General features: G+C 48.0%; 23 protein-coding genes; 11 read left to right on the top strand and 12 right to left on the bottom strand.

The window, feature by feature from the left end:
* Positions 1 to 24115: 24115 nt before the first annotated feature.
* Positions 24116 to 25186, top strand: GSTUM_00006877001 (uncharacterized protein; the record flags this gene model as incomplete). XM_002839019.2 has 1 exon in its annotated part: positions 24116 to 25186. The coding sequence occupies one exon, from the start codon at positions 24116 to 24118 to the stop codon at positions 24491 to 24493; it is 378 nt and encodes a 125-aa protein (XP_002839065.1). The 3' UTR covers positions 24494 to 25186.
* A 1757-nt stretch (positions 25187 to 26943) lies between these two features.
* Positions 26944 to 30040, bottom strand: GSTUM_00006876001 (uncharacterized protein; the record flags this gene model as incomplete). XM_002839018.2 has 4 exons in its annotated part: positions 29899 to 30040; positions 28696 to 29754; positions 27308 to 28616; positions 26944 to 27251 (listed from the first exon to the last, which is right to left on the bottom strand). The coding sequence occupies exons 2-4, from the start codon at positions 28801 to 28803 to the stop codon at positions 26944 to 26946; spliced, it is 1725 nt and encodes a 574-aa protein (XP_002839064.1). The 5' UTR covers positions 28804 to 29754; positions 29899 to 30040.
* A 928-nt stretch (positions 30041 to 30968) lies between these two features.
* On the top strand, positions 30969 to 32165 carry GSTUM_00006875001 (uncharacterized protein; the record flags this gene model as incomplete). XM_002839017.2 has 1 exon in its annotated part: positions 30969 to 32165. Exon 1 carries the CDS (start codon positions 31602 to 31604, stop codon positions 32163 to 32165), a length of 564 nt encoding a protein of 187 aa, XP_002839063.1. The 5' UTR covers positions 30969 to 31601.
* A 113-nt stretch (positions 32166 to 32278) lies between these two features.
* GSTUM_00006874001 (uncharacterized protein) lies at positions 32279 to 34983 on the bottom strand. XM_002839016.2 has 3 exons: positions 33901 to 34983; positions 32964 to 33834; positions 32279 to 32875 (listed from the first exon to the last, which is right to left on the bottom strand). Exons 1-3 carry the CDS (start codon positions 34069 to 34071, stop codon positions 32853 to 32855), a joined length of 1065 nt encoding a protein of 354 aa, XP_002839062.1. The 5' UTR covers positions 34072 to 34983; the 3' UTR covers positions 32279 to 32852.
* A 2678-nt stretch (positions 34984 to 37661) lies between these two features.
* GSTUM_00006873001 (uncharacterized protein) lies at positions 37662 to 39528 on the top strand. XM_002839015.2 has 2 exons: positions 37662 to 37930; positions 38010 to 39528. The coding sequence occupies exons 1-2, from the start codon at positions 37806 to 37808 to the stop codon at positions 39424 to 39426; spliced, it is 1542 nt and encodes a 513-aa protein (XP_002839061.1). The 5' UTR covers positions 37662 to 37805; the 3' UTR covers positions 39427 to 39528.
* A 189-nt stretch (positions 39529 to 39717) lies between these two features.
* Positions 39718 to 41161, bottom strand: GSTUM_00006872001 (uncharacterized protein). XM_002839014.2 has 5 exons: positions 40834 to 41161; positions 40526 to 40768; positions 40152 to 40460; positions 39951 to 40087; positions 39718 to 39830 (listed from the first exon to the last, which is right to left on the bottom strand). Exons 1-5 carry the CDS (start codon positions 40853 to 40855, stop codon positions 39756 to 39758), a joined length of 786 nt encoding a protein of 261 aa, XP_002839060.1. The 5' UTR covers positions 40856 to 41161; the 3' UTR covers positions 39718 to 39755.
* Positions 41162 to 42929, top strand: GSTUM_00006871001 (uncharacterized protein). XM_002839013.2 has 4 exons: positions 41162 to 41346; positions 41410 to 41486; positions 41603 to 41743; positions 41814 to 42929. The coding sequence occupies exons 1-4, from the start codon at positions 41271 to 41273 to the stop codon at positions 42465 to 42467; spliced, it is 948 nt and encodes a 315-aa protein (XP_002839059.1). The 5' UTR covers positions 41162 to 41270; the 3' UTR covers positions 42468 to 42929.
* Positions 42930 to 43051: 122 nt separating this feature from the next.
* Positions 43052 to 44382, bottom strand: GSTUM_00006870001 (uncharacterized protein; the record flags this gene model as incomplete). XM_002839012.2 has 3 exons in its annotated part: positions 43052 to 43582; positions 43693 to 43927; positions 43991 to 44382. The coding sequence occupies 3 exons, from the start codon at positions 44380 to 44382 to the stop codon at positions 43520 to 43522; spliced, it is 690 nt and encodes a 229-aa protein (XP_002839058.1). The 3' UTR covers positions 43052 to 43519.
* Positions 44383 to 44396: 14 nt separating this feature from the next.
* GSTUM_00006869001 (uncharacterized protein) lies at positions 44397 to 45339 on the bottom strand (the record flags this gene model as incomplete). XM_002839011.2 has 4 exons in its annotated part: positions 45103 to 45339; positions 44845 to 45045; positions 44550 to 44768; positions 44397 to 44500 (listed from the first exon to the last, which is right to left on the bottom strand). The coding sequence occupies exons 2-4, from the start codon at positions 44885 to 44887 to the stop codon at positions 44397 to 44399; spliced, it is 366 nt and encodes a 121-aa protein (XP_002839057.1). The 5' UTR covers positions 44888 to 45045; positions 45103 to 45339.
* A 305-nt stretch (positions 45340 to 45644) lies between these two features.
* On the top strand, positions 45645 to 47564 carry GSTUM_00006868001 (uncharacterized protein). XM_002839010.2 has 2 exons: positions 45645 to 46129; positions 46178 to 47564. Exons 1-2 carry the CDS (start codon positions 45766 to 45768, stop codon positions 47365 to 47367), a joined length of 1554 nt encoding a protein of 517 aa, XP_002839056.1. The 5' UTR covers positions 45645 to 45765; the 3' UTR covers positions 47368 to 47564.
* An 11468-nt stretch (positions 47565 to 59032) lies between these two features.
* On the top strand, positions 59033 to 60874 carry GSTUM_00006867001 (uncharacterized protein). XM_002839009.2 has 4 exons: positions 59033 to 59457; positions 59559 to 59695; positions 59763 to 59866; positions 59919 to 60874. Exons 1-4 carry the CDS (start codon positions 59265 to 59267, stop codon positions 60481 to 60483), a joined length of 999 nt encoding a protein of 332 aa, XP_002839055.1. The 5' UTR covers positions 59033 to 59264; the 3' UTR covers positions 60484 to 60874.
* Positions 60875 to 61951: 1077 nt separating this feature from the next.
* Positions 61952 to 63773, top strand: GSTUM_00006865001 (uncharacterized protein). XM_002839008.2 has 3 exons: positions 61952 to 62901; positions 62973 to 63188; positions 63311 to 63773. The coding sequence occupies exons 1-3, from the start codon at positions 62151 to 62153 to the stop codon at positions 63568 to 63570; spliced, it is 1227 nt and encodes a 408-aa protein (XP_002839054.1). The 5' UTR covers positions 61952 to 62150; the 3' UTR covers positions 63571 to 63773.
* Positions 63774 to 69576: 5803 nt separating this feature from the next.
* Positions 69577 to 70804, bottom strand: GSTUM_00006864001 (uncharacterized protein; the record flags this gene model as incomplete). XM_002839007.2 has 3 exons in its annotated part: positions 69793 to 70804; positions 69676 to 69740; positions 69577 to 69624 (listed from the first exon to the last, which is right to left on the bottom strand). Exons 1-3 carry the CDS (start codon positions 70115 to 70117, stop codon positions 69577 to 69579), a joined length of 438 nt encoding a protein of 145 aa, XP_002839053.1. The 5' UTR covers positions 70118 to 70804.
* Positions 70805 to 73858: 3054 nt separating this feature from the next.
* GSTUM_00006862001 (uncharacterized protein) lies at positions 73859 to 75817 on the bottom strand. XM_002839006.2 has 9 exons: positions 75504 to 75817; positions 75385 to 75404; positions 75277 to 75334; positions 75120 to 75224; positions 74907 to 75070; positions 74768 to 74854; positions 74500 to 74715; positions 74164 to 74430; positions 73859 to 74095 (listed from the first exon to the last, which is right to left on the bottom strand). The coding sequence occupies exons 1-9, from the start codon at positions 75628 to 75630 to the stop codon at positions 74090 to 74092; spliced, it is 1050 nt and encodes a 349-aa protein (XP_002839052.1). The 5' UTR covers positions 75631 to 75817; the 3' UTR covers positions 73859 to 74089.
* A 1378-nt stretch (positions 75818 to 77195) lies between these two features.
* Positions 77196 to 77839, top strand: GSTUM_00006861001 (uncharacterized protein). XM_002839005.2 has 1 exon: positions 77196 to 77839. Exon 1 carries the CDS (start codon positions 77459 to 77461, stop codon positions 77801 to 77803), a length of 345 nt encoding a protein of 114 aa, XP_002839051.1. The 5' UTR covers positions 77196 to 77458; the 3' UTR covers positions 77804 to 77839.
* Positions 77840 to 81109: 3270 nt separating this feature from the next.
* Positions 81110 to 84153, top strand: GSTUM_00006860001 (uncharacterized protein; the record flags this gene model as incomplete). The annotated part of the gene is made up of 4 exons (XM_002839004.1): positions 81110 to 81322; positions 81373 to 81477; positions 81530 to 82972; positions 83029 to 84153. 4 exons carry the CDS (start codon positions 81110 to 81112, stop codon positions 84151 to 84153), a joined length of 2886 nt encoding a protein of 961 aa, XP_002839050.1.
* A 629-nt stretch (positions 84154 to 84782) lies between these two features.
* GSTUM_00006859001 (uncharacterized protein) lies at positions 84783 to 87526 on the bottom strand. XM_002839003.2 has 12 exons: positions 87234 to 87526; positions 87037 to 87111; positions 86859 to 86981; positions 86808 to 86827; positions 86587 to 86756; positions 86511 to 86533; positions 86328 to 86404; positions 86080 to 86276; positions 85628 to 86030; positions 85528 to 85567; positions 85082 to 85457; positions 84783 to 84934 (listed from the first exon to the last, which is right to left on the bottom strand). The coding sequence occupies exons 1-12, from the start codon at positions 87327 to 87329 to the stop codon at positions 84879 to 84881; spliced, it is 1656 nt and encodes a 551-aa protein (XP_002839049.1). The 5' UTR covers positions 87330 to 87526; the 3' UTR covers positions 84783 to 84878.
* Positions 87527 to 88759: 1233 nt separating this feature from the next.
* On the top strand, positions 88760 to 90033 carry GSTUM_00006858001 (uncharacterized protein). XM_002839002.2 has 4 exons: positions 88760 to 89003; positions 89041 to 89097; positions 89165 to 89292; positions 89379 to 90033. Exons 1-4 carry the CDS (start codon positions 88918 to 88920, stop codon positions 89477 to 89479), a joined length of 372 nt encoding a protein of 123 aa, XP_002839048.1. The 5' UTR covers positions 88760 to 88917; the 3' UTR covers positions 89480 to 90033.
* Positions 90034 to 94527: 4494 nt separating this feature from the next.
* On the top strand, positions 94528 to 96786 carry GSTUM_00006856001 (uncharacterized protein). XM_002839001.2 has 7 exons: positions 94528 to 94567; positions 94669 to 94775; positions 94909 to 95031; positions 95112 to 95137; positions 95226 to 95642; positions 95698 to 96152; positions 96202 to 96786. Exons 2-7 carry the CDS (start codon positions 94736 to 94738, stop codon positions 96632 to 96634), a joined length of 1494 nt encoding a protein of 497 aa, XP_002839047.1. The 5' UTR covers positions 94528 to 94567; positions 94669 to 94735; the 3' UTR covers positions 96635 to 96786.
* Positions 96787 to 97583: 797 nt separating this feature from the next.
* Positions 97584 to 98963, bottom strand: GSTUM_00006855001 (uncharacterized protein). XM_002839000.2 has 1 exon: positions 97584 to 98963. The coding sequence occupies exon 1, from the start codon at positions 98932 to 98934 to the stop codon at positions 97789 to 97791; it is 1146 nt and encodes a 381-aa protein (XP_002839046.1). The 5' UTR covers positions 98935 to 98963; the 3' UTR covers positions 97584 to 97788.
* A 1078-nt stretch (positions 98964 to 100041) lies between these two features.
* On the bottom strand, positions 100042 to 100801 carry GSTUM_00006853001 (uncharacterized protein). XM_002838999.2 has 2 exons: positions 100351 to 100801; positions 100042 to 100284 (listed from the first exon to the last, which is right to left on the bottom strand). The coding sequence occupies exons 1-2, from the start codon at positions 100760 to 100762 to the stop codon at positions 100223 to 100225; spliced, it is 474 nt and encodes a 157-aa protein (XP_002839045.1). The 5' UTR covers positions 100763 to 100801; the 3' UTR covers positions 100042 to 100222.
* A 334-nt stretch (positions 100802 to 101135) lies between these two features.
* Positions 101136 to 102186, bottom strand: GSTUM_00006850001 (uncharacterized protein). XM_002838998.2 has 2 exons: positions 101654 to 102186; positions 101136 to 101602 (listed from the first exon to the last, which is right to left on the bottom strand). Exons 1-2 carry the CDS (start codon positions 101954 to 101956, stop codon positions 101282 to 101284), a joined length of 624 nt encoding a protein of 207 aa, XP_002839044.1. The 5' UTR covers positions 101957 to 102186; the 3' UTR covers positions 101136 to 101281.
* A 1550-nt stretch (positions 102187 to 103736) lies between these two features.
* GSTUM_00006849001 (uncharacterized protein) lies at positions 103737 to 104429 on the bottom strand. XM_002838997.2 has 2 exons: positions 104095 to 104429; positions 103737 to 104028 (listed from the first exon to the last, which is right to left on the bottom strand). The coding sequence occupies exons 1-2, from the start codon at positions 104292 to 104294 to the stop codon at positions 103980 to 103982; spliced, it is 249 nt and encodes an 82-aa protein (XP_002839043.1). The 5' UTR covers positions 104295 to 104429; the 3' UTR covers positions 103737 to 103979.
* Between the last annotated feature and the right edge of the window lie 31751 nt (positions 104430 to 136180).

The following is a 136180-nucleotide window of genomic DNA, read 5'->3' as shown; positions in this document are numbered from 1 at the left end:
AATCAGGTGTGGGGAATCAACCATCGATTTCCCAGATCAGAAGGTCAGAGTCTCATGCAAGCCAACAAGCGGAGAGTACCGAGCCGCAGTCTGTGAAGCAACTATCCAAAAACTATTGGATGAATACTCTGATGTATTCCCTGATCAAATACCCGAAGAATTACCGCCAATGAGAGAGGTGAACCACCACATCCTCCTCCGAGACCCCTCCAATCTCAAGAACCAACCCACCTATTCTATTCCTGATGCATACAAAAGCCTACTTTGTGATTGGATCAACCAACAACAAAGAAGAGGAGTCATCTACCAGGCAGAAGCCCCAGGTGCCGCTCCTATGTTTGTTCAACCCAAAGCAGATGGCAAAAGAATCCGCCACTTGGTTGATCTCAAGCTACGGAATGAATACACGGTTATGGACAGCTCCGCTATCCCAAACCAAACCCAGATCCTAAACGCAGTTGGACGGGCTAGATTCCGAAGTAAGATTGATCTAAGCGATGCCTACTTCCAAACAAGGTTAGATCCAGAAAGTGAACGCTACAACAGTTTTAAAACACCCTTGGGAAGTTTCATTAGCCGAGTTATGTTACAAGGTGATATGAATGCACCCGCCACCTTTATGCGAATTATGGAAAACCTCCTAAGCGAATACCTCCACCACTTTGTTTGGGTCTACATTGACGATATTCTCATCTTCTCGAACACTGAAATAGAGCATGCCTACCATATAGGATTGGTTTGTACCAAACTAAGGGAAGCTAAATTCTACACTAGCAGAAGCAAATCAATTCTGTTTGCCGACAAACTCGATATTCTAGGACATGTTATAGATGATGAAGGAATACATGCAGCCCCTGGAAAAATAGCCTGTTTAACGGAATGGTCGACACCCCGGAATCAAAAGGAACTCATGCGATTCCTAGAACTAGTCAACTATATTGCCCAGTTCCTACCACACCATGCCACTGTGACAGCGCCGCTCACAGATCTTACCGGCAATGCAGAATTTGTTTGGACCCACACTCATGACCAAGCCTTTACCAACATCAAGGAATTGATAATAAACGCCAACGTTATACAACCTATCGACTATAGTAAACCAGAACTGATATGGCTGATTACTGATGCATCGGATGTTGGAGTTGGAGCATGGGTTGAGCAAGGGGCCTCCCACGAAACGGCAAGACCACCGGCATTACACAGCAGAAAGTTCACTAACTCACAGATGAACTATGGAACAACAGACAAGGAAGCCCTTGCTGTAATTGATGCTCTCGCCGCATTCAATTACATCCTGATGGGCAATACCTTCACTATTGTTACCGACCACCAACCCCTCACCAATCTAAAAACAGAAAAGATACCCGGAAGGAGAAGAACAAGATGGATAGGTGAAATCAGCAAATACGATGCAAAAATCATCTATACCCCTGGAAGAATGAACTATTTAGCTGATGCTCTCTCCCGCCTATATGAGAATCAAGACATCGCAGACCCCCCTCTCGTTTACGACCACACAAGACAAAGCGAGGACAGCCCTGACGACACCTCCTATGAACAAGAACCATCGATGGCTACCGCCAGCTCTGCCACTCCCTCCAATCCTTTCTCTTACACCATGTACAGTGCTGCCGGAACAGAACGAGGAAAGGACCTTGATGAAGAATGGAAAGACAATTGCACGCTCCACAGCACACCTCCTTACGAACTTGAACAAAGCAGACTCCACTGGTCCCACTGTTACCACGACACCTGCCCTTTTCACCAGACTGAGATTAAGTTCGGAAACAGATACCAGCGACCGTACTATATGCCTGCTAATGATTCCAAAGAAACCAGCTTCGACACTGCAGAAGGAGAAGAAGAGATGATCAATGAAAATAAGTCAACCCAATCTCCTCATATCCTTAATCCTGCTCCTACACGATACCAAGGTCTTGAAGAACTCGAACAAGCAGCAGCCTACATGGATGCAATATCCTACCTACACCCCCCACAGTCAGCCCCGCCATCCTCTCCTCCCATAATCGATTCACGACCACTATATAGTGGACCCTTACAAGTATACAATAATGAAACCATTGTTTCGGTAATACCCCCTACTATTTCCGAGTATCGGCCTCAACTCTACGAAACCTTTGAGGAAGAGGAAGCCCCTATCGAACCAACAAGAGGATCTCTAATCGAGGATGAACGAGATGTCAGACTAACCACAGAAGAATTAACCTCCTCTTTCCGAAGCCAAATGATAGCAGGATATCGCCATGACCCGATTTACTTCAAAGCCATGGATAGCTCCAGGCATGGAGACCTCGCCCCCTACAATATATCCAACTGAATGGTCTTTACCAGCACCCGCTATGGAGAACATTGCCTATACATCCCGAAAGGCCATATGTTCAATGGAATGACAATTAGGGAATATGTCATATCAGAGATTCACAACAAAGGACACCACAGTGCGGACCGCAACCTTCAATATGCCTCAGAATATGTTTACTGGCCTGAAATGCGAAAGGACATCCGCGATTTTGTCAAACAATGTGAAATCTGCCAGGCAAATAAGGAGCAAACACAACTACCTGAAGGGAAAGCACAGACCCTCCAACTACCATGTGAAATATTCGAATCATATGCCATCGATTTCGCAGGACCATTCAACAAATCAACTGTATTTGACACCATCTTGGTAGCTGTGGACCGATTTTCTGGATATACCTGGCTCATTCCAATGAAAGTTACCGATTCCTCCAAAGACACCTGGAATACCATCCAACGATACCTGTTTACACCCCATGGGTACCCCTTATCTATTGTCAGTGATGCTGATCCCTGCTTTACCGCCAGATTCTGGAAGCAAACCTTGACCTCCCTTGGAATAAACTATATTATGGCTGCCCCAGGACACCATGAGACCAATGGCCAAGCAGAACGAAAAATCCGCGAAGTTAAGACCGGAATTAGGAACATGACCAATGAACGACAAACCAACTGGGAACTAGCCCTTGTTGAGCTCGCCGCATATATCAGTGCCGGATTTTCAGATACCCTGGGAATGTCACCATACAAGGCAGTCTTTGGCCGTCAATACCCCCTCCTACCTACAACACTATTTAAGAACTCCTCAGTCCCTGCCTCTGATGACCATCTAAACCGCCACCAAGCAATTCAGAACGATGCCTTCCAAGCTGTTAAGGCTGCCCGATTCCAAAGCACCACTACTGCCCAGAAACGACGACGCAAACATGTCCCCATCTCACCAAGAGACATGCTCATGGTACATGGTAACATGTTCATTACCAATGTTGGACGCAGCAAGAAGCTGCAACCCCGATGGCGCAGACTCTTCAAAGTCATATCCTTTAACGAGCATACAGAGAACTACACTGTCCAGATGGATGGACGCATGTACCGCCGCAATACTGCAGTCTTTCACGCCTCAGCTGTCAAGCGATTCCATCCAAATGACGACTCCAAGTTTCCTGGAAGAACCCATTCCCGGCCTACACCTATCATCATCGATAAGAAGGATGAATGGGAAGTTGAGGAAATCAGAGACCACCGCCTTTGGCATGGAAATGATTAGTTCCTAGTCAAATGGAAAGGATATCCGACAAGCGAAAACAGTTGGGTGCCACTGGAAGGACTTGAGCACGCTATGGATATGGTAAACGAATGGTGGAAAGACAACATGCCAAACGAATCCCTCCCCCCAACAATAAATTATATCACCATGTGCTGGACACCTGCAATGCCAGAAACTGAGCGATGGCACGCAGAACTCGAAGCTAGAGATGGATTTTAGGCACCATACTTTGAGTCGGAGTTCGAAAGCAGCGATGAGGAAAATCAAGCTATGGAGCAGGCCCTCGACAACCTTATCTAGTCACCAATCACCATCCGAATACCATAACGATGTCAAACTATGTGGAGCTCAATGTGAGGCAGCGACAACAGGTTGTTGGACTGTTGTTGAACCGTGATGTTATCCAACTTGAAGACTATTTCGAAATCCTCTGGATTGACTAATGTCCTGATTGCGATCATGCTTGGGTTGATGTACAGTACGAATCTGGTATTCGTGACTACTGTGATTTAGATTTCTTCGAGTCTAAGTGTTTCCTTAGGGTTTCTTCTTGCCCCTGGTGTGATACTTATGATGAAGAATTTCTTGCAGAAACAGAAGCCATGAGTTTCTCGGAATCCGCCTTTGATGATTATTAGATTTTGTTTGTTTAAACAGTTGTTTTGTTTTGGGGAATGTAACCGGTATGGGTACTTGGTTTGTTTTAAGTATCGTTTGATACTTGGTTTTGTTTTATGTTTTGTTTTAAGTATCACTTTGATACTTGGTTTGTTTTAAGTATCGTTTGATACTTGGTTTTGTTTTATGTTTTGTTTTAAGTATCGCTTCATACTTGGTTTGTTTTAAGTATCGTTTGATACTTGGTTTTGTTTTATGTTTTGTTTTAAGTATCGCTTTGATACTTGGTTTGTTTTAAGTATCGTTTGATACTTGGTTTTGTTTTATGTTTTGTTTCAAGTGTCGCTTTGATACTTAAAGAGTTTTACCAAAGTGTATCGATTGATACCTTTGATTAGTTTCGTTCATGTTGAGACATGAACAGATTTGTGTATTTAAAAACCGCCTGTTTCTACGATAGAAAGGGCAGACTTCGACAGACAGTATTTCAATATACTTGGTTGAACAGTTACTTCTTTGTTCCCCAGTACACCCTCAAAGCCTCCTTTAGTTCTCAGCTCTCGCCTCCTCTCTGGAAGAGCAGGCCACCTGCCAACTATCGTATCTATTACCGATAACGTGATTAGCACTTTGCGAACACGTTACAGGACAATGGATCATGCCCTTCCATGATGAAAGGAAGCAGAGAAAATAGGTCACGTACAAGGAATTCAAGGCGACACTCTTCGAACAATTTGGAGGTCCCAACGCTAAAGAGACAGCAAGACAAAAGCTGGAGAAACTACAGCAAGGAAAACAGACGTTTTCAGCATACTGGAATGAATGCCGACTATTGGAATACAAGGCTGTATTTGATGATGCTACTCTCTTCATCATCCTCTTAAGAAACTGTAGTGAGAGACTCCAAGAAGTATGGAGAATCTCCAACTCACGCTACACTATAGCAAAATGATTTGCAAGATGGGCGATTGATAAGGAAAGCAAACTAAACATGGTTCAAAACAACTCAGAAAACACTATAGCATACAGGATGGCCCAGTCATCCAGAAACGTAGATGGAACCTTCAAACCACAGGCAGCTCGAGGTAAAAGCAGAGCATTACCACCAGGAGAACCAATGGAGTTGGACAAATCAAGGGCAGGACCTGCTCTGAACCTGTCGCAGGAAGAATACACTAGAAGAATAAATGGGAAACTCTGCTTAAGGTGTGGAAAAGCAAGACATCGGATACAAGAATGCAGAAGCTGACCAGACAGTGGATACCAAGGAACCAGGGCTGCTGGAAATAACCGCTTCCAAGCTCAGAAGAGGAGCAACATTGGCAAAATGATCACAGAAGATTCACCAGCAGAAAATAATGAGGGTTCCCAGTAAACGGTGGTCTGGGAGACCCAAGATGTAGACCTGGAAAACCCATCAAATTAGCAAACTACTCCACAGCACTATACACGCAAAGAGGAGAAGAAGACGGAGATCATGTGATGATCAAGACAAAGATACACAACGAAAGACAGGAAGAAACAACCATATATGCAATGCGTGATTCCAGGGCTACCAATGATTTCATCGATAAAGAAATCTGCGACAAATACGGACTCCACATCAAGAAAGCGAAGAAAGCGAGACTAGTCTACTTAGCAGATGGAACGCTAACCACAATGGGCTCTATAACCCATATGGCAGAAGTACCTATGAACATTGACAGCCATACTCGCCAATTCATAAAGTATCCGGATATAGAGAAATAGCCTTGGCGCCAAGATGGGTTCACATACCGGATAGGGCCTCTTCTGCCCCTTTAACCTCACTATCCGATATTCAAACCGGTATAACCACACCAAATTCAAGCGTAAACAATTATAATGACCCGTGCGATAGTGAGAAGAGGTATGTTATAATTATCCCCCTCATCTGACATGAATAAATACTCAAGAAACCATAAAGAACTAATAATACATATAGGAAAACAAATCACACCATGTCGAAGAACAGCAATAGTTACACTGCGTACCTTAGATAATCCACTCTCGTTCAATGAAATAAAGAGGATCACGGGAGTTTCACAATCGACTGCAAGCGACATTATGAGGCATGCAATACAAAATGCCACGAGAGCCCGGAACGAACAATTCCAAATACCAGATACCTCCGATGTGCGGAGTGAAGCTTACGTCAGTCAAGCTGATCAGAGGCAAACGAGCCACCCCAGTCATGATAAGCCAGAGGAGGACGAGGGTATCAGGTTTCTAAGTGAAGAAATCCTAATAGGCGAGGATGAGGAGGGGGATATGGTAGATTGGGAAGAGTTAGATATTGGCAACCGAGAAAGTCAGTTAAGAGAGAGAAGTAGAGAGGAAGAGATAAGCCTGACTGATAGACAAGACTGGAGAAGGGAGAAAAGGAAAAGGAAAAGAAAAGATAACTTCGCCCTCTTGGAACTCATTGTCCCTAAGATCCTAGATGCAAACCCAAATTCTGGCCGGCCGGCAGCCTTGTCCGAATCGCAGAAGGACCATCTTATTGAAACTGTGAAAAAGGACTTCACCAATCGACGAATGTGCCTTGTTGATTTGCGCCGAGAGGCTGACCTTGCTCATGTTTGCAATACAACTGTTTTTAATGCATTAAAGCAAAGAGGGATTCATGCTTATAAGGAGGAATTCAAGTTTATCTTAACTGAAGAAAATAAACAAAAGCGCCTAGTAAGTTACTGATTGCCATAGCAGAACTTGTTTTTTTATATATACACGTTCCAGGAATATTGAACCCAAACCTGGGGGGTAAAGATTTGTATGGCGGAATATCTATACACACATGTGACCCGGTACTAAATTCAGACTCAAATGTTCAGGTTCAATATGCCTGGGACATGTACAGGTACTACCTTCATCTTTCATATTCTTCCTGTAATTCTGCTCCTAGCCCCGGTTTCATCGATCTCACCAGAATATGCAACTCAAACGCCCTAGTACGAGGTCTAATTAATATAAGAACTGAAATAATTGAACTTGACACTTGGACGTTGGAGTTTCCTTTGCTGGTAAAATCTGGCTCTTATTTCTTTTTCTTCTATCTTAAGTACAGTCAGAGGAAGTCAATCTTTGCTGTGCGCTGGACCCCCTATCCAAGAGAGGAAATTTCAGATGTCTTCATACGAGATTCAATTATTCCAGTTCTTACTGTATTGAAGTTCTTACTACGGTATCAATGAGAATTATAAATACTGATTACTGTGACATGGTATAGTTATATTGTCAACAACGAGCAACCTGGGATGTGCAAGTGGAATGGGCCAACTACGGGTTTAGAGATGAAATGTCAATCGAAATTGGGGGCATTCACGGGCCAAGCTTTGTCTGGCGAGAAAAGCATGAACGTTGGGCAGATAATTGTGTTGGAACTAAGAAAAAGCAAGGAGCATCAGTCATGTGTTGGGGGATGATTGGGTGGGGCTGGAAAGGCCCATTCTATGTGTGGTTACCTGAGAGTAAGGAGGAAAAGGAAGAAGCACAGAAGACAATTGGTAAAAGGAATAAAAATTGTCAGGAAGAAGAAGATAGACTGAATGGCCAATGGAGGAGAAGTGAGGAGTGGAAAGATTTGCGGGCTGAAGAGTTAAGAGTAGCCCGGGAGATGCGTGCGCGGGCAGGAAGAGAAAAGGTTAAAACAACACAGAGCTGGAGAGGAAAGAAGTTTAAAATTAAAAAGTTAATCAGAGGGGATGTTAAAGGTATTGATTCATGGCGTTATGTTTTTTGTCTTGCTCACCCTATTTTATGGCCTATTTACAAAGAAAGAGTACAGCAAAACCCAAGCTTCTTACTTATGGAGGATAATGCAGCATCGCATACTTCAGACTTTACAAACAGTGAGAGAGAGAAGGAAGGTATTAGGAAGGTGAATTGGCCCCCTAACTCCCCAGACTTTAACCCGATAGAGCAAATATTGGGGCTAATGAAATCTCGGATTCAAACCCGCCGTGGAGTGGCTCAAGTTGGATGTGAGAGGGATATGCGACTCATTTTGGTTGAGGAGTGGGGTAAGATCACGATTGATGAAATCAATAGGCAGATATCATCACTGCCAAGGGTGATGAGAAATTGTATTTCTCAGAATGGGGGAAATAAGTATTATGCTTAAGTCTGTTTCCTATTACTATCTTGACTAGAAATAGTCAGTCTCTTATGCTGCTCTCATTACTGCAGTTCATGATTATTATTTTTTCCCTTCCTCCCTAATATTCCTGTTTCCAGCCCCCATACGGCCATTCTCTTTCTACTACTAATACGTGTATTGAGTTTCCTGAATGTGAGTTCTTTATTAAATAGTACTTTTAGATATGTATATTAACTTGAATATCTTTGTGTATAGCTGCTCAGGGGCTAGGCAATATCTCTTTTTCTCTGGTTCATGCTCACCAAACAGACTTGACCTTATTTACCTATTCTCCTATGATATCCCTTGATTGGTTAGTGGGATAGTATACAATTTTATTCTTATATATTCTAGTGTTTGCCACGAGCGGAGAAGCTCAAAGGCTCATTCCGAGCTTTCGGCTCAACCCCCACGAGCCAAGTTGATCCCTGAGCTGAGCCAGCTCAAGCCTATCCAAACTTAAGCTCGAGTCAGACTCAAGCCGGTCTTGAATCCTGTAACCGGCAGGTCTGGAAGAAGGCGGGTATCTTAACGAAAATCTTGTTTAATGGGAGAGAGCGGGGAAAGGCAAGCAGGAATCTGGTTGCATGTACTGTGGCCGCGGGGGGTGCTCAGGCTCTCTTTTTTATTTTTTCCTTATTTAGATTTTGTACTTTGAATGTCATTTTCTCCCCTCAAGTCTATCGCTCTCAGCTTTAGCAGGTGATGCTAACCTTTGTCTACTAACAAATCCGGACTCGAGTCAGCACTAGCTTTGCACTCTCAAGCTGGTAATGGCAGGCTCGAGCTTGATGGTGAATCTCAAGTAGCTCGAGCCTATTTGCTTGCTTGCGAGCCGGCTTGAGTCCATGGTCTGGCTCAACTCAAGTGGGCTCGTGGCAAACACTGATATGTTCTCTCTTGTTACAAACTTTTATATTGTTTTCTTCAATCACTTTTCCACTCTCAGTATATGTTGCTACTTCACTGCATTAATAGTGGGTTTCTCTAGCCAGCTCAGATGGAATTAGGTTTTGCCGTATCCCTTACTCTCTGGAAGTATCCAATAGATAGAGTTGCTATTTCATCTTTTACAGTGTTGGGCTTATAATGGCCAGAATGCCCAAGTGATACATTATATCGCAATAACCTCTCACCATACCGGATACGGCCAGCACCTTGGCGCCAAGGCTATTTCTCTATATCCGAATACTTTATGAATTGGCGAGTAGAGAAACGGCAACCTTCCATGTAGTAAATCTCAAGAACCATGAGATAGTCCTAGGGATGCCATGATTACAAAGAAATAACCCGACGATAGACTGGAACGAGAACAAGATAACCTTCACAAGTGAATTATGTGCGACACAATGTCTCAACAGTTCACCTGTGGTCGATTCGACACCGGTACGAGAAGCAGAAGAAGAAACTTTGCATGCAAAGTTCGCCAAGATGCGGCAAGATAAGAGAGTCCAGATATAAAAACTGGACTAAGGGGCAAAAGTGCCTACCAAGGGTTCCAAAGGAGCAGCAGGACACGACCTGTATGCTAACGAAGGAATCATGATACCTACCAACGGGCAGGTAATGATAGCTACAGGAATAGCTATTGGACTACCAGAAGGCACCTATGGACGGATAGCACTCAGAAGTAGTCTAGCAGTCAAATATTGACTCATGACTATGGCGGGGGTAATCGATGCAGACTATACAGGTGAAATCAAAGTGGTCTTGGCCAACCTAGCTCAAGAAGACTACAAAGTCTAGAAAGGCGATCAAATCGCACAGTTGATCATCGAAAAAACCAACAAAGAGTATCCGTACAAAGTGGATCAATAGGAAGAAACTACAAGAAGAGACAAGGAATTTTTAAGTACAGACCAGAACCAGCCCATTACAACAAAAAGAATAGAGATCAAAGAGATCACAGCACAAGCCTTTGGACGGTACTATTGAAGAGGAGATACAATAGGAATTCTAAAATGGACATATGAAGACAAGAAAGCTGTTCTAGCAAAGATCAACATCAGCACGGAACTAGCAATCCAAGACAAGAAATATCAAAGCAAAAAAGAATGGAAAGAATTGATTCCAAAGGAATATCATCAATTCACAAATCTATTCCAAGAAGAAGAAGCTATGTGGCTACCAACCCAAAGACCAGAAATCGACCACGAGATTCAGCTAGACAAAGATGAGAAAATAGGAAAAACAAAAGAGATTCCCTACAAGAAGTTATATCGACTAGGAGAAGCGGAGCTCAAAGAACTTAGGAAGTACATCGAGCAAAACCTTGTAACGAGACTCTACGGAGTACAATTACAGTTAACAAAACCTAAACCCGTACCGGTATCAAGAGACTACCGTGATAGGAATGGTGGTAGACTAGAGTCTACCAGCTAAAGGTACTAATGGTTAGGTACCTCAGTTGGGCATACTATATCATACTAAGTATACAGGTACTAGTAAGGAGCAGTAGTTACCCTACTCAGTAGGGCAACCTAAGTAGTCAATTTGGGAGTTACCCTGAATTACTCAATGGTGAGTCCGAGTAGAGTTACCCTCCTCTGTAGGGTAACTCAACTGCTGTTACCCTACCTTTGGACTAAAGTTACCCTGCCTTGGGCTATGGGTTCCCCTGTTATGGAGCCAAGTTACCCTACCTTGAAAGTAACTTGTTACACAGGACTTCGGGGGAAGTTACTAGATTGTTTGTCACGCGAAACAACATAGGGTGTTCCAATCTCAGGTTGTGCAGATCACTCCCGCACAACCAGTTGAGCTCCGAACAAGCTGTAACTTGGAGGTCTGGTGGCTAACACCCCCCTCCTGCTCCGTTATAAGTCCCTGGCGTCATGGGCTACAGCCTGGAGAGTTGCGGTAAGCCTAGTAAATATCTTCAAATGGAGATGCTCTTGTAACACCATATACGTTCCCACCATCCATCTGACCGGAGGCCGTCCGCAGGAAATATGAGGGGGTAGAGGTGAACCTGGAAAATACTCTCCAAGTGGTTTCGTGTAAAATGGACCAGAACTGACGGAGTAATACTACTTTGAAGTCTAAGGTAGTATGTGAGGTTATCGAAGGCTAGTAGGTGAGGTAACTGAAGTCCATTGTCCTGAAAGTGTAATAGTATTGGAGAATCGTTAAGGACTCTGAGATACTAGTCTAAGGTCATAATAAGACCTGTTTCTAGGAGGGTTGACTGTGAGTAGTGCCTATTGGTAGTCAACATCCGAATGGGTCTATCAGGGGAGCTACGTGGTCATTATCGGGAATGATATAGAATAGAGTTGAACCGGATAGATGTTCAGGGGCTGCGGATGCTTGTAGAAGACTAAGTATATATGGATAGAGAGTTCTATAGTTGGTATCTCATCTACTCGGGCATGACAGCTCGCCACTGACATGTCCGCGATATGAAGAGTTTTTACTCCTGCGGTTGCATTGTAGAAGCAGCGGCTAAAATACTTCTATTGAGTAGATATTAGAAAACCACAAGAGTAGTCTAGTTCGCTACAGGAGATCTTTGATCTGACCCATAGAGGTTAACTAGGCAGTCCAAGGGAGTTGGGTGCTAGTGAATAGAGAGCAGTGATGGGGAGCAACTGGCAGTAAATGAAATCTCCTTAAGTATATGTGAGTTCTCCTCTAGTCTGGCAATCAACTACCTCTCAAGATCAGGACTTAATTGAGTAAAAGCTGTGGCTTAATGATATTAAGTTTTACCATTTTGTTTCTTCAAACTCTACTGTTGAGACTTTTGACATTTATTAAATTTGTTCACTTCGCGGAAGAATTCATTTCGGTGCGGTCGCAACCTTGAGATCCATCTTCCCAGAGGAAGCCCCTATTCTAAACCTAAAACGAGGATAGATCAGAGACTCCTTTGCATCAGGAGGATCTCCAATACAATTTGTCAAGAAAAAAGAAGGAAAAATGAGACTCTGTATAGACTACAGAGCCCTCAATTCGGTTACCAAGAAAGATTGATATCCACTACCCTTAATCGGAGAGGCACTGGGTAGACTACGATCAGCAAAATACTTCACCAAACTCAACATCAAGGATGCATACCACAATATACGTATCAAAGCAGGAGACGAATGGAAGACTACATTTGCCTCAAGATACGGGATGTTTGAATACTTAGTTATGCCTTTCCAGCTAACCAATATACCGGCTTCATTCCAAAGATGGATCAACAAGGTACTTAATAAGTACCTCGTCATATGTTGTATGGTAGACTTAGATGATGTACTTATCTACTCAGAAAATATGCAACAATATCAGAAGGATGTCAGCAACATTATGGCCAGAATACAAGGATCAGGAATGAAGATCAAACCAATGAAATGCAAATTCCATAAAGAAGAAGCTGAATACCTCGGATTTATCATCAATCAGAGCAGGGTCAAAGTCGACCCAGTCAAAATAGCAGCAATATGGGATTGGGCCAAACCAAACAACAAAATAGATGTTCAATGCTTTATGGGATTCTGCAACTTTTAACAAAGTTTTATAGCAGGGTTTTGCAGGCTTGCAAAACCACTCTATAACCTAACCAAAAAAGACAAGAAATAGGAATGGGGAGAAACAGAACAAAAAGCATATGATGCCATCTGGACATATCTGATATAAGCACTAATACTGGTACACTTCGACCCAAACCGAAGGATAATGATTGAAGTGGATGCCTCAAAATATATGTGTTCAGGCATACTATCACAACAATGCGAAGATGGAAAATGGAGGCCAGTGTCTTATCGATCCAAAACATTGACCTCCACAGAGTCCAACTACGACATTGCAAACAAAGAACTATTAGCAATAGTTCAAGCATTAAAAGAATGGAGGAGATACATTCTGAACAATAACCATCCAGTCCGAGTTCTAACCGACTACAAGAATCTGGTCCCATTCATGACTACGAAGGAATTGAACGACCACCAGATAAGGTGGATGGAACACCTTAGCAAATACAACTTCAAAATAGAATACCAACCAGGTAAAGAAAGTGGGAAGCCAGATGCTCTTACAAGAATTGTAAGCGACAAACTACAAACAAATGAAGACAAAAGGATCAAACAAAAAACATGAACACTATTACCAAAAACCTACTTGGAGGCAATAGAGATTATCCAATTCACATCAACGGAAGAAAGAGAAATTGAGAAGGTAAACGAAAGAGACAAAATAATTCAGGCAATAAGAGAAGCAGTGAAGGAAGGAAAAAAGGAAATGAAAGGAATTACTCTGGGTTTGTGCCAATGGGAGGATGGAAACATGTGGTACGACGGAAAACAATAGATTCCAAAAGAAGAAAAGATAAGAACAGACATCATACGACAATACCAGGATATCCAAATAGCAGGACATGGAGGAACGGCTAAAACTACGGAATTCATCACTTGGTCATTTTATTGGCCAGGACTGCGCGAAGATGTCAAAAGATATGTCAAGAATTGCGACCTATGCCAAAGGATGAAAACGGCTAAACTGTCACGAATGTGGCTTGGCGAGGAAAAGGTTTTTATGTGACACATTGTTATGAGTCACAGGTATGTTATTGTTTCACACATATGACTCATTCGAGTCATATGATTTGTTATGTGTGGGATTTGTGATGCTTTCACATATGGCTCAAATATGAGTCATAGGACGTGCACCTGGCAAGTTTGCCTTGTAAGTGTGCCTTGCAGGTATGCCTTGTACATATGATTTATGTTTCGCACATGACCTCGTTATGAGGTCATGGGTTTCACGCATATGACTCAGTCAAGTCATATGACTTGTTTATTATGTTATGATTAGGTTTATGAGTTTTTGCACATGACCTCGCTATGAGGTCATGGGTTTTGAGCATGTGACCATTTTAGTCACATGAGTAGTTTGTTATGATTTGGTTTCGCACATGTGACCACTTTGGATCACATGACTACGGGCGGGAAGAATACTATATAAGGAGGCCGATGCGGCCGAGGAGAATAGGTTCTTCACGCTTTGTTCTAAGTACTTTTCCTACTTCTTGCACTCCGTGTCAGAAGTGAGCATAACCAATACTTTACCTTATTTAGCTTGTGATAAATACTTCATCTGCTATTACTTGTTTGTGTTTTTCGTTTTGGGCGGTCGGTTAGAAGTAGTTGTTCTCACTTAGAAGATACTTCAGTGTGAGATATCCGTGGCCTGGTCCCGGTAATCACTGAGTATAGTTTGGGCGAGGATGGTGTCTTCGACAGCCTTCTCATCCACGGATTCTCCCCCCCCTCCGAGGATGTCGTCCCCCGTTCGGTTCGACTCCAACCCCTCCTCCTCGCTTGAGACAGCCCGTGTGGCCTTGTCTCTTGCGCCCGCTACTGAGGCCGACCATGGCCTCATCCCCACAACCACACGGTCGTACATAGTACCCAAAGGGAACTTTAGTTTCCTACAGTTTCACCACTGCCATGGGTGTCAGAACGCGGTGAACCCGCAGTTTGATGATTTCGTTCGGCAAACGGTTGCTGATGCGACTGTTGCCACGATGAAAGAAGTGGAGGTTTTGGTGAGAGGTTTCCTAATGGGGAGTGGCTGTTCAGCCACGTGTGGCTTGAACAAGAACACTACCACAGGACTCTTCATTCAGTTCAACTCGGACCATGGCTCGGAATATTCTCCAGCCCCCACACCTTCCCCTCCTAAAGATTCTCAGGCTATAGTTCCTGAATCCTCCATCCCCCCCGCCAAGGACAACTCGACTGCCACCACAGTTGAGGCCAGCTCTTGGTCCACTACTCCTCCCCTCACTAGGACTGTCCAACGCAAGATACCCAGCTTCTTCCACCAGGCCCACAATACCAGGACCGGCTCCTCGACCCCCTCCTTTCTGGCAGGTATGTCTTCAGGTGAAAGGGCTCTTTATGAAACCCCGAAGTTCAAACTGGATGATCTTGATGATGGGGATTATAACCCTCCTGTCTCTGGAACATGCCACCGGACACAGTCGGCATCTCCCATTAAGCGATCCGCTACTTCCCTGCTTGGTCCCCAATTTTTGAGGGCTATCAATGTCAATAAAGGACAGAAAAAACAGATTGTTCCCGCTCTTCCCGGCATACCCCTAAACGTTCACCAGGGGCCCTTGGCCATCCCTCCGTCTGTGATACTCCCATCGGCGATCGAGGCCACGCCCCCATCTCCATCCCCGCTAGTGACTGCGGATGTCCTATCCACCTCTGAGGTGCTGGCCAGGGACACCCCTATGGAGATGGATGATGGGCACAACTCAGAAATGACTGGTTTGGGCGACAGCATATACGCTCCTTCACCAGCTTTGGGTTCGTCACCTCCGCCTATTATTGAACGATGGGTGGTGCCTCTCGGAAGCCAACTAGAGGGTCCCTCAGAAGCCCCCAATGGCGATTCAACCCCATTGGAGGTTCAGCTTCTGGAAACCCAACCAGAGGACGCCGACGCTGTGGTAGCCCAGGCGGACTCAATTATGGCAGGTGTCTGTGAGATGCTGGATGCTGGTAGGACTCCCTCTCCTGGATCCCGCTCAGGTGGTGTAATCGGGTCTATGTTGGAGGGCCTAGAGGACATCCGGTCTGGCAATACTCAGCCTCTCCTCTCGTCGGAGTCCGGGTCGATTGAAGATGACACGGTGCAGGACGTACGAACTTGGATGAACAGTGGCCCCACCTTTGACAATGAAGGTCCAAGAAACGGGATAAACTACTGGAGTCGAGTTCATGTTTTGGAACGGGCAGTAAAGGCGCTGACTGACATTGTTGGCAAACAAGGAGAGGAAATTGAAGCCCTTCAGGTAAAGTTATCCCCCCGCCACCGGCCCCCCCCTGCTGTATCTCACAGTGCCTCCACTGTCTCTTCGGAGACAAATGCACCATCCCCTACATCTGAGAGAAAGGAGGCCTCTACGGAGGCTCCTACTGCTAAAGCCTCTTTCACGGAGGTAGTAAAACAAATGGCATACGTGCCCAAGCCCCCCGCTGGCCTGCAGGAACGAATACGTCCTACCTGGCCTACATCAGTGGCCTCATCACACCAGTCCAGCAGCAGCGGCAGCTCCTCCAGCGAAGGAGGGGTAGTATTGCGAGTAGCCCATGGAGGCAAAAGCAAGTCTGTTCACTGGGAAAAGGAGGAGGGGGAGGAAGAAGATAAAAAGAGAGGACGAAGGAAGCGCGGCAAACGCCTAAGTGGAGCCGCTAGGAGGAGAAGAAAGGTTGCCAGAGGATCTGGTAAAGAAAGGGAAACGGCGACCCCGGCCAAGACTCAGAGGAAGGCTGATAAACAGGAATCGGCTCCAAGGAATACGACACCGGTTGCTACGGCAGCTCAGTCCGAGCCGGCAGCACTGGCCAGTGTCAAAGTAGCCACGGCTCAGACACGACAGGAATACCGATGGGTACCAATGGGGCCTCCAGACCTACTGAACTCAGTACCACCACCACCAAGCTCATCGCCAACCCTAAATGCTAGAGAAAGGCACATCACCATGTGCTTCGCTAGGCGAAAAAAGGTTGCCCTGCCAGAAGGCGTCGATATTGAGACAATCCGGAATCGGATCAATGTGACCTTTTCTAATCAGGGTAAAATACGGGGAAATGCTCCTTATATTCGCACAGGACACGTCTGGCCGGAAATTGGATGCATTTTCCTGACTCTGACGGCACACTCCGTGACAGAGTTAGGCAGCCAGCTTGATAAAGCCAGGCTCGACCTGCTTAGGGAATTGTCACTCCCGGAGTTTGAATTCCAGAGGAACCTGGAAAAGGTAAATGTTTTTGTTTCTGGTGTCCCACTTGCTGACACAGGATGGGGATCGATTTGGAGAGTGGAAGGATGGACGGGAAGCGCGGCCTTTGACTCCCTTCGCACTGATCTCGAGCAACCCAATACTGGTGTAGTGACTGTCTCCTGGCCCGATATTATGGAATCCATATACGCCATGAGGCAGGCCAATGCTACGAGTTGTGGCATCCACTTTGTGGTGGAAAATAATGAGGCCATCAAGGAAAGACTGGTGGAGGGAAAAATTTGGTTGCGAGGAGGTGCCCGCAACATCCGAGTTTTCGAAAAACACCACCCCCTTAAAGTATGTGGTAAGTGCCTGGAAACCGGCCACTTCGAAGCAACATGTAGCCGCCCCCCTCGGTGCTGATTTTGTTTCGGAGAACATTTCTCTCGGGAGTACATGTGCAGCAAGCTGGCTTGTCCCGGAGGAGTGGGGTAGGCCTGTGGACATACCAGGAGACAGTGTTGGTTGTGCGATCGGATGGACCACTTTACAGGATATGAGCGATGCCCAGGCATCAAATCGTCATCCCCAACTCCACCTTCCTCGCCTGCTAGACAAGGAACAACCACACCGACAAGAGCCGCCGAGGAACCTGTTAGGAAAACGGAACAGCAGGGTAGGAAGGCAGAAAGAAATAGAATGAGAAGAAGCTGCAGCCTTGGGAGGTCCCCAAGGCCAAGGCTGGTCGAAATCAGTAGTGATGAGGAAGATGAGGCTCCCTGCCGTAAGTCGGAAAAGGCCAAGGGAAAGGAACCAGAATGGCCTTTCCCCTCCCCGTTCCCGGCACGTGGAATCCTAAAAAACAGGGCCGGCACCGCCACTAAACCTCATGATGTGGAAACAAGTTGGGTTGCCCGGGATCTGGATACCCGCTCTACCTATGTCTCTGGTCCTTGCAGCCCAAGTGGATCAGTCAAAGCCCCCTTTTAATACTTATTACGATATTGGCATTAAACGTGGGGAGGAGTAGTCGGAATTGGGCGCTGGCGTTTGATTTGTTTTCCTTTGTTGATTTGTTGTTTATTATTGAACCCCCTGTGGATCGAGAGGGATAACATGTACCAGTAGATGTTGATGGATAGGATTTGTTTTCTTTTGTTGAAGGGTCAGGTGTTGAGGTATTTGTTCAGTCCCACATTAGTGGGCTGTTTGAGGTGGTGGGGTATGGGGAAGGCAGTGCTCGGATTGGGTACTGGGAGAAAGGGACAAAGAAGGTACTCGCTGGAGTTTACTTTCGACCCGGATATACCAAAGACCAGTTTGTTCAATCGTTGGATGAGCTTGGGGAACCTGACATCGCGTTTCGAGATTTCAATGCCAGACATCAAGACTGGAACTCCAACGCGGACCATAATAATACAGGCGGACTATGGCTGAAACAGTAGTTCACAGTCCCGGCTCGCGATATGAATATGGTACCTCCGACAGTGCCAACTTTTCAAGATATTTCCAGAATCGACCTATGCCTACACCGGGCACCCTATGTCCGACATCGATACATGGACACTGCTGGCTGCGAGCACAGTGCTCAAGCCCTCAAGCTGATGGTGGATCTCCCTGACAATATTATGCGTCAGAGGCCAGCTTGGAAAAAAGCAGTTTGGGAGAAAGTTGGGAAGCAGTTAGACGCCCTTAAAGAGGTAGAAGATGAGAGGTTATGGGAAGGGGTGAGGCATGTGGTGGATGCACTTCCACGGGCCTCTGTTGGCAGAGGTCGGTGCGAGTGGTGGACACCGGAGTTGGAAACAATGAGGTTGGATATGGCTCGGCTACGATGATACTCCAAGCGCAAGGCGGAGCGAACGGAAGACTACAAGATGGTCAGGAGTGTTTACCGGGCTTGCCTGTTGAGGGCCAGGTTTGAACACATCAGGACCAAGATAGCTGAGAGTCAGGACCCGGACATTTTTCGGCTGGCACGAAAATTGGACGCCAAGCGGACGCTTCCCTCCATGGCCCAACCAGATGGGTCATATGCCACGACACATTCCAATATCAGTAACCTGACTGCACAACAACTGTCTCCTGGCGATCCTGCGCCTTGGAAGGACTCCGTGATTGATATGGACAGTGCTCAGGAAATGGAGATTGCCCTTGCTAGGTCCCATATGAATACAGGTCCAGGCGAGAATGATATCGGATATCCGTTCATACGGTTCTGGAAGCGGAGAGATGCAACGACTTTGCGATATTTGGTCAACTATGGACTGCGTCACGATATTTCGGACTGGCATCAGGAAGAGGTAGTACTTATACCGAAGATTGACAAACCCAGATACAATGTCGTCAAGTCATGGAGAATGATACACCTCCTCCCAACACCTGCAAAGGTTGCAGAATGCGTGGTCCTGCTAAGATTGGCCAAGTGCCTTGACCTGGGAGAAATACAGTTTGGCTCTCGCTGGAAGAGAGGGGTTCACGATGCCATGGTGGTAGTCTTCGAATACCTGTGGCATAATGAGGGCTACAAACGGCTGATTTTGTCCATGGACGTTGAAGGGGGATTCGATAACATCAATGTTGACCTCCTGTCAGACTTCCTGGTTGCCCGGGGGTGTCCATCAAACCTTTGTCAATAGGTACGAAGATGGACTTCCTGTCGGTCGATTCGTTTCCGTTTCAATGGATGCATTTCCAAGACTTACTATGTCAGCAAAGGGGTGCCTCAGGGCTCGCCTTTGTCTCCTTTTCTCTTTGAGGCCTACGTGGCGGATATATTCACACCGCGAACACGATAGTCTCCTGGGGTCCGACAGTTGGTGATCTCATACATTGATGACGAGGTCATCATGGTAGCTGCAGATTCTATAATGCTGCCCAATACCATGCAGGGGAATTTTTTGCGGACTGCAACCGTATAGCAAGGGCCAGGGGAATGGGGTTTAGTGCCCTCAAGATCCAGTGGATCAGGTTTGGGGACAGGGCGTGGGGAGGAATGGAGTTGTTGGGAGAAATAGTTTTACCTTCTGAGGATTTGCGGGTTCTTGGGTATAGGTTTAATGTATTTCTTAACTTTTCTTCTCATGTAAAATATTGGTTGGAAAGGGGGTTGGGTGTTAGGAGAAGGATTTCAGCGCTGAGGAGGAGGTTTGGGAGTGTTGGTGGGCTAGAGGCATGGGAGACTTACCGCTTAGTGCAGGCAGCCTACCTTCCGACTGTTTATTATGGACTTGAATTTGTAACTGACCATGGGTCGTATGTGAAACAGATTCAGGTCCACGTCAACGATTACCTCCGATCAGTTTTCCAGACCCTTATGAAGTTGGCAAACGATATACTGCTGGCTGAGTTTGGAACACCACCTGTGGCCATCCAGGGAAGGTATTTGCAACGGAGGTACTACGGCTGATTTATCGACTACCGGTACTGTGATCAGCACCTGTGGTTCGGTAAGATACGGCTCGGATGGAAGCAGGAAGGGATGGTGGCACATCGGCAGACCTCGGACAAGGAGCTCAGATGCCGCCCCATGATTACGATTGGGAGAGGCAAGGCGGTGATGGCTGCACGCCACTGTACGCTGTACACAGACCTTTGTAAGTCCTCGGATGTGGTCATATACACGGACAGGTCCAAGACCTCTGAGGGGGCAGGTGTGGCATGGGCGGTATTTAAGAAAGGAGCCCTAACTCGTGTTGACAGGTGCTCGGCCCCCCCGTCTTGGAGCATTGTTGAGTGTGAGCTGTTTTGCAGTTGTTTGTGCACTCCGCCATGCCCAAGGAATAGCCAAGAGGCATCCGGTTCATGTGTTTCTGGACTGCATGCCGGCCCCCACCCTGGTAGACAGTATGTTTTCAGAAGGAGATTTGGCTGAACTGTGGGAAGTTATGGCACCACTGCTTAACGAATTCAGCCATGTCAGCCTTAGCTGGGTTCTGGGACACATGAGCATTAACAGCAATGAGCTGGTAGATATAAGGGCTAAGGTCTGCGTAGGGTATCCATTGCACCCTCTGCTTTGGGAAGGGATTAGCTTTGGAATCGGGCATGCGGCCTTGGCCCGCGAGTTGCGAAAGGAGGAGTGGGGTTCCTAGCACAATAGGGAAGAGCATGGGTATTATGCTCGTGAACCTAGGGCACCTCGGCATCTTCGTTGTCTCACCCACATGGATTCCTATGTTTTGCTGAAAACTCGCAGCGGAATGGAGTTGGTCAGTCATGACAGCTGTGAAGGGAAGGATGACAGACACCACTGGATTGAGTGCCCCCGTTATGCTATAGGATGCCCTGCTGATGAGGACTTATATAAGGACTCGGCGATATCGCAATGGAAGTCCTAGTGGGTGAGTCAAAGGTGGTTAGGCCTGGGGATTCCCCGGCATGTTAAGATGGTGGATGGGGAATTGGTAGTGGCAGGTAACCCCTTTGACGGCATACTGACGGTGGAAAGAGGTGACCGGCTGGCAATGGTAGGAGATCCCACGGCCTATGCCCGGTGCGAGAAGAAACACAATGGCAGTGGATGCGTTTTGCCAGGGCTGTTAACCATGCCGAAGAAGTGGTTCTTTTTGCCCAACCAGCGACATTGCGACTGTCCTTGCTGTAGGACTGCGATTTCTGCAATGGCCACCCAGAAGCGAGTCACCTTTGCCAAACACTTTGCGAAAAAACCCCACTGTTTACAGACATGTTACAATCAATTTTGGCACTCTCAGCACCAACAATGGGACGAGCTGGACCTCGCGACTCGAACGTCGGTAGTTTTGCGGTGGGCTAAGACAAATGGGTTGTTAAAAGAAAAGTGCTGTTCTTTTTGTGGGATGGTTCTGGCCGGCGGGTACTTGGACCTGGGACTGCATTATAAGAGGACGGAGGGATGTTGGGATAGACTGTATGTTTTCTTTGTTGAGTATGTGGGACAAATTGTGCTGGAGGCAGATAGGGGTGAGGGTATGAGGCAGTGGTTGGGTAGCGGGGTGGGAAGACGCGTAAATCCGGGGTGACGCTAGTTGTCACGAGTCGAGTCGTGAGCCCACATTGGTAGTAATTTTTTGGATTTATGTTTGGAAGGAGTGGTTGCAGGGTGGAATGGTCCACGATAGTGTATTTTAGATAGTTTGTTTTACGGGGCATGAGGGAGACTGGTCGTATACCAGTGTCAGCCGTACTAGTATAAATAAAGTTAGATTGAATTCTAAGTACTTTTCCTACTTATTACTTTAACAAATATAAAACATCTTTAATGATCTTTATCTTTATTGCAACGTTATCGTTACGACAAGGAAAGTTCTTTATGAAGAAGAGTTAGAGAAAGCTTACGATAGGCATTTCCGATAGAAGACAAAGGTCTTGTACTATTGGTAACATAGGCAGAGGCCTAGCGCTATGGTAAGACAAAGGAAATAGATAGAAGAAGAAGAGAAGTATCATTCCCCGTCGCCAAGAACTAACTATCCGCGGACGGATCATTACATGTGCCTAGCATGTGTAACTTGCAAGTATGCCTTGCACGTATGCCTTGCGTGTACAATTTATATTTTACACATGACCTCATTATGAGGTCATGGGTTTCGCGCATGTGACCACTTTAGGTCATCTAACTTATTTATTGCATTATGATTAGTTTATGAGTTCTCGCACATGACCTTGCTATGAGGTTATGGGTTTTGTGCATGTGACAAGTTGAGGTCACATGATTTGGAGCCAGAAGAGCACTTTATAAGTAGGCCAGTACAGCCAAGGAGGATAGGCTCTTAATGCTTTGTTCTAAGTACTTTTCCTACTTATTACCTTTATAAATATAAAACAACTTTACTCTCTTTATTGTTGTTGTGATCTTTATTACTATTATGATGAGGATACTCTATATGAGATAGAGTAAGAGAAAGCTTATGATAGGAGTTACAGATAGAAGACAAAGGTCTTGTAATATCAGTAATGAAGGTGTAGGCCTCAGAACTATCTTACAGCAGAAGCAGAAGAGAAGTATCGTTCCCTGTTACCAAGAACTAACCATCCGAAGTGGGATCATTACAGTCATATTTACTTCCAGCAGGATAATCCATCTTCTCATGTTTCTCACCTCACACTCCACAAATTCTAGAGCCTAGGAATGCGAAACTATCTCTTCCCTTGGCCAAATTCTTCCCCTGATATGAGCCCCATAGAATCAATTTGGTGCCTTCTTAAACACCGGATCTCTCATCTTCACCTTTGTCCTTGCACCGTTTCCGAGCTCCACACAGCTATCCAGACTGAATGGGATAAAATTCCCTTTTTAGAGATCACACAGCATATTACCTCAATGCCGCGCCGGATTTCTGACCTCTTAGCTGCTAATGGGGACATACGTGCTGGTAGGATAAGGCTTTACTACTTAACTATTTCTGTACTATAGAGATAAGGGTTATGTATTCCACTTTCCTAGCCCTTGCTCTGATAGTCATTTTCAATCACGGTTTTCCTTCTCACTCCTGCTATTATTTTTTCTTGCTACTTTCACCGCTTATCTGTATATCAATCACTATTCTCCCCCTCTCTAGCCCACCCCAGCACCAGCCCTGGTTTCCTTTTCTTTTTTTCTTTACCCCCACAGCACTTTCTCTTCCTAGTTCCTATTGCTTTTCCAACTCAAACATTCATTCTAGTTTTAATTCTCATATCTCTTTCTGCCTATGTTTCAATTTTTTAAGTTTTGTCCATATTCTGCTTGAGTTTAGCTTTCTGATCTAAATATCATTCACTACTGGTGTATTCAATGCCTCCTTTTGTTCTATCCATATTTCTTTTTGGACGTTCATTTAGTATATACATGTATTTTAAGTTGTTCAGGCTTCTTTATCATCACCAATCACTCAGTGCAACAAGTGCTGTTTTAAGCTGTCATATAACCTAGGATTCTTTCCGGAATTTGTGATCGTCCAATTTCTTGGCCCTGTTTCACCGCGCTTAGTTTCCAAGTTTCAGTGAACCCCTCTGTACTCGAGTACATCCAAACGAACCTTGCGCAGGCGAACTTGTTCTCAATATTCTAATGCGGCAAACAGAAGGCCTGCTTCATTCAACACCCGTGCAATACTCGAGTAAGTTACTGTACATACAGTACCATCGCACCCTACTCGTACCATGCCCACATTTCATCCGACAATATTGGCCGGTCCCTGGTGTTATTTGCCCGTGGAAGACGGGCAAATATCCTTCACTCAAGATTACACGACAGACGCCCGTAAGGAAGCGGGGAAACCGTTTCAATGGTTTTACCGATATGATAAACTTCAGTTACCTGGAAAACTTTCGGGAATTTGACTTCTGTAACCTGACTTCATCCGGGCTTTCAGTTTATTGCACCATTGCAGCCTATCCTAACATGAGCTTTCTACTGCCTTCCTTTACTCGAGTACGGTCACGGTAACGAGGCCCTCCTTTGCTTGACTAACCTAACTGACTCTCGTATCTACGAGTATCTACAGTTCCATAACAAAGGAGGGGAACGGCGGGGCATTAATCCCCCGAGAAAGACCCCATGCTCTTCGAGAATCCGCGGACGGTCCGTCACGAAAAGACATTTGCGGGGTAAAGCACACACCCCTTTACCTTTCCCTTTGTGACACCCCCATTACCACCGTCACAGGTTCACCTCCGCAAAATCAGTGCGAAGAAAAAAAAATAGTGAAGAAAAACACGATTCTCACCAACTACTGAGGGTGCTTTTGATGAACGATACTGTAAGAGTACTGTACCTGTATTGTGAGTTCCCTTTCTTTTTTTCCTTTTTCTTATTATTACCACATTGAATAATTTTGCTTGTGGGTGTGCAGGGGTTAACACAGCACCGTATCATAACAAGTACCGGTACAGTACCGTACCAGTGCGGGTACTGTACCGGTGCTAGTATGATACTTATCCTCGCTGGTTCATTGGCTATCATATCCGGACAGTCTGTAACCCTAACCCACCGCTATCTCATCCGACACAACGACTCGATACCCTACAGAAAACCATAACTGTTGTTTTAAGGCTACGAAGCCGGATGAAATCTAATAGCCACTCCATAATTATAGTAATGAATTTTGTAAGAAAGAAAACGAGAAAGAACCCAAACTCCTGATTCTAAAACGCGGACTGAAGGGACGAGAACACATAAATTACAGGAACCTCCCACCATATTCCCTTGCTTATTTTCTCGACAGTAACATGTAATTTCTCTGCCTACTACAGTACGGTATCCCTTTTACTCAAGGCACATCCCCATCTTCAACAGTCCCCCAAAAGCACGATACAAGAGGAAAACCAAGAAAGCCCAAAAAGGTATCTCTTCTACCGTATATAATACGAAGCCACCTGTTCTTCCAGGGCTACGGACCATCCGAATAGCAAACGAGCCGGCGAGTCATACCGCCCGGCAGGGACCCTTCGTTAAATCTACCCCACATGGATAACGTACCATACTGAGTCTTGCCTGTACAGTACTCGAGTACAAGTAGAGAACTTGCCGGGAGGGAAAGGGTGGAATGCTGTACGAGTACTCGAGTACCGGAACGATACTGTGCTGTGCCAAGCCGGTTGCATCGGATATGATGCTGTGGGTGTAGTACGGTAATCGAACCGGGCACTCAGACCTCGATTCTTGCGGTAAAGGCTGGAATTGTCCCTTGGAGGGGCGTGATTGGATGGGCGAGTCCAATAGTAATAATTAACGGCTTTCCAAACCCGACCCCGGGAACCGAGAGTAGTAGTAATCGCAAATCAAGGTCCCTTGCGTAGGTTATTTAAAAAAACATTTGAGATCGATGTGGCTTTTGCGTTCCCAACAGGTCATAGTCCAAAAAAAAGCCCCGAGTATGATATTATAATTTTGGCGGGAACTCACTCACTCACTCACTCCAGGTTAGGATGATAGGAGGTAAATCGGGTTCTGGTATCATACGTTCTTTCTACATTGCTGATAATTTGATCAGTTCATTGATGTATTGGTAGGCTTTAAACTAAGACCCTCTTTTCTCCCGTTCTTTTTAAAGCTCAGCTTGGCCACTTTGTCAACGGAAGCCTGGTATAAACTGATACTGGTACGCAAGTATCTGGGGAGCTTAAATACTGTCGGGGAAGGAGTATGATGGAAGGCTTGTCCAAAAATTCTGAGTAATTTATGCCCATCGGACCACAGGCAGCGGATCTAATAAGGGCGGAAAACAATATATTACAGACGGTAGGGGGAACACAAAAGACAGCTAGAGCGGCAGCCATAAATGACCAAAAAAAAAAAAAAAGAATAGAAGCCTATTTTCAAAGACCTAAAACAGCATATCATATAAGAAAGCAGGAAATTTATTTGAGGCAGCAGAGAAGGCCCGGTGGTTTGTTCTTACGATCTAAATTTAGCTACTTGTGAACAGTGATGTTGAGCTGCAAAGTTATATTCAGCTGTTAGGTAGGCAAGTCGTAGGTGGGCTGCGAGATTTGGAAACACTTGCTGTTTACTAATCGGGGCAGGAACGTTGGCACGGTTAATATATGCCACTTCGTGGTACAGTAGTGAAGGGCTGCTATTGGTGCGATTCATGATTTGGTAAAAGCGGGAGTTATTTCCTCCTGCTTTCTTCCTTTGCCTTGTGTACAAGTATTCTTATATCATGGTACCTCTTTTCCCAGTCGCTCGCTCATTCCAACAAGGTGAAAACTGCAACGGGACCAAACTAACTTTACCCTCGATCAATCGATTAATCAGTCCTCCGCGCCCCTCCCACCGACCGAACGCCCGTTACTCGAGTATAATATCATACAAAAACACTAAAACAAAAAAAACTACATAACCCTCTCACCCAAGTACCGGACACCAAACCATCAAATAATCAAAAACTCAAGTTAAAGCTGGCAACCCCCCGGATGCTGATGACACCATAACTGCTGTATCGGACCCGCGCCGACGCCGCGGAGCACAAGCCTCTCCCTGAACTCTGCGAGGCGGGGGGAAGCATCGGGGAAGGTCCTGTTATTCCCGGCGGCGTCGGTCCTGCCGGACCAGAGCACTTCGGCGGCGGCACTGGCGCGCGGCCAGACGACGCTGTCAAAGTTTATGGGGTCTGTCTGCTCGGACCAGGCGTGTACTTCACCGCCCAGGACTAGCTTCGCTTGTTCCTGGGTTAGGCCTGCTGTTGGGTCGTAGGAGTAGACTATGCGAATTGGCTGGTTAGCTGTGGAGGAGGTACTAGGGAAGGGGGAAGCATACTGTGTCTCCAACTCTTCCTAGGGGAGCAGTAATCATTGAATGGGTAATAAGTTTCATAGCTGGCGGGAAGGAAGTCCAGCCATTGCCCATGCCCACAGTCCAGGTACCAGAAGTTGTAGTTCCCCGCGATTACCCGGTGGCCCTTCTCGATCACCTTCTTCGTGCTCTCTTCCGAGATCCAGGTCTGCACGATCGAGTCCTTGGGAAGCGTCAGGTTCCATTCGAGCAGCATTTCCTCCCACACAAAGGGTGTGACACCGTGCCGGCCCAACTCGGTGTGCACGTGCGAGAGGAAGTCCTGCAGCGCGGGCTGAAGCACGGCCGAGTCGTTGGATTTGATGTTCTCGTCAAATTTGTACACGTTCTTATTGACCTCATCGCCACCCGTGTGGAAGTACTGGCTATGCGACTTGAGTCTTGGGAGTAAGTCGTCGAAGAGTGTGGTGAGGAACTTTTTAACGGCAGGGTTGCGGAGCTTAAGTGAGCCGGAGGGGGGTTGCGCAGCGTACTGATCCCAGTCCGGCTGCTTGTCCCTGCCCGTGATGAGCTCCGGGTAGGCCTCCGCGATGGAGGTAGTGTGGCCCGGCATATCAATCTCCACGATGACCTCCACGCCGCGCGACCGGCCCCAGGTTAGTATGTCCTGCAGGTCCTGCGGCGAGTAGGTCAGCCCATCCGCGTACGCGCCCCTTGCCGCGAGGTTCGGCATCGCGGGGATCTCCAGCGGCCAGGATTGCGAGTCCGTCACGTGCAGGTGGAGTCTGTTCATTTTGTTCCAGGAGAGGGTGTCGATGATCTTCAGGATTTCCTCCTTCGGGTACCATTGCCTCGCCACGTCCATGTTTAGTCCGCGGTGCTGGAACTTGGGCTTGTCGTTTATTTCCACCGGCGCGAGTTTGGAGTACACCCCGTCGCGGTGGTTGTTGGAGTAGTAGAATAGCTGACTGAGCGTCGTGAAGGCATGCAGCACGCCCAGGCTTGACCCAGCGGTGATGTAGACCGCTCCCGGCTCCCTCCCTTCATCGAGGGTCGCTCCCACCCCATTAGCCTCCAGAGAGGTAAAGTTCCCACCAGAGATGGGGATTATGAGCGTGTAGCTCTCATCGAATTCTCCATAGGGCACAGGCTCCGGCTTGTCCACGGATGTCTGTCTGACGAATACCTTCTTGATCACCCCGCCGAACTTGTTTTCCGGTTCGAATTTGGCCCCACGGGGGTAAAATTTCCAGGGGACTAAGCGTTCCTGGAATATTATGTCCCGGGTGCGGCTCCAGGCCTCGTGGACTTTGTGTTTTGTGGCTGTTCGTGTCTAGGATTGGGAATGTGTTTGTCAGTCCTTGTCCTGTGTGGAATCTTCAATACCGATATGAAAGGGGGAGGAAACAAACTTCGGGGGGCGAATCGAAAACCAATTCCACGCCCGGCGATAACCAAACTGTGGTATCGCCATGTTTGTAGCTCTCGGGGATAGGCCAGAGCGCAGTGACGGATGTCATGAACGTTAGCAATGCTGTTGCTATGATGAATTTTGAAATCATTCTCCCTTCCTTCTTCACCGCAAGTATCACTCACCCACACTCCAACGAAATAAAGAAGGAAAAAGTGACAGAAATATAAGAATTATAAACCTAATAATAATCGGGAGTAGGACAAGACAGTGAGAACGAGGAAGAGAAAACACCGGGCCACAGCTTGCCTTTTAAATATCGTACGATGCGGTGGTGCTAGAGCTACTTTCCCAGCCCCAGCCAAGAATTCAGAACCACCGACCGGAATACAAAGCAAGCGAAGAAAGTGGGAAAGCAGGTGTGAATCCCCCAGAACCGTATAATAAGCCGCCAGCAGTGCAATTGTATCCAAAACCTCAAAAGCACTGTATCATACTTGTACTTTGCCGGAACTCAGACCTTAAAGTCCTTCCCCCTCTCCGAACCCCAGCCAGTCCAGCAGTCCTTAGACTAACACCGGTAGCCGGTCCCCGGAGCGAAACAGGAGGGGAGTTGGCCATTAATTTAGCAGTATGCATCTGACAGAGACAAGCAAAAAAAAAAGACAAGAGAAGCCGAAAGCGAATTCTTTCCCTTCCTCTCTTCCTAATTACCATAACAAGAGCCTTCCCGACTTGCCTGTTGAATTCCCGAATATGCAAGCTGCTACGGTATCGGTCCGTCGATCCTGCACAATGTGACCCACCGGCGCAGCTATCCCAGTAACGGCCCCATTTCCGGCGGCTAGTGTTCCCCACGGTATCTTGTCTTGCTTGCTTGCCCCGTCTTGTTAATTCTATCATATGCTATCACAATACCGGTATTCTTAAGTAAACACGGTACCATCGCAACAAGTATGATGCCGGCACCTTACTCAAGTCGCCGAATTGAGTAGAGTCCACCATCTGTGCCATCCAGATTCAGTGCGCTAGTCCTAATATAGTAGGCAACCCTACTGCTCTAGGCGATATATTAGAATATTACTCAGCCAAACCCTTTTTTTTTTTCCACAAAGATGCCAAACACCACGTCCACCCAAAGCTTGCTCCAGATCTAGACCAAGAGCCACCACAACGGGAACCACCCCTCCAGAATGAAACTCACCCCACGAATGTGTTCCCCACATGATTTGGGACCATTGTGCGGAAGGAATAGGCGGGGTAGCGGCGTGTTGTGTTGCTGCAGTTCGTCGAGACTCGAAAGGTTGGGAAAACTTGAAGGGTGCTGGCACCATACCGGTACAAACTGCCCCGGAGAGACGTTTTCGTGCAAGACAGGGGAGGGGCTGCTTTACTAGTCAATTATCCCTGTCTTGCCCGAAAACATCCCCCCGGGCACTTGTATCCCAGCACCCGTTACAGTGCAATACCGGTAGTGCAGGAGGAATGACATGTGCGTAATGCGGAGCGATCTCACCCGAGTTGATACTATTCTCCGAGACGTGGATGGCTAGCAGATGCTTGCTGACTGGCTTGCTTGCGCTGCACGCGCTCGGAGGGAGGGACGGTGTAAGAAGATCGTGCAAGTCTGGTTGCCCTAGACAGTTAGGTACGGTAAGTTATTATACAGGAGATATGTGGCTATCTATGGAATTGTGTTCGTTCCTTTCTCTTGCTAATGCCGCTTTGCCGTGCACTGTACTCGAGTACGGTGCTGCGCACACCGGTATCACGATGGGGGGGAATGCGGTTGTGGTACCTATATCATTCGGCGGGCAGGCGGGTAGGATAACCTTATTCTGCTCGAGCAGCCTACTTGTGCTCCTACTGTGCCATATCCATTCGGCGCTCGGCTTACCATAACGGTGTCATACCGGTGGTAGCATGGTTTGGTAGATTTTTGACTGGCGTCAGGGCGTCCGATGCTCAACAATTGTAGAGTGAGGTAACTTACCGGTACTTGTTGGATATAATGGACTAACGCGCAGAAGGAGGGTTATTACTTGGCCACTCAGCTGCGCCGGTTGTCTTGGTGGAGCAGTGTTCTTCGAAGACTTTCTTCCGGTAAACAGCTTGAGGGGAAATGATCATTTTCCTACATTTCAACAAAACAATCAGTCCACTCGAGTAATTCGTCCAACTGTGACTCTTTCCTCTCCTCTCCTTCCCTCCTGTTCTCATCTCTACTGAGGTCACTTCTTGCACCTTCTTCTCTCACCACTCCAACTACTACCAGACTACCTCATCCTCACTCTTGACAAACCTCGCAAACAGCGGATTCCTGCTGCCGCCGCCTCCTACTTTCCCAGTACCTGATATAACAGTGCTTGTAGCCTGTATGATACCATACAGCACCGGTACCCGAGTACGGGTAAGTTACGTATGTTGTCTCCCTCCAGTCACACCCACCTTCATTCTTCCTCCCTCCCTCCCTCCTTCTACAGCCACGATATCACTTCCCTGACCGCCAACCATCTAAAAATGAATAACCCGGGTCCCCACCTGGCACGGCGCCATCATACCTCCCATCCCCGACACAGCCTATACCATACTACCATTTGCACCGTAGATCACTCCAAAAATGAAGCATTTCAAAAGCTTCTCAATCTACTCGCACTCACAATGTGTCTATGATACCGTATCCAATCACAACCAGCATAGAAAAGAAGCAGTATAAAAGCACAGTGCTGTGCCCAGCAGAACCGACTACAAGCAGTTCGATTCCATCCCTACGCGTGCAGGCGGCTCCAGATCACGATATCAACTCCCGCCCGATGCTCCACGAGAATCTGGAATGAAAGATAATAGGAGAGGAACAATTGCCACGATGTATATAATACGAGAATCCCTTTCATCCACGGTGTCGCAATGGTACGGTACCCCCACCCCTCACCACGACGACACCAGCGGCGCCGAACCACCACCGCCGGCTCCCCCACACGGCAACAAACACAACCTGGAAGAGGATGGATGAGATCTGGAACATCAAAAACTCGGAGACAAAAAAACGCATCACAAGAAACCCCTCTCTCTCGCCGCTTCCCGATTCACTCAACCCAAGTACCGGTGAACCAAATCCACCCATCGCACAAGGGTACGATAGCCGGGCTCAGACCGAACCAGAAAATTGGGCGCCATTATACGACACCGCCCAGCTACAAGTACGAGTACAGTACTGAAATCTCAGATCCAGCCCCATATCCAACGAGAATATTATGCAATCATAACCGCACAACCCCACCCAGACCAGCGGAAAAGAAAAAAGAAAAAAAAGGGAAGCCATACCTCATTTCAATATTTCGTACCATATCGGTCTCGCGCGCAATACCGCTCCGCGGTACAGTAATAGCCGCTTCGGCGGACATCGTGAACCGCCGGCCGCAATCTACGAGTACTTATGATACCGGAACGGAAAGTCCGAGATGGGTATAATAGGAAGGTGAATGGGACGCATCACAAGACTGCCAACGGTAACTATGCGGCACCGCTCAATTCACTTTTCCCCTTTTCCCCTTTTCCCATCCGCACATCCGTCCAAGATAAGCTACAGTGGTCAACCTGTTCATCTCATTCATCCGTACGATGCGCACAAGATGCTGTACTTAGGCACTGTTTTTACCTAGCAACTTTGAATCGAATCAAACCAAGAAGACGCTATGCCATACACACCCCACACATTCACCAACACATGCAAACCAGTACGCACACAAAAAAAGAAAGAAAAGTCGTAACCAAAAAAAAAAAAAAGTATAAATCAGGTTCACGTCCACTTCCTCCCATGTTTTCGAAGACCGATTGTTTGTTTTGGATTCCCTTTTCCCCTTACTTCCCTTTTTTTCCCTTTCTTTTTGGCTTTGATAAGATTTTCAGAGGAAGTAGGCAAAGCATCATCAGTCAGTCAATCAATCAATCAAACCAGAGCAAACAAAAAGGTTACAGTAGTTGGAAAAAAGGTAAGCAAGACAACGGATAAGATTTCAGCGTAAAAAAAGAGATGATTTGGATACAAAGAAAAAAAAACCAAGCGCCGTTTCCCGGAAATAATCCCTTCCCCCATTTTAGTCCCCCCGGGTAGTGCTGTTAGTTTGCTTTTGCTTGTTCCCCTCCCGTTTTCACTCTTTAAATTCGGTGTTTTTCGCTCTCTGTGGTGCGGATAATCGCATGAATGGTTAGCAATCTTGTACCTCCCGTCCAACATTTCATTCATAGAGCATAAAGTTAATCACATACCGAGTCTGGAATACAGCATATACAAGGCCATCTGATTACACTCCTGGGTACCAGTGATAGTGACCAATCTTTCATTGCTGTTATCTTGAGGTTCATTGATCTTGATGACGCTACCCGACAATTGTCGAATCTCATTGATCTTGGCTCCACCCTTTCCAATGATGGCTCCCACCATATCGTTAGGAATGAAGATTTGTTGGGTAAGCGGTTGGCCGGGCAACATGTTAGCCATAGGATTAGGCGCAGGCCCCTGCTGAGGAGTGGGTCCAGCTCCAGCCTGACCGGGTTGGTGAGGGCCAGCGCCGGAATAGGCACTAGCGGCCTGAGGGTCAGCATAGTGGATGGGAGCCTGGGGGACCGGAGCTGGGGCCGGCCCATGGAGGTAGGGAATCCCATAAGGATTGTTGGGGGTCCGCTGGGCATTGTTGTTGTGGCGTTTGTAAGTGTCAGGATTTCCATAAGATCCATGAAGAGGTTGTGGTTGGTATGGGACAACTTGCATCCCACCAGGCATCGGGCCGGCAGGCCCACCAGAACGAGTCGCATACGCAGACGCAGCAGGGCCGCCGAAACGCTCCGTCAATTGTTCCACAAGAGTATTGGCAATATAGTACGTCGCGATATGAACCGCGTCAGCAACACCAAGAACGACCAAGGAACGCTCGGTAGAAAGAGGAAGACACGAGCCAGACGCGTTAAGACGAGCGCCCGAAGCCTCCTGGATTTCTCTAATCCTTCCACCTGACTTTCCAATGATCGAACCAATCAGAATATGGGGAACCAAGAGCCTAAGCGGATAAGTCTTGGACTGGGGGGATGAGGCTTCTTCAAGCGGTTCGTTATTCAACGTGCGAATGATAAGTCCAAATGCCTATGATTGTCAATATAACCTTCTTGATCAAACCATCCACAGCAAAGTCCCGGAATGGAAACAAACCTTGGCGACAGCATCCACAGCTCCGCTAACCGTTAAAATTCTCTCACCAGCTCCCCTCTGGTAGTCAGAGACAGTGCACTTTGCTTCAGCCATCCTTCTAATCTGAGTTACATTCTCACCCCCCTTTCCAATTACAGTTGCCGCTTCCGCAGAAGTGATTACCGCGCGCATGTGAATCCAATTACTCTCGTCAACCTGTGGGACAGATTGCTGGCCTTGCTGGCCTTGCTGGCCAGCTCCTTGAGGGGCATCAGGAACATCAGTGTCGGCATCCTTGGTCTCTGGAGCTGCCTCCTCAGAATCCAACTTGCTAACAGCGGTAGCGGCCTCAGTCTTGGTAGGGGTAGGGGATGAGGCTCTGCTGGATTCACCTTCCGCCTTAGCGTCCTTGTCAAGGTAAGGGCGTTTGGAATCATGTTCATCCCTAATATTTGGAGAGGATGAATCCTCAAGAGGGCGTTTCGTAGCTCCGGAAGCGCTTGGAGAACTCATCTCGGTTTTCAGGGCTGTTTTCTTTTCAATTCAGGTTATGTAGGACGCGTCTGAAAATCTTTTTTTGTTTTGACTAAAAACTTGTATTCTTTCTTGCTGTGTACACCAGGGAAAGAAATGATGGTGCGTTTCGGGGCTGAAAGGAGCGGATGGGGAGGTGGAGGTGATGAAAAGGTGAATGAAGATATGAACTCTAGGGTCGGGAGGGGGCCGTGACGGTGGTGATATGATGGATTGGAGGCGGACGGAGGAATTAGGCTAGGAGGGAGAAGGCCGGTGCGTATGAGAACCAAATATAGGGTAGCAAAGGCAAAGGGAGACGACAGTAGGAGACCAAAAACCTAGCTGCTGCTGCCGCTGCTTTGACGATGCGATGCGATGGTGATTTGATGATTGAGTTCTGGGCAGGTGGTGAATACGGGCAAGAAACAAGCGAAATTAGAGAAAGGGGGAATGGGGAAAATGGGGGGGAGATAATACCGGTAGGAGGGAGGGGGAAGGGGAATGAGCGAAAGCAAAAAAACGAGTCGAGTCGTTTGTGGGTTTTGTGTGGCAGAAAATTGAAAGTTGTGTCGAGAGAGAGAAGAGAAAAGAAGGGAGGGAAAGAAGGAAGAGAGGTTGTCAGCCCGAGATTGAGAACGTGGACGGTATCGCCCTTGTGCCGAGCCAACACGCTATTGGGTTGATGCGGCTGGCTTAGTCATCTATCAGGCTTCTAATTCGCCGCCCTTCCCCAAGTGAGTCAATTAACAGCAATTCGAGTGATGAGAGATGCTACGGCCTCCTCAGTTTACTGCAGGTTCAATATGTATGATATGTCCCGAGGCGAGCAACATAATGGCTTAGAGGCGATGATCTGATACTCTTATTCCGGTTGCAGGCTGGGGGTATCAAACTGTATTTGAGGTGGAAATCTGCACTTCCTCCGATGATTGAAGTTCCGTAAAAATTTACACCTTGGTAAGATATGCCAAATACCGTAAACTCTTGTTAAATCCACCATCCTTAATCTCATCAATCAGAGACAAAACACTCCGAGAAGGAATAGTGTTTTCCAGATGCAGTATAGCTTGGATGGGCTGAACTTGGCAGATCTCATTTACTGGTATTCGCAATTCTATTAACATACTCTGTTAAGCCTATTGTGGCTTATTATGGTACTTGTATCATAATTCCCGTTGCCCACACCTCCCACTGATCGCGTGCCAAGCCCCCGATCCCCCATAGCGAATTCATAAGAGTTCACAGCACGTTACTAGGGCGTAAGAGGGTCTGAGCACCACTATTATTCTTTCAACTCTTTCAACACAATGCTGGTGAAAATTTCACTTCGACAGCTTGCTCGACGCTATCAAGAATTTCACAATTTGCCAATATAAAACACTATAATTCGGGTACTTACGTACCGGTACTACAGGAACCCAATCTCGATAATGCCTAACTTACCCGGTACCCACAGCATTCACCCATAAAATCGCCATTCAGCGACAAGCGTCCGTTCCTTCACGACAAAAAGATGCCAACCTCTTCATGACCAGATTTATTCTCGGTAACACCTGACTTGACGGTTCCTCTTGTCCACCAGCATTCCGTTACCTACCTAGACTATCATACAACAATACCAATGCCAATAAGGTGCTTTCTATGCTGCTGACCGTCCCGTACAACAGTGAGAATAACAACCCGGTAAACTGAGAAAGTGTTTCCGGGGACATCCAGAAGCCTCATCCCTTCTGGATCTATATCACAGGGATGTCTGTTTAAGGCCTTGCGTTCGCAGGGGTTCTGTGAGCGATTACTTGGCGGAAATGTGGTGTACGGTACCGTATGGTAGGAGCTTGTGCTTTATTGCCGTTTTCACTATGGTTGTGGCAACTTTGGAGTACTGAGGACGTAGTTTTTTTTTTGTCCCCGACAGGCTATGCTTTTTTTTTTTTTTTTTTTTTTTTTTTCAAAATTAAATTCCCGAAGCTAGCGTCAAGGCCGTTCCCAAGAAAGTTTTTTTTGAAGTGAAAACTTTGGACTTTGAGGTGTTTAAGACATGCGACAGGGGCTGTTAAGACAGGCCTCAGTTTTTACAGTAGCACACCCCTTTGGACTGTGTCTTAGACACTTCAAAATCTAAAAGTATTAGTGAAAACAGCAATATTTGGCTCGCCTTACGATACCGGTAATAGATATCACACAATATGATAAAATCTTGGCACGTTGGTGGGCGAACCTCTCCTTCCGCAAATTCTCGTAACATTTTTGGTAGATTTGCCACACTCCGAAAAACGAGTCGGATGTTTGGCACAACTGTTCCTTAAAACTGCTGAGACATTCCGGGCCTGCCCAAAACGTTGAATACTATGCCTGTTTGAGCATAATCAGGTGTACAAAGTGCTAGGACTAAAGTTTTCTCACAGTTAATTTGGGATAACCTTCAAAATAATCCATGTTTCCTGCGAGAACATCTGCCCCATGCCTTGTACTAGTAATTTACTCGTACAAGTAAATCTATTACGCGGACCCCTTTCTCGTTTCCACCATGGCCATGCCGAAGCGTACGCATTCTGCGGTATTCCGGGGCCAACACCACATTAGAAGTTTTTCCTACCAATCAAGATCTCGGCTAGTGTTCAACATTTTAAACAAAGCCCACAGGAAACACCGGACGCCCTCGAAAACAGCGAGTATACGGTACTCCAGGATCGAAAGGTATGTATGATAGTGCTCGAGGAGCCCGGGTCGACATTAGTATAACATTACATCTCCATATCTGTAGCTATATTTCTACCCGAGTAGGAAAGAATGCCCCAAAGAGCCTCGTTTCCTGCACCCAAGACTCCTTCCATCCAATCCACCAATTCCCCTAACTGGTCATGAATCAGCCGCTGAGAAGCAACCACATCATACCGGACCTTGAAAAGTCCCCAAATCCCTCTCCAAGGTCTTGGGAGCTGTCTAAAAGGTGCACTAGATGTTTGATGATTTTTTAAATTCTATTCGTATGAGTATCACTCATGCTTTCAAGCAGGTTTTTGAGTGGTTATGACATAATTTCTTGCTAAATAGTATATTGTGTATGAGAACAGGAAACTTTGTAATGTAACCTTCCAGTCAAGAAGTTAACCTTTGTATTAATAGAAGTTACCATTATAAACGATACCCCTTGCCAGAAACCCTTTTTCCACCCAGCCCCTAAACGCTGTCTTGGCGTGCGGATTCCACAGCCACATGTATCGTACTCGCGCAAGCATGATAACACCTTTTTTCCAACCTGGTGAATCTTTGGACTATGTACTCGAGTACTCGTACTCGAACCATAACCAACCTTGAAGAACTCAGACACCCCTGCACTAGCACACAACAGCTCCAACACTCGATTTCTGCTCTTCCTTTTCATCAAACTATTGACGGTTACCGAAGGAATGAATAACGCACAATTCCGCAAACTCCTCGAAACGCCTCGTCCCGCAAACGCATCCAGCCAAAATGGGCCCTCCTCGACTCCGGCGCTGGGTTCTAAGTTGCGGCCCTCAATCCCGATGACCCCGTATGCACCCTCTCCTCCCCTCTCACCTTCTTCTACCGTTTAGGAGACAAACTGAGCGAATGAATGTACAAATCAACAGGCGAAGCGTCCTCGGTGGCTCATCAACACAGTCCGAGTTCGCACGTCAACTAGCGGCGAACAACGCCTCCGAGCAAAAGACAAAAAAGTTCCGCTCCTCAGCTGCGCCCCTCGGCACACGACTACCCGAAGGCTACGTCGACCGGACGAAAGACAGAGAGGACGACGGCGGCGACGAGAGGGACCGGCGGTTAGCAGCGCTGGAAGAGCTCTACAAAGAGGGCGGGATAGAGCATGAGGAGTACGTTCGGCAGACAAAATTGCTGGGCGGGGATGTGTCGAGTACGCATCTTGTCAAGGGATTGGATTTCAGGCTTTTAGAGAAAGTGCGCAGAGGTGAGGACGTCATGCGTGTGATTAGGGATGATGAGGGCAATGGGGCGGAAGAGGGGCGGGATAGTGAGGGTGAGGAGGATGTTCTGGATAAAGTTCTCGAGAAGGATGTTGTTCCCGGGAAGAAAGAGGAGAAGAAAAAGAAGGGCAATTTGGCACCGAAGACTCGTGCGGAGATATTGGCGGAATTGAGGAGGAGCAGGGAGGCTGCGAAGCCGGTTTCTATGCTTGGTTCGAAGTTCAAGAAGATTGGCGTGAAGGAGGAGAGGAAGGAGGAGAATGGGGCGAAGGTTAAATATGTCACAGGTGCAGACGGGGTGGTCAAGAAAATGATCAAGAAGGATAAGAAGGATAAGAAGTGTGATAAACCGGAACCGGTTTCTACGAGGGTTATGGGGATGATGCCTCCGCCACCTATGCCCGGAAAGACAGAGAAGGCAGAAGAGGAAGATGAAGATATCGATATATTCGAGGGGGCTGGAACAGAATACAATCCTCTTGCAGGCCTGGACGATGATGACGCCTCCTCATCCTCGTCTTCAGAAGAGGAAGGCGAAGAAGAAATTCATCCAACCAAGAAGGCAAAATCAGAAAAGGTGCCCGAATCTCCCCCAAAGCCCCCTTCTCTACCTACTTCCCCTTTATCATCACCCTCTGTGCCACCACCACCACCACCCGCGCCAAAGCCGAAAGCAAACTACTTCAACGAGCCCACCACCACCTCCTCGGATATATACAAACCCCCATTCTCAGCCTCAGCCCTCCTATCTTCCAATCCCGAACTCGCGGCAGCACTAGCCAAGGCCTCGACCATTAAAGCATTCTCCACGCCCTCCGAAGACGAAGCTGGGAAGCGCCGGAAGGCGCTCTTGGAGGCTGCGGATAGAGACGCTTTCGACATTGACTTTGGGTTCGGTGGGAGTAGAGATTTCGGGGATGAGGATGACGATGACGGGACTGTTGCTAAAAGTAGTGGTGGTAAGAAGCGGAAGCGAGGAGGGAAGCCGAAGAAGGGGGATAAGAATAATGCGGGGATTGTTGGGAAGATTGTGGAGGAGAGGTACGGAAGTGGGTCGAAGAAGTAGGTTCGTTGGGGGGGGACAAAATGTATTTTAGATTTGCATATGGGTAATGGTAAACTACCGGTAGATAGGTATTGTAAATACGAATGTCAAACTGTGACTTGACGGTAACAAGACCTTGCTGTGTTGGCAAATACCGGTATTGAGTCTATCTGCATCCCGAGTGATTTATCGTGACTATATGTTATTCACTCAAATCCCTCTCTCGCTATTTATTTTTTGCCCGTTTGGAAAAGCATGATGCTACAAGTACAGTACTAAAAGATCCCAGTATAATGACACAGCGGGGAAAGGTTTTTCGCAGAATAAATAGGTGGGGGTATATATTATGTCTAGGTCAAGTCCATCTTTTCCGAGTCTAGAATGTTCGGAGCGTCTGGCAGCGCCACAGCCCCCTTCCCGCCGTTCTCCGCCGGGGGATTGGTAAACTCGATATCCTCATCTTCGTCGGCTTCGCCTTCTTCCTTCTCCTCCGCTTCGCCCTCCTCCTTCTGGTCGTCCGGGGAGGTATGCGTGATGATGGGGACTGGAGTTGCGACATGGCTGGCGCTGAGTTTGGGCGTAGAGATGTTGAAAGGAGTGTTCGATTCGGAGAATTGTCTAGAAATAGCCGGGACTTCGACTTCTTCGCCTTCCTCCTCTTCCGACATGCCTTCCCTGCGATCTAGTATGATCACGACCACTAGTCAGTTTTCTTCCCCCAAGCGAAGGGGCAAAAGGCAGGTTACCTTGCTCGTCCTTATCCTCTTTAATCTGCGCCCACATCTTCTGCAGCTGATCCACAATCTGACCGAATTGATCGCGACGGGCGTTCCATACTTGCCTGTACTCGTCGCGCTCCGCCTCCAGGTCTGCAATCTCTTTGTTTAGCCGCTCAATGTTGACGTTCTGCTCGTCTCGGGATTTTAGTGTGTTTTTCGATAGGATATCACTAGCTATTGCGTCGTAGATGAGTTTATTCTCCTTTTCGCGCTGCGAGAGTTGGAGCGTTTGTCTGAGCGTGACGAGGGTTTCGCGAGCTACCGTGGCGGTCTCGACTATAAGCACACAGAAAAATTAACTTTTTTCCTTTAAGTGGAGGGGGGGGAGGAAGGGGAAGTACGGATGTCGCCTTTTTCCTTCTCGTAACGTTCTACTTCTCGTTTGTTTGTCTCGCGGAGGAGCTGGATTCGGGCGATTACGCCTTCGAAGGCTTTGAAGTCGAGTTCAAGCTCCTCACCATAGGTGTTGAGTCCTTCGGAGGTTGTTGGTAATTGCTCTGGTTTCAGCAGTGGAGTGCAGCGCTTTAGAATACGATTGTAGGGGCGTTGTTCAAAAAGGAGGGGTCGGGTTTTGATCAGCTCTTCTGTAATTCTCATCAGCAGTTCATCCAAGCAGCTATTGCAATGGGGGGGAGATAATGTATCGTACCTTCGTCAAGGATCCCAGACATTGGTATTGAGCTTTGGGTGGGAGGGAGAAAAGTTACAACTAGGGAATTTATTTAGGGGTGTTGTGGCCAGTATCGTAATATCATGGCATGCTGAATTTGGCGTGGCGGGCAGTTGGGTAGCCGGGCATGGGATTAAGGAAGGGAGCTTACATAATATTATAAACTTAAAGTCTTGGCCTTGACGTCAAAGGCCTCCTAATGGCTCGCGCTCCTCTTCATTTGTCCATTTGTCCATTTGTGCGCGCACCATGACCTCTCCCCTCCTTTCATCTTAAATACTCTCCCACCACCACCACCGCTTCTCTTGATTACCAAAACTTCCCTCCACTAACCTCTACCCTCCCTATCCACATATATATACAAACAATAATTCTCCACCGGCTAGTTACTCAAAAGCTGGCAACCGAGTCAAATGATGCCGCCTCATATGCATGGAAATGTCAAGTCACTTTACCTTCTCACTAAAAATGTGCTGGTCAAGCATGTCGATAGTATTTCTCCTCCCTTTTCTCTACTTTTCCCTTGAGCGCAGCTAACTTTTGATTTGTTGCTAGCGATTGACGACATCGGAGACCTCGATTACGCACTTGTCCGTCCAGTTCTTCTCAAGATTACTTCTCCCGTTCAGCTTGTATGTTATCATAATTTTTGCACTGCCCCACTCTATATACGTCCTCGCCCTTCTCCCCACCCTTTGCCCTATCCTACCTTATCCACCCCTCCGATACTAAAAATCCAGTTATACAGAAAAAACTCGAGGCAAATTGTCCACAAATCCGCGGTGAAGATAGCGAAGTTTGGAAAGTTCTTATAGGGAAGCACTTTGGACACGGTGCTCTTCGCAAAATGGAACTTGAGGAACCGGGGAATTGGAGTAAAGCCTACGATGTACATCACTTCTCCCACTCCCTCCCTCGTTCCCTAACCCTTTATCTAACCTGTTCTTTTCATTTCACAGGAACTCCAAAAAGCAGCTGATGCGGCGGCAGCCGCTGCAACCGAGACCCTCCGTGCACATATGACTAAGATGTCCTCCGAGAAGCAGCAATCCCGTGCGAAGATGCTAGCCAGCACAGTCGGTCTCCCATCAACCGGCCGCCCTCGATATGGTGGAGGTGGAGGCTGGGGCGGGACAGGAAACAACTGGTCTGTCAAAGCCGGTAGTAAAACCAAGAATATCATCGATAGGGCCCGTCGTGAAGCGAAGGAACTTAGCGTTTTCCGAGGAAGGAATAGCGTTCTTGCGGCACCGACACATACACTTAAGCGCCAGGAAGTTGATGGAAAGATGAAGGAGAAGATAATGAAGAAGATGGGTGATACAAAGGACAAAGAGGAAGGAGAGGTAGAGGCTGCTAGGAAGAGGGATGATAATATTAATAGTAAAAGGGGAAGGGACGACGCTGCTGGTGGTGGTGACGATAGAGGCTCAAAGTGGATTTCCGGTGCGGACGGAAAGAAGATTGCGGTTCCAAAGATTGGAAAAAATATGTCTGTGAATAGTAGCGAGGCCACCTCTTTTTCTCTACCTTCTGCTCCTATCTCCACTACAAATATACGCCCGGGTAGAAGAGTCCCCGCAGACCCATTAGTGAGAAGGAAAAAGCGATGAGGTCAGTCCGTGGGTATCACCATGGATAGCCATTTTCCTGTCCCTTGATTGTTTTTCTTTTCTTTCCCTTTCTTTCTCTTATTTACCCGGTCGATTGCTACTATTGCTTTTGTAATATCCATGGGCTATTTCATGTTCTGTATGTCGGTATTTTTTCTGGTGCAAGATGGATGGTTGGATTGGTGGATGGGTAGTTATTAAAATGGCGCTTGTGCTTTGTGCTTTTCTCTTTTTCAATACGTTTCTTTTTCTTTTCGCTTTATTTTTCTGCTGATACTCTTACGGTAGAGGGGGGAGATTATTGGGATGGGATGTTATACAGGTTCAGGAATAGACCTTGATGGATTATAATACGGTTGTGGTGCTTCTGTCAGCCTTTTTTTTTTTTTCCTTCCTACCGTTCCTTGCGCATTTCTCTAGCCAGCTCAGCTCAGTTCAATTACGAAAATGGCTTTCGCATGGCATGTGGCATTGGTTATATAGTGTGGACTGATGAACAGTGAATCCTTTATGAACGATCCTTCATAGCTCCTCACTCGCACATTTCAAATGGGAGGGAGGGAATGTCCTCCCCTGCGCACAGGTACAACGTAACGCTCATACATGTTGCATTAAGGCATGAGCGTTTTAATTTCCAAGGGTATAGAACCATGCATCCAAGCCAACAGATTTCCAAAGCAGATCTATTTTTTTCCCCCATATCATACACCACCGCCACCACCAGATAATTGTAGGAGAAAAAAGAACGACTTAAGTGAGTTTTTTTTTAGGAGAGCGTGGGGAGAAAAAGTAAAGGAGAGCAAGAATGAGAATAAGAGCATGCGGACTTTATACAAAAAGAAGAGCCCTCTAAACCCCTAAGCCAGGTCAACGTGCTTATAAGGTAAAGGTAAAACAGAGGGGAAGGAAGAAGGAAAGCTATGCACTACCCTATCGAAGTAAGAAAAGGATACTGAAAGAAATAGGGTAAAATTACGTTAACCATGCACACCGATGGAAGGGAGAAGAAGAAATCCTCGTAATCATACACCACGTTAAGGGAAAAAAGGGCATTAGACTTCGTGTTTTTCGTTCATTTTTCTAGCGGCCTTTTTGCCTACTTCGTAACTTGAGATCTGGCTGTGCGTTAGCTTTGTTCAAATCACCCTGAGAGAAGGGAGGGGGGGACAGTAGTTGTTTGGGCGGGCAGATAGATGAATGGATGCGAGTAATTAGGAGAATATACCATGATAGCACAGGCAGGTGAAACCTTCAGGATTCTAGGTACGCAGCCTCTCCAGAGGCCGGATGCGCCTTCGACTTTGAAAATGTTATAGAGCACTCTCGGCATATCCCCCTTTGTTTCGACACCAGCAGGTGCAGAGATCTGACGTCGAGTCTTCCCAACGTCGAAAGGCTGCGTGAGGAAAGCGGCGACTGACCCAGAAACTGCACCAGCAATAAAAGAATCTGTAAAGGTGCTCTCGGAATGGAGGTCTTTCTTAACGTGGCGTTTGGTGGGATGGTGGAGGTGAAGGGAGGACAGGTGCCGCTCTCGTTCTCTTTCGGAACGTATGAATGACTTGATGGTTTCATATCCCAGCCAGTAAACCCCAGAAAAAGGTACGTCACGCCAGAGGGTCAATTCCAACCCACGCCAGAGAGACCTAACGCCTTCTTTCGCTACCATATCCTTGGTGGTGTCGAAGGTAGCCCGGAAGATTCCTTTTGACGAATTTAGGTGAGTGTTTGATACGGCCTGTAGTCTGGTTTTAAACATCTCAATTGGTGAAATAGCAGTAGCTGCGATAGCCCTCGCTGCAGATCCAGCAATAAGAGGGCCCCAAAATGCGCCCAAGTGGGCAAATGGCGACCAAGCAGATGTTCGTAGAGTGTCATATCCGGTAAAATAAATAACGTTTGAGGGGACTGCCATGAGAAGTGTTGGACTCAAACCCCTCCAAAGCGAAGAAGCCCCCTCATATCTTGCGATCTTGACCAACCCCTCCCAGGTTCCATGAAAACGACGACGGGATGCCTCTTCAACCACGCAGCTATCGTTCAAGATTGTGCTTGCATTCAGGGAAGAGGTAGGGGCAATACAAGCCTCTGGAGTGTTGTTTATCCAGAAAACTTCTCGGCAGCATGCGGTTACGCCTAACTCCGGAGTGGATAAGTGGGCCATTGATTGGAATTGTAACGGTGCGAGAGGAAGTTTATGAGCTCTTAAGGGTAAAGCCGATGAGAAATTTACCGCGGCATTCTTTGGGGGAGATAGTTGTTGCGACTGCAGGCGGACCCGAACGACATCTAGAGGTGTTACTATGGACAACCCAACTGTCAGCATCATTGGGGGGGAACGGTTACTGGTTGCGGGATGTGGGTAAAAAGAAGATACCTAGGAGACTTGTAAACAAACTCCCGGAACAAGCAGCCAACATCTTCTGCCCAGCTGTGATATCTGGTTCCTCCTCTTTGCCACTGTTCCCACAATTGCTCTCCAAACCGGGCACAGTCTCAAACTTTTCCCGACTGGAACCTCTCCCGTCGATCCAAGCCTTGTGATTGTGATCTTTGCTCGAACTGTTCACAGTAGCCTCTTTCACATCAGCCATTTCAGCAGTTCCCGCAGTAAAGCTTTCGGTCCCGCTCATACTAGATTTGTTGGTTATTTCTAAAGTATTAACTGTTGTCGTATATCGAGAATGGATTCTAAAGAATTGAGTTAGATGGAGTAGAAAAGTGCGGGGATGATGGTGTGTGCGCAGATGAGTATCAGATGTAGGTGAGGGCGTGTGTGCGTGGGTTTGATAGGTGTAATTTAGGTAATTATGCACCTGTTGGAGGGGTAAATTCTGGGTCTGGAGGGTGGGCGTTGGTGAGGGAAGAGGATGGACCGTGGGACTGTGACGAAACGAAAAGCGTTAGCTGAATCAGATAGAGACTTTCAATCAGATCCTCGCTCCAATCATTCGGTGGCGGGTGGGTTAGGGTTGGAGTGTCCGGGGATAAGGGCGATAAGAGAGAGAAGCACATGTGTTATGGTGTCATATTCGTGGAACGCGAGTATCTTGCATCACTCATACTGGTATCTGCGATGTCTATCTTGTCTCACTCAACTGACTCACTTGAATGAGGCATTGCCACTTCCCCGGTATTGACTCTGCGTCTCAACAACTTACCCAACCCCTGCTGAATGCATAAGTCACGATAGCTTGTACGAGTACTGTACCCTCCGTTTTAATCACCTCCGCTCCCTCCTTGTCTTCCACAAGCTTCTCCTCTCTTCGACGAACACAATAGCACTAGTACGGCGCCCATGGACGAAGAACTCTCCCGTTTCCGCCAACAGTGGCAAGCGGAAGTATCCGCCCGCCAACACCAAGCCCCAGGGTCCTCCATACCCCAACCGAGCAGTTCCGTAAACAAACCAAAACCAAATCCCTTCGCATCAAGAAAGCTGTCCCATTCCTCCTCTGCCGGCGAGAACGTCGAAGACGAACCAGAACTCTCAACCCAACGGCCCCCATCGCCAATTGCTCGTCGACGAACCTCCTTTGCAGGAAGCTCTTCCCGGGCGGATCCTGTGAGTGCGCTCGAGCATTATGAGCGGGCGGTGGAGAAGGAATCCGAAGGTAGTTTGGGGGAAAGCTTGAGTTTGTACAGGAAGGCGTTTAGGGCACGTCCCCCAACTATCGATGAATAGCGCAACCTGGAAGCTAATTTTTTAGAAAAGATGGATCACAAGGTTGATTCTCACTATCGGGAGAAGCACTTCCCACGACCGCCCCCTTCATTGGCTAAGAATAGGATACCTCTTGCTACCATTCTTTCTTCCCAGCCATCAGTACCCGCCTCAGTCCCGGCTCCGGCTTCGCTAGCTTCTGGTTCGAAGGAGATGAGCGAGTTGATCGCTTCGTTTGCAGGGGTTCAAATTCAGCCTGTTCCTGTCGCTGAACTCAATGAAAAGGAAGCAGCTATGGATAAAGGGAAGGGGAAGGAAACAGAAACGGAAGAGGAAGAAGCAGGGTTTTCCCCGTTAGCAACGCTCCCTTTCGAGCTCCTGCTCCAGGTTGTCAGAAACGTAGCTTTAACAGACGTCGCCTCGTTCGCAAGGTTGGCACAGGTGTGCAAGGCCTTCGCCTACCTCGTGATCACTGAGCAAAGCATCTGGAGAGCTGTATGCGAAAAAACCTTCAGCCGAATGCTCTGGGACTGGGGAGTGACCGTCAACGGAGATCCAATAGAGAAGCCCCTCCTACTCGAAGGCCCAGACAGAGAAGTCCTCCGAGACGGCGAGTATGAAAACGAGGACGAGGAGCAGGAAAAGCGTGAAATCCCAATTGACGAAGAGGAAGCGCTCAAATACGGCTCGAACTGGCGAAAGATGTTCATGATCCGACCCCGCGTTCGATTTAACGGCATCTACATCTCCACTTGCAACTACGTCCGCGCGGGAGCGTCCCAGTCCTGGAACACCCCCGTGCACATTGTAACCTATTATCGTTACCTGCGCTTCTACCCGAACGGCACAGTCCTTTCACTCTTATCTACCTGCCAGCCAGCAGAGGTAGTCCATGGCTTCAACAAGATGTCACTCACTCCAGCCCACCTGGGTGGTCTACCGGTCGGCGCCATGAGCTGGGGGAAGTACGTGTCCAAGGGTCGCTGGCGAATGGATAAAAATGGACAATTAGATGTGGAAACCGAAGCGCCCATGATGGACAAGTACTTGTTCAGAATGGCGCTCAAAGTGAAGAGCATCCGAGTCGGGGGGCGGATCGGAGGTGTCAATAAGTTGGTTTGGGAGGGCTTCTGGAGCTGGAATATAATCTCGGATGATCTTGCGGAGTTTTCATTAAGGCGAGTCTTTTTTCTTTCCCCCCCCTTTTTTTCTCATGTGTATAAAGTGATTGGCTGACTGATCCTACAAATAGGAATGATAAGCCGTTCTTATTTTCAAGGGTTGGGAGTATTGAGAGGGAGATAGGATATAGTTAGATCTCTAAGTTACAATATATAATACGGGCGAGCGATTAGACGTGGGTCGGTAGACTAGATGAGATGTTGCCGTTATAGGCAGAATAGAAATACATGGACAAACCGGAGCTCAGCAAATCAACGAAACCGATGCCTTGCAGTATCGCTCAACATACCCCTCTTGAAGAGTGTGTCGTAGGAGAGCATCCTCTAATTCGAAAATCTACCTTCTCATCCCAGCCTTTGTCCTCCTCTGGGGTAACGGGTAGCTCCCGTTTCCACTATTGTTATGTGGCCTTCTTTTTCCTTGTCTAGTAATTTGTAGCTTCCTTTTGTGACTTTAAGTCTGGTTAGTTTGGTGCGCAGCGTAATACACTTGGGCTGGGCACAATCCACTGATTCGAGAATCACGAGTCGCATCACCTACAGCAGGGTGGGGTACTCCAGAGTTGGGGGTTGGACTATTGGTATCCCATGAGTGGGCAAATATCTGCTCGGAGTGTCCCCAACTCCCATGTGGTTCCCGCGTCTTTCCTCCTCCACCCGGGTGGCCACAGCTTGAACTAGCTGAAGCCCATCCATCATAACGCGGGACCGAATTTCTGCTAGAATAATACCAAACAATTAGATCCATCTACCTTGGGGTCACTACAAACTGCCAAACACCACTCTTGCGCACATAGATCACCCTGGGAATCTACCATACTTTATTTTCTCAAATAGTCCAGTACAGAGAGGATAGTCACCATTAGCAAGCTTATTGGATCTATTCTGTACTGTAATAATTACAGCGGAGTCGGAGCCTCTACTAGAATTTTGTCTGGAAATTTTGCTAGCATACTTGGAATAGTGCCATGGAATTCGTACGACGTTGCACAATTTATGAGAAAGGGAGCACAGGGTACTGTATTAGCAACCAGAGCCCGACACCACGGGTTAGTACTGTAATCTGAAATCATAATAAATCACTCGTACTATTGCCCTTTGCATATATCTAATAAGTAGTCAATAGTCACTTGCGGTTCTTGTAACGGGGACTTGAAAACCGGACATGATTCCTCGAGAAAAAGGTTATGACAAACACGTGTTACTCTCCTGTCACACTTACCAGTATATATGGTCTTTGTATGCCCCAACCGGAATGCACGGGAGCTCAAAACGCTTTCCCGTGCACTGCCAAAAAAAAAAAAGACAACTAAGGAGTCCTCCATATTGACACTGCGGCCGTAACCGTAACTCTATCTCTGAACATGAAGTAATCCTGCCGTCAGTAAACAAGGGGACCAATAGTTAGTTAACTTTATTTCTCTCGGATATGCTCACTCCCGATACCCACTAACTTACGGGCCTTTGAGAGCTCCTGGAAAGGTGTCTTGCTTGCAAATACGGCAGCTGGTCATGCATGGTTGGGAGCTCGCATAATGGCCTGTAAAAGCATGGGCACAGGGTTGCTCATTTATGGGACTCCTATGATATGTATAATTCAACTAGTAGCGCTCGCTTGTATTTTTGACACTTGTATCGTACATGGGTACATGGGGAATTGCAAACAAATAAAAAATGGTAAATAAAAGGTGTTTCAATGGGCGGGTAAAGCCAAATTTAACAATTAGAAAAACCTAGAGTCAAAAGTCATGTATATACATAGGGTGTAGTGGATAAATTTTACCATCTTAGGATCACTCACAGGATCTCTCCTATCTTATATTTTTGTAACAGGCAACGACCTATCAACACTGCTCCTGTTTTCACTTTTACCAATTGAACAGTTTAAACCATCTCCTCCCTTAAATATACCCCAGCCTCTAATCCGCTTCAAACTGGTCTTCATCCCTAGCCACCTCGCCGCTAACTGTTCACTTGAAAGCTTGCATTGTGTTCTGCCATTGGAGTGAAATACCTTTCACGAGATGGCAGTGGGCACGTTACAGGACTAGCTGATGCGACAGAAGGAGGTAATGCGCAGCATGCGAATCCGATTAGAAAAGAAAGGGGGTTCAAGGTAACATACAAGAAAAATCGTTCAGATGAGAGGGATAAAGATGGGAACCTTAATCTTTATGTTGAAAACTACTTTCGGGACTGCCGCTGCATACTTGTGGTGGGTTTGGTCTTTTTTGGTGCATTCTGAATTTTCCCAGTGACTTATGAGTTGCTGGGTCATGAGTTTAAACCCCTTTCGGGGGTCAACTTTGTGAGCAACTACTTCCTCTGCCTGTGTGATTTTGCTCTCAATTTGCCGGGGTTTTCGGGTTGGCCTGTCTACCTGTCTCGACGCTTTCTGATTTCTGTTTGTTCCCAATTCCTTTCTTATGATACATGCAAGGGTTGTGCACAAACTAGTTGTAGAAATATGATATAACATGTTTTTATTTTTGAAATTGATCATTATTTACAATTAATCCAACCGGGATTACTAGTTGCGGTGTTCAGTGTATTGAGCCTAATAGCCATGCCGGGCGCTAAGAGCTAGGGTGGGCTACCGGGTCAACAAACACCACGTGCCGAGTGAGATACCATGAGTGACTAGCATCAGGCCATCAACCGAGCCCGTAGACTCAAGGAAAGTTCCTTTCAAGTGTGGAGACAAGCACTACCGAGGTTTCCAAAATGTAAGGGTCTCACCACATAGGACTACGTTCAGCCCCCTTCCCCCTCTACCAGTTGGAATGATAGGTAACGCGGGCAGAGATGGATCCTATTTTCCCGCGAGCTATGTTTGCCCTTTTCTCTCTCTTTCATACTATCATAATATACGCCTAACAGCACTTCGCACACAAGAATATTCTCTTCATCCCCTTTTGTTTGTGTCGCTCTCCACTTCACCTCCGAGTTACCCCTACACTCTTAAGAGGCAGCAGTCGGAGTCTTCGGCTTATTTAAATCACGGACCGAATTCACCCACCCTCTACAAACTACCGCAAGAAAAGAAAAATACTCGGTGGAGACTCCTATCCCTCTAATGGCCCCACTAACCTCCTCCAAAAGCGCTGATCTTAACGCTCTTCCCGATGATCCGGCCTGTACGAGATCTGCTAGAATTTCTTCCTCTTCATCTTCTTCCTCTGTTCGTCGGAGCGGGAGAAACTCTGCAAAGGCTCCAATAAACTACCGCGAGAAACCAAAGAGAAATCGGCGCAATGTTGGTCTCCGTACTTGACTCGATTTGTTACGCCGAAGCTAAACATGTATTTCAGGCAAACCCACAGGCAACCCCACTGGCCAAGAGACAAAGGCTCTCAGACACCAGTCCCCCCGCGACTCCTGATGCAGTTTGCAATCAAATCCCAAACACCCCCAGTGGAACAAACACACCGAACCAATTCCCAGTCATTACCAACAGCAATACCGACACCCCCAGCATTCACCTCCCAACAGCCACCAAAACAACCAAATGTAGCACCTCCGAATCTGCCACTCCTACCCCACAGACCACACCAAGCATCAAAGCCTCACCTCTCCCCTACAACCTCTGCTCTGCAGAGATACCCAGATTTACTCGAGTCCAGATACGGAACCTCCTCCTGTTTAATTCCACCCGAATTCCCCCCGGGGATGTAGGACCGCCTCCCCGGCCGTCATTGCCGACTGCCTCAGCAAACATGTCTATATCAATACACCACCTAAGAGCACTGGCGCGTGCAGCTGCCGCTCATTACGCTTCGCTCCCAAGGGAGTATGGTAATCTGGAGAGCTGTCTTCCGCATCTTTATAAGACTTTTATTCCCACGGCGGAGTTTGAGAGGTGGGCAAAGGAGAGTGGGGGTGGTATGGGAAAGGGGCATACACATGTCGTGTTGATGAAGGTTTTTGAGGTTGTTTTCTTGGGACGGTTTAGCTGTGTGGAGGCTAAAGAGAGAATTTGGGAATTGTTGGGGTTTGAGGAGGTGGAGGGGGAGGGGGAGGGGGAGGGGGAGCATCAAGGGGAGACTGATGAAAATTGATAGGAGGTGGGAGCTCGTGGCGGTATGCGTTGGGTATATGAATTGCTACGAAAAACTCTTATCGTGCGTAAATTTTGACACCTGTGTGAAGGCGTGTTCTCGATTCAAACTTCCTCCCCATTTTACCTCTAGTTCTCTCATTTTAAGCCTAGTTAAACCCCTACAAATTCGGGGGAACAAATCATGTATAATAACTTGGCTAACATCCGCTAATCCACAATACTCCTCTCCCGCATAAGCATGACACCATGGCTCGAACTACAAACCTTCCAAACTCTCATCCGATGCTATCAGAAGATAGGGCAGCTAGAACCAGGTTTCACCAGTCCATTGTATCATAATACGCCTGGCCCGGCACATGTGCATTTGTAATCACAATTTACATATCCCGACCAAGGGCTCTCTGTTTATTCTGTCTTGTTTTGGCAAGTAAATTTGGCTACTCCTTCACTATGAAAAGTCCAGACATGGTCATGAAGTTAGGCTTCTTCCGTTCCCTCCGTTTGACAGAGTTCCGTTATCAAGGGGGAAGATGTTCTTTCGCGGCTCCTCAAAGGCGCTTGGGATCAAAGTGTTTTTTTTTTTTTTTTTACCCGAGAGGTTTTCTGCAGCCGTGCCCCAATATCATACTTGGTTGACCATGTCCTGGCTCCTACCTTGTGGACGAGTGAGAGTCTGTGATTTTCCATACTGGTTGAGCAAGACATTTTAATGTTGTCCTACGAGCTAACTACCTTTTTCGGTGACCACTGGGGGAAAAAAAGGTTATAACGGTTCTCGATCATCTTAGTTAGTCGAGAGCTCCCATTGGTGTATCCTCGAGGTGAAAATCCCAAACAAGAACAAAGGAAAATAGACATCCTCCTTTTAGCCAAGCCAAGCTATTATATTGGATTCCCAGGTCTGTCTCTCGGATCCTATTTCTCTCCGCTTCCGCTCTACCCCTTCGCCTCCGGCAGCTTGAGAAAAATACCAATACCAGTCCTCTCGACAATAATGACTCCGGACTCTCGCTGGCGCCCCCTCCCCACGATCTGGCTCTGGACCGTTCAAGTCCCGTGCATCCTCTGCGTGCTAGGTATCAGCGCGTATGACACCTCTTATATTAGGGATACCTTTCACAACCGACCTTCCAAGTTTCTCCCCTCCCCTGTCCGCTTCAGCTTAGATGATTCCGCTAACGTTAGGCGAAAAGCCGTTTAATAATCAACATCCTCTGCAGCACCACGTCCCTGGTCGCCTCCCTGGTACAGGTCTGCCTGTACCTGACCTCGCGACTGAATCCGCTAATAACGATCTTCGCGAATACCCTCCTGGCATTCTTCTGGGTGACAACGTGCTTCTACCAGACTGTCGCTCTGGGGAAACTCAGGAGAATCATTGACAAGATGTGCCCGCATGAATTCCGGAGTAGGTTTCTGTGGTGCCAGAATCCAAAGATGACATTGCTGTTCTCTGGGTTTGCATTGTGAGTTTTTTTTTTTTTTTTGGATCTTTCTACTTTTTTATCCATTTCCTTTTCCTTTTCCTTTTTGTTAATGAGAGAGGGGAGGGAAGGTGCACATATTTGGTGTTTATCATCTGGGCTTGTTATACTCAGCGGAGGGCGCTGCGGAAGTTGAGAGCTTGGCATGCGGTGCAGAGAAGGTTTGGAAAGTATCAGGATGAGGGGCTGTTGCAAGGTGAGGATGAGTTGGGGGCTGGTGGGAGTGTTACGAGGTTGGATGAGCTCGGAAGCGGGAGTATGGGCAGCAGTATCGGCACCAGTGTGGGCGGGCGGGCGAGGTAGTTCCATTGATTTGGTTTTCTTTTATTCTTTCCCCGATAATATTCTCTTTGGTGTATTAGTCAATTGCACAACGATAAAAAGGGAGAAACAAGCGATTTTCTTCTAGCAAATTTCCAAGGCCCGGTCGCCCGAATCTTGTTCCCCGAGGCCACTGGAGCCACCGCACTACGCTGTAAACCCCCCTCATCAAATAGCCTTAGAACCACCCACACAAGAAGCAACCGGCTCGCCTCTTAGACTATCCCCTGAAATTCTCTCTGCCATACCCATCACGAGTGACCCCTCATGCCCGCCAAGCCGAGCCGAGCCGAGCCCGTCCGCAAGCACTCTACTGTACGAGTACGAGTACCGGCAACCTTTGTGTCGCACCGCAAGCGCAAATACAGTGCACCGCCCATGCAGCCCACGAACCGAAGCAAACCCCGTTGGCCAGCCAAGAATCTGACCACTGAGGACTATCATCGAATACCCGTAGCGTGGAGATGAGTTGTGTGTGGGTGTCGTGCACGTGTGCATCTTCAAGGGCACTCGGGTCGTTGGAGGGGCGGTTTCCCGCACGTGCGATGATGCGCCTGGTGCATTGCACTATGCAAGCCAGCCGGTGAGAAAGGGGGACGGAGGAGGAGGGGGGGGGGGGACTTTATGGGTGAGGTTTTTAACTTTGGGGACGGTTAAAGAAATGCGGGAGCACAAGTATTATACAAAAGAATATGGAGGGAGGGAGGGGGTTGCATTTCTCGCTCTGAAAATGCACGATTCCGTAGCAGTCAGTACCGTAATTGGGAAAGGGTTTGTTGGCATTGTGAAAATGGTGAAAAACCAGTTCGATCCCGAATACCGCACCTGTATTCCTTATTCTATGATACAGCATGAGAATAGAATGACTCGCGCGGAGGTTAAGTTGGACCGCTACGGCTCCTGGTACCGTATGGAGGATACATGAACTAACCGGAGGCTAAATATATTGGAAAGACCCGTTTATTACAATGCCGGTATCATACTGCACAGTGCAGTGCCTGGTTGGCCGGCTGGTCAATTTCAGTTTCTGGTCTATCCAACTTTTTTCACAAGACGGCCGCGTGAAGTACGAGTACTGTACTGAAAATTTTCCGTCAAATCCTTATCAAAAACACCACCACCCCCCCGCAACCACAAACAATCCCTAGCCTACCACTCCCTTCCCAGAACTGAGTGACCCCTTGGGAACCAGCCATGGACACACTGGCCCCCCCCTACCGCGTGTAACGTACCGGAAATAACTCCTCGATACCAAGAACATGAAATACTCACCAGCCAGTAGACTATCCCATGCCATACCATATCGTTATCATAACATTATTATCATATCAAATCCAGCCAAACCACCTTTCACAGCACCGCACAGTGCACAAACGCGCACGAAAGCACGATTCGACATCCGCATCGATACACTGATAACAAGCAATGGGGGGATTTTTGACACCGGTTATATGGCATGGCAGGGCAGAGTCGTTGCTACCGGTGCAGTATGGTACTGTACAGCACGGGTTATCGCCAACTATGACACGATAGGACACAACATAAATAGATTAATCCGGGACGGTTCTTACTCATTCCCCACGTATGGGGAAATGGGAGGAGAGAGAGAGAGAAAGGCTTTGTTCGAGCAGTTTTCCCCGGCCAAGTTGCTCGGAGTACTCGTACAGTACCGTAAGCGCGCGCTCGAGCAAGCAAGTGCAACCGTTCGATGGTCTAGCGTATCGCGGCAATTCATGTTCGCACTTTATAGCTTAGCTTTACTTTTCTTACCGCAAAGCGGGTGTTTAGGGAGGGGGGGGGGGGGGGAGATGCCGCGCGAGATCCGGGGCAATACTTTTTCCTCTCATGTAATCTATACGGTACTGTAATCTATCAGAGAGAGGGGCAGAAGGACGGGACCAAGAGGTGCTCCTGGTTCAAGCCAAGTACAGTGACTATGGAGCAAAAAAAATTAAAAAAAGTGCTTCTACAGCGCATAAGCCTCTCGATGAAAAGGGGAGTGCAAGTGCAAGTGCTTCTACAAATGCTCGTACGAGCATGGTCCGGGCGCGAGGAGTTCATCGCCCCCGAGCAAGGCAACAGTATCCTACAAGTCTAGAATAACCGTAGCGGTATATAATATTCCCCCACTCCTGAATCCATACCGGTACAACCAACATACCGTACCAGTACGAATAACCAGCAGCGTAAGCTGTACGTGCGTGTACAGTACTGTACTGTAGCCCGTAAGCCTCCTATCCCACCAATCCTCCACATCGAAAGCACCATACAACGTATGATAACTTAACAAACAAGGATACAGCAATAAAATCATGGAGATTACGATATGCATTCCAAAGTATTTTGCCCAACCAACATTCACCCCTTTATCCAATTTAACTTGTGATAATCCCTCGCGAGTGACCCATTATGACTAACACCTTGTGTCGAGTTTTTCTCCGATACTGATTGCTGATTGGTATGGTAGCACGGATATTAACAACAAAGTTGCGGGTAGGAGGAGGATCTTTACTAATCGCGGGATTTTTGTTTGTTGGGGGTTTGTGCCGCATCGCTAGCGTAGCGTACAGTACCATATGCTCTTGCCATCGCAGTTGGCTACGGTACTCCTTGGTCTAACATGTCGGCTGTATGCAAGAAGGGTACAGTACAGTACCGGCGCAGCGGTACGATAAATATCATACCTGTAGATTTATATCCTGGAGGAGCGGGAATGTTGACGATATATAGCGTGGGTTGGGGTGAGGGCTTGATCGGGTCGTGTTGGGTTTGCTGGGCTGGGGGAGTGAGATGGGATGGGATGCGCTTTGATAATAATTATGTGAATTGAGGGTATTCCCATCACAGCTTCGTCAAATTGCTCCTGTTGAGCTCCGATTATGTTTATTTATTTTTGTCCCACGACAAATATTTTTTCTCTCTCTCTCTCTAACCCTCCAAAGCACGATACCGCAAACCTTACTCCGATAAAGAATACCAATAGAAGGAATCCGTAGTGGGGAATTATCACGATAACTTGCACGAGTTACGGTAGTCTACTCTACTTCAGCACTGATGGTTCACGAGTTTTTGTCCCAGCCTGTGGCGTCAAGTTAGACAACGTTAGGGAAGATCGGAATGCGGCAACCGGGACGGTTGCAGTGCCACGCGCTGTGCTCGCGAAATCAGGATTCTGTTTTTTTTTTTTTTTTGCTTTGTTCGTCACTTTGTCGGAAGTGACCGCGAGCGTTCGGTTTTTGCAAGTACGGTCGCTCGGCTATGATCGTTGGCTACCGTGGGGTTTCCCGCATAAGGCCACATATGATCTTGAGGACTGGGCAAAAGGACCGCACTTTTTGTCTTCGATGGATCTAAGCCATGGATGGAGGAGCAGGGGGGCGGGGTGGGGGAAGGTTCATTTTTGGGAAGTTTTTGCGGTGAGAGGTATGATATAAGTACGGTAGTATGATACTTGAGTATGATCTAGTACTGGTACCGGTGCTGTTTGGTGCAAGTACGAGTACAAGTAACTTGCTCAGTAAGTTACCATAGTGCTATTGATATAGCTTTGCGCCACCCCTTTATTGTCCCCTGCTGTTTGCTTGTGCGGGTGTGTAGGTAAACATTAGGATACTATCATGCTAAAAATACTGTGCTCGAGTACGGTATGTTAGGGCCCGGTCGGGCAGTTATTATGGCGAGTTATGATACCATACGAGTACCCGCGGACTACCGGTACTGTACGGTGCGGTAGGATAGGGAATTGTGTACAAGTAGAGAGTATCATTCCCTGGGGGAGAGGGGATGAAAAATAAATAATCCAACCGCGAGCCACCAGCACCACCACAGCCCGCCGAGGGAGGGGAAGGGAGAGAAAAAGAGTGGAAATCCAGACCAGTTCCAAACTGCGCCACTATAGGGCTGCAGGCCGCAACTGGCGACTGTTCAAGGCGGAGTACTAGTACAGTACAGTACAGTACAGTACTGTACAGTACTAGTACAAGTAGCAATCCTAATATAGCCTCACGTAGGCTGCCAGTAATAAGGCCCACTGGAACTGATTCATGTTGGGGCAATTCTTGCTGTTCTTTTCCCTTTCCCTTCCTTCCTTCCCAGGGATTGAGGTGCCCCGTGACTGACTGCTACGGCGCTCGTGGACTGCTGGGACTATCGCCGTTGCACGAGTACAGGATTATTAAGTGGATAACGAAACATTCCCTTTTTCTTCTGCTTACTCCGAGCGACCGCTGGATGCCCGTTTTTTCTTAATATACACATTTTCACTGACCCACCACATCGCTACGGAAATTACGCAGCATGGGTGATAACTCACAGCGTTTAATCTGTTCATATAGCCTTTTTTTTCTTGCTTTGTTGCTGTATTTCCACCTTGAGCACCGAAGCGATGAAGGGATGGAGCGATCCCGGGAAAAAGGTGGGGATAAATATTTCCTTCAGCTTTTCGAAAGCAGCATGCTCGGTTAATGAAACTACCCCTGTTGGTAACACAGGTTGCGGCATAAAGGGAAGGCAAGCAAGCAAAGCTCAAGGAACACCAGTGCAGGTAGTTGCTTGTAGAAGTGGATAGCGAAAACAGGGCATTTGGCCCTTTGCCTGTTCTCCACGGCACAGCGCGCGGGTATCCAAGCGAGGTTTGGCCGAGTTTGGCAGTGTACTCGGGTATCCTTGCGTCATGTACCCTATGCTATCGTGATCAGCGTGGTGGTGATGATGATGATAGCGTGAGTAGCATGGCGGAACGAGGGAACGATGGAGAGCAGGATGGATGGGTTGGAGGATGGATCGGTCTCTAAATACCGGTACCGGTATGTGCTCTCTCTCTCTGTAACAGTAGGGTACTCGAGTACCGTACTCGAGTATGGTGCCGCACTAGAAGAGTTTGGCCTTTGCCGTTTGCTCCACTGTTTTTTGGCTGGAACTTCAGGGAAAAAAGTTATCAGCCTCAGAGATCCTTACCCAAAGGTGTTTGGATAGATAATAGCAGTTATCGACTCATTTAACTGGGGCTCTCATTGGCTGTTCGGTAAATAATATTGTCCTACCAAGGGCGGGTCTTCAAGCCACTTCCCTTTTGGTACTACACTGGCACGATGCCGAGTGAGGAGGTCCGTTTGAGGTGGACCTCTGGGTGAATATGTGAGACATAATAAGTTGGTGGGACAGCGAACTAAACTAAACTTAACTTAAGTGCAAGGGTTGGTATTAGTAAGTGAGGTTAATTCAAGTAAAGGGCCCCATATGGTAGGGTGTGCTGCAGTACTCGTACCGTGCACTCAGCCCGTAACTGTGTCACAGCTGTCAACTCGGCTGAGAGCTTTGGAGGGGATGGAGAGAGATCGAAACCAAGAACATGAACCTGTATCGTGGAAAGCCAAACCATTATCCCGGGCAGCCACGATGTCTCTGAGCATTTATTTTGACCCGGAAACAATCGCATGAGGGCTTCTCCCGGAAAGATGCTTAACTTGGTATGGTATTGATAGAGGGACGGCCTATGACCACTCTGGAATAAGAGGGGGAATTGGATCCCAGGATGGGTCAAGATGTGTGCCGGTGGAAAAAAAAACAACCTCCAAGGCCTGGGAGTTAGTGCTTACCCACCACACGTATACCAGACACCATTCCCCAAAGGACACCGTGCGGCGGAGACAACTAGCACAGCAGCTGATAAAAACTTAGTCGAAGAAGGTCCAATTGAAAGCACTCTCACACACCCTTCCCGCTCTCTCCCCTCCACTCACCACACACGCACACACACCCCGTCGAAATTTCCCATCCATGGGCCGGGGTGCCAATTATACTGCCCAGCCAGCAAGTTGATAAAAACTCCACAATCCCCTCCAAACTTGCCACACCTTTTTCCCTCTCTGCACGTTCCGTCAATTTCATCTCCCCTTCCACCCCTTTCGTTAATTTAATAAGTTATTATTGGATATTAACGACAATCGAAGCGCTCCTTCAATTTATCCAATAACCTTTTTTCCCCGGGCCTCGGTGTTCGACGACCAGAGTGAGAGAGAAAGGAGGAGAGAGCTGTGGGAGTGGATTTAAAGTTTGGCTACGATACATTATCACGGACCGGCAACCATGTTGAGGAGGTTATTTGCTGGGGCTGCTATAGCAGTGTTTGCGTGGTGGGAGGTAACGGCCTTGCCTAGTCCTCAGGATCCCGGTTCGAGTAGTGATGGAGGAAATTCGACGGACCATATTGTCGCTGTGGGAAAGGCAGATCATCAATTTAGTCCAGATATCATTATTGCGAGGCCGGGGGATACAATTAGTGAGTATTTGCTGCTTTCCTCATCTAAGGGGGAAGGGGGGGGGAAAGGAATAACGGGGTGAATGATCGTTGGTGCTAATGAATTTGGTCCGTGTTTCTAGCGTTCCAGTTTTACCCTTTGAACCACTCGGTGGCTAGAATGGACCCCGAGTATCCGTGTAAGCCATGGGAGAAAATTCATAGAGATGGCACTCCGATATGGTCTGGTTTCCACGCCATGGACACTTTCTTGGATCCGGTATGTGTTTACTCCACGGTGGGAATAAGGGGGGAAGAGAAGGCAGAGGGATGCTAACAGAGACTAGCCCCCATCCTATACTATCAAAATCAATGATACAAAGCCCCTTTGGTTCTACTGTTCTGCCGAAGGCAGTTGCATCAAATACCAGATGGTCATGAGCATAAATCCGTATGTTGTCTTATGAATCTGCTGCAGCTTTCTAGAGTCTAATAGTAGACAGTGATAACAACACCTCCCCAATCGCCAAGGTCAAAGCTGATGCTGGAAAGGCCACCTTTTCCCTCTCGCCCGGTGAGCCCTGGCCCGCCGAGGGCGGTGATATCCCGAACCCTGACGGTAACTCCAGCACCGGGGGTTCCAATACCGGCAACAACAATCATGACGATAGCATGAGCATGAAACTCTCACCCGGTGCAATCGCTGGTATTGCTATTGGTGGTGTGATCGCCCTCGCGCTTATCGGTCTCCTCTTCTTCTTCGTGGGTCGTAAGAAGGGGACTGGCGAGGCAAAGACCGGTGGGCAAGCCGCCAGCGCCAACCTTCAAGAAGCTGCGCTAATGAATTCGCAAACCCCCGGGCCGGAGTACCCGCCCGTTTATCAAGACCCGAGATATTCCGTCCTACCCGCTGTCACGCCGGTCCTCGACGCCAAGAACTCAGCTCCTGGAGAGCCGCCCATGAGTGAGAATCCTAATCGGGTTTCGGAGTTGGGTGCCGGGAATTACGACCCTGTGGAGATTTATACAGCTGGTCCGGATGAGACTCCTGCTCATCGCAATAATTAAACGCGCGATGGTTTTTTCCTTTCCTCTTTTTCACAATGACGAATGGGTTGGAGGTTAAGGGGTTCGGTGTAGGGTTCGGTGTATGGAAGGCGATGAATTTTTAATTCAGGTGTAAATATTGCTACGGCACGTTTCAATCCGCGCATTCTACTTTTCTTTCCATATTATTTTTCAATCTTTTCTTGCCTTTTTATATATATAAGGGGCACCCCCACTTTGAACGCTTATATTATCTTGGTGCAGGTGATTTTCTTCTTTTCTACGCAAAGATGGTATGATAAAAGCCTCTTTCTACTCCTTCATTAGTTTAATCAGGTTGGGGGATTGCGAATTGTACTGTACACAACACTACCTTTTTTTTTAAAAAAAAAATCAATAATATTTGTCGCCACCACTTTCCAACTTGAACTTTCCTCTCTCTTCAACATTTCAATTCCCACCGTCTCGCTATCTATCTCCGTTTAACGGGGGGCAAACCAAACCAGTCACCCGGGGGTTTTTTTTTCTTTCTTTTTCCCACTGAAAGGAAAGGAGAGGCGACTTCCTGCTACAATGGTCTACTTGTATCTGCAAGAGTACGAGGAGAATCGAAAAAAACGCCACAAAATCGTGGTCGGTCCGCCGAGTTCCGCAACCTGATTCGATAAGTCTACGAGTATTCTGTTGTACTTGTATCGTCGCTAACCCAGGCAAGCAAGCAAGCAAATCCAGTTATGATAAGGCATGTCTCGGAGAATCGAGATTTCAACAATAATAATGAAGAAGCAAAAAATAGAAACCGCATAGGGCTAGCGTGCATGCAGAAATATGATACACGCACTCAGCTCCGGATGCAGGTTTAGGAGAAGCTGAAGAGGTTATTGCCCTACGGTACTGTAAGACTCAGCCCTTGTATCGACAAGCTTTTTAGGGCTGTGCTTTGTGTTGCGGGTACAAATTGTGAAAGTTGTGTGGGGAAGTGTGGGAGGGTTGTAAGAAGTGGTTGGTTGACGCTATTATAGTTGTGGTGGTGGTGGGGGGACGACAACTTAGAGCGCCTCAAAAAAATCAAATAATGATAATTTAGCGTTGAGGTGAATTATTTATTTTTATTTTTATTTTTATTTTTTTTGGAAAACAAAAAAAACTCGCCGCCGGGATTTTTTGTTGTGGTGGTGGTGAGGAAGTAAGTAAAAAAGATCGTTTTTGGTCTCTTATGGATGATTTTATTATTATAATAATATTATGCTAGGCAAAATATTATGGCTAATTTTGGATATGTAAATTTTTTTTATTTACTAATTAAGGCCCGGTCGAAAAAATTGGAGTAGCTTCGTAATTAATACTTCTAGATTTGGAATGGTGACTTTTTTTGCTGCCCGGGTTTAAGTTAGCGGCCGAAGACATTTTGGGGTGGATATCGTAATAAGGATTAATATCGTAGTGAGATGGCACATGCGAGGTTAACTTTATCATAACTTTAGTTGATCGGGGGGATTGGGTGGTGGGGGCGGGGTTTTTAACTCGATGAGAACCTTGGTCTATGTACCGTGTTCGGGCGCCGTGAATAGCCGCGGTATACGCTGAGGACTTTTTTTCTGTGCCGTCAACTTTTGCACCTTTTTCTATCAATAATTTACACTGATATCTACTGTATCCTATCCACTGGTTAAAATATACAGACAGAAATGTCCTGGCTACCCATCCCCCCGGACCACTACTTCTCCATAAACAACATCCCCTTCGGCATCATCTCCACCCCCACAGACACGACCCCGCGTCCGGCCGTTGCCATCGGCGAGCACGTCCTGGACCTGCGCGCCTTCGCCACCTCCGCCAACGGCTTCTCGGGGCTCCCGGACTTCGCGCGATCCGAAGAAGAGGTCCTCACGTCCGAGCGGACCCTGAACCGCTTCGCCTCGCTCGGCCGCGCGACCCACCGCCTCGTGCGGGGGTACTTGCGAGAGGTGCTCTCGGCCGACACGCCCCATCCGGGGATCCTCAGGGACAACCCGGAAGCGCGGAAAGCGTGCCTGCTGAATGGCGCGGAGGATGGGGTGCGGATGCACCTGCCGATGGACATAGGCGACTACACGGACTTCTACGCCGGCAGGAATCACGCCTTCAACGTCGGCGTGCTGTTCCGTGGTCGGGAGAATGCCCTGCGGCCGAATTACGAGCACTTGCCGGTGGGGTATCACGGACGGGCTTCGTCCGTGGTTGTCAGCGGCACGTGGGTGCGCAGGCCGCGTGGACAGGTGGTCAAGCCCGGGGAGGGGGAGGGCGGGAAGGTTCCGGTGTTTGCGGAGAGTGGGAAGTTGGATTTTGAGTTGGAGCTCGCGGCCTTTGTGGGCAGGGGGAGTGACTTGGGGAGTTGTGTGGGGGTGGATGAGGCGGGGGAGTATTTGTTTGGGGTGGTGATTATGAATGATTGGTCTGGTTGGTTTTTTTTTTTTTTTTTTTTTTTTGTCACTTTTCTTCTGTGGGCTGGCTGATTGTTTGATTTTTAGTGAGAGATATTCAAGAGTGGGAGTACGTCCCCCTAGGGCCATTTGTTAGCAAGTCCTTTGCAACGAGTATATCCCCGTGGGTCGTCCTCATGGACGCGCTCGAACCGCTACGCACTCGGCCGTTAGAAAGAGAGACAAAGGTACCTTTGCTCCCCTACCTGCAGGAAGCGAACAGCAAGAGCGTATACGATATCCCGCTCACAGTCTCTATAAAAAGTAATCCTTCCTCTTCCTCCCAATTCTTCCTAGCTAACAAAAAAACACAGCCCAATCTGGCACCCACAAAATCTCTCAAACCTCCTCTTCAAACCTCCTCTTCTCCTTCTCGCAGATGGTAGCGCACCACACTGTTACCGGCTGCCCACTGAGGACCGGGGACTTGCTCGGCAGCGGCACTATCTCCGGAACTGACACGCGGAGCATGGGCAGTTTATTGGAAATGACCGCGAACGGGACCAGGAAGGTTCCCCTCGGCGATAGCGGCGAGTTTAGGGGGTTTCTGGAGGACGGTGACGTGGTTGTTCTTGCGGGCGGTTGTGGGAAGGCTGGTGTTGGGTTTGGGGAGTGCGTTGGGGAGGTTTTGCCCGCGGGGGAATAAGTGGTTGTGGGTAAGTGGTTTGCGAGTGATGGGTTGTGGAGCAGAGTGAAAGATGAAGGTGGTGAACACGAACCAGTTTTTTAAGGCGAGGGAGTGTTCTTGGAGGGTTTCTGGTGTTTAGTGATTGTGGGTATATATACCGTGCTTGAGAGAATATATGAGCCCATCAAGTTATGTAACAATACGGGGAAATTGCCCAATGGTGTAGCCAGTCCTCAAAAATAATAATTTATTCTATCTACTCGTGTTTTAGCTAAAAGTTTTGGGTATCGTAGACTTGGGCGCTGCACGGAGGACCCCGATCACTAGGGTGCTGGGTATGATATCATACTATGGTGGGTGGGAGCCGGTATTTATAATAGGGAGTTGGTGATATCGGCACAAGTACATCGTCAGCTCAATGCACTAACAGCTCTTGAAAAAATTATTTCCTTTATATTTTTCCTCCTTTCCTGTATGATATATCAAACTATCGTTCTTTAAACCCTCCTCCGGTCTGGTCTGATCATTTCCCCGTTCTCACTCAACATGGGCAGGATTCAAGTATTGGATGCTTCTTATCACGTAGTAGGATAATTATATTGATATTATTATTGAAGGAGGGAGGGAGGAGCCAAGATTATGAGATGAGCGGCTTGTTCTCTAAGGTAGGTATGATACTAATGTTATGGAAAAAAAAATAATCGATACAGCTATCATAGATAGAAAAGCCTTCAGCCATAACAGAGTGGAAAATAAAAAATAAAAATTTTTCATCTAATTTTCGTGGTCAACCTTGATCACGAATTGATAAATAAATAAATAAAAGTTGAAGGGTATCGTAGCCCAACCCGCTCACGTACTGTTACCAAGGGTAATAAAAAATCATGTAGGAGGTGGAAGGGTTTGATTAGATGAGAGAAGCGAGCGCGACACAGCCAAGGTTGACAAGTCCATTCTGAGCAGCAATTAGTACCAGCGCAGGAGAAGAAACTGTAAGGAGGTAAATATCATAATATTATCATACTTGCGAAACCTCCCCTTGACAGCAAGCAGCCTTGGCATCGCACTGCTTGTTGATAGGAACCTGGACTACATTGCACACCTCCCATCAGCCCGGAAAGAAAATAAAAAAAACTCCAATAGGAAGAAGAACAAGAAAAATACTCACCGCCAATAACCGCCGGAACATTAATAGGCGTGCAGTGAATTCCGATATTCCCGCTTCCGAACACGGCGCCCAACAAGCCCGCATTGGTGGTATCGCCCCGCTTCTCGATCTTGTTGAGTTGCGCGTTGCCGCACGTCTGCACGCCCTGCTCCACCGTGTAGTCGCCTGCCACCTCGCCCTTGTTGGCGGCAGAGTTGCCGGCGTTCTGGCCCTTGTTGCCCACGTCCTGGTTGCCGTCGGCGACTTGGGTCGTTTCCTCCACCGAGGTGATTTGCCGAGAGGGGAGGAGGTGGGGCGAGGCGCTGGCGGTCAGGGTGAGGGCGAGGGTGGTGATTATTGAGAGACGCATTTTTGGGATTGGTGTTAAGTTAGAGGATATAGGACTTTTTTGGGGGGTTTTTTTTTTTGGGGGGGGGGGTTGGAAGGAAAGAAGGAATGAGTGAATGAGTGAAGGAATGAATGAATGAATGAATGAATACTCGGTGGGATAGTCGTGAGAAGGAAGGGAGGAGGGAGCGGCATTTATATCCACTCACTCACTCACTTGTGCGCGCATGTGTGTGTGTATTGTCTGTTTGGCCGCTACGATCATTCCCTGGGCACAATGAGCAGTGAAGGTGCGCCACTGCTTTGCCCCTCTATGATGCGGCCATGAATGAGTGAAGGAGAAGGTAAGGTACTATACTCACCACGTCGATCAGAATAATCACCCCTTGGAAAAGTAATTAAAAGCTCGCATGCGTTCATTATTCCATTCCCCTTACTCCATGCCTTCCCCCGCCGCCGCCGAGACATGCATATCTGATCATTTCACCGCCACCAATCAACTTTCCATCGGAGAACTAGAGCGAGTATGATGATATTATGAATTTTTATTTTTATTTTCTCCTCCGAGATCGACATGTTCCTACCTAGGACGCCTACGGTAGTTCGGGGCTATGGGTAATGATCTACAGTAGGTACGTGCGCTGCAGCGCTGTACTCGTAGGGGGTTTAATTTTTTTATTATTTTTTTCCCAGTCAGTGATGGCGATTTTCCAGCTCCGCCGGTCCGTCCGTTTGTCACTGCGTCTTCGAAGGGCGGCCGTGCGCCGGGCTATCATAATATTATGATGTCTGCTGTTTTGTCGTTGTGCGGTAGGTCTTGCCTAAGTTACATCTACCCTACCGCAACCCAAACAATTTCGTGGCGTCTAACTAAGGTTGTGTCACCATGTAGATCTCTCGGGAGGGAGGTGAAGAGATCTGCTTGGAGGAGATTTCCCTAACAGCCGATAATGATATATGTGCTAGTGTTGTTAATGTTTTGGAGGGGGGGCTGTAATACCACGTCCCACCGGAGGAAAGCGAGGCTTTCAATACTTGCGTGTACTGGAGTAGGGGTGCGCATCATACTTGGACCGCCCAACTCGATTACAGCCGTGCTGATCAAAGTTTAACAATAATAATTTCCACAACTCGCGGCAAATAGCGAACGAGTGAGTTGTGGAGATCTCTCTCTCTCTTTCGAGTGCCCCCTTGGTGAGAAACATGAAGTAAGCCCAATGATGGATGACTCGGGGGGGCTCATTTGGGTCTAGTACGATGGCACTTTACTAACAACACCCTCTAATCCTGCGGCGGGTGTTCTTACTCGTGAGAGGAAATTCTGAGTTTGAGAAGGCGTCCAATCGGTGGTGGATGTAGCAGCTGTTGTTGATTGTCATGGTCCTGCGAGAATTGCGCCGGTGTGTGTGGGGTGTACTGTACCGCTGAGTTTTGGGAATTGGCGGTGGGTTCGAAAGGCGAGCTGTTGTCTTATCGGTAAGGGATGACCTCCATTTTGGGCTATTGCGATTTACTCCGAGGTATATTACCCATTGATGGGATCCCGCAGTGGTGCGGGTCGCTATCAAGAGGGTGGTCGAGTGACAATCTGTGAACTAAGGGCTCTGGTTACAGCTACTGATTGCCAAATCACTGATACTAAACACTTTCTTTCTTTTCTTCTTCTTTCGATTGTGAACGGGTTTAGATCTGCTTAAACTAGTCATACATTCGCAGTAAAAAATAATAATAATGGAGACGCAAGAAACACCAAATTATGTAAAAAGTAATCATCTCACCGGCTGGTCCCATTAGGAACATATAGTACGAGAGTAGCTAAGGAGGAGAAATAGAGAAGAAGAAATACAAGGAGTTACAAGTTCAACCTACACCGATGGCGCATATTAAGGGTGGTGAAAGGAGATTTATATCGTGTACTGAAATCATGGAAGATGGGGGAGAAAAAAGGCAAGGAGAGAGAGAAGACGCTTAGATGAGGGAAGCAAGAGCGAGACATCCAAGATTGATAAGACCATTCTGCGAAAGATGTTAGCACACGAGGAGCACCCACTAGGATCATCAGAAGAAATTACCTGAGAAACCTCTCCCTGGCAGCAAGCAGCCTTCGCATCGCAAGCCTTGTTGATAGGAACCTGGACTGCCCAAAATATCAGCGGAGCCCCCCACCCCCAGGAGGAAATAATAATACTCACCACCGATAACAGGAATATTGATAGGCGTGCACTGGATTCCGATATCTCCGCTTCCGAACACGGCGCCCAACAATCCGGCGTTGGTAGTATCGCCCTTCTTCTCGATCTTGTTGCAGCAGTTCAATTGCGCGTTTCCGCACGTCTGGACCCCTTGCTCGACGGTGTAGTCACCGGCAACTTGTCCTTCGTTGGCGGCAGAGTTGCCGGCGTTCTGGCCCTTGTTGCCCACGTCCTGGTTGCCGTCGGCGACCTGGGTCGTCCCCTCGACGGAGGTGACTTGGCGCGCGAAGAGGGGTGTGGCGCTGACGCTGAGGGCGAGAGCGAGGATGGAGATGATTGAGAAACGCATTTTGGTCGTAGGGGCTGGGTGGGCACGAGGTTTCTAAAAGAGTGTGGGGGTGGATTGGTGAGTGAGTGAGTAAAAAAATGAATGTTGGACGAGATGATGGGGAGGGGATATAGGAGGGAGGAGGATGCTTTATAGAATCTCGAAGGACCGGAAAAGGTCATTGGGGTGTTTTGATCAACAATTGTTTTGATTGTTTGTATGTTCGTCCCCACGAGAACAATGTGTTATGTGCACAGTAATTTCGCTGTCTTGCATGCTGCGAACCTGCATACGAAGGAAGGAAGGAAGGGGTGCACGATGCTAAAGCACACCCCTTTCGCAGATCCCTTCCTCCATCACCAACTCCACCAATCTACTTTATTCACTGCCGGTAAATCCCCAGAGACGGGAATGTCCTCCGGATCGTGGAGTGGATCGGGCATGAGGTTCGTAGGAAGGGGGGTGACAAGCTCGATAGGACGCTAGTCTGATATCGGTGCGGTTGTGGTAATACAACATACCAACCATTCTTCCTAATTTCGGTAATGTATTTTTCTCTTTTCTGCAGACGTTCGCGATTTCTCTTCCGCCCAAAAGTCCTCGTTCCGGCCCATTCCTTCCCTCTCTTTTTTAGATCCCCAGTGCTTGTGCTCGCCCCCCCCCCCACCGCATGAGGTACAGAGGTATCTATGGAAATTATTGTGAGGTAGGCACTGGCGATGATAGGCAGGGTGTACTATCGCACCGCACAGCTGACAACTTTGAACGGCAATTTTCTCTTGCCTCGTACTAAAATTGTATACGAGCTTGCTCTAACCACCACAGCTAAAAAAAACGGTAAATACGACCCGGGGTCGGAGCCTGTGGTATATATAAGAAATCTTGCCAGGCGTGAAAGGCGAAGAGTTGGTTTAATAGCTTGTCTTTGGCTTTCGGTGATTTCGTGGGAGGCGCTTACTCTGTCTGTTCTAAAGGATTTTATTTACTAGTGCTAATATCGTCTTCGCAGCAAGTGTGATTGAACCTCGGGCGTGAACTAAATTCGCCAGTAGATGGTAATGATGAGAGAAGGTAAAGGGGAGAAGAAGCCATCTTTGGTGAGATTATAGTTCTATCTGCCGTGGGGGCTCATCTGAAGAAAATTGGTAGAAAAATTTTCCCCCTATAGTCCTTGCCGCTTTATTCCCGCTCATCTGGACTCCCCCCCCCCCTTCTTGCTGCACGGACAGTTGGCATCTCCCAAGTTCCTTAGGGATAGAAGGGTGTGGCACTGATGAAGGGGTCGAAGATGTGTTCAGCTTACCGTACTTTAAACACTGAACACAGCGATGGACTACCGTCAAAGCTTGAATAATTGGACCGTGTGCTATGATAGGTCGTTCAGCTTTCCTCTCTCGGTAAGGTCAATCATTTTTTCATTTTTTTCAGTCTTGCAAGGAGTAAGGGGGCTGGGTTTTGCCGTGTTTTCTCTCGCCCCCTTTCCAGAAAAGGAAATTTTGGACTTCATATGATATCATAGCACCTGGTCCAATTATTTTAGTCTTTACGGTAGAGGGAGAAATATCCACAACTTGAATGACCGAGTGACAATCCATGCAATTACTTCACCTCCCTCCCGGCCACCTCGTAGGTGTTCGAAGGAAGGTATTTATCAACAGATTGAGCTCTGATCTAAACTAGCCATACAGCAGAAGATGTAAATTAACGAAAAGAGGTAGAAGAAGTAATTATGTAAGTCCTTTTGCGGCACACCCTCTCATCGACTTTTGAAGAAAGTGGAAAATAGTGAGGAAAGAAAACATCCAATGTGCGCAAAAACTAGTGACTAGGGAAATAATAATAATGAAAAAAGGGGGAGAGGTGAAAAAAAAAAAAAGAGTCCAACCCGCTCAAGGCGTTATAAACCAGAAAAAAAAGAAAAATACAGGAGAGCCATTGATACCTAGCCGTGGAAACCATATCTTGAGCGAGCTGTTGACTCGGGTGAGGAATACGCAGTGTTGAGTCCCTTAGATGAGCGAGGCGAGGGCGACGCAACCGACGTTGACAACACCATTCTAGGAAGGTTAGTTATGTGAGGTATGGAGAGGAGGGAGAGGGGGGAATACCTGAGAGGTGTTCCCTTGGCAGCAGGCTGCCTTTGCGTCGCAAGCATTGTTGATAGGGACTTGGGCTGTTCGAGCGGTTAGCAGAGCCCAAGAATCCCAGAGTGGATGGATACTCACCACCAATAACAGCGGCAACGTTGATAGGAGAGCACTGGACACCAAGATCTCCACTTCCAAAGACGGATCCGAGCAGACCAGCATTGGTGGTATCCCCCTTCTTCTCAACCTTGTTGCAGCAGTTCAATTGGGAATTTCCGCAAGTTTGGACACCCTGCTCGATGGTGAAGTCGCCAACAACATTTCCCTTGTTGCTAGCAGAGTTGCCGCCCTCCTGGTTGCCATCAGCGATCTGAGTCTCAATAGAAGTGATTTGTCGCCCAACGAGGGGAGAGGCGGAGACGCTGAGAGCGAGAGCGAGGATGGAGATGACTGAGGCGCGCATTTTTATTAAGAGCAAAAGAAGAGAGCGTTGGAGGATTGATTAGGTGGATTACGGTAGAGAGGTAATAATACCATTCAGCCAGCCCGGGATTTGATGAAAGGATGTAGTTGCGTATGGAATGAAGGCTCGATGAGATGATGGTGAGAGGGAAGTGACTGATGGGGGAACCGAGGAGGGGTTATATACGATTCAACTCTCGATGGGAAAAGGGAATTTGAAAAAAGGAGATAGATATATTGGAGTATCAACAGTCCACCAGATGCGTAGATCGGATCTCGAAGCTAATCCGGTATGGAGCATACCGCAGGCAGATTGACGAGCCAAGATTTCCGCACAGGTACCCGCTTCCCGCCCCGCCCCCCCTACTGTATTCGATGGTATTCGGGGGCGTCGGGAATTCGTTCATGATGTGAAAGACATGTATGTGCGAGTACTGTATATCTCCATCCCTTCATCGGCGAGTGTCTCCTTGCGTCCTCGGCCGGGGTGGAATCTAGATTAAAGTTTTAGCCATATACCCTCTCATCAGACGTCATTACGGAGGATTTCCCCATGAGCAATAATAATCCAGTGCCCCAGCTCAAAGGCTTTCTCGGCGAATTCAGAAGTTGAGAAAGAGTTCAGGAGAGGTAGAAAAAGCGCCATGAGTTCATACTGTATTGACCTCCCTGGGTGCATTGTAGAAAGTACGTCCGCGATATAAGTTACCCGCTGTTACCGTTACCGGTGCTGCGGAACAAGCGAAATCCATCCTCCCTTATCCCGACAGCCCACTCACGGCGACTAGACTGCTAAATGCATTAGTGCCGATCTCAATCCGAGGCGTAAGTAAGGGCTTCCGTGCATCTAATAATTCGATCGTGGGCGCTTTGGGAAGTGACGTGTTTATTGATCGACAATTTGTTCAAGAATCGGTTAGCACCAATTCTTAGAAGTATATGTCTTGATTGGCATGCAGATGGCTTAGGGGTGTTTGAGCAGAATTTAAAAGTTTTTTCTCGAGGTCACTGAGTAAAAGGGGGAGTTCAACAACGAGTGGGTGAGAACAATAGCGAAGGTTGAAGAGCTGTTTTCATTGGGCTTTCCCTTTCTTCTCCCAGACCAGGATCACCACCATAATATTACCATACAAACCCCACCAGATGGGGTGCGCACTGAAGCATCGAGTGAGAGCCAGTGAGTTGCTCCCGTCAACGGATAGAGTTCGGGGTAGGATGGGGAAGCGGCGATTTCCCGTTGCGGCGGCGCTGCTATCATAGCAAGGATAGTTTGCTACAGATTTGTATGACATTTGCTCATGCGGTGAGCTTTTCCATGTGTGAAAGCAGTACAGTACTGTGCTCGAGTAAAGGAGTTTTCTGCAAGGTACCAAGTCGTTTGATGCGTTACTGTAAAAATAGATCCCCATAGTTGTGACTGCTCGCATCGTCTCTAGCACGTGTCTTCCACATCAGGGGCTATTGGAGCACTTCTGAAGTGAGGGAATGTCGGAGCAGATTACTGTAAAGATTCGTCGGGCTGCTAACGAACCTAAGGAAACTTTATGACAAAAATCTTCACCCCGGAAGGGGTAAGCGAAGACAGGGTGCTGCAGAAACCAGGGGATATGTTTTCAGAAGTACTGTATCGCCAAAGCAGGAAGAAGAAAAATTACGGGCAAGACCAGTGTTGAATTTTAGTGAACAAAGTTAGTCACATCCTATTTCTGTACTGTACTTGTATCATACTGTATTGTAAAATCCAGATGTGCTATCTAGCCCTCGGAACCCCGGAGACGTCCGTCGAGTCGACGGAACAGTGAGGGAATCTTCCAAGGGGAAGAAGAGCTTCCTCTTAGCACTGCTGTGATGTGTGTAACCATAACTCGGCGGTAGCCAAAGGCAAAGACGAGATTCTATTCCCAGCTAAATTCCCCCGCTCACGAAATCCCAAAAACAACCCCAAACAATACAATCCTCCGTGTTTCTGATATCTGGGGAAATAAGTAACCCAAGTGAGATCGAGAATGGCGCTCTAAGGAACTGACATACCTTACGATACTAACCCCAACATCAAACTACGGACACTGGGCGCAGACCCGAGGACTTTCAAAAGCATCGCATTCTCCCTCTCCTCTATCTTGACTCACTGCAAATTCCAGCGCGCGGTTTAGGGGAAGGGAACGTACCGTATCATGGCTAGAAAATAAACAGCACAACACAAGATGACCCAATAGAAGGTGCAACTGTGATAGAGTAGATACCTTAAGTTTCCCCAGGTCGCCCCGGGATTACTCGCAGAATACCAGGATAATAAATTAAATGTAGATCGAAGCATAGTGCTAGACCACCATCTTAATTATCGTGGGATAACCCGGCGAAGAGAGTACCGGCACCAACCTTTCTAGTCTGCCCGATCCAGCCCTAGCTACAAGGAACCTCCCTAACACTCAGAACCAGACACTGCCGAACAATCTAGTATCATACCCACCCCGAGCGCCTCCCATCATACCACATAACCTATCAGGGAGCTTTTTATGCTGGGAGGCCAAGAACAGCCCTGTAGAAACCTGGCCATAGTATGATACCCTCACACTCCCGGTTCGATTCAGTTCGCAACCTCTCATTAACAGGTTACCGGTACGTATTTCTGGGCCTCCCAGGCGTATACTCGAGTACTCAGGTGGCCGGCGTTCCCCTCCCCACGGGATCCCCCCCCCTAACTTACCCCCCCAACACAACCAACGAAGAAGAAAAGAAAAATCTAATTACGAGTGACAGCCGATGATCACCCCCTAAAACAATCACCCCAATTGATCTAACCGCTTAACCGAGACATAAGCACACACACAACTCGTTTCAGGTTGTTGGCTTCTCCCTTCTGACTTGCATAGATTTCTGCTTGGGAATGCATGGATTGGTGATCTGTGTTTGGGGATTCTCATTGAGGGGGGTACTGTGCGGGGTAACTAGTACCGGTACTGATACTGTACTAGTACAGTACAGTACTTGCAAATTCCAGCTGAGAAATGAGTGCTGGATTGGTTCAAGATATCCTATTCAGTCCTGCCCCGTAAAAGTTCGATCTCGTATCCTAGACAACTGCCAAGCTCCCCAGCATCATATCATAACTATGAGAAGTTATCGCAGCGCTTATCAATTCACCAAATCCCTTTTCATGCACAGCGCCAATGCCCAGATGACAGGAGAAAAACCATTACGGCGAGGAAGAGACCCGACGCGCAAGCACTCTTCACAAGAGATCTTTTTCCCCACCCCTACGCCACCCGGTATCATATCATTGCTCATGGGATCGGCCTTTGGCTTGGAGTGCTTATCAAACCCGAAACACCCCATGCCCAAAACATCCGAATCGCCTTTTGAAGTATGATAAGGTCCACCACCACCGCTCGTGACTTCAATTATCTGATATACACATGTGACTTTTGGTGGGGGATAAGGTCCCGCTTTGGCACGACCAGAGAAATGGCATTTTTCTCACTTTTTATGCCATCTTTTAGTTACACAGCACTTTTCCACGAATTATATACAGTACAGCTCTAACCGGAATGCGGACATCCGCTTTCGTCGCAGTGGTCGGCAAGGCTGCTGTTGCTGTTTGGGTGCCGCTATGGATTTCATCGTGCTCTTTGCTCAAGAGGGTTCGAGATTTGGGGAAATGGTCTTCCTTCATATGGAGTAGGTGTGCAAGACAGGGCCTATCGCACTCTAATCACTAGTGCATTTTACGCCAAAGATGGCATTTTTTGTCAATTTAGATCACCTAAGTTACTATTCAATTATTGTAAAATCTCGCAAGCATTGATCGAGCGACGGTGAGAAATGCCCAGAGCCACAGCACAATGGACTAGAACGGCACGTTTCGCAAAACAACAAAGACAACAGCCACCGTCAACACCAGCCTCAGATCAGACACCGCCAAAAATCTCGGGAGGTTTCGCTGGCGAGGTACAATATCTGCACGGGAAAAATTTCATTTCTACATGCACGGGGAAATGTTAGATCGGAAAATCGGCATAGGGTACGGTGTCGATTGGTTGAGCTTACGCTTGTATCAAGAACATAGCGCCCTGCAATTTTGCCTTCCTCCATGAGTTTGAAGACTTGAGGGAGCTCAGAGAGCTTTCCGACTTTGAAGGGGGCTTTGATGAGGCCGCGGGCGAAGAAGTCGATTGCCTCATGGGTGTCGATGCGGTTGCCAACGTAGGATCCCTTGATGGTGATCATTCGGATAACGGTCGGGAATACTTCGGCTGAAATGCGGGCTTTGGCGGGGAGACCCACGCAGACTACTGTTCCATGAGCCCGGCAGTACTGTTATCCACCCCCGGCATTAATCATCCGATTCTTTCTTAAAGCAGGGTGGCTTTGGGGCAGATTTACCTCGGTGGCATGTTGGAAGGGCTTCTCGCTCACAGCGAGAAGGATGACAGCATGGGCACCTAGACCCCCGGTTATAGATTTGACCTTTGCTCCTACATCTTCTTTCGCAAAGTCCACGTATTCCTCGGCACCGAGTACATTGAGACACATTTCTTGCTTTTCGCTTCCAGTATCGATAGCTATAACACGAAAACCCATCGCTTTGGCGTATTGCACCTAATAGCCCTCGATTAGACACAGTATAAGTAAAGGATCCTGGGGTGATTACAGCAAGCGATCCAAGACCACCGCCAGCACCGACGATGGCTATGGTTTGACCTGCACGGGCTTGGGACTCTTTAAGGGCTTTGTAAACCTGCTAGGGTTAGTTTTAGGGCTAGTGGGGAGTTATCGGTCGGGGTACAAACGGTGATTCCGGCGCAGAGGATAGGAGCAACTGCGTCTAATGGAACTCCTTTGGGAATTCTAGCGACATCTACGGCTTTGCCAATCGCGTATTGCTGGAAGCTGCCATCCACGGTGTATCCCGAGAGCAGAGCATTTGTGCATAAGGGCTCGTCGCCAGCCATACCTATTCCGCATCAGTAGGATTGCAAAGAAGTCGGACAGCATAAAATTACAGAATTCGCAATGGCCGCAACTCCCGTTGATCCACTTGATGCCCGCATGGTCGCCTACTTTGATGTCCTTAACCAATTCGCCAACAGCGACGACAACACCAGCACCTTGGTGGACAGTCAGAAATGTATGCCTTTTAGTTTAGTCGGAAGATCATACCTTCGTGACCGCCAATCAGGTTTTGTTTAGTTTGCAAGGGCCAGTCACCCTTCCATGCCTACTCTTCGTTAATAACTTCTCATTGCGCAATCTGGTAGGGGCTCCTACGTGAAGGTCGGTATGGCAAACTAGGGTCTAAATTAATAACGGGAACCTGGTGCTCGAGTACCGGTACTGGTACAGTACAAGTACTGGGGTATCAACCCAAATTGGACACAGCAACTCACCTCCAGTATATTTGATGTTGACCAAAACCTCATCTGGGCCTGGTTTTGAGACGGGAACCTTTTTTCTCTCAATTGGATCATTGTTGCTCTTAAAGACTTGCGCGTATTGTTCGGTGGGGACAGACATGATTGATAAATTGAGTGTGGGGAGGGGTCGTTTCGATCAAATTGAGTATGAAGGTTATCGCATTTGAGGAGATACTTATACTCCAGCAAAGGTAGAATTTTTTCGTTTCCAACTGGTTAAATGTGTCTCCTGACAATGATGTCCATCTTACATTCGTTCCACCGATGATGCAGTCCTCCCACGTGAGGGTAGCGTGTTTGTGGGACGATCTTGGGGGAGGCGTGCTCCGGGCTTCTCCCATCTTCCCTCCTAACCTTGTGGCTATGCCCGTATGTACCTGTATCTACAGTTTCTACAAAAACGAGCACGATATGGAATACTTCAGTCAGCTCCATCGTCTTCTTATCCTCTCGGGCTCAACGGAGGATGGACTCATTACCGAAGACGAGAGGAAGTTTTTATTTTTTAACCTTTGGAATCTCTCTTCCCTTTTCCCTTTTCATTCCTACGGTTCAAGTCCGGAGTGGATCTGACAAGGCGGAAGGGTGAATTGGGATAGTCTACCGGTATCATAGTACTCGGACATGGACGTAAAAATCGAGCAAAACAGGGATACGAACAAGGAATCTCGGGAATCTTGAAATTGACATCATAGAAAAAAAAAAGGGGGGTATGGAGAGAGTCAAAATACCGGAGCTTTGCATCTTGATCATTGTGGAAGCTAGCAGTTACTGCTATCATTAAAACACTTACAAAGTCCCAAGACCCTAATACCCCAACTTCCTATCAAACTTTAGAAGCTCAGGTATAGAAAGTAAAAGAGGGGGAAGCAAAGAAGAATCATCAGTCCCATGTTGCGCCTGATAAAGGCTGGTATGGGTTCTTGTGTGCTGTACTCCAACTTGCCGATCTTTTCTACAATTCTGGCCGCCTCCGTACTTCAATGCAACGACAGGGTTTCTTGTTTTTGCTCGATTTTTACTTCTATGTTCGAGTATACGATTAACTGCTGATTCTTGCGTCTCGGAGAATTAGATGAGTCCTGGCCTTGGCGCTGAGAGCACACCGCACTGGTTGTTGTTGCCGGTTCGTTCCAGCCCAATTAATCTACTTAACTCCTAAACCTAACCGCCTTCCGACGGACTAATGGGTATCATACCGCACCGTACGAGTAGGTGGGGGGGGGTGTGATATATCGGAGATCCCCCGCAGAATTGATGGATAGATCTACTCGAGTAGGAAATTGCGAGATGTTAGCCCCTGGTTGCTCGGGACAATGGAGTTGTGAGCTTTGAAGTTGGATTAGGGGTGCTGTGAGTAGGGAAGTTTTTAGAATTTGAGGCTGGCCAAAGCGAGCACAAAGGGATCCCCAATCAACTGTGGGAGTGCAATACAAGTACTCGAGTACTGCGTAGCACGGTATTCTGCCTGTTGATACATCATTACCGGTTGAAGAGCATACTCTGTATCCTTGTCCGCCAAGGTCTGGGCTTCATTTATGATACCCAGGTGCGGAACCCGGCAGCAGATGCCACACTCACGCCATACTGGCTCCTCTTTTCCCACAGCTAAATATCATACGGTATCGCAACAGCTATCTGTCTCCCACCCCCGCAAGCCCAAATCATCCCTCTTTTCTTCTCGTCACCTCGATGCTCCGGACAGTGGTTCCCGATCCATATCAAGATACGAGCACAACACTGCTACTAACCTAGGCCTCTCCCGTGCCCACAGACCCATCCCCCAGGCTCGAAACCACAGGTTAACCAGAACCCCCCCCCCTTAAACTGAAATCTTGACCAACAGCCCACCAACCCCTATCACAAACCTAACCGATTCCTCCGGCGGATAGACTACAGGGCGCCTGAACTTCGAATTCTCTACCGGTATGATACAACTACTCGTACAGCCAAATCTTACCCCTATCACACACAGCGCAAAGGGCCTCAGACCGGGACCAGGGAGTAAGTACCAAGACCTGATCTCCGACTGGAGAACCACAACAACGAACCCTGGGAAAATAGCGCCTACAAGATGTAGCCCTCTCTTGAGAGGAGAGATGAGTTGTTTTTCATTCTTAATCGGATATATCCAACTGGAGAAATTAGCCATGCAAGATGCAAAATTTTGGGGAGAGTGGAACAGGTGCTCAGATATTCGCAATATGGGATATATAATACAAGTACTACCGGCAGCAATATTGGCATGGCATGTTTTGCAAAGGTGTGTGTAACTTTCTGAACCCCAATTCGGCGTTTCACGGAGGCCACACCTTTAGTCTAAGCATGCCACACGGCGCTCGAGTACTTCATGCTTTCTCCCCTGTTTCAACCAGAAGCTCCCGCTCCCGCGCTCGCACCAATCATACAGCACAGTTTCGTACCGGTACCGGTACCGGTACTACCAGTATCTTACCCGACTGCCGTACTCGTACATACAAATACCACATTCCTGCTCGCCCGCCAAGGGGCGAAGGCCCCCATAACGCCCATTCTCCTCCATGCCCTCCCGCCCCAGGGAGCCCCCTACCGGATCTGTTGTGGGAGTCGAGGAGGACATGACTCTTACTTTGATTTCTATAATTACAGGTATTGAGGTTATAGTTTCTACGTAGGCTTTTGTTTGCTTACTAGCACTCGTACATTAAATTTGTATTGTGAGGTGAGGGAGGGGGATTTCTTTTACCGGGTTTTCAGGCCATACATTAGGGCCCATGCCATGGATTTTCCTGTACAAGTATCTAATAGTTAGCTACAAATAAACCGCGGACTTGACAAAAAAAAAAAAAGCTCGCCCGCCAAGGGATTTCTTCACCTTTCAACTCCGTTCTGGACAATACGGTAGCTCCGAATAGTGAAATGCGTCCCCGTCTGGTGTGTGAGCCGGGATGCATGCAGTACCTCCTGGATGACAGGTTACACGGTTTGCAGTGTGGGGGCTAATTAAGAGATTGATGAACCTACCGGTACCGGTGCTGAGGCTGAATTTATCTCTCCTCACTTTCAAGATACTCGAGTCTGTACAGTACGTACTTGTAGATGATAGGGGGTATTGCGCTCCCGTCGCTGTAAAGGCTCCAGGCTATGTCCGGATGTTTTACTGTACGTGTACCCGAATACTGTACCGGTACTCGAGTGCAATGCTTGCAAGTATAGTGGTGTATCTGTTATGTGCCCAGACATTCCTGGGCCAGGTTAACTCTCGTTTCAAGCCTCGGCCGAGGTGATGCTTTGTCTTGGGGGGTGGCACGGTAAGTCTCGTTTTTCTTGTTTTGCTTGTAACGGTACCGGTAAGGCACTCATACAAGTAGTAATAAGTGTCATAGCTGCGATAATTCGGTCAACATTTAATAATCACTGTCGTGAAGATCCGTTTACCTTCCCTATTGTGTTGGTTGGACTTACTTTACTCCCTGTTTAGGAGCGCTCTGTCCGGAGGCGAAATCTGGAAAGAGTTGGTATAGGTATATTGTTGGAATCTTATTGCAGTGTGCTCGTATTGGAATGTTGGCTTTGCAAGTGCAGTACGCTTACCATGACAGTCGGTTAGCAGGCGATGGCGCTTGGGAAGTTTGTCCGGGAGCCGCTGTGCCCGTGGGGAATTTTTTGCGAGGGTTTGGGGGGTGCGTGCTGTGCTGAACTGCTTGAAAGGTTCCCATGATATGAGTATCATACTCGAGTGTACGGTACTCGTAAATTACTTGCACCCGTACAAGTACAATATGCCAGCATAGGGAAAGGAAAGAAGGTAAGGAGGCGGTCCAGGGTCCGGGCGGCGCTTATTTACATAGGAATGATTCACAAAAAATCTTTCTCCATTGCTTGTTGACTCTATCTACTTTACTCGGGTACTGTACTCATACGACCTGGCGTCTCTACTGTGCTAGTATCATACGAGTACCGCACTCCAGAGGCTCCATGGACTGGCGAAGGGAGCCCCGCTTTTCTCTCCTTTTATTTCCCCCTCGGGGTGATGGATTCCTGGAATGTTCAAAACGTTAAAATTTTACCTTGTGGAAGCAACTATCGCTAGAAGGTGTCATGCAAGGTCCAAAAGAAGCTTAATACCGTTGGTTATCAATATATTGATATATTTAGAAATGGCGTAGGATAACCGTTGAGAAATCGGACCATTCGATCAGTGACCTTCCTGTACGAGTAGTTAGTGATTGTTAGCACCTTAGAGACGCGAGGCTTGGTTTCCAGATCTCTACGAAACAAGAGGCTTGCTCACGGCACTGCTGGTATTGTATCTCCTGGGTCGCTTAGCGTGTGGGGGGTGTGGTACAAGTACTGGTACTCGAGCATTGCAGAGCACGAGTACGGTAAGCTGGTAGACTACTCGTACTTGTATCATACCTAAGCAAGAGGTGATGGGCAGAGTAAACAAGGGTTGCGGTCCCGGTGGTTGGTTGGTTGCCTTCAACCTTTTTTGAACTACCTTCTTGACCCGGGATGGTGCCTCGACCGCCCTCCATCCGTCTCCACCCTGAAACGGGCAGCGTTTTGCCCTCGACTACAATCCGACTCTCCACAGAGAAAAGTTTTCCGATTTTACGGTATCATATCGGTATCTGTACTACTCGAGCACGCCTTCGACATGACCCTTCTTGTGCTGTGCCCAGCGCGCCTTAGGGGTTGAAGGGGCTGATCCTGGGATGTGGGTCAGACTTCGATGAGACCTCTCCCGTAGCTTGGTTCTCTTGCTTTCCCTATTCTGTGTATCGTGTGTCCTTGCCCATACCCGTCAGGGAGAAATGTGTTCCATGCCCTTCTTTCCCGCTGGTACTCGGGTAAGATGTACCGTGACCATGCGAGGGGATGAGGATGGCTTGCGTCTTTGAGGGGTTGGAATAATACCGTATCATGAGTTTACCAGCTTCTTGGATATTCCTACCCCCCTCCACCCATCCTCTTTCACCCGCCCTTCCTCTCTTTTTCCCCTCCTCCTTCCCTCTCTCCTCCTTCCCTTCTTTTCACCTAGCACTGGCGGCCAATCGTGTTTACCTTGTCACGATTCCTATTAATTCTTGACGTTCGTCTCCCGCCTTCCATTCATTTTTTGTTTATTTAGTTTTCCCAGTTGCGCAAGCGCATTCTTTCTTTCTTTAGGGGACCGGATCTTCACCCAAATACTTTTTCCCATCTAATATAATAGTGAGTTTCTTTTGGAAGAAGCAAACTGTGTCTTCTCCATCTTCTAGTTGTTTGCAGCTCCTAATACATCCTTCGTTGATAGGTTCGAACCCTCCTGGAGAGGCCCGTTCATTTCACTATGAGGACATCAACACACTCCCGCTCGGGTACGGGCTTGTTAATATTGGCTGCTCTCCAAACCTTCGGTTTGGGGGTGGTAAGGGCTACAGCACCAAGTGAATATCCTTCTCCGGAGCCAGTTACAGTGATCTCGACATCGGTGGATCACATGGTGGAAACAAAGACAGAGCATGCGGTTGAGACATTGACACAGAAGATGGTGGAGACATTGCATCTCACTGAGTAGGCCACTATGGATCTGGGGTAATGAGGATAGCAGGCTTATGTTTGATAGAACAAGGCCGTTTACTTCGATTTCATTAGCGACAGAAACACAACATGTTACAGACTTAAAAACAGAGGTGATGCATGTTACTGAGTACGTATCTCCGGTGCTGCTGACCCAAGCGGACGCTAATTTGAATAGGACACTGGCTGTAACTCACACACAACCAGTAACAGAGACTCAAGTTCAACATGTTACTGTGGTTAATACTGTGGGTCAGCCAAAATCGGACAACCTAATGTCAGTACTAACTGGCCGCAGATTACGGAATCGTTACCGCCGATCCATGTAACAGTGACAAACCTACAAACAGTTCACGAGACCATTCCTACAACAGTAGTGCATCTTTCAACAGAGGTTCTAGTAGTAAGTTCATCGCACATCACTCGCTGATAGTTTAGTATTAACATCCCTCCAGCACACTGCCGTGGTAACCAGTATCGAGCCAACGACAATAATCCATACTCTGCCACCAGTGGTTCACACAGTGGAAAAGCTTGTCACTACAATTCTAACAGATCTAGAAACCTCCATCGTCGAACTAACCAAGACTGATATCTCCATATTAAAAGACATCCAAACAAAGACCGAGGTCCAAGTATCCCAGGTCGTTTCAACAGAAGTCCTAGTAAGCCATGTTATCCAGACGATGGTTGAAACACAAGTACAGCTATCTGAGAAGACCGCAACCGCGACTGTTCACAACGTTGTCACGGAGGTTAAAGAGAGTGTGGCTACAGCGACCATTCACAATTTGGTCACGGAGACCAAAGAGAGTATAGCTACAGCGACGCTTAAGGAGGTTCAGACTCAGACAGAGGTTGTGGAAAGCGTCGCTACTGCGACGCAGGTGATTCACAGTATTTCAACCTCTGTTATCAATAATGTTGTCACGGAAGTCAAAGAGAGCATTGCGACGGTTAAGGAATTGCAGACGCAGACGGAGGTTATCCATAGTATCGCAACAGCCACCCAGGTTGTCTCGAGTTTGGCAACGGAAACAGTGAAAGCGGTGGAAACATTATTGAGCCACATTTTCCAGACGGAGACGGTCAACAATGTCCAAACTCAGACCTTAAAGGAACTTCAGACCCAGACGGAGGTAATGCACAGCATCTCAACAGAGGTTGTTTCAAGCATAGCTACCGCCACGGTCAATAACATTCAGACAATCAAGGAGGTTCAGACGCAGAAGGAGACTATCCATAGCATCGCAACAGCAACCCAGGTTGTCTCGAGTCTGGCGACGGAAACAGTGGAAACGGTGGAAACACTATTGAGCCACATTTTCCAGACGGAGACGGTCAACAACGTCCAAACTCAGACCTTAAAGGAACTTCAGACCGAGACGGAGGTATTGCACAGTATCTTGACAGAGGTTGTTTCAAGCATAGCTACCGCCACGGTCAATAACATTCAGACAGTCAAGGATGTGTCGACGCAGACGCTTCACAGCGTAGCAACTTCTGTTATCAACAATTTTGTTACCGAGGTCAGAGAGAGCATTGCGACTGTCAAGGAGATTCAGACACAGAAGGAGACTATCCATAGCATCGCAACAGCAACCCAGGTTGTCTCGAGTCTGGCGACGGAAACGGTAAAAGCGGTAGAAACACTCCTGAGCCACATTATCCAGACGCAAACTGTCAATAGCGTCCAAACCCAGACCGTCAACAATGTTCAGACTATCAATAACGTTCACACTCAGACAGTCAACAACATTCAAACAGAGGTAGTGAAGAGCGTCGAAACTCAGCTTATCCACCAAACAATCGATAGGGTGATAACCGAATCCATCAAGAATACCCAAACTCAAACGGTTCACGCTATCCAGACCCAAACCGTCGCCAGCGTAGCTACCGTAACTCCCCCTAGTTCCGACATCATCAATAATCACTCGCTAACAAAAAATCCCAGGAAACCCTCCTCTCCCATATCATCCAGACTGAAACCCGCACGCAGAATGTCGCCGGTGTGCCCATGCTCCCATCCTCCTCGGCACCAACAGTCCACACCTCATTGCCCGTAAAAATCGTCACGGCAACGACCACAACCCCCTGCAATACGACAGCCTCCATCGGCGCCGGTAAGGCCGCAGCAACACACACAGTGACAGTCGGTGGCACTGCCGGTCTCATCTACACCCCGTCTCAAATCTACGCAGCGGTCGGCGACCTGGTACACTTCATCTTTATGTCGAACAACCACTCGGTGACCCAATCCACCTTTGCAGCACCTTGCAACCGCCTAGCAACGGGAATGGACAGTGACCTCAGGCCAAACCCTAACAACACCATCGTCCCACCCCCATTCTGGGCATACACCGTCACAACTACCGAGCCGACGTGGTGGTACTGCAAACAGCGCGTGGGGAATCACTGCGGTAAGGGAATGGTCTTCGCCATTAATCCCACTGCCGACAAGACTTTTGAAATGTTCTTGGATACGGCGATCAGGATTAACGGCACTGCCTCTTCTTCTGTCCCCGCCGCGGCAGGAACAGGAGCCGCAACAACCGCGGTTACCGCCCTCCCATCTGCAGTAGCGGGTAGCGGTGCTGGGTCCGGAAACGAAAATTGTCAATGCCAATGTTTCTGCCCCACCGCGGCTTACAAGGAAACCACGCAGCTGAGCGCGCAGTCACCCCATTCCACAACAATGCGAATCGTAACTACCCCGCTCCCAACCGGCAACGCTACTATCCTCCCGTCGGCGATACTCTCCCCTTCCTCATCTCTATCTTCAACGCCCACCGCGCTCTCCCTTGGCACCAGCTCCGTTCCCTCCCCTCCCCCATCAGCATCGGGATCTACACTGCCATCACCAGCGGCAACGACCCTGACCTCACCCACAGCCCTCGCCGCCGAAACGCCAACAACTACCGCCCCACCCAACGGCGATGGGTACTCTAGCTCGCTGGTCCTGGGACTCGGCACCAGGAGCACTAGCTTCTCGCAGATCAGCGTGGACTTCAACACTTATTCCCTCGGAACGTTGAAGAGTGTTTTGAGCCTTTCGATTGCGCCGACGCCTAGACCTTAGGCCCGCCGCTAAATGAGAAGGAGGGAGTGTGTAATAATGAATTTGATAGCGGTCATCTTTATTTTTTTCGTGTTTTCTTTTTTTTGGACATTTATTGGGCTCATTCATGATTGTAATATTAGATGGGACGTGGATTATGGGGTGGGGGCGGAACTGCACGGTGTGAGTTTACTATCTCATATCGAATGTCTACATTAGTAGTTCCCTTTGTTACTTCTCATACTGGTGCTGGAATCCTCGAGTTTCCCTCTCCCCGGGAATTTGGGGTGTGGGCTTGCCGTGAGGGTGGGCGTGTTGGCAGCGTGCGTATCCTCCTCGGGTACGTAAGTGAGGTCAACCAGCAATTGCCATACTACTGTAGTCAAGGTACAACAATCTTGTACTGTATCCACAAGGTCCCCCTCCTCTTTCCCCTACTAAACAAAGCGAGAGACCAGAGAGTCGAGAACATTTGTGTCATATTCCGTCGGCGCTCTCTTTTTTTTCCACCCTTGCCATTCTTCCTTCCTTCATTCACCACGATGGCAGAAATTAGACCGAACCGAATTGAACCGGGTATACATAATTGACTTTGAATCATTTGCACTGGATTATGGTATTCTGTTAGTGTAGTATTAGGGGTGGTAAGGTCGTCAATTAGATTCTCATTATCTGAGGGAATGAAAGATGAAAAATGAAACCAGGGGAAACAGGGCTGAGACGCCCCCCCATTTCCTCGTATCACATCAGGTTGCGCTCCGTGTCAGAGATTTTGTGCGGGAATGTTTGCCAGGTAGTCGGACTATTTTCTCCCCCGCACACAGCCCATGGTTAGCATATTAGCCTATTCGCTGTCCTCACAACCAACTCCTAAATTCTCGACTCTTCTTGAAGAAGGGGAAACGAGAAATGGAGGAATAACAAATAGCCAACTAAACAGGTGTCTTACGTCTCCTCACAAACTTCCACCACCCTCCTTCTTTCTCGACTTTCACGCCCTTCCCTTCCCTCCCCTTCTCCTTCCCTTCCTTCCCCTTCCCTTCCTTCCCCTTCCCCCCCCTCTCTTCCCCCTCCACCTCCTTGAGCTTGGCCTCCTCACCCTTCACCGCGCCCTTACTTATATCCACGCCGGTTGCGATGGCATGGGTCCCGGTCTTCTCCCCTTTCCCGACGGTCTTCCGCGCCGCGGACTTGCCCTTCTTCTTACCCTTGGTTAGGCTTGCGTAGGTTTCTAGGCCAAGGAGAACGGCGTATGATTTAGATGTGCTCATGCGGGAAGTATCGGCGCCTTCTTCTTTTAGTGTATGGACAAATCTGCGGAAGTTCTAAGTGGAAGGTTACTTAGCAATCGGCGGGCACAGAGGAGGGGAGGGGGAGGGGGGGGGGCAGGAGTACAGCAGCTGGAGGACGGTAGTGACCGGATAGCGGTGAGAGGCTATGATAGCATCACGTCAGTTAGGTATGCAAGTAGGTAGGTGGTGTAAGAGGGATATACCCTCTCAACTGGCCATCCCGGATCTTGATCAGCCCCGCGGCACTGATCCTCCCACCGTGCAGGAAGCTACTATGCTGGAATGTTCCTGTTTGCTTGATTCCTACGTAGAGCCTGAACGAAGTATCTGCCACAAAAATCCACGTATTCTTCTTAGTCGTCTTACGGAGCAAACGGTTGAGCACTGTTGACGCAGAAACGTGGAAAATCTTTTTAGGCCCATGATGTGCAACCATATTGGGATCTATATATCTGTCTGCAACTGTGCTCTGGTCGGAGCCGGAGGAGGAGGACGACGATGACGAAGATGAAGACGAACTAGAGATACTGCTGCTTGAACCCGGGCGATATCTTTGACCATCTGTGGCCTCCTCAGCGGCTTCTGGACTATCTATAGGTACAATTCCTTCAGGAAATATTAGCGGAGGTTGGATCTATGAACGGGAGTACTGTACCGTGGGGTGTGTCTTTGTATTTGGTACTGGTATCTATGCGTTTCCCAGTTTTGGCCCAACATAGTCTCCCCTCGTTGTCGATTTTGACCAGATATGCTTGCCGTTCTTCCCTCGATAAATATCTTACGCACTCCTTCTCTAGCTGTTCACGGGGGCAGACACTAAGGTCGACTTCCCTGCCCTCGCCACGGTCAAGCCTATCTGGTTAGTATCGCTATTTGTGGCTAAAACAGGGGCATCCACTATACCAGTAGAAGAAATTCTCTTTTGTATCTTGCTGTTGCCAGTAAGAGTGGTATGCTCTCAAGTTTGAGCCATAACGGTGCTAAAATGGTTTAGTATGCGGTTTGCGTATGCTTATTTGCTAGTGTTACCTTAACTATTAGTTGTTAGCGGGGATCAAGGGTGGAGTGGAGATAGATAGTTCTTACGATCAACCATTTCCAGAAAATATCTTTGAAACGTCAGTGATACTTCATGAATATGAACTTCCCAGATAGCGCATACTGCATGTCCATAGCTTTAGAATATTCAATCCTCTCCAAACGTTTCTGCCTCTTTTTCTCTTTCCTTTCTTCCGCCTTCCTTTTTTTTGTACCTTCAGAGTCTCTGCTATTAATGCTATCGCAGTCGTTACTGCTCTCAGAAACGGTATCGTCGGGGTCGTCATGTTGTGCCTAAACCAATTAGCCTCACCCTCACCAACCAGATAATTTATCGTCTCGTACCCGTTTAGCAAACAAAACGGCTTTGTCCCACATCTCTTTTGACCCCGAAACCTTTCTCCCATGCTCCAGTGCCGCACTACCCCCTCCTCCCTCCTCTCGTTGTTTGTTCAATTCAACCCTCCTCTCCAGGGAAACAGGTCGAGCAACTTGTCGGTACTCAGCTTCTTCCAAAGCCTAATCAAGCAGTCATTAGCCATTCGACGAAGGCGCAGCCGGTGAAGCATATTACATCATTCCAGCGTTGCATTGGTGTCAATCCATGGCCCTTTAGGTGGCGTCTTTCGCGATGGCCTCTGTAATGCCGCTAGAAGGTAATGTAAAGTCAGTACTTCATCACTCCCTGGCATGTTATGCGATGCCATTCCATGTATGGTTTTCCTTTTCCTTATCCCCCCCCTTTATCTTGGAGAGAGAGAAGATGCGTACTTGAATTTCAACGGCCGCCTTCGCCATTTCCTCGGGGCTTCTGTCAGAGGAGATTGGAGCTGAAGGTGGGGAAGTTTGTTCCGGCCCCGGGGCCATTTTACTGTACGCGCGTCCAATACCGGTGCCGATCGCAAAGTATTAGAAGTTTGCTGTATAGCAGTACAACTGGAAATGTGGTAAACGCTGGTTATTATGATACCCGAGAGGTACAAGTACAAGTACCGTACTCGAGTACCGGTTGTAGCAGTTAAAAAGTCTTGGAAATTTTCAAAGAGGGAAGCGTTTGCTTGCGGTAAACGGCAAAAACAGAGTGTAGAAGCTGAAGTCGACAGGAGCTTGGAGGAATTACTTTCTTGCTTTCCTTTTTCTTTTTTCTTTTTTTTTAAATTCGCTATGGGTGGCCCGGAATCAAGGGCGAAATTAGAGCTGAGTAGACTACCGTACTTGTCCCGGCATCACAGATCCCCTCAATCCATGCTCGAGTAGATGTCGGGGGAAACTTCTTATTGGGTACTATCCCAGCTGTAATTACCGCAGCGATACCAGCCACGGAGACTCCATGTTTGCCTTGCGTCATGAACGGCGTTATCCTTTGGGTACGAGTAGTGGCTTGTTTCAGTGGAATTTATCGCATGGCGCTCCCGTTCCAGATCAGTCAGCAGCCAGCCAACACAGGTTACGAATCTGGGCATTTCAAGAGAATTTGTCCGAGACAGAATTAGCGCGACCGGGAGTCTAGCGCTCAGTTCCTCCAGTATTTTTGCCCTTCAAACAATGCTGGAAAAATCTAGAACTACTTAAGACCTGGTAATATTTTTAAAAAATTCTCTCTAGAAATTTTCTTGGGATTCTTGACCCAAAAGATCACCATGAAAATACCATGTTTAAGCAAGGTCAGACCAACGCGATTCTGTGCCAAGGTTTCACTTTTTCGGTGGTATACAAGTGCCAGCGGAGATGTTTTCGTACGGGACAGGTATTATCTGATGAGTTAACCTAAATTAACTGTGTAAAAACATTATCCCTAGCACTTGTATTTCTCAGTCAATGGTATCCGGAAGGTTTTTTCGCCAAGAGCATGGTATTGAAAAGGTTCACCAGAATTTTAACTTCTCAGACCACCAAAAGGAGAATATGTTACGGATGTCGGCATCCATTAATAAATTTACAAAATCATCTCACCTGAAAGTCCTTTCTAATTCTAGAGAGGACATTTCCATGGATCACTGTTATTTCCGTTTCTGGAAACCCCATTCTATCCCCGGAAAATGCGTGTCTCAACAAGAACTATCGTACTTAATGCATGATAAAGCTTCTCAGAGAGGACATGTGCCACACCTTATTCCTCTTTCGTCTTGCCAAGCTGCCAGTCTGCCGCCACACATCTGTGATCCAACCGCCAACTGGTTAAAGCTAAACCAAACCCGGAACCGAGTCAGACCGCGAGTCTCGTGACCTTCTATCGTTCGACCAATCGAGCCACATCGGAGCCCGTTACCGGGTCGCCTCCTTTTTGCTCCGTTTCCTCTATCCCATCCTTCGAAGCCTCGTTGTATCGATAAACCCTCCTCCATCTCTCCTCGTTCTCCCTCACAAACCACGTTTTTCTAACGCCGCCCATCTCGTTTCCCATCACCTCTCCCATCGGTAAATATCCAGTGAATACCATTACTGCAGCCGAGATATGAATCGGGGTGGTAAACTCGCACCAGAAGTCCAAAGAGCTCTGTTCGTCAAGAATCTGAGGCACGAAAGAATATGCCCCTCACTGTCATCTCGGTCATCCGCTTACCGCGTTTGTTTTTAGCTACAACGTATCGTCCGAGGAACTCTTCGATCTCTTTGGCAAGTTTGGGCCAATCCGGTAGATATTCTTCCTGCCCTATCCCAAGCGATCGCTGAGTTGTCTGACTTGAAAACCCGCCTATTAGCCAAATTCGTCAAGGCATCGCGAACAACACCAAGGGTACCGCATTCGTCGTGTATGAGGACGTGATGGATGCGAAGACTGCTTGCGATAAGCTAAATGGTTTCAACTTTCAGAATCGCTACCTCGTTGGTTTGTTGCCCCCCTCCCTTCTCCCAGACCACGCTCTATCATCGCCCCCTTAGCTTGGCGGCGCTGATAAAGATGGGATTATCCAGTATTATACCACCAACCGGAGAAAATGGTGCGTTCGGAAAACGACCTCGCGAAGCGCCAGGAGAGCTTAGAAAAGCTCAAGAAACAACACGGTATCGATTGACCATCTGAGGACCCCCGAAAACCCGAGGAAAAGAAGAGCCCATTCGTCAGGTTTGTGGGATTTTTCCGGGATTCTTCTACCCGGTCTTTATCGGGGTTTCAGGTCTCAGGGCGCCATTGATATGATATCTAAAGTGGTTGATTCGCGCTTGGCTCTCTGGTTGGGGGCGTTCTAAGTTATTGTTGGTTTCTGTTTTTCTTGATTTTGATTTTGATTTTACGATTCTCTCTTTTCTTCTCACTACCGTTACGTTTGCCGTTGTCCCTTTTCTTTGTGGGATGATGGGCCAGTCCCCGTTGAATGTTTGACATCGCCGTATGCAGATGGTTTGGCAGGATACCTGTATGCTCCTCCGATCTTTCCGGCCTAAGCACCAAAGCTGATTGAAAGAGCTCAGCAATTGCATCAATTCTATTGGCCACTCTTTTTTTTTTTACCCTCCCCTTCTTTCGTTTCTTCCTTGCTCATCGGATATTTATCTATCTTATCGCCCTACAATCTGAACAAAAATACCGGTGACACCAAATTTGCCTTTTTTCTCACAGAAAAGAAAATATCATATATTATGAATTCCCCCAACAAATGAGCAAACAGAAAACAAAAAAAAAACTGCCGGATAGACAAAGTTCTCCACCACACGCATTCCCCCCAGCCAGCCGTTTTTACCAATCATATTTTTTTCTTTACTTCTTCCCTTCCCCCTTAACCCCATACTTCCATTACCACATCCCTCCAAAAAACAAAAGAGATAAATTGACGCAAGGCCGACCGAAACACCCCATATCATATTTCCCCCATAACGCCAATCCCGTACCCATACCATATATATCCCCGTTGGATTATTAAAAATAAAAAAAAAGACTTCCTCCAATGAAACAAGATGCCTTTCCTCCCTCCTCCCTCCCTTCCACCATTCCTACCCTCTCACCGAGGAAGTCAGTCACATTACAAAAAAGCAAAAGGGCTAATCGAAAAACAAGAAAAAACAAAAAAAATGTACCTGCATGAATGAAAAACCAAAACCACTTAATCATACATGTTATACGCCATAACAAAACTTCGATTCACAAAGCATCACTCACCCCACTCCGAAATGTGGAAGGGGAAGGACCGCTGTTCTGACGACGGCGATGGCGGCGGCGGCGGCGGCGGCAGGAGTGGGTATTCCCTTGTGAACCGGGCAATGCCTTTGAATGAGAGTGTGAGGGTTGGTCTTATGGACATTGCGGTTGTAGTGGTGGGTAGTGGTGGGTAGTAGTGGTGGGTGGTGGTGGGGGATGGGAGAGGGGGGATGGGGAGGGAGAGTTATATACGCATCTCGGGGGGAGGTTTATGGTAGATATATATCTGGTTTGGTTCGCTATTCATAGATTCATTAATTCATTCATTCGGTGCGGAATGACAAGTTGGTTCGCGTATCTGGGGCCTACGGTATGGACGAACGGGAGGTGGACGCGTTGGCAAGAATGAGTGAAGTCGGGCGAGTGAGGATCTTGGGGAGTTCTATTTTGGATCGGGGGTAGATGGATGGATGATGGATGGAGGGATGGATTGAGGGAGGGAATATCGGATGGAAGTGAATGGTTGTGTGGTTGTTGATATCATGGTTCACCTGGTGGGAAGGGTTGCGTCGCTGGGCAGGGAATGGTAAGGCAATGAATGAATGAATGAGTGGATGAGTGGATGGATGGATGAATAGGTAGGCTAACAGTTCATCAATCAGTCCCGTATGTAAGTGCAAGACTGCGGATTGATAGATGGACTGATGGACGGACCGGGAGGCGAAGGTGTGACAGGGTATGGTATGTGTGTTCATCGAGATGGAGAGTTTGTGGGATGGGACAACCGTATGTATGTAAGTACTCGTAATGTCGAAGCGTGTTTTAAGGAGGACTGCTACTGCGTGCCATCAAAATTTGGCCCTTTTACTTGGATCCGGGTGGTATGCAATAGCAGTTCTTTTTAAAGAAACGCTTCGACGCTAGGAGTAGCATATATATGTATGATACTTGTGTATATGTATGAATGCCGTATCGAATCGTGCTCACTCTGCTTTCGCATAGTGGTTATGTAGAGGTATCATAGCTAGGTTAGCAAACCAGCTAACCAGCTGGCTGGCTGGCTTACCTGCCGGTGAGCTATGATAGACCATACAGAACAAGCGGTTGGTAGGAAGGCAGGCAGGGCTATGACTGTGGTGCGGTGATAGAACTTGCTGGTCGGTTCGAGATGGATTGCTTGCAAGACGTTGATCAGAGCCAAAGAAAAAGCAAAGAAAAAAAGCAAGAAAGAAATCGAGAAACCCAGAGAACTGGTAACGAACGATATTTTTCCTTGGTGAATTTTTTCCTTTTTCTCTTTTTTCTACCCTTTTTTTCCGTGCTTCTAATCCATAGTTCAGTGCCCGGAAATAAAGGCAAGAGAAGTGAGAGGTGTAACGACTGGCAAGCAACATTACGGTAGAACTCATGTGTATATGTGAGGCGAAGAGAGCGACGAGGTGGGTTGTTGGGGATGATGATAAGTGGAGCCGCGTGGAAATCTGGGGAAAAATGAGATATTCAGGTACATATTATGGGGGGGGGAGGGTTTTCTAGAATTTCTTCTAATGGGTAGGGCCTGGGAGGGCTTCGCGGTAATGTACGGTAGGTAATATCGTGTGAGTTGGAAACTGGACGGGGAGGGTTTGTCGTATATTCAGGCTGGCAATACTAGAGTAGTGTGTGCTCGAGCATGATGGAGTTAAGTTAGCGGAAGTACCTTGAATGTTGATAGGAGGAGCAGGAAGGCTAGGGAGGGCACGGTACCACCCCGTGGAAAGCAAGTTGTGCCCAGTTGCCAGTTAAGATAAGGGCTAGAACGCGGGAAATGGTCCCCTTGCACGAGTACAGTTGGCGGATGAGTGACATCAAGGTTCTTTTTTTGCCCCTTCCTTCTCCCTCTCCTTCTGGCCTTTGCTTTATGCTTCATGCTGATGCTGAATCCCTCCGATGGATGAATGAGCCGGCGATGGCTGGTGATGATGAGGATGGCGCTGTAATTGAAGGTTTCGTCCAAGGCTGTTGTCGTTCATCCCGCCTCTCTGTCTCTCCGCTCTTCCCCCCCCTTCCCCTTCTCCCTCTCTCTTTCCTGTAGGAGAGTGTTTCGACGTGCTTCAGAAACGGATGACAGACGATCAGATCCTGGCTTGTCAACCAATGATCGGGTTGGGATTGGGGTGTCGCTTTCCTTGTGGTGCATATTGTACTAGTACAGTACACTTGCACGCTTTAGGTACTTGTACGAGTAAAAGTGTGAGGGTAGACTATCTTTTGGGTTGCCTTCGACCAACAAAAGGAGAAAGGAAAAAAAAAAACATAGATTAAAAAATTCACGTCAATGACCCACCTATGATCTGTCCACCCATCCATCATTAGGCATTCGCCCAAATGGCTCAGCTGTATTCCGCGCTGTGTTTCTCTTTCACTAAACCTCAACTCCACCCACACTCATATCCACCCATTGCCACTGCCACTGCCGCTGGTGCTGGTGTTGATGCTACTTGTTGTCTGCAAAGCAAGGAGGGAAAAAGAAAAAACCTGGGCTGTACTGTATGTACGGTACTCGTATGTGCGAGTATTGCAACTGTGGTCTTTGATGATATGCGCTGTCCAGGTTGCACCACCACCGGGTGGGACGCACTTGTGTCCTGCATCCTGCGTACCACGCAAGTCAAGTCAGATTACCCTAACAGGCATACATGACTAGTGACCGGAGACCCGACAGGCAAAGTATCGGTAGAGTGCAGCTATTCTAATGCGCGGTAAGATAGGTTTCCGCTTTCCTATGATTGTCAACGGCGGTTCCATTGACATTGAGGCTTGGAGGTTGAGATCTGAGAGGCAGGGAGGGAGAAGCCGGAGAATTTGGGAAGAAGAAATTTATTGTGGAAAATAGATAAATAGAAGGCAACCTTGGAAATGGAAAGGATCGAATACCGGTAATCTAGTGTAGATGTGCATGACATACCGGTACAGTACTCGAGTAGTAGCGTATTGTTACACTCAGACATTTTTCGTAAATATCATACAAGTAGTAGCCAGGAAAAAAAATTGTGACCGCCGTGGTGGTGGGATGGAAGATCTAAGGCTGGGGATTCCTATCAAGTTAGCTCTCCGTCAAGTAAATTTACCACAATATGCCTTCAATCGTATCATCACCTCCTGCCTCGTCTTCTTCCTACGTCTCTAAGATGTATAGAGGAAAGAGAGACCCACATAATGGACACTACCGGTATGCTGGCTTCGTGTCGTGCTATCTTCTCGTCTCTCCTTTTCCTTTCTTTTTTTCTCTGTCCTCCTCTTCTCTTGTCCATTCCTTTGGTTAAATTTTCTTTTTCTAATGTTTCTCCCTCCTTATTACCATTCTGGGCTTTCCATGTCTCGACCCCCGGTAATGGAAATAGCCCGTCATTATCAATCTCCACCCCACCTCATGTGCCTCCACTTCGACCCCACGAATACCTGGAGTCCACAAGCTGACAATCCCACACTGCCGAAGGGAAGGCCCCTAACCGGCATTCCCGCTCCATCTCCATAGCAAACATTGCCTCCGCTGTTTTGCAATTTGGTGCTGTCAAGGGATATTGCATGCCGGCGACTTGGCTTCTCGTAGAGTAACTTAATACCGTAAGCAAGGCGAGCAAAAAATGTACGAGTACTCATAGGGTCACTGGTAGGTAAGGTGCCATATGTTTTGTCGCCCTGGGTGCTCTCGAGAGGAATAAATAATTCATCCCTCCTAAGCCGATTAGCAAACTGATATTGAGATAATTTTCCCATGAAACCTTGGAAGGCAGATTGGCTCTCTTTTTTTTTTTCCTTTTTCTTTCCCTTTATCTTCTTTTCCTTTCTTGTTGGTAATGTTCAGGTCGCATACCGCCCACATCACAATCCTCTAGGTGTTGCCCGACCCCACCAAACAAAGGTTACCCCTCCAAGTGTTGCGACCAACAGACCCCTCCTCAAAATTCTCGTCAGTCCAGTCTCAACCACTCTACCTCCACTCAACCGACAATAACTTCTTACCTCTCTCTCATTCTTTCCATTCGTACGTTTCCCCTTTCCCCCCATCCCATCAGCTATTCCTCCGCCGCCCAACAAAACTAAAGTAAAACACCACTCGTTACTTACGAGTGCCTCCATTTCCAGGTTTCTTCCCTGGGATTTGCCATAGCTTCTCTCATTCGCAAGGCTCCATCACCCTGCGCAAAAAAAGATGTATCTCAGTGCATCTCGCAAGCCGCCTAGCCGCAAAGGTTCGTCTACTCATCATGGACTTCCAGATCGCAAATTGAGTCTGGAGCTTGCTTGCCTGGCTTGGACTTGAGGTGTTTTTATTTTATTTTTATTTTTTTGAGTGAATTGTTGACAGGAAGAGTCATTGGCTAGGCTCCATGCACGATGTGCCGAACGATCTCATGAAGCACATCCATGAACTCGAGAAGATGTTCACCATTGATACGCCAAAGCTCCATGAGATTGTATCCGTATTCCAAGAGGAACTGATCAAGGGTAGGAACCCTTCGCATGTCAACGGCATGGAGGGTGTTGTTGGCTAGTTTGCTAACAAATTTTTTTGTTTGACGGTATAGGGTTATCTGTGGCAGGCGGCACAATTGTATGTTTTATCTGCAGCTGCGTTCCGATTCATCGCTTTGCGTTTTGGCCACCCAATGGGGTACTAATGTGTTACCGTCCGTTCATAGCCCATGAACCCAACCTGGGTGATTGGATATCCCACTGGCGATGAGACGGGCACCTACCTCGCTCTTGATATGGGCGGAACAAATCTTCGTGTTTGCGAGGTTGAGCTTCCTGAAGAGAAGGGCCAGTATGAAATCTGTCAGTCCAAGTACCGCCTTCCAGAAGAGATCAAATCTGGCACTGGGGAACAGCTTTTTGATTACATTGCCGAGTGTGTCAAGCAATTCTTGGTCGCAAATCATGACGGCCAAGATGTCAAGGATCTGAAGGAGCTACATCTTGGTTTTACCTTCTCATATCCGTGCGAGCAGAATGCTATTGATCATGGTATCTTGCAACGTTGGACCAAAGGTTTCGATATTGAAGGTGTTGAAGGCCATGACGTTGTTCCCATGTTCGAAGCTGCTCTCGAGAGAAAGGTAAAGATTCACTCAATAAACAGTCTCTTATTTGATACTAATTACGGTAATACAGGGGGTCCCAATCAAAATTACTGCTTTGGTCAATGACACCACTGGAACTCTGATCGCTTCTGCGTATACCGACAATACTACCAGAATCGGTTGCATCTTCGGTACTGGTTGTAATGCTGCCTACATGGAGACCGTTGGCTCTATTCCTAAGCTTGCTCATATGAATCTTGATCCTAAACTCGATATTGCTATTAATTGTGAATGGGGGGCGTTCGACAATGAACATCGTGTCCTTCCTCGCACTGTATATGACAAGCATATCGATGAGCACTCTCCCCGCCCAGGACAGCAAACATTCGAGAAGATGGTTGCAGGTCTTTACTTGGGAGAAATTTTCCGTTTGGTTCTTGTTGATCTCCATTCCAACCCTGACGTTAAGATCTTTGAAAAGCAGGACATTAGTGCTCTTCAGACTGAGTATTCCTTAGATTCTTCCTTCCTAGCCGAGATTGAGAGGTATGTTATTCAATGGCATGCTTGATGGGCTTGGGCTTACCATTCTAAGTGATCCATGGGAGAATTTAATGGAAACTCATGCCCTCTTTGAGAAGAAGTTGAAGATTGAGACTACCGAGCCTGAGCGCAAGCTCATCCGTCGCCTTTCGGAGCTCATAGGAACTCGTGCCGCCCGCCTTTCTGCCTGTGGCGTTGCAGCCATTTGCAAGATGAAGAACATTGAATCTTGCCATGTTGGCGCTGACGGCTCTGTATTCAACAAGTATCCCAACTTTCAGGAACGTGGTGCAAAAGCTCTTCGCGAAATCTTCGGCTGGGGGAGGGCGGTTAGGAAGGATCCTATCCAGATTGTTCCCTCTGAGGACGGAAGCGGTGTCGGTGCTGCTTTGATTGCCGCACTCACCATGAAGCGTATCAGGGGGGGTATTCATGCCGGTGTTAACGTCAAGCGCAAGAACTCGTTGATTCCTCCAGTCCCGTAAAAAAAAAAAGGAAACGGGTTGTGTTGCGGGGGGGTCCTATAGTCTGGTTTTGTTTGCTCTGCTCTAGGTCTCTGTACGTTCTAATACCTAAAATCTTTCTGCTATGCCACTTGAATTGAAATGATACAATCATTTTATTGCTATTACCGATATTATTATTTAACCTTTGACGTGAAGATTCCACCTTTTCCGGTTCTGTTCTGTTCTGTTCTGTTTTGTTTTGTTTTGTTTTGTTTTGGTTGGGTATTGTAGCACCACAGAAGATTTATTAGTGGGTATTTGTGAATTTGCATGGTAAAATTGTTGCTTTAAGCTTTTGATCGATAGTGCAACTTTTCTTGCTTTCAATTCGCCATTTCCCTTTTCCTCTTTCCCCCCCTTCCCCTCCTTCTCCCACCCACTACTCGAGTAGTGTCAAAAAGAGAAAAGGAAAGAGAGAAAAAATTCCCCATCATCACCATCATCGTCATCATCATTATTGTTTCGCGCATCATAGATCCCCGGCATCACCCATGATATTTGTGTCTCGTAGAGCACCATAGCCTACAGACATGCATGTCTAAGAATTAGACTCACGCATGCATGTGGGGGGTTTCAAAGTGGGGGGAGGGGGGGTTGCTTCCATCCCGCGGGATGGATTGAATATTTTGCTCGCTCGTTTGTTTGTTTGGCCGCCTTACTTATTATGCCTTAACTTAATATTTGTGTTATTGTTTGACAGGTGTAAAACATTTTACAGCAATCATTCAAGAGCACACCGATCCCGCACTTACAGTACAGTACAGTACTGTACTGTACGGCTACAGCAGCCCGTCGTCGATGGCTGTGCGGCTGCCCACTCTTGACTGCACTGTCATACGTACTTTACAGGCCGCATCATGTCGGTAGGTTGGGTTTGTGCTCCAGTACTCACTCTGATACCGGTATGCAGGCACGGTTCGAAGAGACATGGAAGGAAATATATTTGTTTTATTTTTCTTGTGAAAAAAAAAAAAAGGGAAAAGGGGAAAAGGGGAAAAGGGGGAAAAGAAAAGATAATACTAGTCAGAAATGTAAAAAAAGACAGGAGAAAAAAGTAAGCTCGTAGGTTACTTGTAGAGCACTGAACTCGAGTACTCTATGATATAACAGAAGGGCAGACTATCAAATAGCGCTTACTCAATATACGACAATGCATTTTGATCCGCCTGCAGCGTGAGCTGGTTACCATAGTGCAAGTTGGCCAAATTCTTTTCATTCATCGCGCACATGGCCTCCAAGTTCGCCCTGTGCATCTCGATCTGAGCCATCTGCGCGAACTCCATCTCCTGGAGGGCCAGGGCCTCCTGTGCCAGGGCCCACTCCCTCTGGGCCTCCTCCTTCTCACGCTCCCGCTGCGCCAGTGCCTCCTGTACCATGGCCCACTCCCTCCGGTCCTTCTCCTCCTTCTCACGCTTCAACCTGGCAATAAGTGCCTTCACGCGCGCGCACAATTCATCCGTGACCGCTGCGACCTTGGCCACGAAAGCCGGGTCAGGCTCTGCCGGGAACATTCCCCGAGGTAGTTCCCCGAACGCCCGTCCGCTGTCATCAACTATCGCCAGGCGTACCAACCGGTTGAAGAAGGAGTGCGCGTGCCCCGGGTCCTCCAGTATCTCGCAGACCAGAAGCTGCCTGAAGCCGCGGTGACTGAGCACGGGCATGCGATTTATCGCCACCTGCGAGCCCCCTCCAGTGACGCGCGTGATGAGCGAGTACTCGATCCCCAGGCGATCGTAGAGATGCGCGACCTCGGGATCTGTATTGTTGGGACCACCATCCGCTTCGTTGATCCACAAGCCGAACGAGTTCTCCTTGAGTGGTTTCCCAGTGAGTTCGTAGAAATTCGATATTTGGCCGGGGTTTAGTAAGTGCTGGTTCGCACCGGGGTAGGTTCTGCTCACATGTGCGAAGACCGCATCCGAGAGGTCCTTTAGGCGCCTCGTTGGGGTGTTGTTGCTCGATAGGAGCTTGCTCGCGGCGGTGGGAATGCGGGCCGCTAGCGGGGCGGGGCACGGATGCGGGCTAGTCTCTCCAATGTTGTTGCCGGAGCGAGGAGGGAGCGGGGGTGGAGGAGCTGGAGGCACGTGGTAGTCCCGGGAGATGCTGGTGGGTGGGTAGAGGATCAGGGTTTCGTGCTGCACCTCGTGAGAGTCCGAGGAGCGGCCAAGGGTGTGGCAGTTGCTGCAGAGGTCATAATTCGCGCAGACGCGGCAGATAACACGCGTTTCGGTGGGGGATAGCGGGGTTGAGCAAGCATTGCAGGTTAGGGCCGTGATCATCTTCTCCTCCTCGCTCTCGTCGGTTCGTTAATGTGCGGCGGGGGAAGCTGCAGGAAGAGAGGAGGCGAGTGCGGCAGAGAAGTTGGTTTATATCATGTCCCAAATGTCCCTTTTCCCCCACCCCGTACTTGTGTAACGTATGTAAAAGCAATTTGTGGCACTCTATAAATTTGGACTACCTGTAGCACTCTAAGGAGTTTCCCATAGCACCCACACAGCCCCGTGCATGAGCTGAAAAGGCTTGCAGCTTGTACGACACTTGGCAAATGAGTCCTCAACACAATCCAGCCAAGCTGTGCCTTCGAGTGATGTGTTGTGAACGATACATGTACTTGTAGATAGACACGGGTTAAGACAGTCAAGGTGTGAAAAAAGGAAAGGAAAAAGAAAGGTCGATGAGCCCAGATCCAGAATTGTGTCGATCCCCCTGATAGCGCCCGACGGAAATAAAAAAGGAAAGGAAAGAAAGCAAAATAGCGGTCCACAAGTACAAGTATGACTTTTTAATGCCTACGGTACGTTACAAGTAACACCGAAAGCCCCTATCTTTCCTCTCCCCACCATCGTCGTCGTGACGGACGGGCAATGCATCGTACTTGTACTGTATCCCCCCAAACACCCACCACGTAGTCGTCAACCCATGCTTACGGTTAATCAGCTCACCTAGGATCCACCAAGCAGCCCTTTGGAAGATCGAGTGATTACTTGTGAGTATTCTTGTGAGATAAAGGGGGTAAGAACCACTGTCCCCCTCCCAGAAACAAAGACACCCCCTTTACTCGAGTAAAGCAAACGCTCCCTCGACCCTACCGTCAAACCACAGAGAAAACCGAAGCAATACGGGTGCAAGTGCATTGCGGTGAACAGGGGAAACTCGTCGGCCGTCGAGCCACACCCGCTCTTCCGCCCGGATATTTATCTGCCTCCTGTCCCGACCGGCAGCTCGCATGGTGTGGACACGGTCATTCCAGGTCACTTGGTGGTGGTGATTTGGGTGATTGATGGCAGGAACCTGTTGCCTTGACAGACTGTCAGAGTGCAGGTAGAGATCAAGTGGGCTAATCGATGGTACCCCTGACAGATTATCACAAAATACCGGAACTAGCATTCCCTGGGCGAGATTGATTTCATGGTAGAATAGAAAGAGCGGATAAACCGCTGCCGTAGGGAAATCCGTATCACACCCAACGCACCCATAACCCACGAACGACCCCTGAAGTCCAACCCAATGATAGATGAAACATTACGCCAAAAAGGCCGAAAAAACTCCCAAACCTCACAATCAACACTAAACCAACTCTTCCTCCCCATCCTGCACCCTTTTCAACCGTCCAATCCTCGCCAAATACGCTACGCATCACCCATCAGCCCAACCCTCAAGACGAAGAAGCAAGAAAACAAACGAAAAAAACTCACCAGCCCCACTATCCGCCCAAACTTGGTACCTCCCCACCTTCCACATACCACCCGCATCCTTGATGAAATCCAACAAATACACAAAACACTCATCCCAAGCCTCCCCCGTCGCCGTCCAAATGAACCTTCCAGTGCCCCTAACGAAGACCTTACCGCTCGCCTCGTCGACGATGTATTCTTTGAACTGCATGTTCCGGAAAGAGAGGCTGTCGGCTAGTATGGTGAAGTAGTCCGGTATTGGTAGCTCGCGGCCGAGGAATGGTGTTAGCTGTGGGAGGCCGTGCTCATGGGCGGTTGCGGTTTCGGCGAAGTGTTGCAGGATTGCGGGGAGTGAGGGAGGTGGGGATTGGGAGAGGGTATCGCAGAGGGCCTTTGCCGCGGTTTGGAGGGGGGATGGGGAGGGGAGGGACATTTTGGATTTTCTTCTTGCTGGTTGGTAGGTGTTTGGAGTTGGGGATTGTGGTGGTACTTGTAGTTTTTTGGTGTATCATGTGTGGTTTTGATCTGTTGCTGACGTCATATTCTACTCGTCCAAGTGAAAGGAATGGTATACGTGCATTACGGTTAGTCAGTCACTATAGCACGGCAGTGGGGTGATATCTAAATATTTTACTGAATAGGATTTCAATATTATTACTTCTCCTAAAGTTTGACTGGGGGTTACATGATAAGGATAATTATTACGTCTTAAGATAAATACATTGGGATGGCACTGTTTCGTGGGGCAAAAAACGTACAAGTTGTGATCAGTAAAAATACATATAAATTTACCCTAATATCCCGTATTCCAACCCCCAAACAGAGCGAACTAGAGAAAGCAATATCAAACCAAAAAAGTTAGGCAAGAAACAACCAAAAGAGCGTGTAAAGTACAGTACAAGGGCGCAAGTAGTAAAATCTACAACATCTAGCAATCCATAGACTCTCCCAATTACTGGATCTCGATCCTCTTTCCAGCGCCAAAGACCTTCGGTACGACAACCCTCAAGATTCCATGCCGCAGGGAAGCAGTCACGGCATCGTGATCAATGACCGCCGGGAAGCTGAAGCTTCTAGCAAACCCCCCCACCGACCTCTCAGACAACAACCTCTTTGACCATTCCTCTCCTTTCTCCACCTTTCCCCTTGGCTGCTCCTTCCTCTCAACCGGGCTCCCCATCTTAGCAGCTTCTCCCTCAACTCTCGCCTTCTCAGTTGACGAATCAGTAATCCCCATCCAATCGTCTTCGTCCGGGACGTCTTCGATCGTCGGCTTCAGTGATCATGGAGATGATGGCACGGAGGAAGTAGGTGTTGGGACCACATCTTCACCCTTATCCTCCTTCCCGCTTGTCTGCTGCGATGGTGATGACGATGTTTGTGGTTGTGCCTGGGGGGCGACTATAGTGCTCGACCGATCAACCCGCCCTCTGACAACCATGTTGCCCCTACCCGTGAACTCGACGGAGATATTCGATCTATCGGTAATGCCAGGCAGTTCGCCTTCAACGATGTACGCATTCGCGGTCTCACGCACATCGAAGCGGGGAGAGAACGACTTTCTCGGGGGGCAAGGACAGTAGTTGAGTTCTGGAAAGAACAAGTATTGAAATACTGGTGCAGGCATTTAAATTTGTTTATGGAGTGTGGTGTGTAGAGTGGTGATATAGCAATGGTGGTAAGTAAGTAGTGTTTGTAGATGGTGGTAATGATTATTCGAATTGTGATTTCCGAGAATGATGAGACCTTTGCTGCTTCGAGGAAGGCATACTTATACCCACGATCACGGTTTCTGGCATTTTCTCTACTCTACTCGAGTAATTGATTTCGCAGCGAGTCTTCGTAATTCCCCGGATCGCCACAGGATGTTTGTCGAAGGTTGGGGAAGATGGGAGAGGGAAGTGGAAAGCTACCGTAGGGAACATTCTGGAAGATACAGGATGACGCGTTGGAACACAGTGGCTAACCGAGATTGATGATCTTATCTAATCTAATCCATCTTATCCGAGGAAAACATCTCTCCGCCAAGATCCAATTCACCCACACCCTCACGTACGAGTACACAAAAGGCCCAGCTCGAGAAGAAGAAAATGGAAGACGAACCACTTACGAGCAAGACCCCGATCATTCTCCCCTAATCAATCGTACAGGCTTAGCGAAAAAGAAACCAAACCCTCTTTTTTAAAAAAAAGTGCAATTGCGGTGGCGATGCAAATGGGCCCTAAAAAAGCAAACAATAGGCGAAGGGAGACTTAACCTTCAATGTAACCCAAGCTCCGGCCCTATGATCAGATGGTGAGGAACTCCTGACCACTTCCAGGAACCTCTCAGCTCAAGATTGGCCAATAGATCGCCAAGAATCCGAACTTCGAATCCCGGATCTCGCAACTAAATTATGGAGAGGAGAGATATGATGATACCTTACAACTCTACGAGCGAGCTACGACTAGTCCAGCGGTTTACGGTACTTTGCCATGCTCGGGTGTGTGCATTAATACCGTATTTTTCCGAAGCTCTCCTCCCCCTTGGTCTTGGGCTATTGATAGCATGAGATCACGATAGGTTTATCATATTGTGGTCGAATCTGACCTGCAGCGTGATGCTTACTCGAGAACTCGTAGCAATGATACGGTATCCAGGCCAGCGCGCGGGGTAATATAATACCCTACCCGTCACGGGCTCCCGAGTACTCGTACGCGGCGGATAAAATAGGCAAATGCACATCCGTGGTCTTCCTGTGTGTAGGACGGATGATCCATTTTGGTGGTACAGTACCAGTACTGGTAGTAATAACTGGTAATACCGATACAAGTATTTCATTCCTCGACGCCAGAGCGTGACACAGTAACCAAGAAGGCATTCGCTCGAGTAATTTAATCCACTGGACCAAGTTCCCTCAGGCGTACCAGCACAGGTATCGGTACAGTATTCTGGAAGCCTCTTTTTCGTTATCGCCAAGGGCTCGAGCAGCACTCGTAAGTCAACCGTCTCGTTATTCTTTCGTTGCGGGTTCAATTCTATCGATGAATACGAGTTAACGACCTCATAAACCTATCACATCACCCACCGGTACGAGTAGATCTGGGGAGGGAGACCGATTGTTGTTTCGGATCCTGCGCCGGAGTGTTCCGCTTCTATATAAGGTGTAGTCTACGAGTAGGGCTTTTTGCTTCTGAAGTCAGAACGAGTAAAAGCAAAGAAGATGCAGGGTAACCGCACTGAGCACAGTACCTATTGGCTAACCATTGGAGTATCGTTCGATTGTGCTGGTTGCGGGGTGAAGATGACAGTCACTTGGGGCTGAAGTGCATGCCAGCGGTCTACATCCCCAGACGGGGGAGCTACCAGTACCATGCTCGCAAGCAACCGAGAGCTGTCAAAAATCCCACCATCTGCGGTTATATAGGTGGAAAGATGAAAGAAAGGCTTTGATAAAAAATATACAGTACAGCAAAGTAATAAGTTGAGCAGAAACGCATCAACCAAATGAACGCAAACCATAATCACAAAAAAACCCCTTCACTCCAGTTCCAAACGAAAATGAAAGAAGCAAAAAAAAAAAAAACTCCCCCATCAGCCAGCAAGCAACCTGCTATCCAAACGAAATAAAGAAACAAGCACCAACAACCCTCATCAATCAATCGATCGATTTAATACTCATATTTCTGGCTCATAGCATGTTGCTTCTCATAGAAAATCCTAAAGAAAGAAAAAACATAATCAGCAACCACAATCAAGCTCAAGCAAAGGTTTCAGAAAGCATACCTTCCACCCTCCAGAAACTCCTCCATATTCGCCTGCCGCTCCGCATCGTCTCGCTGAATCTTATCCAACTTCCTCGCCTTGCGCTCCTGTCGGGAGCGTAGCGGGTGCGCCAGATTTCTCAGCACGCGTTGCGACTTTGAGGGCTTTCGCCGCGGGATGGTGCTGAGGGGGAGGAGAGATGCATGATCGTGGCCTGCCATTTTTTTCTTTCTTCTCTTCTCTTTTGTAGGGATGAAAGAATGAAAGAAAGATCTTGGTCTTTGTGTAGCGGTGGCAGTAGCAGTAGGTGCTTGAGATGGGAGTGGGAAAATCACAAGTACTCTATTGAACGCCGGTGTTGTTCCATGGGAATGACGGACAAACGGGTGGGGTGGGGTTTATCTATCAATTCTCCCTCTCCCTCTTTCTTTCTTTCTTTTTCCCCCCCTCCCTACCATCCATTCCATTGGTTCATACATAAGTTGCATACATACTCGATTGCCTACGAACGCTCCCTCTTTCCTTGACCAGTCGGGCGAGTCAAAAATACACTTTTCTAGCCTGCTCGCAGCGCTACTGTACGGAAATTTCTTTTTTCCGCTCCGTTTTCTTGGATTGATTGCTCGATAGACTTAGCCTACGGGTATCATCGTCACTGCTCGCTTGGTCGAATTTGGATTTCGTAAGTTGGGAGGGGGGGCAGTGAGTGTGAGTGAGTGTGCGTTTTGTGTGTGCGAGCTGTCTCGCCTGGTACCGGCGCTGACTGGCTTGTCGAAGGATAGGGAAGGATGAAAAGAAGACGTGTCACAAGTGACGTTGTCCTTGCCCGTGGTTGTTAGCAACCAACCATAGGCTGTGGCTTTATAACGAAATGGTATAGCGCAGCAGGCACCAGCCACGAATGGGCTTGTGGGTTCTAGGGTGATGCATTGTGTCGTTCATCTCTTTGTGGCTCGACCCGCGCCTGACTGGCTGTGGGGCAAAAAAGTGCGATTCGGTGTTGGGCGACTGCCTGAGCTTGTGTTCCAGTGCTCGCACCATATCGGAGTTGGCTCCGAATTGGTGTGTCATGAATGCTCACTCGTGCGGGATTTTTTCTTTCTTTCTTCCCCCGCCTTGGTAGCACACTTTAGTACTTTAAACCTGGGCCATCCCGCTCGTTTACTTTGCCTGCTTGTGTAGTGTGTTAGATTATGGGTATTGAAATCGTATTTGGAGAGTCGCCGTACCGGTATGGGTTCCTCCAGTGGGTAAGCACCGGGCGGATACGATGCTCGGTTGAGTCTAATGGAATGCGTTTTCCGGCGTTGTCCTTTAGCTCTGGCTTGCGCAAAGTACTGGCGCCCGGGTGCTCGCCAATTGGGGGTATGGTGGCTATCATGTACTGTTGCATGGAGCCTTTGGATATCGACAGGCTTGGAGGGTAGCCTTTGCCCACAGTGATAAAGCTAAAGGGGGAGGGAGGGATGGTGTGCAGGTTCATGACAAATTCCGTCGGATTCTCCTCCGTGGCGTGCGCCTTACCGGCCGGTATACAGAAGATCCGACAGTAATAACCCTACGCAAAGTCAGCCCATAGAACCGCAAGCCCCCAGCAGATCAAACGAAATATTATGAAAGATATATCACCTCAAATAAACAAACAGGTGGCGGGGGGAGAGAGGACGCCCTTAACAGCTCCGGGTTCTGGATGGAGTTCGAGGGCGGGATGACTCTTTGGATCCTTCAATAGGGCACACCCCGCGAAAACGATACCGAAGGGGTCTCACCCTACGGTACCGGTAGTTTTGCCACTTTGATTAGGCTCGGCAGTCGATTGTTCGGCTTCTTCTCCGGCTTCTTGGGTCACCTGGTGGCCCACCGCGTGCAATTCTGGGTGATAGTGGAGTGATGAAGTGGGCGTCTTCCTGGACGTGCGCATCAAGTTTGTTGATTGTCATAAAACATCATTCAGCCCCATGCTCAGGAGGCGAGAGGAATCTTTGTAGTCAGAAACACTTGTGCAGTAGGGATTGGAAATAGAGATATATCTGCTATCAGGAAAACTTCTATGCTCACCGCAAGGGATATAAAGGGGCTATACCCTTTTTATACAGACGGGCAACTCTATGGCACCTGTGACATTAGTCCTGGGTCACACCCTCGAACCCAATACTGCACAGTATTCGCCGTCCAAAAGGAGCTTAGGTTGGTCTAGCTGGCAGATATTTGATTTCCTAGCTACAATTCGGATCCATATGGCACGAACCGAAAAGATAACATACAGGAACGAGCAGCGAACCATGAATCCGAAAGGGACGGTACTCGGGCTCGATGCATGGGAAATTCTTCCGGCAGCAAGTTAATTGCATACCCCCCCCCCGCCTCCCTGAGCCAACAAACCTACTCCGCGTCTTGGAAGATTTATATTTCGCGACCCAAACGGATTCCAAAAATCACCTAATTTAGCCCCTTGTGAATGTGTGTGTTCCGAAGTAGGAGAGAAGAAGCTTGATTTTTTAAATACAAAGCGAGAAGAGATACTAATATACTACATCGACTGAGCAGTCACACCGGACACTGTGTCCTATACTACATAGGCCACCTTTCCAACATGACGCAGTAGTGATACCCTTATTCCGACATCCAACTACAAGAGGTACCCAATGCGGTAAACCACTTATAATTAGATCAGGCGTAGTCACAGATTGAGAAAACAAACAAGAGTCTTGTGACTAAAGGAAAAGGAAAAGGAAACTACCTCTGTACGGTGGATAAGGACTAAGTCCAACACCCCTATCGAGTGACGTCTTGTGCGGTGAACTTACAATCAGTGAAGGATGGCCGTGCCGAAAACAACACTACCAGTATCATACTATAGGATACCACATTTCAGCCCGGTCGGTCAAAGGCCCATCCAGATGATTTTCGCTGTTCGCTTGGCAGAGGTTGCGGTGCAGTGCGCGCACCGCTCCGTGATAGGACAAGGCGCCAGGGTGGCTTCGCTCATTGCATTTTATGCTCTGGATCCTCTCCGCGCAACACACTAAAAACCCGCAGGAGGTAGTGAAAAGGGCCGGAAGAGGGCCAGTCCCGAGCGCATGGCCGGCGACGTTGGAAGTGCCCGAATGATTCCACAACTGTAGCGCCTTGGTTGTCTCCCAACTTAGGTACGCCATGATACAAGTGTTGATAAGTGGTTGGAGGTGGGAGTATAGGCGTCATTCAAATCTCTTATCCTGAAAAGTCATTGACAATCCGAAATTGCTATTTTTTTCCCTTTTTTGGTGACTATTTAGGAATACATATTTGCTAGGGCCCTGATCTACGGATGTGCTCGAGTACCGGCACCGTTCGTTGAGCCTTCTTCTTAACCCTCCTTCCTACGTCATGGAGTAGTTAGATGCTCTGGTGCTAAGAGGCGCTAACCTAAATACTGTTCGGGTACCGTCCTCGAGCACAGAATCTGAATATTGACCCTCAAGACATCCAAATACCGGCATCGTACTCTACGAATTGTTTTCGGCCCCGGGACTTTACACCTCTATGAGAAAAAGAAATTCCGAAAAGTAAAACCTAGGCAGGCTCCAATCCCCAGCACTCCTCTGCGATGCTACCACACATCTTGTATGATAACTTTTGTATATTCTTCTGGCAAGAACGCAGGAAAAAGTGGAAGATAAATGTCCAGGGTCTAAACTTTAACCATTAGGACAGCTACAGAAAACATTTCGATCTCTAATGCCACAAGCATCTGGCGCAGTGACAGGGGCCGGAAATGTGGAAAAAGCCATATCCCCATATATAGGCTAGTGGTACAAGTAAAGAGGAGACAATATCATAATTGGACAGTAGATGCTCCTCCATTCATCCTGTACTGCACGAGAACAAAGCGCACGTGTTGAGGAGTATCATAAGAAAAATAGAAGTGTTGTGAAATATTGCGGGGCAGCAGGTGGAATACTGGCACTCGAGTAGAGAACAACTACTGTCTGACTATCATGATATTTCTAATATTTTCTTTTGAGTTAGCCTGCGTTAGGTACCGTATAGACTATACAAGTAAATTGGTTCCTCGATATTTCTAGGTTGTGCCTGCCGAACTATCCCGAAAAGTAGCAAAGCCTCTCGGCTATCCCGCCCGATTTTTTCTTCCCTTCGTAGTTTTCTATTACGGCGATATTGAGTCGGGACTGTGCTGCAATACCCGTATCGAATTTGAAGGCTTAAAGCTGTACAAGTTCTGGATTTCGGAGGAGTTATCGCACGCAGTATTGCATCGTGTGGTATATCGCACCACTTTTTTCAATTCCTACCGCTCGTAGTCTACCGCGCCGTGTGTTCTGGAAGTGAACAAAGTTTTGCCCCCTGCAATCGGCGGTATTTCAAATACCGGTACTGTACTTCTCGAATATTCTGGAGGTGGAATACCGCTCGCAACTTGCTTACTAACCAACAGTACGGTAACCAACGTCGGGGACAGAGGAAGGGTCGGTGGGTTTCGGGGGAGGGTGCTCGACCTGTCATTGCCTCTGGATTTGACGGACGCTGGGTGGCGGTGTCCGGATAGTACGAAATTGCCTCTGTAAGGCACTCGTTCTTGTGCCATACCGGTACGGTACTCGCAATTTTCTGACGTTTGTAAAAAGGACTGGGTCCGCATATGCCTGCATAGGACAAGATATGTGAGTTAGTCCAATCATATAAAAAGTAACAACACATAAAATTAGAATTGTGACCTAGATTTCCAGTACCTACGAGTACCCACCCTTCGCGGCGAATTCTGTCTCTCAATCCAGTCAGTTAGTAAAAGCTTTTCTATTATTTCACAGAAAGCAATATCTACTAATATGTCCAAATTATTTGTTCCATGGGTGCCAACAACCTCGATAGTGAAACGAGCTCAGATCGCTGCCTATTGAGCAATGAGAGGTCACTGCAAGGTCACTCTTGAGCAAATCTCTGTGAAAACTGGGGTTCTGATTAGCACCTGCTCCAATATCATCTGAGAAGCAAAGCGGTGAGTGAGTAAACCTGGAGAGAATTGTTAGGAATACCGAGATCCGATACCTAGGAACCACCCTAGGTAGGGTAACCTCTCCCGAAATCGAAATCTCAGGTCTCCAACACCCCGCTCCGGCCCCCTTACGGGGCCCGCGCGTCATCATACATATTGATCTAAGTTGCGTCCTGTGAGTATTATACCACAGAATCGAAGGTGTTAAAATAACACCGTATACGTCGCCGCCGTCCATCCGACCGGATCCTATTCGCAGGATATATAAGAGGGAACCTTCGGCTAGGTCTGGGAAGTATAACGGAGTGAATCCGTCAACTACCCAGAATGTTACTAGGCTTCAAGAATGAGATATCTTTGGCATAGGCCGCAAGTAACGGGACGTTTTCGCGCAAAGAGATGATAATGAATAGTAAAGGATCTTAATGAAAGACTAATACATTCACATCCACCCTACGATAACCAGAAGAGTCTGGAACTCCTAAGAATACTACCATCGAACCCAATGGAGTTCGAGGAGTGTTACAACTAGGTTCCGGTACATACTGCAACCGAGAGGGTAACTCCCAAACCGGTGACAGTAACCAGAATCCTGTTACCCACGGCAACCAAGGGTTACCGATTGAGGGATTATCTACCAACCCTATGGAAAGGCTTCCTGCAGGAAAGTAGGAAGTCCTCCGGAAAAGATCTATCGGTTGGGTATGGAGTTATGAAGAGTTGAAGTTAGATGACCTAGAAAGTCGGTAATAACAACTATCTTCGCAGATGCAACCCGCAGATGAAACTGATCATTTCATCGACAAGGGAGACGATTGGAGCCAACACAGTTCGACTTGAGAATTGGGCCATTTGTCTAAAAAGACTCTCACCATCAGATAATTACTATTGGAAACAGCATGACTTCCAAATAGTCATATTATAATTATCAAAGAGGGTGTGATGATTTTCAGGGTCTCCAGGTATTCGCACCTTGGAAGAAAACCCGACGTTGCGAGTTATATTGGAAAAAGGTACATGGTTGTATGTTAGTTGGATGTAGTCCGCGAACACTCAGACGTGGAATATAAATATCGAAGTGCCTCCCAAGCTTTAGACATCATCAAGCAATGGAGAAGAGACCTTAACAATATAATATTGTTCTTACGATTTTACTTTACTTTACTTTACTTTACTCTGCTCTTAGTAGTCATAAACAAAACGAGTGAAGTCCGAGCCTTTCTAGACAATGTACGTCTATAAAAACGAATCTCGATCGGCCTAGACAACTCTGAAGTCTATCGGGTTGCCTCCGCCTAACAAGAATTCTGATATTTGTGCTTCCATTAATCTTACCCCAAAGACAATTTGCAAGAAGGAATCTACCTCTACCCTGACAGCAGTGGACAAGTAGTACTTGGTGGAGGTTACTGTCAGATAGTGAACATTGTCATATGACATATACCTTACTTGCATAAGCTGCTACCATAAGACCTAATTTCTAATTTCTAATTTTGAATACTGTAATTGTTAGTATAATCAATAGATGTGAATAATAATAATGTTGTCACGAATGTGGCTTGGCGAGGAAAAGGTTTTCACATGACATATGATTATGAGTCACAGGTATGTTATTGTTTCACACATATGACTCATTCAAGTCATATGATTTGTTTTGTGTGGGATTTGTGATGCTTTCGCACCTGGCTCAAATATGAGTCATGGGATGTGCGCCTGACAAGTATACCTTGCAAGTGTGCCTTGCCGGTATGCCTTGATCATATGATTCATGTTTTGCACATGACCTTGTTATGAGGTCATGGGTTTCACACATATGACTCAGTTAAGTCATACGACTTGTTTATTGTGTTATGATTGGTTTATGAGTTTTTACACATGACCTTGCTATGAGGTCTTGGGTTTTGAGCATGTGACTACCTTGGTCACATGACTAGTTTATTATGATTTGGTTTCGCACATATGACCACTTTGGGTCACATGACTATGGGTGGGAAGAAGACTATATAAGGAGGCTGATGCAGCCAAGGAGGACAGGTTCTTCAAGCTTTGTTTAAAGTACTTTTCCTCGTCCTTGCTGTCGCTTCGCCCCGAGCATTTCTTTCGCCCTCATGATGGGCCTTGATGTCTTGGATTCTGGAGGAGATATCTGAGTTCGCTCAGTAGTTCCTGGGGTCTTTGGTGTTGAGGTCTTTTAGGTGTTGCATGGTGGACTACTTATTTGCTTCTCGTTTCGTCGCCTGATGGCTTCTCACGATACTGTCACTTTGAGCACTTCCTCACGGTCGCATACGAGCCCCTTTTGGTAAAATGTCTACGGCTTCCTGTCTATCGTCTACATTCAGGTTTCGCGTTCGATTGGGGAGGATTGAACATTGTGTTTGGGGGGATCACCCGTGTTGTTCTTTAGGCCAGCTCATGTTTCTTGTTGGGTTTTAACGGAGTCCTTAGTTCTCACGATACAAAACGCCCTTGGGTTAGACTGATGACCTTCCCAAGTTTCAACTCATTGTACCGGCCGCATCATTCCTCAGGTGGCAGGATGGTGCCCACCCAGCCCCTTCTCGTTATGTTTTTGTTTCTATGGTCGGAATCCTACGATATTGTTTATTACCATTCCCTTGGAAGTTTTGTCCTTATGGCATATACGGTGGTTCAGTCAGGTGTCTCCTCCTTGCTACAGTGGGGATGGCTTTGACTCTGAAAAATCTTACCCCCTGGTGTGGTTTTACATTGCTACCTGGGGTGGAGTGGGACGATTGGCTGCCAGACACCCGTGTTGTCTGTGCATTTGGGTGGTTCAGTTGTGGTTTGTGGTTGGCGGCTTCACCTATTCCAAGTAGGTCCTACCTTCCGTTTGTCTGCTTCTGTTTGTTCGACCTCTCCCTTCTTGTTGCGTCAGTAGGGGATGCCTCTTGCCCGTCGTTCGGTCCGTGCTCGTTGCCGGACCTGTAGGGCTGGCTTTGGCTGGCTCTGCTTACTCTTTCCCGGCTCAGTTGGATTTCGGTTCGGCTGGGCTGGATGGTGTGGCTGGTGCCGATACCTTTGGGTGTTGGTGCTGCCTCCTTTGTGGCTCCTGGCTGTGCCTGGTGGACTCTCCTCGGCTATATGGTGTTGAGGGCTGGAGTTCTGCTTGCGTGGCCAAGACTAGTGGCTGCTTGATAGGGTTAGGTATATGCTGTCCTGTGGCTGTCGGATGGTTGATCTGTCTGAGGGGCTGGAGGGGCTGGATGGGCTTAGTTGTGTCTGGTGTGTGGGGCTTGGGGGGGGCTGATTGGGGAGAGAGAGGCACTTGCAAGCACCGGTCGGGACTGCGTCAGGTTGAGCGAGGTCTAATTAAGTGTTTCCAGTCTAGCTGGAGCTGTTAGGTGAAGCTACTGAGTGCTGTAAAGCTCCCCAGTAGCCTGGTTGGCTGATGGCCACCTGTGCAGATAGTGGGTTGCGACCACCTGGTTGGACTTGTTTGGGTCTTGTGTGCTGGGTTTTGTGGGGACTGTTTGGTTTCTTTGGTTGGGCTACAGGTTTGGCAGGAGAAGGCATGGCACAACGGGGGGGAGATAGGCTCCACAGACCTTGTCGGTCTGTCACCACCTCTATGTATTTTTTTGTTTATGAATTTGGGTTTTTTTTTTGAGGGGGGGATAGGCAGCGGGTACAGGTCCTCCTCACCATTATGCTCTTTGGAGGCACTTGGCAAAGTGGGTTCATAGGGTCGACGGCCGGGCATGCGAATGCAAGAGGTGGACATATTAGTCACCTCCTCTGTGCCATTGTGTCGCCTGTAGTTTATATTTGTTTTGGTTTTGTTGGTTTTCTACTGTGGTGGAGGTTTTGTGGGACGGTGTTCAGACTGGGTAGTAGTGATTTTATATTTTGTTGGACGAGGAACCTGGTTGGGTCGGTCTTTTGCTCAGCTTCAGCTACGCTTAGTGCTGGTTGGCTTCAGACCAGAGGGGCTACGGACGTGGACAGGGGCGGGCGCTGAGTTGTTTGATAGTCTTGTAATTAGTTCTCGTGCGGGCATGACTTGGGGATGGTAGGTGTGGGGCCTTAGACTTAGTTAGCTTAGAATTAGTGGTATACCGGTTAGCAGTATCCCTGTACCGGCGGGGGCTCGTCGTATGCCAGTGTTGGCGGTATGAGTTTAAATAAAATTAGATTGACTTCTAAGTACTTTTCCTCCTTCTTTCACCCCGTGTCGGTAGTGAAGGTACGGTTGCGATCCAATCAGAGCCTTTGATTTCTATCTCATGATAGGCTTCAAGTCTTTAACTTTGAACACCTTTTAGGAGCTTCGTTGTTATACCTCCTCCTATGTTTACTGGAAGTCCTTTCTTCCTTTTACTTATCCTTTCGGTTGTTCACTACAGTCGCCTCCTAATAGTCGCAATGGCTAAGTGAGTCTTCGCCCCCTCCACCACGTCTGCTTTACGTTCATTGGTAGTTCTGTCTTGTACTATCAAGAAGAACTTTATCCTAGAGGCCGAGGTCTCTCGCCTTCGGCATTACATCTCCATTCTTTCTTGGTGATTTCATCGTGCTGAGAAAAAGATATCTATCTTGTCGGCTACCCTAGCCTCTGAACGCGATACAGTTCGCGGTTTGGTCACGATTCTGACGGCTGAAGTTCTTACAGTTATCCCCTCTTCACCTGTCCCCTCAGTCGCTTTAGTTGCTACGGTGGTCTCGGTTGGGGGGGGGGGGGGGTGGGCTAGACCCTGAGAATTCTCAGGGTCCAGCCCAGAAGCTCCTTTGGGGGAATGTTGCGCCGCCGGTTATCTTGGCCCCTCCTGCAGCATCGGCTGATGGTAGTGGTATGGGTGGGCTGGTTCCTGATTCGTCAGGTCCTGTTGAGGTACTTGCTCCTGGTGTGGGTGGGGTAGATCCTGGTGTGGTGATACCAGCTACGGTGGTATCACCCCCTTCAGGGGGGAAGGTGCCTGAGTCCTCTGGGGCTGAGCCTGTGGCAGGTCGGGGTAACACCTCTGGTGGTGTCCCCCCTGTAGTGGTGGATGGTAATGAGGGTGGCCTATTTACTCCTGTTTCTAGACCTGCACTCGGGGGTGGGAAGAGAAAGAAGAACAAGAAGCACCGGGTCAAACAAGACCAGTCTTCACCTGTGCCATTTGTCCCCGACTCGGAAGGGTCATCACCTGCGCCAGTTCGCTACTGCAAACTGGCTACTACAGAGTCCGCGGAGGGTTCGCCGCCAGCGGAGCGAGCTGAAGAGTTAGAGGAGAAGTTGAATACCTGGGCATGTTCGGTCAAGTACCAGTGGCTTGGGGACTATCTCGTCCTGGCTGCTTCTATCGAGGTTTTTAAGCTGCACTGTCAGTGTGGTGCCCCCCTGATTCTCTACGACGGTTTGTACCCCCTTGGCTAGGGAACCCACATCCTGTAAGTCAGCTTTCCCTCGGGTTTACGCGCTTTGATTGTTTGGGTGTTTCTTTTGTTTGGAATGAGGACGGGTGCCGGGATGGTCAGCGGGGTGTCCCAGGATCATTGAGTGGGGTTGCTCGGGTGGGTTTCTACTGTGGTAGAGGTTTTTTGTGGGATCACATTCAGGTGGCAGTAGTGGAACTTTTGAATTTTATACAGGTAACTTGGCTGGTGGGTAGGCTGGACTGAGGAGGATTTTCTTTACCGTTGATGGCCTTGTATTTAGTGTTCGTGTTAGGGCATGGCGCGGGCATGTTTGAGGTCTGGGGTTGGAGGTTTAATTAGTTCGTAGTTAGTGGTATCTGGGATGTGACAACCTGGGGGCCCAGTCCTGGGGCTCATCGTATGCTAGTGTTGGTGGTACGAGCTTAAATAAAAATTAGATTGAACTCTAAGTACTTTTTCTACTTATTACTTTAATGAATATAAAACACCTTTACGATCTTTATCTTTATTACAATGTTATCATTACGCCAAGGAAAGTTCTTCATGAAGAAGAGTTAGAGAAAGCTTACAATAGGCGTTTCCAATAGAAGACAAAGGTCTTGTACTATTGGTAACATAGGCAGAAGACTAGTGCTATCATAAGACTAAGAAAGGAAACAGAAGAAGAAGAGAAGTATCATTCCCCATCGCCAAGAACTAATTAGCTGAGGAGAGATCATTACATTACAAAGTGTCACCTAGTGTGACGCCAAACGATATAAGACGGCATCCTTCAACCCAGATAGGGAAGGAGATATCAACATTGATAATCAAAACCTTAACTTAGGAGGATTTAGGGATGCCCTAGATCACATTTCTGCAGAGCTCTCAAGGGTAGCAAGCCCAGTAACCCCAGAGAAGGAATCACCAGTCGATAGCTCTCCTGCAGGAACCCCACGATCTGAGAGAATGTCAGGATCAGCAGTACCTGTGCCACCGGTCCTGGTCGCTCTGGCACCAGGTACTAGCATACTTGGAATGACTGAGAATCAGTTTCAGACATTTCTAGCAGCAACACGAAACACAGGACAAGGAAATATCCAATGACCGAAAGCAAACGAAACTACCACGCACAAAGGAGCCGAAGATAAGCTATCAATATTCTGGGTACAATGCGAAGAGTATTTTGCCGTCAAGGGATATTGAGAACACAATGATGAGATCAAGATTCCCTATGTGGAATCTCTACTCAGGGGACTCGCAGAACAATAGATCATGCTCATTTAAGATGGAAGGAAACAGAGGGAATGAGTTACGTATGAGGAATTCAAGGCGACACTCTTCGAACAATTTGGAGATCCCAACGCTAAGTGGACAGCAAGACAAAAGCTGGAGAAACTCCAACAAGGAAAACAGACCTTTTCAGCCTACTGGAACGAATGCCGACTATTGGAATACAAGGCAGAATTTGATAATGCTACCCTCAACATCATCCTCCTAAGAAACTGTTGTGAGAGACTCTGAGAGGTATGGGGAATCTCCGACTCACGCAACACAATAGCAGAACAATTTACAAGATAGGCGATCAATAAGGAAAGCAAACTAAATATGGTTTGAAACCACTCAGAGAATACCATAGCGCACAAGGTGGCCCCCCCCCAATCATCCAGGAACGTGGATGGAACCTTCAAACTGCAAGCAGCTTGAGGTGAAAGTTGAGCATTACTACCAGGTGAGCCAATCGAGTTGGACAAATTAAGGGCAGGACCTGCTCCAAACCTGTCTAAGGAATAATACGCAAGAAGAATGAATGGGAAACTCTGCTTGAGGTACGGAAAAGCAGGATATCAGATATGAGAATGCAGAAGCTGACCCGACAGTGGATACCAAGGCACCAGAGCTGCTGGAAATAATCGCTTCTAAACTTAAAAGAGGAGCAAGATTCGCAGAATAATCGCAGAAGATATACCGGCGGAAAACAATGAGGGTCTCCAGTAAATGGTGGTCTGGAAGACCCAAGATGTGGACCAAGAAAATTCATAAAGTTAGCGAATTACTACATGGCACTACACATGCAAAGAGGAGAAGAAGATGGAGATCATGTGATGATCAAGACAAAGATACACAGTAAAAAAGAGGAAGAAACAACAATATATACAATGCTCGACTCCGGAGTTACTGAAAATTTCATCGACAAGGAAATCTGCGACAAATACAGCCTCCACATCAAAAAAGCGAAGAAAGGGAGAAAAATCTACCTAGCGGATGGAAAGCCAAGCGCAATGAGTCCTATAACCCATACAGCGACAGTACCTATGGACATTGACAGCCATAGGGAAACAGCAACCTTTTAGGTAGCAAAACTCAAGAACCATGAGATAGTCTACAGGATGCCATGTTTGCGAAAACATAATCCGACAATCGATTGGAACAAGAACAGGATGACCTTTACAAGCGAACTATATGCGACATGATGTCTCAACAGTTCGCCTGTAGTCTACTCGACACCGGTACAAGAAGTGGAAGAAGAAACTTTGCATGTAAAGTTCACTGAGATGTGGCAAAATAAGAGAGTTCGGATACAAAAACTAGACCAAGAGGTAAAAGTGCCTACCAAGAGTTCCTGTTAGGAATACCAGAATCTGATACCTAGGAACCACCCTAAGTAGGGTAACCCCACTCGGAATCGGAATCTCTGGTCTCCAACACCCCCCTCCGGCCTCCTTACAGGGCCCGTGCGTCATCATATATATCAATCTCAGTTGTGTCCTGTGACTATATTACTACAGAATTGAAGGTGATAGAATAACACTATATACATTGTCGCCGTCTGTCCAACCGGATCCTGTTCGCAGGATATATGGGAGGGAACCTTCGACTAGGCCTGAGAAGTGGAACAGAGTAATTCTGTTAACTACTCAGAGAGTTACTTGGCTCCAAAGACATGACACCTTTGGGACGGGCCGTAGGTAACGGGACGATTTCGCATAAAGAGATGGTATCAAATGGTAAAGGATTTCTACTAGAGATCAATACATTTACATCCACCAGAAGAGTCTAGAACTCCAAAAGGCACTACCAAAGAAGTCAATGAACTTCACGGAGTGTTGCAACTAGGTTTCGGAATATGTTATAGCTATGGGGTGATTCTCAATGCTATAATGATTACTGAAACCTACTACCCAGAGAGCAACCAAGGGTTGCCGACCAAGGGATTAATTACCAATCTGGTGGAATAGCTTCCTGTGAGTTAATAGGAAGTCATCCAGAGAAAATCTATCAGTTGGGTATGGAGTTACGAAGGATTGGAGGCAGACGACCTACAATGGTTGTAATGACGACCACCTTTGCAGATATAGCCATGGATAAAAACTGATCATTTTATCAATGGCGAAGACAATTGGAGCCAACTCAGTTCGACTTAAGAACTAGGCCATAAGTCTAAATACTCTGCTAATCAGGATATTACTATTGGGGGCAGCATGCTTCCTAAGAAGAAATATCGTAATTACCGAAGAGGGTGTGATGGTTTTCAGGGTCCACAGGTGTTCGCACCTTGGAAGAAAACATGACATCATGAATTACGATTGAAGAAGTACATAGTTGTATGATAAATAGATGTAGTCCGTGAACACTCAGACGCGGAATATAAATATCGAAGTGCCTCCCAAAGCTTTAGACATCATCAAGCAACGGAGAAGAGACCTTAACAATGTAATATTGTTTTTACACTTCTATCCTACTTTACCTATTTTACTTTACTCCTAAGAGTCATAAATGAAACGATTAAAGTTCGAGCCTTCTTAGACAATCTCCGTCTACAGAAATGAATCTCGATTGGTCTAGACAACCTTGAAGTCTATCAAGTTGTCTCCGCCAAACAGTTCCAAAGAGGCAGCAGGACACGACCTGTATTCTAATAAAGAAATCAAGATACCTGCCAACGGGCAGGCAACTATAGCGACAGGAATAGCCATCGGACTACCACAAGGCACCTATGGATGAATAGTACCCCGCAGTGGTCTAGCAGTCAAACATCGACTCATGACCATGGCAGGAGTAATCAACATCGACTATACAGGTGAAATCTAAGTAGTCCTGGCCAACCTGGCTTAAGAGGACTACGAAGTCCAGAAAGACGATTGAATCGCACAGTTGATCATCAAAAAAATCAACAAAGAGAATCTGCCTGAAGTAGATCAGCTGGAAGAAACCACAAGAGAAGACAAGGTATTTGGAAGCATGGACCAAAATTAGCCCAATAAAACAAAAAGAATCGAGATTAAAGAGATCACAGCATAAGCCTTTGGGTGGTACTATTGAAGAGGAGATACAACAGGAATTCTCAAATGGACATACAAAGATGAAAAAGCGGTCCTAGCGAAAATCAACATCAGCATGGAACTAGCAATCCAAGACAAGAAATACCAAAGCAAAAAGGGATGGAAAGAATTGATTCCAAAGGAATATTATCAATTCATGAACCTATTCCAAGAAGAAGAAGGTATGGAGCTACCACCTCGAAGACTAGGAATCAATGACAAAATTCAGCTAGAGAAAGATGAGAAAATGGGAAAAACAAAAGAGATTTCCTACAAGAAGTTATACCCACTAGGAGAAGCGGAGCTCGAAGAACTTAGGAAGTACATCGAGCAGAACCTAAAGCAAGGATGGATCAGAAACTCCTTCGCATCAGGAGGATCTCCAATACTATTCGTCAAAAAGAAAGATAGAAAAATGAGACTCTGTGTGGACTACAGAGCCCTCAATTCGGTTACCTAGAACGATCGATATCCACTACCCTTAATCGGAGAGGCACTGGATAGACTACGGTCAGCAAAATACTTCACCAAGTTTGACATCAAGGACACATACCACAATATACGCATCAAGGCAGGAGACAAATGGAAGACTTCATTCGCCTCGAGATGCTGAATATTCGAATACTTGGTTATGCCTTTCAGGCTAACCAATGCACCAGCTTCATTCCAAAGATGGATCAACAGGGTACTCAATAAATACCTCGACATATGTTGCATCATATACTTGGATGACATACTCATCTACTCGGAAAAACTGCAACAACACCCGAAAAAATATCAACAATATCCTGGCCCCATTACAAGAATCAGGAATGAAGAACAAATCCACAAAATGCGAATTCCATAACGAAGAAAGGGAATATCTTGGATTTATCATCAATTGAAGTGGGGTCAAGGTCGACCCAGTCAAAATGGTAGCAATATGGGATTGGGACAAACCAAACAACAAAACAGATGTTCAATACTTTATGGGATTCTGCAACTTTTATCGAAGGTTCATAGAGAGATTTAGCAGGCTTGTAAAACCACTCTATAACCTAACAAAGAAAGACAAGAAATCGGAATGCGGAGAAATAGAACAGAAAGCATATGATACAATATGAACGCCTCTAACATCGGCACCTATACTGGTTCATTTCGACCCAAATCGCAGGACAATGATTGAAACGAACGCCTCAAAATATGTGTGCTCAGGTATACTATTGCAACAATGTGAAGACGGAAAATGGAGGCCAGTGTCTTACCAATTCAAGACAATTACCTCCGCAGAATGCAACTACGATATTGCGAACAAAGAACTATTAGTGAGAGTTCAAGCATTAAAGGAATGGAGAAGATACGTTCTGAACAACAACTATCCAGTCCGAGTTCTAACCAACCATAAGAATCTAGTCCCGTTCATGACTACAAAAGAACTGAACAACCACCAGATAAGGTGGATGGAACACCTCAGCAAATACAACTTCATAATTGAATACTGACCAGGCAAAGAGAGTGGAAAGCCAGATGTTCTCACAAGGATTGCAAGTAACAAACTACAAACAAAAGAAGAAGAAAGAATCAAATAAAAAACATGAATACTATTACCAAAAACCTAGTTTGAGGCAATGGAGGTTATCCAATTCACATCAATGGAGGAAAGGGAAATTGAGAAGGCAAATGAAAGAAACAAAATAATTCAGACAATAAGAGAAGCATTGAAGGAAGGAAGGAAAAAAGGAGATGAAAGGAATTGCTCTGGGTTTATGCCAATGGGAGGATGGAAACATGTAGTATGACGAAAAATAATGAATTCTGGAAAAAGAAGAGATAAGGACAGACATTATACAACAACACTACGATATCTAAACGGCAGGACATGGAGGAATGGCTAAAACCACGGAATTCATTACAAGGTCATTCTATTGGCCAGGACTGTGCGAAGATGTCAAACAATATGTCAAAAACTGTGACATATGCCAAAGGACAAAAACAGCTAAACACGCACTATATGGATTACTGAAATCAACCGAAGTTCCCAAACGACCATGGGAAACAATTACTATGGATTTTAACATGGACCTACCAGCATCGGAAAATTACGATAGCATCCTGGTCATGGTGGATCGTCTGACCAAAATGAGTCATTTCATTCCAGTCAGAAAAGATATCGACACAAGGGATTTTATACAAACATTCTTCCGAGAAGTCTTACGACTTCACAGCCTCCTAAAGAATATTATTGCCGACTAAGGAACACTATTCACATCAGGACTATGGAAGAAAGTAACTGGAGAAATGAGGATATAAAACAGGCTGAGCATAGCATTTCACTCACCAACGGATGGAGAAATGGAACGGGTAAACGCGATACTCAAACAATATTTACGGGCCTACATCAATTACCAACAAGATGATTGGTGCAAACTGCGATTAATGGCCGAATTTGCATACAACAACAGAAAGCGGGAAACGATTGGCACGACACCCTTCTTCGTGAATTACGGACAATATCCACAAAGTCAGACCACATATCATATGATTAATGGTATAATACCGAACAAGACAGATATGGAAAAACTACACAAGACATTACAATACGAAATGAGTCAAGCACAGCAACGGCAAAAAGAACAATACAATAAGCACCGAAGACCAGATCTGAACATACAACCGGGAGATATGGTATGACTAATACTACGCAATATTCATACGACACGACCATTAAAGAAATTAGACTACAAGAAAATCAGACCATTCAGGATACTGGAAAAGGTGGGCAGTCGAGCTTATAAACTCGACCTTCTACCCTCAATGTGAATACACAACACATTCCACATCTCACTCCTCGAATGACACAACAACAACAAGTTTCGCTCACAAACAATTATTCCTCCCCCTCTGATCGAACGCGACAGAGAACTAGAATACGAGCACGATGAAATAGTTAATTCTCGCTTTTTCCACAGTCACCTCCAATACCGAGCCAAGTAGACGGGATATTCGCCCGAACACGATAAAACTTGATACTTCACACACAACTTCGAACACGCACAAGATACCATCTCAACCTTCCACCAGCAATACCCAGGCAAGCCCGGCCTAGCGAACCATCACGTTCAATCAAGATAAAGGCAAGGGAAAGGCTCCCAAACCATTGCAACAACACGAGGGCTGGGATGATAGCCCCCGCCAAACCACACCGACCAGCCCCAAATACTCATTCATGAGGCTGACCAATGAAGAACTCAGGAAAAGGGAAAAACAAGCACAGCATAATACCATGTCATGGACAGTATGCTACAACGATAGATGGCCCACACACTACGGGAATAAGGAAGGCTCAGGATGGTTCCCAAGAGAATACAAAAAGTTCGGTTTGCGCCCGGACTATGTCCTAAAGCACTGGAAACAGTGCTTCAACAACATGTGCAAGATGCACAGGATGAAGAAAATCTCTGCGGGATACTATCGGCAGAAGGATGGGACAAATAAAGAGTTGGAAGGAAATGATGCCACAGTATGGCAGAGAGCTAAGGCCTCGAGAATGAGGCCCAGGGAGGGGGGAGCCTAAAACTCATCAACGGAAACGGAACCGGATGCCAGGAGCCTACTCAAACAAATCCGTGGACTTTGAGAACAACTTGGTCAGGCCAAAGCCACAATTTCGGCAAACGATAAAACAATCACGGAGCTATAACAGCTGAGCAATGTTCAGAGGCACATAATCGAGATGGTGAACCTCAGCTTAGAAATGGTGAGGGTAAGATGGAGGGAAGAGGACAACAAGTTCAATAGGCTTCAGAGGACCATGTGCTCAGCAGGACGGGAACTATTGAAGCTTGTGGAAAGAGCCAGATAGGACTCAGGCTTCGGGGGAGAAGAGCTAATATCACGAATGTGGCTTGGCGAAGAAAAGGTTTTCACGTGATACATGGTTATGAGTCACAGGTATGTTATTGTTTCACACATATGACTCATTTGAGTCATATGATTGGTTATATGTGGGATTTGTGATGCTTTCGTATATGGCTCAAATATGAGTCATAGGACGTGCGCCTGACGAGTATGCCTTGCGAGTGTGCCTTGTGGGTATGCCTTGCACCTATGATTTATGCTTCGCACATGACCTCATTATGAGGTCATGTGTTTCACACATATGACTCAGTCAAGTCATATGACTTATTTATTGTGTTATGATTGGTTTATGAGTTTTTGCACATGACCTTGCTATGAGGTCATGGGTTTTGAACATGTGACCACCTTGGTCATATGACTAGTTTATTATGATTTGGTTTCACACATGTGACCACTTTGGATCACATGACTATGGGTGGGAAGAACACTATATAAGAAGGCCGATGCGGCCGAGGAGGATAGGTTCTTCACGCTTTGTTCTAAGTACTTTTCCTACTTCTTGCACTCCGTGTCGGAAGTGAGCATAACCAATACTTTACCTTACTTCGCTCGCGATAAATACTTCATCTACTGTTACTTGTTTGTGTTTTTCGTTTCGAGCAGTGGGTTAGAAGTTGTTGTTCTCGCTTAGAAGATACTTCAGTGTGAGATATCCGTGGCTTGGTCCCGGTAATCACTAAGTATAGTTTGGGCGAGAATGGCGTCTTCGACAGCCTCCTCCTCCACGGATTCTCCCCCCCCCTTCGAGGATGTCGTCCCCTGTTCGGTTCGGCTCCAACCCTTCCTCCTCACTTGAGACAGCCCATGTGGCCTTGTCTCTTACACCTGTTAGCGAGGCTGGCCGTGGCCTCATCCCCACAACTACACGGTCATATGTTGCACCCAAAGGAAACTTTATTTTCTTACAGTTCCACCACTGTCACTGGTATCAGAATGCAGTGAACCTGCAGTTTGATGATTTGGTCCAGCAAACGGTTGCTGACACGACCGTTGCCACGATGAAAGAAGTGGAGGTTTTGGTGAGAGGTTTCCTGATTGGGAGAGGCTGTTCAGCTACATGTGGCTTGAACAAGGACACTACCACAGGGCTCTTTGTTCGGTTCAACTCGGACCATGGCTCGGAATATTCTCCAGCCCACGCACCTTCCCCTTCCAAAGATTCTCAGGCTATAGTTCCTGCATCCTCCATTCCTCCCGCCAAGGACAACTCGACTGCCACTACAGTTGAGGCCAGCTCTTGGTCCGCTACTCCTCCCCTCGCTAGGGCTGTCCAAAGCAAGATGCCCAGCTTCCTCCGCCAGGCCCACAACGTTGGGACCGGTTCCACGACTCCCTCCTTTTTGGCAGGAATGTCTTCAGGAGAAAGGGCTCCTTACGAAACCCCGAAGTTCAAGCTGGACGACCCTGATGACGAGGATTACAACCCTCCTGCCTCGGGAACACGCCTCTGGACACGGTCGGCATCTCCCGCTAAGCGATCTGCTGCTCCTCTCCTTGGTCCCCAATTTTTGAGGGCTATCAACGTCGATGAGAGACGGAAGAAACAGATTGTTCCCGCTCTTCCCGGCCTACCCCTAGGCGTTCTCCAGGGCCGACTGGCCATCCCTCCACCTGTGGTACTCCCATCAACAATCGAGGACATACCTCCTTCTCCATCTCTGCTAATGACTGAGGATGTCCTACCCACCTCTGAGGTGCTGGCCAGGGACACCCCTATAGAACTGGATGATGGGCGCAACTCGGAAGCGACTGGTTTGGGCAACAGCATACACGCCTATTCACCACCTATGGGGTCATCACCTCCGCCTATTATTGGACGATGGTTGTCACCCCCCAGAGGCCAATTGGAAGGTCCCTCAGAAGCCCCCAGTGGCGATTAAACCCCGCTGGAAGTCCAGCTCTCAGAGACCCAACCTGAGGACACCGACACTGTAGTGGCCCTGTCGGACTCGATTATGGCAGGTGTCTGTGAGACGCTAGATGCTGGAAGGACCCCCTCTCCTGGACCCCGCTCAGGTAGTGTAATTGGGTCCATGTTGGAAGGCTTGGAGGACATTCGGTCTGGCAATACTCAACCCCTGCTCTAGTCGGAATCTGGGTCGATTGAAGATGACACGGTACAGGACGTACGAACTTGGATGAACAGTGGCCCCACCTTTGACGATAAAGGTCCAAGAAACTGGATAAACTTCTGGAGTCGGGTTCATGTCTTGGAACGGGCAGTAAAAGTACTGACCAACATTGTTGGCAGGCAAGGACAGGAAATTGAAGCCCTTCAGGTAAAGTTGTCCCCCCGCCGCCGCCCAACCCCTGCTGTACCTCGCAGCACCTCCGTTGTTTCTTCGGAGCCGACTACGCTGTCCCCTACCCCTGAGAGAAAGGAAGCCTCTACGGAGGCTCCTGCTGCTAAAGCCTCTTTTATGGAGGTAGTAAAACGAATGGCATACATGCCCAAACCCCCCGCTGGCCCGCAGGAACGGGTTTGTCCCGCCAGGCCCATGTCGGCGGCCTCATCCCACCAGTCCAGCAGCAGTGGCAGCTCCTCCAGTGAAGGGGGGGTAGTCTTGCGAGTAGCCCGTGGAGGTGAAGGCAAGTCTGTTCACTGGGAAGAGGAGGAGGAGGAGGAAGAAGATGAGAAGAAAGAACGAAGGAAACGGGACAAACACCTGAGTGGTGCTCCTAGAAGGAGGAAAAAGGCTGCCAGAGAATCTGGTGACGAAAGGAAGGCGGCAACCCTGGCCAAGACTCAGGGGAAGGCTGATAAACAGGGATCGTCTCCGAAGGATGTGATACCCGTTACCACGGTGGCTCAATCCGGGCCAGCGTCAAGGTAGGCACAGCTCAGACACGACAAGAATACCGACGGGTACCGATGGGACCCCCAGACCCACTAAACTCGGTACCACCACCGCGCTTGTCGCCAACCCCGAATGCTAGAGGGAGGCACATCACCATGCGCTTCGCTACTCGCAAGAAGGTTGCCCTGCTAGAAGGTGTCGATATTGAGGCAATCCGAAATCGGATTAATGTGACATTTTCCAATCAGGGAAAGATTCGGGGAAATGCTCCTTATATTCGGGCAGGACATATCTGGCCAGAAATTGGATGCATCTTCCTAACTTTGGCAGCACACTCCGTGACAGAGCTAGGCAACAGGTTGGACAAGGCCAGGCTCGACCTGCTTAGGGAATTGTCACTCCCGGAATTTGAATTCCAGAGAAATCTGAAAAAGGTGAAGGTTTTTGTTTCTGGTGTTCCGCTTGCTGACACAGGATGAGGATCGATTTGGAGGGTGGAAAGATGGACTGGAAGTGCGGCCTTTGATGGCCTTCGCACTGATCTGGAGCAATCCAACACTGGTGTAGTCACTGTTTCCCGGCCTGATATTATGGGGTCCATACACGCCATGAGGCAGGCCAATGCTGCAAGTTGCGGTATCCGCTTCGTGGTGGAGAATAATGAGACCATCAAGGAAAGACTGGCGGAGGGAAAGATTTGGTTGTAAGGAGGAGCCCGCCATGTCAGAGTATTTGAAGAGCATCACCCCATTAAAGTATGTGGTAGGTGCCTGGAAACTGGCCACTCCGAGGCGACATGTGGCCACCCCCCTCAGTGCCGATTGTGCTTCGGAGAACACTTTTCTCAGGAGTACATGTGCAGCAAGCTGGCTTGTCCAGGAGGAGTGGGTCAGGCCTGTGGGCATACCAGGAGAGAGTGTTGGTTGTGCGACCGGATGGACCACTTCACAGGATACGAACGATGCCCAGGTATTAAATCGTCATCCCCAACTCCACCTTCCTTGCCTGCTAGACAAGGAACAGCCACGTCAACAAGACCCACCGAGGAACCTATCCAGAAACTGGAATGGAAGGGTAAGAGGGCAGAAAAGAATAGAAGAAAGGGAAGCGGCAGCCGTGGGAGGTCCCCGACATCCAGGCTGGTCAAAATCGGCAGCGATGAGGAGGAAGAGACTCCTCGCCGTAAGTCAGAAAAGGCTAGAGGTAAGGAACCGGAACGGCCTTCCCCCTCCCCGGCACGTGGAATCCTAAAAACTAAGGCTGGTACCGCCACCAAGCCCCATGATGAGGAAACAAGTTGGGTTGCTTGGGATCTGGATACCGGCTCCGCCTATGCCTCTGGCCCTTGTGGCCCGAGTGGATCAGTCGAAGCCCCCTTTTAATGCTTATTACGGCAATGGCATTAAACGTGGGGAGGAGTAGTCGGAATCGGGTGCTGGCATTTGATTTGTTTTCCTTTGTTGATTTGTTTTTTATTATTGAACCTCCTGTTAATCAAGAGGAACAACATGTACCAGTGGATGTTGATGGATGGGATTTGTTTTCTTTTATTAAAGGGTCAGGTATTGAGGTGTTTGTTCGGTCCCACATTTGTGGGTTGTTTGAGGTGGTAGGGCATGGGGAAGACAGTGCTCAGGTTGGGTATTGGGAGAAAGGGACAAAGAAGGCGCTCGCTGGAGTTTACTTCCGACCTGGCTATACTAAAGACCAGTTTCTCCGATGGTTAGATGAGCTTGGGGAACCTGACATCATGTTTGGAGATTTCAATGCCAGACATCAAGACTGGGACCCCAACGCGGACCATAACAATACAGGAGGACGGTGGCTGAAACAGTGGTTCACTGCCCTGGCTTGGGATATGAATATGGTACCGCCGACAATGCCAACCTTTCAAGATATTTCCAGAATCGACCTTTGCCTGCATAGGGTGCCTTATGTCCGACATCGATACATGGACGCTGCTAGCTGCGATCATAGTGCTCAAGCCTTGAAGCTGAAGGTGGACCTTCCTGACAACATTATGCGTCGGAGGCCGGCATGGAAGAAAGCAGTATGGGAAAAGGTTGGGAAGCAGCTAGACGCCCTTAAAGAGGTGGGAGATGAGAAGTTGTGGGAAGGGGTGAGGCGTGTGGTGGACGCGCTCCCGCGGGCCTCCGTTGGCAGAGGTCGGTTCGAGTGGTGGACGCCGGAGCTGGAAACGATGAGGTTAGATGTGGCTCGGATACGACGATACTCCAAGCGCAAGGTGGAGCGGACGGAGGACTACAAACTGGTCAGGAGTGTTTACCGGGCTTGCCTGTTGAGGGCCAGGTTCGAACACATCAGGACCAAGATAGCTGAAAGTCAGGACCCGGACATCTTTCGGCTAGCACGAAGGTTGGAAGCCAAGTGAACACTTCCCTCCATGGCCAGACCAGATGGGTCCTACGCCACGACACATTCCGACATCAGTGACCTGGTTGCACAACAGCTATCCCCTGGTGATCCTGCCCCTTGGAAGGAATGCACGATTGATATGGACAGTGCTCAGGAGATGGAAATCACCCTTGCTAGGTCCCCTACGAACACGGGTCCAGGTGAGGATGATATCGGGTATCCTTTCATACGATTCTGGAAGCGAAGGGATACAACAACTCTGAGATGTTTGGTTGACTATGGGTTAAGTCACGATATTCAGGATTGTCATCGGGCAGAAGTAGTGCTCATACCAAAAATTGACAAACCCAGATATGATGTCGTCAAATCGTGGAGAATGATACACCTCCTCCCGACACCTGCAAAGGTTGCAGAACGCGTGGTCCTGCTGAGACTGGCCCTGTGTCTTGATCTGGGAGAGACACAGTTTGGTTCTCGCCGGAAGAGGGGAGTTCACGATGCCATGGCGGTGGTCTTTGAATTCCTACAGCATAATGAGGGCTATAAACGACTGATTTTATCCATGGACGTTGAAGGAGGATTTGATAACATTGATGTTGACCTCCTGTCAGAGTTCCTGGTCGCCCGGGGGTGTCCATCAAACCTGTGTCAGTGGTTGCGAAGGTGGACCTCCTGTTGGTCAATTCGCTTCCGGTTTAATGGATGCGTCTCCAAGACCTACTATGTCAGTAAAGGGGTACCTCAGGGCTCGCCTCTCTCTCCGTTTCTTTTCGGGGCCTACGTGGTGGATATATTCACGCCGCGAATGCGGTACTCCCCTGGGGTCCGACAATTGGTGATCTCATACGTTGATGACGGGGTCATCATGGTGGCTGCAGATTCTTGCAACGCTGCTCGATACCATGTGGGAGAAACTTTTGCAGACTGCGATCGCATAGCAAGCGCTAGGGGGATGGGGTTTAGTACCCTCAAGACCCAGTGGATCGGGTTTGGGGATAGGGCGTGGGGAGGAATGGAGTTGTTAGGAGAAATGGTTTTACCTTCTGAGGATTTGCGGGTTCTTGGTTATAAGTTTAATGTATTTTTTAATTTTTCTTCTCATGTAAAGTATTGGTTGAAAGGAGGTTGGGTGTAAGGAGAAGGATTTCGGCGCTGGGGAGGAGGTTTGGGAGTGTTGGAGGGCTTGGGGCATGGGAGACTTACCGCTTGGTACAGGCAGCCTACCTTCCGACCGTGTATTACGCGCTTGAGTTTGTAACCGACTACGGGTCGTATGTGAAACAGATTCAGGTCCACGTCAACGACTGCCTTTGATCGGTCTTCCGGGCCCCTATGAGGTTGGCAAACAATATACTGCTGGCTGAGTTCGGAACACCACCTGTTACCATCCAAGGAAGGTATCTGCAGAGGAGGTGCTACAGCCGATTTATTAACTACCGGTACTGTGATCAACACCCGTGGTTCAGTGAGATACGGCTCGGTTGGAAACAGGAGGGGATGGTGGCACACCGACAGAACTTGGACAAGGAACTCACCTGCCGCCCCACGATTACGATCGGAAAAGGCAAGGCAGTAATGGCTGCACGCCACCGTTCACTGTACGCAGATCTGTGCAATTCCTCGGATGTGGTCATATACACGGATGGGTCCAAAGCCTCTGAAGGGGCTGGTGTGGCATGGGCGGTATTTGAGAAAGGGGCCCTGACCTGTGTTGACGGGTGCTCAGTTCCCCAGTCGTGGAGCATTGTTGAATGCGAGCTGTTTGCAGTTGTCTGTGCACTCCGATATGCCCAAGGGATAGCCAAGAGGCACCCGGTCCACGTGTTTCTGGACTGCATTCCTGCCCTCACCCTGGTAGACGGAATGTTTTCGGAAGGTGACTCGGCTGAAATGTGGGAAGTTATGGCGCCCTTGTTTAATACGTTTAGCCATGTCAACATCAGCTGGGTTTCGGGACACATGGGCATTAGCGGCAACGAGACAGGGGACCAAAAGGCTAAGGCCTGCGTGGGTCATCCATTGCACCCTCTGCTTTGGGAAGGAGTTAGCTTTGGGATCGGCCATGCGGCATTGGCCCGAGAGTTGCGAAAAGCAGAGTGGGGTTCATGGCACGACAGGGAAGGGCACGTGTACTATACCCGCGAACCTAAGGCACCTCGACATCTTCGAGGGCTCACCCGAATGGACTCCTATGTTTTACTGAGAATTCGCAGTGGGGCCGGCTTGGTCGGATATGACAGCTATGAAGGGAAGGGTGACAGACACCACTGGACTGAGTGCCCTCACTACGCTATAGGACGCCCTGCTGATGAGGACTTGTACAAGGATTCGGCGATATTGGAGTGGAAGTCCTGGTGGGTAAGTTACAGATGGTTGGGCCTAGGGATTCCCCAGCATGTTGAAACGGTGGATGGGGAATTGGTAGTGGCAGGTAACCCCTTTGACGGCATACTAATGGTGGAAAGAAATGGTCGGTTGGCAACGGTGGAGGATCTCACGACCTGCACCCAGTGCGAGAAAAAATACGATGGCAGTGGATGCATTCTACCGGGATTGGTAACCATGCCGAAGAAATGGTTTTTCTTGCCTGACCAACGACGTTGCGACTGTCCCTGCTGTGGGACTGCGATTTCAGCGACGGCCACCCAGAAACGAGTCACCTTCGCTGAACACTTTGAGAAAAAGCCCCGCTGTTTACGGACATGTCACGATTGGTTTTGGTATTCTCGGCACCAGCAATGGGACGAGCTGGACCTCGCGACTCAGATGTCGGTGGTTTTGCTATGGGCTAAAACAAAAGGGTTGTTAAAAGAGGAGCGTTGTTCGTTTTGTGGGATGATTGTGGCCGCGGGATACTAGGATCTGGGACTACATTATAAGAGGATGGAGAGATGTTGGGATAGACTGTATGTTTCCTTTGTAGAGTACGTGGAACAGATTGTATTGCAGGCGGATAGGGGTGAGGGTATGAGACGGTGGCTGGGAGGCGAGGTGGGAAGACGAGTTAATCCGGGGTAGCACTAGTTGCTGCGAGTGCCCGTGAGCCCATTTGGGTAGTGATTTTGGGATTTATGTTTGGAGGGAGTGGTTGCAAGGCAGAATGGTCCGCGGTAGTGTATTTTAGATAGTTTGTTTTATGGGGCGAGGGGGAGACTGGTCGTATGCCAGTGTCGGCGGTACTAGTATAAATAAAATTAGATTGAATTCTAAGTACTTTTCCTACTTCTTGCACTCCATGTCGGAAGTGAGCATAACCAATACTTTACCTTATTTCACCCGCGATAAATACTTCATCTACTATTACTTGTTTGTATTTTTCGTTTCGGGCGGTCGGTTAGAAGTTGTTGTTCTCGCTTAGAAGATACTTCAGTGTGAGATATCCGTGGCCTGGTCCCGGTAATCACTAAGTATAGTTTGGGCGAGGATGGCGTCTTCGACAGCCTCCTCTTCCACGGATTCTCTCCCCCCTTCGAGGATGTCATCCTCTGTTAGGTTCGACTCCCACCCCTCCTCCTCGCTTGAGACAGCCCGTGCGGCCCTGTCTCTTGCGCCTGCTACTGAGGCCGACTGTGGCCTCATCCCCACAACTACACAGTCATATATTGCACCCAAGGGAAACTTTAACTTCTTACAGTTTTACCACTGTCACAGGTGTCAGAATGTAGTGAACCGGCAGTTTGATGATTTGGTTCGGCAAACGGTTGCTGATGCGACCGTTGCCACGATGAAAGAAGTGAAGGTTTTGGTGAGAGGTTTCCTGATTGGGAGAGGCTGTTCAGCCACGTGTGGCTTGAACAAGGACACTACCACAGGGCTCTTCGTTTGGTTCAACTCAGACCGTGGCTCGGAATATTCTCCAGCCCCCATACCTTCCCCTCCTAAAGATTTTCAGGCTGTAGTCCCTGAATCCTCCATCCCCCCCACCAAGGACAATTCGACTGCCACCACGGTTGAGGCCAGCTCCTGGTCTACTACTCCTCCCCTCGCTAGAGCCATCCAAAGCAAGATGACCAGCTTCCTCCGCCAGACCAGGACCGGCTCATCGACTCCCTCCTTTTTAGCAGGAATGTTGTCAGGCGAAAGGCCTCTTTACGAAACCCCAAAGTTCAAGCTGGACGACCCTGATGACGAGGATTATAACCCTTTTGCCTCTGGAACGTGCCGCCGGACATGGTCGGCATCTTCCACTAAGCGATCTGCTGCTCCTCTCCTTGGTCCCCAATTTTTGAAGGCTATCAACGTTGATGAGGGACGGAAAAAACAGATTGTTCCCGCTCTCCCTGGCCTGCCCCTAACTGTTCACCATGGGCGCCTGACTATCCCTCTGCCTGTAGTACTCCCATCAACAATCGAGGCCATACCCCTTTCTCCATCCCTGCTGATGACTGAGGATGTCCTACCCACCTCTGGGGTGATAGCTAGAGACACCCCTATGGGCCTGGGCAATGGACGCAACTCGGAAGCGACTGGTTTGGGCGACAGCTTACATGCCCCTTCACTAGCCATGGGCTCATCGCCCCCGCCTATTATTGGACCATGGGTGTCACCTCCCGGAGGCCAACTAGAGGGTCCCTTGGAAACCCCCAGTGGCGGTTCAACTCCACTGGAAGTTCAGCTCCCAGAAACCCAACCAGAGGACGCTAACACTGTAGTAGCCCAGGCAGACTCGATCATGGCAGGTGTCTGTGGGATGCTGGATGTTGGTAGGACTCCCTCTCCTGGACCCCTCTCAGGTAGTGTAATTGGGTCCATGTTAGAAGGCCTGGAAGACATCCAGTCTGGTAATACTCAGCCTCTCCTCTCCTCGGAGTCCGGGTCAATTGAAGATGACACGGTACAGGATGTATGAACTTGGATGAACAGTGACCCCACCTTTGACAACGAAGGTCCGAGAAACGGGATAAACTACTAGAGTCGAGTTCATGTCTTGGAACGGGCAGTAAAAGCACTGACCGATATTGTTGGCAGACAAGGGAAGGAAATTGAAGCCCTTCAGGTGGGGTTGTCCCCACACCGCCGCTCCTCCCCAGCTGTACCTCACAGTACCTCCGATGTTTCTTCAGAACCTACCCTACCACCCCCTACACCTGAGAGAAAGGAGGCATCCAAGGAGGCTCCTACTGCTAAAGCCTCCTTTACGGAGGTAGTAAAACGAATGGCATACGTGTCCAAACCCCCTGCTGGCCCACAGGAACGGGTACGTCCTGCCCGGCCCGCATCCGTGGCCTCATCCCACCTGTACAGCAGCAGCGGCAGTTCCTCCAGTGAAGGGGGGGTAGTCTTGCAAGTAGCCCGTGGGGGTGAAGGCAAGTCTGTTCACTGGAAAGAAGAGGAAGGGGAGGAGGAAGATAAAAGAAGAGAACGAAGGAAACGTGGTAAACGCCTGAGTGATGCTGCTAGAAGGAGAAGAAAGGCTGCCAGAGGATCTGGTGAAGAAAGGGAAGCGGCGACCTCGGCCAAGACTCAGAGGAAGGCTGATAAACAGGAATTGGCTCCGAAGGCTGCGACACCTGTTACTACAGCAGCCCAGTCCGGGCCAGCAGCCCTGACTAGCGTCAAAATTGACGCGGCTGAGACACGACAGGAATACCGATGAGTGCCAATGGGGCCCCTATACCCACTGAACTTGGTACCACCACCACTGCACTCATCGCCAATCCCGAATGCTAGAGGGAGGCACATCACTATGCGCTTCGCTACTCAGAAGAAGGTTGCCCTGAAAGAAGGCGTTGATATTGAAATGATCCAAAATCGGATCAATGTGACCTTTTCCAATCAAGGCAAGATTCGAGGAAATGCTCCTTATATTCGCGCAGGGCATGTTCGGCCGGAAATTGGATGCATCTTCCTGACTTTGGCTGTACACTCTGTGATGGAGCTGGGCAACAGGTTGGACAAGGCCAGGCTCGATCTGCTTAGGGAATTGTCACTCCCGGAGTTTGAATTCCAGAGGAACCTGGAAAAGGTGAAGTTCTTTGTTTCTGGTGTCCCACTTGCTGACACAGGACGGGGGTCGATTTGGAGGGTGGAAGGATGGACTGGAAGTGCAGCTTTTGATGGCCTTCACACTGACCTGGAGCAATCCAATACTGGTGTAGTCACTGTGTCTCAGCCCGATATTATGGGATCCATATACGCAATGAGGCAGGCCAATGCTACGAGTTGCGGCATCCGCTTCGTGGTGGAGAATAATGAGGCCATCAGGGAAAGACTGGCAGAGGGAAAGATTTGGTTGCAAGGAGGTGCCCGTAATGTCAGAATTTTCAAGGAACACCGCCCCCTTAAGGTATGTGGTAAGTGCCTGGAAACCGGCCACTTCGAGGCAACATGTGGCCGCCCCCCCCGGTGCCAATTCTGCTTCGGAGAACATTTCTCTCGGGAGCACATGTGCAGCAAGCTGGCATGTCCCAGAGGGGTGCGTCAGGCTTGTGGACATACCAGGAGACAGTGCTGGTTGTGCAATCGGATGGACCACTTCATGGGGTATGAGCGATGCCCGGGTATCAAATCGTCATCCCCGACTCCACCTTTCTCGCCTGCTGGATAGGAGACAGGACCCGCTCAGGAACCTGTCAGAAGACCGGAACAGCAGAGTAGGAGGGCAGATAAAAAATAGAAGGAGGAGAAGCCGCAGCAGTGGGAGGTCCCCAACACCCAGGATGGTCGAGATCAGCAGTGATGAGGAAGATGAGGCTCCCCGCCGTAAGTCGGTAAAGTCCAAGGGTAAGGAACCAGAACGGCTGTCCCCCTCCCCAGCACGGTGAACTTTAAAAACCAAGGCCGGCGCTGCCACCAAGCCCCGCGATGAGGAAACAAGTTGGGTTGCTCGGGATCTGGATACCGGCTCCGCCTATGCCTCTGGCCCTTGCGGCCTGAGTGGATCAGTTGAGGCCCCCTTTTAAAATGCTTATTACGACATTGGCATTAAACGTGGGGAGGAGTAGTCAGAATCGGGCGCTGGCATTTGATTTGTTTTCTTTTGTTGATTTGTTATTTATTATTGAACCTCCTATGGATCGGGAGGGACACCATATACCAATAGATGTTGATGGGTGGGATTTGTTTTCCTTTATTGAAGGGTCAGGTGTTGAGGTGTTTGTTCGGTCCCACATTTGTGGGCTGTTTGAGGTGGTGGGGCATGGGGAAGACAGTGCTCAGATTGGGTATTGGGAGAAAGGGACAAAGAAAGTACTCACTGGAGTTTACTTTTGACCCGGCTATACCAAAGACCAGTTTGCTCGATGGTTGGATGAGCTCGGAGAACCTGACATTGTGTTTGGGGACTTCAATGCTAGGCATCAAGACAGGGATCCCAATGCAGACCATCACAATACAGGCGGACGATGGCTAAAACAGTGGTTTACGGCCCCAGCTCATGACATGAAAATGGTACCTCCGCCAGTGCCAACCTTTCGGGACGTTTCCAGAATCAACCTATGCCTGCACAAGGCACCCTACGTCCGACATCGATACATAGACGCTGCTGGCTGCAAGCATAGTGCTCAAGCCTTGAAGCTGAAGGTAGACCTCCCTGATAACATTATACGTCGGAGGCCAGCTTGGAAGAAAGCAGTCTGGGAAAAGGTTGGGAAGCAACTGGATGCCCTTAAAGAGGTGGGAGATGAGAAGTTGTGGGAAGGTATGAAGCGTGTGGTGGATGCACTCCCGCGGGCCTCCGTTGGCAGAGGTCGGTGCGAGTGGTAGACACCAGAGTTGGAAACGATGAGGCTGGATGTGGCTCGGCTACGACGATACTCCAAGCGCAAGGTGGAGCGGACGGAGGACTACAAACTGGTCAGGAGTGTTTACCGGGCTTGCCTGTTAAGGGCCAGGTTCGAACACATCAGGACCAAGATAGCTGAGAGCCAGGACCCGGACATTTTTCAGCTGGCACGGAAACTGGAAGCCAAGCGAACACTTCCCTCCATGGCCCGATCAGATGGGTCCTACACCACGACACATTCTGATATCAGCGACCTGGTCGCACAACAGCTATCTCCTGGTGATCCTGCTCCTTGGAAAGACTCCATGATTGATATGGACAGTACTCAGGAAATGGAGATTGCCCTTGCTAGGTCCCCTACGAACACGGGTCCAGGCCAGGATGATATCGGGTATCCTTTTATAAGGTTCTGGAAGCGGAGGGATGCAACGACTTTACGATGTTTGGTCGATTATGGGCTACGTCACGATATTCCGGATTGGCATCGGGCAGAGGTAGTGCTCATACCAAAGATTGACAAACCCAGATACGATGTCGTCAAGTCATGGAGAATGATACACCTCCTCCCAACACCTGCAAAGGTTGCAGAACACGTGGTCCTGTTGAGGCTAGCCACATGTCTTGACCTGGGGGA

This window comes from Tuber melanosporum (genome assembly GCF_000151645.1).
Source record: "Tuber melanosporum whole genome shotgun sequence assembly, scaffold_3, strain Mel28".
NCBI classification, from domain to species: Eukaryota; Fungi; Ascomycota; class Pezizomycetes; order Pezizales; family Tuberaceae; genus Tuber; species Tuber melanosporum.
This window is presented reverse-complemented; position numbering and strand designations above follow the sequence as displayed.

Bases quoted from the DNA above. Each gene is read 5' to 3' on its own strand.
- GSTUM_00006865001 (XM_002839008.2), top strand. From the start codon at position 62,151: ATGTCCTGGCTACCCATCCCCCCGGACCACTACTTCTCCATAAACAAC. The intron at 62,902-62,972 runs GTTGGTTTTTTT...TTTGATTTTTAG, and splicing joins GATTATGAATGATTGGTCTG to TGAGAGATATTCAAGAGTGG. The intron at 63,189-63,310 runs GTAATCCTTCCT...CGCAGATGGTAG, and splicing joins GCTCACAGTCTCTATAAAAA to CGCACCACACTGTTACCGGC.
- GSTUM_00006874001 (XM_002839016.2), bottom strand. From the start codon at position 34,071: ATGCGCGCGGTAATCACTTCTGCGGAAGCGGCAACTGTAATTGGAAAG. The intron at 33,835-33,900 runs GTTTGTTTCCAT...TGACAATCATAG, and splicing joins CTGTGGATGCTGTCGCCAAG to GCATTTGGACTTATCATTCG. The intron at 32,876-32,963 runs GTATGTGATTAA...TCCGCACCACAG, and splicing joins TATGCTGTATTCCAGACTCG to AGAGCGAAAAACACCGAATT.
- GSTUM_00006872001 (XM_002839014.2), bottom strand. From the start codon at position 40,855: ATGTCTGGGATCCTTGACGAAG. The intron at 40,461-40,525 runs GTACTTCCCCTT...GTGTGCTTATAG, and splicing joins GAAGGAAAAAGGCGACATCC to TCGAGACCGCCACGGTAGCT. The intron at 40,088-40,151 runs GTAACCTGCCTT...TGATCATACTAG, and splicing joins AGAGGATAAGGACGAGCAAG to ATCGCAGGGAAGGCATGTCG.
- GSTUM_00006867001 (XM_002839009.2), top strand. From the start codon at position 59,265: ATGTTGAGGAGGTTATTTGCTGGGGCTGCTATAGCAGTGTTTGCGTGG. The intron at 59,458-59,558 runs GTGAGTATTTGC...CCGTGTTTCTAG, and splicing joins GAGGCCGGGGGATACAATTA to CGTTCCAGTTTTACCCTTTG. The intron at 59,696-59,762 runs GTATGTGTTTAC...AACAGAGACTAG, and splicing joins TGGACACTTTCTTGGATCCG to CCCCCATCCTATACTATCAA.
- GSTUM_00006855001 (XM_002839000.2), bottom strand. From the start codon at position 98,934: ATGATCACGGCCCTAACCTGCAATGCTTGCTCAACCCCGCTATCCCCC.
- GSTUM_00006862001 (XM_002839006.2), bottom strand. From the start codon at position 75,630: ATGTCTGTCCCCACCGAACAATACGCGCAAGTCTTTAAGAGCAACAAT. The intron at 74,716-74,767 runs GTAATCACCCCA...GAGGGCTATTAG, and splicing joins GTGGTCTTGGATCGCTTGCT to GTGCAATACGCCAAAGCGAT. The intron at 74,431-74,499 runs GTAAATCTGCCC...GGTGGATAACAG, and splicing joins CCTTCCAACATGCCACCGAG to TACTGCCGGGCTCATGGAAC.
- GSTUM_00006859001 (XM_002839003.2), bottom strand. From the start codon at position 87,329: ATGGCCCCGGGGCCGGAACAAACTTCCCCACCTTCAGCTCCAATCTCC. The intron at 86,405-86,510 runs GTAAGAACTATC...AAACCATTTTAG, and splicing joins TTTTCTGGAAATGGTTGATC to CACCGTTATGGCTCAAACTT. The intron at 86,277-86,327 runs GTATAGTGGATG...CTAACCAGATAG, and splicing joins AAAGAGAATTTCTTCTACTG to GCTTGACCGTGGCGAGGGCA.
- GSTUM_00006871001 (XM_002839013.2), top strand. From the start codon at position 41,271: ATGCCGCCTCATATGCATGGAAATGTCAAGTCACTTTACCTTCTCACT. The intron at 41,347-41,409 runs GTATTTCTCCTC...ATTTGTTGCTAG, and splicing joins GCTGGTCAAGCATGTCGATA to CGATTGACGACATCGGAGAC. The intron at 41,744-41,813 runs GTACATCACTTC...TTCATTTCACAG, and splicing joins ATTGGAGTAAAGCCTACGAT to GAACTCCAAAAAGCAGCTGA.
- GSTUM_00006858001 (XM_002839002.2), top strand. From the start codon at position 88,918: ATGAATCGGGGTGGTAAACTCGCACCAGAAGTCCAAAGAGCTCTGTTC. The intron at 89,004-89,040 runs GTCATCTCGGTC...GTTTGTTTTTAG, and splicing joins GAAAGAATATGCCCCTCACT to CTACAACGTATCGTCCGAGG. The intron at 89,098-89,164 runs GTAGATATTCTT...CCCGCCTATTAG, and splicing joins GGCAAGTTTGGGCCAATCCG to CCAAATTCGTCAAGGCATCG.
- GSTUM_00006861001 (XM_002839005.2), top strand. From the start codon at position 77,459: ATGATACAACTACTCGTACAGCCAAATCTTACCCCTATCACACACAGC.
- GSTUM_00006853001 (XM_002838999.2), bottom strand. From the start codon at position 100,762: ATGTCCCTCCCCTCCCCATCCCCCCTCCAAACCGCGGCAAAGGCCCTC. The intron at 100,285-100,350 runs GTGAGTTTTTTT...GGTGATGCGTAG, and splicing joins TTGGGCGGATAGTGGGGCTG to CGTATTTGGCGAGGATTGGA.
- GSTUM_00006849001 (XM_002838997.2), bottom strand. From the start codon at position 104,294: ATGGCAGGCCACGATCATGCATCTCTCCTCCCCCTCAGCACCATCCCG. The intron at 104,029-104,094 runs GTATGCTTTCTG...TTCTTTCTTTAG, and splicing joins GAGTTTCTGGAGGGTGGAAG to GATTTTCTATGAGAAGCAAC.
- GSTUM_00006873001 (XM_002839015.2), top strand. From the start codon at position 37,806: ATGAATAACGCACAATTCCGCAAACTCCTCGAAACGCCTCGTCCCGCA. The intron at 37,931-38,009 runs GTATGCACCCTC...ACAAATCAACAG, and splicing joins CCCTCAATCCCGATGACCCC to GCGAAGCGTCCTCGGTGGCT.
- GSTUM_00006856001 (XM_002839001.2), top strand. From the start codon at position 94,736: ATGTATCTCAGTGCATCTCGCAAGCCGCCTAGCCGCAAAG. The intron at 95,643-95,697 runs GTAAAGATTCAC...ACGGTAATACAG, and splicing joins AAGCTGCTCTCGAGAGAAAG to GGGGTCCCAATCAAAATTAC. The intron at 96,153-96,201 runs GTATGTTATTCA...TACCATTCTAAG, and splicing joins TTCCTAGCCGAGATTGAGAG to TGATCCATGGGAGAATTTAA.
- GSTUM_00006868001 (XM_002839010.2), top strand. From the start codon at position 45,766: ATGGACGAAGAACTCTCCCGTTTCCGCCAACAGTGGCAAGCGGAAGTA. The intron at 46,130-46,177 runs GTCCCCCAACTA...CTAATTTTTTAG, and splicing joins CAGGAAGGCGTTTAGGGCAC to AAAAGATGGATCACAAGGTT.
- GSTUM_00006850001 (XM_002838998.2), bottom strand. From the start codon at position 101,956: ATGCCTGCACCAGTATTTCAATACTTGTTCTTTCCAGAACTCAACTAC. The intron at 101,603-101,653 runs GTGGTCCCAACA...TGATCACTGAAG, and splicing joins AGGAGGATAAGGGTGAAGAT to CCGACGATCGAAGACGTCCC.